The 144,179-nt window shown below is 39.1% G+C and overlaps 2 protein-coding genes and 2 pseudogenes across 2 annotated transcripts; 1 reads left to right on the top strand and 3 right to left on the bottom strand.

Annotated features, from left to right (window-relative positions):
* Nucleotides 1-24,426: 24,426 nt before the first annotated feature.
* Nucleotides 24,427-25,883, bottom strand: LOC118833262 (antizyme inhibitor 1-like). The gene has a single exon (XM_036740619.1). The coding sequence runs from the start codon at nt 25,881-25,883 to the stop codon at nt 24,537-24,539; it is 1,347 nt and encodes a 448-aa protein (XP_036596514.1). The 3' UTR covers nt 24,427-24,536.
* A 10,601-nt stretch (nt 25,884-36,484) lies between these two features.
* LOC118833270 lies at nt 36,485-38,478 on the bottom strand (annotated as a pseudogene).
* Nucleotides 38,479-40,626: 2,148 nt separating this feature from the next.
* On the bottom strand, nt 40,627-93,126 carry LOC118833268 (annotated as a pseudogene).
* A 1,497-nt stretch (nt 93,127-94,623) lies between these two features.
* LOC118833267 (band 7 protein AGAP004871-like) lies at nt 94,624-114,990 on the top strand. The gene is made up of 6 exons (XM_036740622.1): nt 94,624-94,905; nt 103,238-103,307; nt 104,925-105,007; nt 111,674-111,729; nt 114,374-114,452; nt 114,697-114,990. Exons 1-6 carry the CDS (start codon nt 94,624-94,626, stop codon nt 114,988-114,990), a joined length of 864 nt encoding a protein of 287 aa, XP_036596517.1.
* The last annotated feature ends 29,189 nt before the right edge of the window (nt 114,991-144,179 follow it).

The raw sequence follows: 144,179 nt of genomic DNA, 5'->3' as shown, positions 1-144,179 counted from the left end.
GCAAAGGACGCTGCCAGGACTGACTTTCTCTATTCCCGGATCTCTCCCAGACCTGATATTCCATATTCTTAGATCACTGCAAGCACTAACATTCTGTGTGCTAAGGAAACTGCCAGCCCTGACATTCTATATTCTAAGAACTTTCGTAGCACTTACATTCTAAGTTCTAAGAAGTCTGCCAGCACTGACATTCTATATTCTAAGAACGTTCACAGCACTGACATTTTAAGTTCTAAGATCTGCGACGTCACTAACATTATATATTCTAAGACCTTTAACGTCACTAACACTCTAAGTTCTAAGAACTGAGACGTCACTGACATTCTATATTCTAAGAACTTTACCGTCACTGACATTCTAAGTTCTAATAACTGTGACTTTGCACACAATCTATATTCTAAGAACTCAACCGGCATTGAATTTCTAAGTTCTATGAATTCTGGCATCCTTGACATTCTATATTCTAAGAACTTTTGCATCACCGATATTCTAAGTTCTAAGATCGCTGCCAGCACTGACATTCTATATTCTAACAAATTTTTCAGCCCTGACATTCTAAGTTCTAAGAATTCTGCCATCCCTGACCTTCTATATTCTAAGAACTTTCGCAGCACTGACATTCCAAATTTTAAGAACTCTGCCGGCACTGACATTCTATATTCTTAGAACTTTCGCAGCATCATAATTGTACGTTTTAAGAACTCTGTCACCACAGACATTCTATATTCTAAGAAATTTCTCAGCACTGACATTCTAAGTTCTAAGAACTCTGGAAACAGTGACATTCGATATTAAAAGAACTTTCGCAGCACTGACATTCTAAGTTCTAAGAACTCTGCCAGCACTGACATTCTATATTCTTAGAACTTTCCCAGCATTGACATTCTGTGTTCTAAGAATTCTGCCATCCCTGATATTCTATATTCTAAGAACTTTACCGTCACTGAGATTCTAAGTTCTAAGAACTGTGACGTCAGTGACATTCTATATTCTAAGAACTTTAACGTCACTGAGATTCTAAGTTTTAAGAACTATGACGTCACTGTCATTCTATATTCTAAGAACTTTACCGTCACTGACATTCGAATTTCTAAGTACTGTGATGTCACTGACATTCTATATTCTAAGAACTTTACCGTCATTGACATTCTAAGTTCTAATTACTACAGCCGTAGTGACATTCTAAGTCTAAGAACTGTGACTGCACTCACAATCCGTGTTCTAAGAACTCTCACAGCACTGACATTCTATATTCTAAGAACACACCCACTAAGAAAATTTTCTCTACTAAGGACGCTGCCAGCACTGACTTTCTCTATTCCCGGATCTCTCCAAGACCTGATATTCTATATTCTTAGATCACTGCAAGCACTAACATTCTGTGTGCTAACGACACTGCCAGCACTGACATTCTATATTCTAAGAACTTTCGCAGCGCTTACATTCTAAGTTCTAAGAAGTCTGCCGGCACTGACCTTCTATATTCTTAAAACTTTCACATCATTGACTTTCTAAGTACTCAGCATTCTGCCATCCCTTACATTCGATATTCTAAGAAATTTTTCGCCCCTGACATTCTAAGTTCTAAGAATTCTGCCATCGCTGACCTTCTATATTCTAAGAATATTCACATCATTTACTTTCTAAGTTCTAAAAATTCTGCCATCCTTGGCATTCTATATTCTAAGAACTTTGGCATCACCGACATTCTAAGTTATGAGAACTCTGCCAGCACTGACATTCTATATTCTAAAACGTTCGCAGGACTGACATTCTAAGTTCTAAGACCTGTGACGTCACTGACATTCTAAGTTCTAAGAACTTTACCGTCACTGACATTCTAAGTTCTAAGAACTGTGACGTCACTGACATTCTATAATCTAAGAACTTTACCGTCATTGGCATTCTAAGTTCTAAGTACTCCGGTAGTAGTGCCATTCTAAGTCTAAGAACTGTGACTGCACTCACAATCCGTGTTCTAAGAACTCTCACAGCACTGACATTCTATATTCTTTTTTTTTTTTTTAAATTTATTTTTTATTTATTTTTAGTTTACCACACACGGTTCTACATAGTTTTGAGTTCCAGTTTTTCTCCCCTCCCTCCCCCCTCCCTCCCCAAGACGGCATGAAGTCTCCTATAACTGTCATGTATAACTTCGCATTGAATTAATTTATGCTCTAGTCAAGTCGTGGAGAAGAATTTTGACCAACGGAATGAATCATGAGAAAGAAGAAACAGAACCAAAAAAAAACCAAAAAAAACCCCAAAAACAAAAACAAAAGAGAAGCAGAAAAGGCGAGCATGTAGTGTGCCTCAGTCTGTATTCAAACTTCGCAGTTCTTTCTCTCAATGAAGATAGCATTCTCCATCGTGAGTCCCCTGGAGTTGTCCTTGCCCCTTTAGGTTGCTGAGAGAAGCGCAGTATGTCAGGGTTGGTCCTCACGGAATCCACATATCTGTGGCTGTGCACAACGTTCTCCTGGCTCTGCTCCGCTCACTCAGCATTATGTCGTGTAGGTTTTTCCAGGTTGTTATGAAGTCTGCATCATCCCCATTTCTTATGCCACAATAGTATTTCATCACCTTCATATACCACAGCTTGTTCAGCCATTCCCCAATTGATGGGCATCCCTTTGCTTTCCAATTCTTGGCTACCACAAAGAGAGCTGCTATAAATATTCTTGTACATATGGGTCCTTTTCCCGCTTGCGTGATTTCTTTGGGATACAACCCTAGAAGTGGTATTACTGGGTCAAAGGGTATGAACATTTCTATAGCCCTTTGGGCATAGTTCCACACCGCCCTCCAAAATGGCTGGATCAGCTCGCAACTCCACCAGCAATGCAACAATTTTCCAATTTCCCTACATCCTTTCCAGCATTTATCATTCTCCTGATTTGTTATTTTAGCCAATCTGACAGGAGAGATGTGGTATCTAAGAGTTGTTTTGATTTGCATTTCTCTAATCAGCAGCGATCCAGAGCATTTTTCCATATGCCTGTAGATAGCTTTAATTTCTTCCTCTGAAAACTGCCTGTTCATATCCTTTGACCATTTCTCAATTCGGGAAAGGCTTGTATTCCTATATATTTGGCTTAGCTCCCTGTATATTTTAGAAATGAGGCCTTTATCAGAGATACTAGTTGCAAAGATTTTCTCCCAATTTTCTGCTTCCCTCCTAATCCTTGTTGCATTGGCTTTTTTTGTACAAAAACATTTCAATTTGACATAATCAAAATTATCCATTTTGCATTTTGTAATGCTCTCTATCTCTTGTTGGGTCATGAATTCTTTACTTTTCCACAAATCTGATAAGTAAACTATTCCTTGCTTTCCCAAATTATTTAGAGTATCAACTTTTACTCCTAAATCATGAACCCATTTTGACTTTATTTTGGTATATGGTGTAAGATATTGGTCTATGCCTAGTTTTTGCCCTACCATTTTCCAATTTTCCCAACAGTTTTTGTGAAATAGTGAATTATTAGCCCAGAAACTGGCTTCTTTGGGTTTATCAAAGAGTAGATTGCTAAACTTGTTGATTTCACCTACTTGTGTACCTATCCTATTCCACTGATCCACACCCCTGTTTCTTAACCAGTACCAGGCAGTTTTGATGACTGCTGCTGTGTAGTACAGTTTAATATCTGGTGTGGCTAAACCACCATCCCTAGCATGTCTTTTCATTAATATCCTAGATACTCTAGACCTCTTGTTTTTCCAAATGAATTTTGTTATTACTTTGTCCAGCTCAGTAAAAAAATTTTTGGTAGTTCGATTGGTATGGCACTGAATAGATAGATTAATTTAGGTAGAATTGTCATTTTTATTATATTAGCTCGGCCTAACCATGAGCAACTGATATTTCTCCATTTATTTAGATCTGATTTTATTCGCGTGAAAAGTTTTTCATAGTTATGTTCATATAGGCCCTGGGTTTGTCTTGGCAAATAGACTCCCAAATATTTTATAGTGTCTTCAGTAACTTTGAATGGTATTTCTCTTTCTATTTCTTGCTGTTGGGCTTTGTCAGTAATGTATAGGAATGCTGAGGATTTATGTGGGTTTATTTTATATCCTGCAACTTTGCTAAAGTTGTTTATTATTTCAAGTAGTTTTTTACTTGATTCTCTAGGATTCTCTACATAAATCATCATATCATCTGCAAAAAGTGATAATTTAGTTTCTTCTTTTCCTATTCTAATTCCTTCAATTTCTTTTTCTTCTCTTATTGCTACAGCTAATGTTTTTAGAACCAAATTGAATAATAGGGGTGATAATGGACATCCTTGTTTCACCCCTGATCTTATTGGGAATGCATCTAGTTTATCCCCATTACAAATAATGCTTGTTGATGGTTTTAGGTAGATGCTATTTATAATTTTGAGGAAGGTTCCCCTTATTCCTATGCTTTCTAGTGTTTTTAATAGGAATGGGTGTTGTACTTTGTCAAAGGCTTTTTCTGCGTCTATTGAGATGATCATATGGTTTTTGCTAGTTTTGTTGTTGATATGGTCAATTATGCTAATAGTTTTCCTAATATTGAACCAGCCTTGCATTCCTGGAATAAATCCTACCTGGTCATGGTGTATTATTCTCGTAATGAGTTGCTGCAACCTTTTTGCTAATATTTTATTTATAATTTTTGCATCAATATTCATTAGAGAAATTGGTCTATAATTTTCTTTCTCTGTTTTAACTCTACCTGGTTTAGGTATTAGTACCATATTTGTGTCATAAAAAGAATTTCGTAGGACTCCTTCTTCCCCTATTTTCCCAAATAGTCTGCAAAGTATTGGAATTAGTTGTTCTTTAAATGTTTGATAGAATTCACATGTAAAACCATCTGGCCCTGGAGATTTTTTCCTAGGGAGTTCATTGATGGCCTGCTCAATTTCTTTTTCTGATATGGGGTCATTAAGAAATTTCACTTCCTTCTCTGTTAGTCTGGGCAGTTTATGTTTTTGTAGATATTCATCCATATCTCTAAGGTTCTCAAATTTATGGGCATACAGTTGGGCAAAATAATTCCTAATTATTGTTTTGATTTCCTCTTCATTAGAGGTGACCTCATCCTTTTCATTTTTTATACTGGTAGTTTGATTTTCTTCTTTCCTTTTTTTAATCAAATTGGCCAAAGGTTTGTCAATTTTATTGGTTTTTTCATAAAAACAGCTCTTTGTTTTATTTATTAATTCAATAGTTTTCTTGGTTTCAATTTTATTAATCTCTCCTTTGATTTTCAGTATTTCTAATTTGGTATTTAATTGGGGGTATTCAATTTGCTCTTTTTCTAGCTTTTTCAGCTGTATGCCCAGATAATTGATCTCCTCTTTCCCTATTTTATTCATGTAGGCATTTAGAGATATAAAACTTCCCCTAAGAACTGCTTTTGCTGCATCCCATAAGTTTTGGTATGTTGTTTCATTATTGTCATTCTCTTGAATGAAATTATTAATTGTTTCTCTGATTTGTTCTTTGGCCCACTCACTCTTTAGAATTAAATTATTTAGTTTCCAATTAGTTTTTAGCTTATTTTTCCATGGTACTTTATTAAAAATGATTCTGATTGCATCATGATCTGAAAAGGATGCATTGACTACTTCTGCTTTTCTGCACTGGATTGTGAGGTTTTTATGCCCTAGTACATGGTCAATTTTTGAGTATGTGCCATGTACTTTTGAGAAGAAAGTATATTCCTTTTTATCCCCATTCAGTTGTCTCCAGAGGTCTATCATATGTGCCTTTTCTAAAATTCTGTTTACCTCCTTAACTTTTTTCTTATTTATTTTGAGGTTAGATTTATCAAGTTCAGAAAGGGGGAGGTTGAGGTCTCCCAATATTATAGTTTTGCTGTCTATTTCTTCCTGTAACTCCCTTAACCTCTCCTCTAAGAATTTGTATGCCTTACCATTTGGTGCATATATGTTAAGCAATGATATTGCTTCATTGTTTATGGTGCCTTTTAGCAGGATATAATGTCCTTCCTTATCTCTTTTAATTAGATCTATCTTTACTTTTGCTTTGTCTGAAATTAGGATTGCTACACCTGCTTTTTTTACTTTAGCTGAGGCACAATATATTTTACTCCAGCCTTTTACCTTAAACCTATGTGTATCCCCCTGTTTCAGATGCGTTTCTTGTAAACAGCATATTGTAGGATTATGGTTTTTAATCCATTCTGCTATCTGCTTCTGTTTTGTGAGAATGTTCATCCCCTGCACGTTCAGGGTTATGATTTCTATCTGTGTCTTTTTCTCCATCCTATTTCCCCCTGTTTATGCTTTTATTTCTCCCTTTCCCCTTCTCCTCCTCAACAAAGTTTTGCTTTTGACCGCCGCTTTCCTCAGTTAACCCTCCCTCTTTATTCCCCTCTCTTATCTTACCGTTACCCACTTGCTACTTCTCCTCTTCCTTCTGCCCTCCCCCCTCCCTTTTTCCCCCCTTTCCCTCCCACTTCCCATAGGACAAGTTAGATTTCTAAACTTATCAGAGTATGTTATTCCCTTCTTGAACTAGATCAGATGACAGTAAAGCTCAAATACTGCTCTTCTCCCTCCCGTCTTTCCCTCTACTATAATATGTTTTTTTTTCCACTTCCTTTGGTGTAATTTACCCTTTTCTACAACCTCCTTACCACTTCCCTCATAGCCCTCCCTTTATATCTCTTATTTATATTTTATATCTTTACATCAGTTAATTTATACAGGCATTCACAACCTATGTATATCCCTTTCATTTGTCACAATAGTTGTACCATTCACAAGAATGACTTATATATGTATATGTATATATATATATATATATATATACATAAAAAACATACATAAGATGATATAATCCCACATAAAGATGTAAACAACCTAAGCTTATTGGTTAATGAAGTTTGTGGGGTTTTTCCCCCGGTTACCTTTTTATGTCTCTCTTGAGGTTTGTATTTGGAGATCAAATTTTCCATTGAGTTCTGGCCTTTTCATCAGGAAGGTCTGGAATTCCCTTATTTCATTGAATGTCCATCACCTTGCCTGGAAAATTATGCTTAGTTTTGCTGGGTAGTTGATCCTTGGTTGTAGTCCCAGCTCCTTTGCCCTTCGGAATATCATATTCCAATTTCTCCTGTCTTTTAATGTGGAAGCTGAGAGATCCTGCGTGATCCTGACTGTAGTTCCACGATATTTGAATTGCTTCTTTTTGGCTGCTTGCAGTATTTTCTCCTTGATTTTATAGCTCTGAAATTAGGCTATAATATTTCTTGGTGTTTTCAGTTTGGGATCTCTTTCAGGGGGTGATCGGTGAATTCTTTCAATGACTATTTTGCCCTCTGGTTCTAGGACCTCTGGGCAGTTGTCTTTGATAATTTCTTCGAAGATACTGTCAAGGCTCCTTTTTTCATCGTGGATTTCCGGTAGACCAATAACTCTCAAATTGTCTCTCCTGGATCTATTTTCCAGGTCAGTTGTTTTGCCAATCAGATATTTCACATTTTTTCCTATTTTTTCATTCTTTACATTTTGTTTTATTACTTCTTGATGCCTCATAGATTCATTAGCTTCCACTTGCTCAAGTCTAATTTTAAATGAGTTAGTGTTTACATTTTGCTTTTGAGCCTCCATTTTCAATTGGTTGATTTCACCTCTCAGGGTGTCCTTTTCTCTCTCTAGATTCTGAATCTGCATAGCCATTTCGCCAATCTTATTCTTTAGGGACTTGATTTCGTCAGTGGATTTTTTCTCCCTTTTTCCCATTTTTTCCATATTTTCTTTTAGCTCCCTAATTTGGTTTTTAAAATCCTCTTTTAGCTCTTCCAGCAGTGCTTTTTGGGCTGGAGACCAGATCATATTAGCTTTTGAGGTATCTGATGTATCTGCCGTGTCATTACTATCTTCTTCTATGTCGATATTTTGATCCTGCCTGTCTCCATAAAAAGAATCTATTGTCCTCGGTTTTTTTGTGTTCTTCTTCATGTTGGTTTGCCTTTTGCTGGCTTTACAACGAATTTCTATCTGTGAGTCTCAGGGCTTTCTGTCCCAGCTTTCTTATTCTGGGGGTTGTGAGTCTAGAATTATAACCTTCAGTTTCCTGAGGTGTGGGGGAGGGGTGTGGCTCCCTGGCGTCTCACTCCCTGTGGGTGCTCTCCAGCACTTGCTTTTCAGCAATGGTCTCAGCTGTTTGTTGTTTGAGCTGATGACTGGCGCTTCCCCTGGGGGAGCAAGGTTACGTCTGGGCTCCTGGCTTGGCCCCCTGCCGACTCTTCCCCTCTGGGACTAATGAGCTTCTAGTATTTGTCCTGTGAAGCCCCGCTACTCTCTCCTCTGTTTCAGTTCTCTTTTTTTTTTTTTTCGAGGAATTCTCTGGGTGAGGGGGGGAGGGGTTAGAGCTGTTTACCTAGCCATTGAGTCTTCCGGAAGTTCAAGAAGCCGAGTGCCTGGGTTTTGCAAGCATCAGGACTGGGTGTTTTTGCGGCTGGTGGCGTTGCGCTGCCTCTCGTCGCTCCCACAGACTGCCGTCCTGTGTTGGGAGGCCTGGGGATCTCTGCCGGTTTCGGGCGCCCAGCTTTCTCCCAGCCCGTCTCCCACGTGGATTTCCCGGCCAGCCGCTTCCGCCTTGGTCTGGAGCAGCTCCGCACCGAGCACCCTCCGAGCCTGCAGGTTCGTTCCTCTGGCCTTTCAGACTCTCCCGGCTCGGAAATTTGCCCCACGCAGACTGCTCGCGGTTTCTGTCTCTCTCAAATCTGCTCAAATTCACTTTTTTATAGGAATCTGACAGACCTTGTGAGAGAGCTCCGGTAAGACACTGCCTTCATGCGGCCATCTTGGCTCCGCCCCCCCCCCCCCCCGACATTCTATATTCTAAGAACACACCAACTAAGAAAATTTTGTCTGCTAAGGACGCTGCGAGCACTGACTTTCTCTATTCCCGGATATCTCCAGACCTGATATTCTATATTCTTACATCACTGCATGCACTAACATTGTGTGTGCTAAGGACACTGCCAGCACTGACATTCTATATTCTAAGAACTTTTGCAGTACTTACATTCTAAGTTCTAAGGACTCTGCCAGCACTGACATTCTATATTCTAAGAAGGTTCACAGCACTGACATTTTAAGTTCTAAGATCTGTGAAGTCACTGACATTCTATAGTCTAAGAACTTTACTGTCACTGACATTCTACGTTCTAAGAACTTTAGCGTCACTGACATTCTAAGTTCTAAGAACTGTGACATCACTGACATTCTAGATTCTAAGAACTTTACCGTCACTGACATTCTAAGTTCTAAGAACTGTGCCGGCAGTGACATTCTGTATTCTAAGAACTTTCGCATCACTGACATTCCAAGTTTTAAATCTCTGCCGGCACTGACATTCTATGTTCTAAGAACTTTCGCAGCACTGATATTCTAAGATCTAAGATCTGTGACGTCGCTGACATTCTCTATTCTAAGAACTTTACCGTCACTTACATTTTAAGTTCTAAGATCTCTGCCAGCACTGACATTCTATATTTTAACAAATTTTTCAGCCCTGACATTCTAAGTTCTAAGAATTCTGCCATCCCTGACCTTCTATATTGGAAGAACTTTCGCAGCACTGACATTCTAAGTTCTAAGTACTCTGCCGGCACTGACATTCTATATTCTTAGAACTTTCCCAGCATTGACATTCTGTGTTCTAAGAATTCTGAGATCCCTGACATTCCATATTCTAAGAAATTTTTCAGACCTGACATTCTAAGTTCTAACAATTCCGCCACCCATGACCTTTTATATTCTTAGAACTTTCACATCATTGACTTTCTAAGTTCTAAAAATTCTGCCATCCCTGGCATTCTATATTCTAAGAACTTTTGCATCACCGACATTCTAAGTTCTGAGAACTCTGCCAGCACTGACATTCTATATTCTAAAACGTTCGCAGCACTGACATTCTAAGTTCTAAGACCTGTGACGTCACTGACATTCTAAGATCTAAGAACTTTACCGTCACTGACATTCTAAGTTCTAAGAACTGTGACGTCACTGACATTCTATATTCTAAGAACTTTATCGTCAATGGCATTCTAAGTTCTAAGTACTCCGGTAGTTGTGCCATTCTAAGTCTAAGAACTGTGACTGCACTCACAATCCGTGTTCTAAGAACTCTCACAGCACTGACATTCTATATTCTAAGAACACACCAACTAAGAAAATTTTGTCTGCTAAGGACGCTGCGAGCACTGATTTTCTCTATTCTCGGATGTCTCCCAGAGCAGATATTCTATATTCTTAGATCACTGAAAGCACTAACATTCTGTGTGCTAAGGACACTGCCAGCACTGAGATTCTATATTCTAAGAACACACCCACTAAAAAAATTCTCTCTGCTAAGGACGCTGCCAGCACTGACTTTCTCTATTCCCGGATCTCTCCCAGACCTGATATTCTATATTCTTAGATCACTGCAAGCACTAACCTTCTGTGTGCTAAGGACACTGCCAGCACTGACATTCTATATTCTAAGAACTTTCGCAGCACTGACATTCTAAGTTCTAAGAAGTCAGCCAGCACTGACCTTCTATATTCTTAGAACTTTCACATCATTGACTTTCTAAGTTCTCAGAATTCTGCCATCCCTGACATTCTATATTCTAAGAAATTTTTCAGCCCTGACATTCTAAGGTCTAAGAATTCTGCCATCCCTGACCTTCTATATTCTAAGAAATTTCACATCATTGACTTTCAAGTTCTAAAAATTCTGCCATCCCTGGCATTCTATATTCTAAGGACTTTCGCATCGCCGACATTCTAAGTTCTGAGAACTCTGCCAGCACTGACATTCTATATTCTAAAACGTTCGCAGCACTGACATCCTAAGTTGTAAGATCAGTGACGTCACTGACATTCTATATTCTAAGAACTTTACTGTCACTGACATTCTAAGTTCTAAGAACTGTGCCGGCACTGACTCTCTATATTCTTAGAACTTTCCCAGCATTAACATTCTAAGTTCTAAGAATTCTGCCATCCCTGACATTCTATATTCTAAGAACTTTACCGTCATGGACATTCTAAGTTCTAAGTACTCCGGCTGTAGTGACATTCTAAGTCTAAGATCTCTGACTGCACTCACAATCCGTGTTCTAAGAACTCTCACAGCACTGACAATCTATATTCTAAGACCACACCCACTAAGAATATTCTCTCTGCTAAGGACGCTGCCAGAATTGACTCTCTCTATTCCCGTATCTCTCCCAGAGCTGATATTCCATATTCTTAGATCACTGCAAGCACTAACATTTTGTGTGCCAAGGACACTGCCAGCACTGACATTCTATATTCTAAGAAATTTTTCAGCCCTGACATTCTAAGTTCTAAGAATTCTGCCATTCCTGACCTTCTATATTCTTAGAACTTTCACATACTTGACTTTCTAAGTTCTAAAAATTCTGCCATCCCTGGCGTTCTATATTCTAATAAATTTCGCATCACAGACATTCTAAGTTCTGAGAACTCTGCCAGCACTGACATTATATATTCTAAGAACACACCCACTAATAAAATTCTGTCTGCAAAGGACGCTGCCAGGAGTGACTTTCTCTATTCCCGGATCTCTCCCAGACCTGATATTCCATATTCTTAGATCAATGCAAGCACTCACATTCTGTGTGCTAAGGACACTGCCAGCACTGACATTCTATATTCTAAGAACTTTCGTAGCACTTACATTCTAAGTTCTAAGAAGTCTGCCAGCACTGACATTCTATATTCTAAGAACGTTCACAGCACTGACATTTTAAGTTCTAAGATCTGCGACGTCACTAACATTATATATTCTAAGACCTTTACCGTCACTGACACTCTAAGTTCTAAGAACTTTACCGTCACTGACATTCTAAGTTCTAAGAACTGAGACGTCACTGACATTCTATATTCTAAGAACTTTACCGTCACTGACATTCTAAGTTCTAATAATTGTGACTTTGCACACAATCTATATTCTAAGAACTCAACCGGCATTGAATTTCTAAGTTCTATGAATTCTGGCATCCTTGACATTCTATATTCTAAGAACTTTCGCATCACCGACATTCTAAGTTCCAAGATCGCTGCCAGCACTGACATTCTATATTCTAACAAATTTTTCAGCCCTGACATTTTAAGTTCTAAGAATTCTGCCATCCCTGACCTTCTATATTCTAAGAACTTTCTCAGCACTGACATTCCAAATTTTAAGAACACTGCCGGCAATGACATTCTGTATTCCTAGAACTTTCGCAGCATCATCATTGTACGTTTTAAGAACTCTGTCACCACAGACATTCTATATACAAGAAATTTCTCAGCACTGACATTCTAAGTTCTAAGAACTCTGGAAACAGTGACATTGGATATTAAAAGAACTTTCGCAGCACTGACATTCTAAGTTCTAAGAACTCTGCCAGCACTGACATTCTATATTCTTAGAACTTTCCCAGCATTGACATTCTGTGTTCTAAAAATTCTGCCATTCCTGACATTCTATATTCTAAGAACTTTACCTTCACTGAGATTCTAAGTTCTAAGAACTGTGACGTCAGTGACATTCTATATTCTAAGAACTTTACCGTCACTGAGATATTAAGTTTTAAGAACTATGACGTCACTGTCATTCTATATTCTAAGAACTTTACCGCCATTGACATTCTAAGTTCTAATTACTACAGCCGTAGTGACATTCTAAGTCTAAGAACTGTGACTGCACTCACAATCCGTCTTCTGAGAACTCTCACAGCACCGACATTCCATATTCTAGGGAACACACCCATTAAGAAAATTCTCTCTGCTACGGACGCTGCCAGCACTGACTTTCTCTATTCCCTGATCTCTCCAAGACCTGATATTCTATATTCTTAGATCACTGCAAGCACTAACATTCTGTGTGCTAACGACACTGCCAGCACTGACATTCTATATTCTAAGAACTTTCGCAGCACTTACATTCTAAGTTCTAAGAAGTCTGCCAGCACTGACCTTCTATATTCTTAAAACTTTCACATCATTGACTTTCTAAGTACTCAGCATTCTGCCATCCCTGACATTCGATATTCTAAGAAATTTTTCGCCCCTGACATTCTAAGTTCTAAGAATTCTGCCATCGCTGACCTTCTATATTCTAAGAACATTCACATCATTTACTTTCTAAGTTCTAAAAATTCTGCCATCCCTGGCATTCTATATTCTAAGAACTTTGGCATCACCGACATTCTAAGTTCTGAGAACTCTGTCAGCACTGACATTCTATATTCTAAAACGTTCGCAAGACTGACATTCTAAGTTCTAAGACCTGTGACGTCACTGACATTCTAAGTTCTAAGAACTTTACCGTCATTGGCATTCTAAGTTCTAAGTACTCCGGTAGTAGTGCCATTCTAAGTCTAAGAACTGTGACTGCACTCACAATCCGTGTTCTAAGAACTCTCACAGCACTGACATTCTATATTCTAAGAACACACCAACTAAGAAAATTTTGTCTGCTAAGGACGCTGCGAGCACTGACTTTCTCTATTCCCGGATATCTCCAGACATGATATTCTATATTCTTAGATCACTGCATGCACTAACATTGTGTGTGCTAAGGACACTGCCAGTACTGACATTCTATATTCTAAGAACTTTTGCAGTACTTACATTCTAAGTTCTAAGGACTGTGCCAGCACTGACATTCTATATTCTAAGAAGGTTCACAGCACTGACATTTTAAGTTCTAATATCTGTGAAGTCACTGACATTCTATATTCTAAGACCTTTACCGTCACTGACACACTAAGTTCTAAGAACTTTACCGTCACTGACATTCTAAGTTCTAAGAACTTTACTGTCACTGACATTCTAAGTTCTAAGAACTGTGACATCACTGACATTCTAGATTCTAAGAATTTTACCGTCACTGACATTCTAAGTTCTAAGAACTGTGCCGGCAGTGACATTCTGTATTCTAAGAACTTTCGCATCACTGACATTCCAAGTTTTAAATCTCTGCCGGCACTGACATTCTATGTTCTAAGAACTTTCGCAGCACTGATATTCTAAGATCTAAGATCTGTGACGTCGCTGACATTCTCTATTCTAAGAACTTTACCGTCACTTACATTTTAAGTTCTAAGATCTCTGCCAGCACTGACATTCTATATTTTAACAAATTTTTCAGCCCTGACATTCTAAGTTCTAAGAATTCTGCCATCCCTGACCTTCTATATTGGAAGAACTTTCGCAGCACTGACATTCTAAGTTCTAAGTACTCTGCCGGCACTGACATTCTATATTCTTAGAACTTTCCCAGCATTGTCATTCTGTGTTCTAAGAATTCTGAGATCCCTGACATTCCATATTCTAAGAAATTTTTCAGACCTGACATTCTAAGTTCTAACAATTCCGCCACCCCTGACCTTTTATATTCTTAGAACTTTCACATCATTGACTTTCTAAGTTCTAAAAATTCTGCCATCCCTGGCATTCTGTATTCTAAGAACTTTTGCATCACCGACATTCTAAGTTCTGAGAACTCTGCCAGCACTGACATTCTATATTCCAAAACGTTCGCAGGACTGACATTCTAAGTTCTAAGATCAGTGACGTCACTGACATTCCATATTCTAAGAACTTTACCGTCACTGACATTCTAAGTTCTAAGAACTGTGCCGGCACTGACACTCTATATTCTTAGAACTTTCCTAGCATTAACATTCTAAGTTCTAAGAATTCTGCCATCCCTAACATTCTATATTCTAAGAACTTTATCTTCACTGACATTCTAAGTTCGAATTACTCCGTCACTAGTGACATTCTAAGTCTAAGAACTGTGACTGCACTCACAATCCGTGTTCTAAGAACTCTCACAGCACTGACGTTCTATATTCTAAGAACACACCCACTAAGAAAATTCTCTCCGCTAAGGACGCTGCCAGCACTGACTTTTTCTATTCCCGGATCTCTCCCAGACCTGATATTTTATATTCTTAGATCACTGCAAGCACTAACACTCTGTGTGCTAAGGACACTGCCAGTACTGACATTCTATATTCTAAGGACTTTCGCAGCACTGACATTCTAAGATCTAAGAAGTCTTCCAGCACTGACCTTCTATATTCTTAGAACTTTCACATCATTGACTTTCTAAGTTCTCAGAATTCTGCCATCCCTGACATTCTATATTCTAAGAAAGTTTTCAGCCCTGACATTCTAACTTCTAAGAATTCTGCCATCCCTGACCTTCTATATTATAAAAACTTTCACATAATTGACTTTCTAAGTTCTAAAAATTCTGCCATCCCTGGCATTCTATATTCTAAGAACTTTCGCATCACCGACACTCTAAGTTCTGAGAACTCTGACAGCACTGACATTTTATATTCAAAAACTTTGGCAGCACTGAAATTCTTAGTTCTAAGATCAGTGACGTCACTGACATTCAATATTCTAAGACCTTTACCGTCACTGACATTCTAAGTTCTAAGAACTGTGCCAGCACTGACACTCTATATTCTTAGAACTTTCCCAGCATTAACATTCTAAGTTCTAAGAATTCTGCCATCCCTGACATTTTATATATTAAGAACTTTACCGTCAGTGACCTTCTAAGTTTTAAGAATTGTGACGTCACTGACATTGTGTATTCTAAGAACTTTACCGTCACTGATATTCTAAGTTCTAAGAACTGTGACATCACTGACATTCTATATTCTAAGAATTTTACCGTCACGGACATTCTAAGTTCTAAGTACTCCGGCTGTAGTGACATTCTAAGTCTAAGAACTGTGACGGCACTCACAATCCCTTTTATAAGAACTCTCACAGCACTGACATTCTATATTCTAAAAACACACTCACTAAGAAAATTCTCTCTGCTAACGACGCTGCCAGCACTGACTTTCTCTATTCCCGGGTCTCTCCCAGAGCTGATATTCCATATTCTTAGATCACTGCAAGCACTAACATTCTGTGTGCTAATGACACTGCCAGCACTGACATTCTATATTCTAAGAACTTTCGTAGTACTTACATTCTAAGTTCTAAGAACTCTGCCAGCACTGACATTCTATAATCTAAGAACTTTACTGTCACTGACATTCTACGTTCTAAGAACTGTGACGTCACTGACATTCTATATTCTAAGAACTTTACCGTCACTGACATTCTAAGTTCTAATAACTGTGACTTTGCACACAATCTATATTCTAAGAACTCAACCGGCATTGAATTTCTAAGTTCTATGAATTCTGGCATCCTTGACATTCTATATTCTAAGAACTTTCGCATCACCGACATTCTAAGTTCCAAAATCGCTGCCAGCACTGACATTCTATATTCTAACAAATTTTTCAGCCCTGACATTCTAAGTTCTAAGAATTCTGCCAACCCTGACCTTCTATATTCTAAGAACTTTTGCAGCACTGGCATTCCAAATTTTAAGAACTCTGCCGGCACTGACATTCTATATTCTAAGAAATTTCTCAGCACTGACATTCTAAGTTGTAAGAACTCTGGAAACAGTGACATTCGATATTAAAAGTACGTTCACAGCACTGACATTCTAAGTTGTAAGAACTCTGCCAGCACTGACATTCTATATTCTTAGAACTATTCCAGCATTGACATTCTGTGTTCTAAGAATTCTGCCATTCCTGACATTCTATATTCTAAGAACTTTACCTTCACTGAGATTCTAAGTTCTAAGAACTGTGACGTCAGTGACATTCTACATTCTAAGAACTTTACCGTCGCTGAGATTCTAAGTTCTAAGAACTATGACGTCACTGACATTCTATATTCTAAGAACTTTACAGTCACTGACATTCGAAGTTCTAAGTACTGTGATGTCACTGACATTCTATCTTCTAAGAACTTTACTGTCACTGACATACTAAGTTCTAACATCTCTGCCAGCACTGACATTCTATATTCTAACAAATTTTTCAGCCCTGACATTCTAAGTTCTAAGAATTCTGCCATCCCTCACCTTCTATATTCTAAGAACTTTACCATCACTGACATTCTAAGTTCTAATAACTGTAACGTCGCAGACAATCTATATTCTAAGAACTCCACCGGCATTGAACTTCTAAGTTCTATGAATTCTGACATCCTTGACATTCTATATAAAAGAACTTTCGCATCACCGACATTCAAAGTTCTAAGATCTCTGCCAGCACTGACATTCTATATTCTAACAAATTTTTCAGCCCTGACATTCTAAGTTCTAAGAATTCTGCCATCCCTGACCTTCTGTATTCTAAGAAATTTCTCAGCACTGACATTCTAAGTTCTAAGAACTCTGGAAACAGTGACATTCGATATTAAAAGAACTTTCACAGCACTGACATTCTAAGTTCTAAGAACTCTGCCAGCACTGACATTCTACATTTTAGAACTTTCCCAGCAGTGACATTCTAAGTTCTAAGAATTCTGCCATCCCTGACATTCTATATTCTAAGAACTTTACCGTCACTGACATTCTAAGTTCTAAGAATTCTGCCATCCCTGACATTCTATATTCTAAGAACTTTACCGTCACTGACATTCTAAGTTCTAAGTACTCCGGCTGTAGTGACATTCTAAGTCTAAGAATTCTGACTGCACTCACAATCCGTGTTCTAAGAACTCTCACAGCACTGACATTCTATATTTTAAGAACACACCCAGTAAGAAAATTCTCTCTGCTAAGGACGCTGCCAGCACTGACTTTCTGTATTCCCGGATATCTCCCAGATCTGATATTCTATATTCTTAGATCACTGCAAGTACTAACATTCTGTGTGCTAAGGACACTGCCAGCACTGACATTCTATATTCTAACAAATTTTTCAGCCCTGACATTCTAAATTCTAAGAATTCTGCCATCCCTGACATTCTATATTCTAAGAATTTTACCATCAGTGAAATTCTAAGTTCTAAGTACTAAGGCTGTAGTGACATTCCAAGTCTAAGAACTCTGATTGCACTCACAATCCGTGTTCTAAGAACTCTCACAGCACTGACATTCTATATTCTAAGAACACACCCACTAAGAAAATTCTCTCTGCTAAGGACGCTGCCAGCACTGACTTTCTCTATTCCCGGATCTCTCCCAGACCTGATATTCTGTATTCTTAGATCACTGCAAGTACTAACATTCTGTGTGCTAAGGACACTGTCAGCACTGACATTCTATATTCCAAGAACTTTTGCAGCACTTACATTCTAAGTTCTAAGAACTCTGCCAGCACTAACATTCTATATTCTAACAAATTTTTCAGCCCTGAAATTCTAAGTTCTAAGAATTCTGCCATCCTTGACCTTCTATATTCCAAGAAATTTCTCAGCACTGACATTCTAAGTTCTAAGATCTCTGGAAACAGTGACATTCGACATTAAAAGAACTTTCGCAGCACTGACATTCTAAGTTCTAAGAACTCTGCCAGCACTGACATTTTATATTCTTAGAACTTTCCCAGCATTGACATTCTTTGTTATAAGAATTCTGCCATCCCTGACATTCTATATTCTAAGAACTTTACCATCACTGAGATTCTAAGTTCTAAGAAATGTGACGTCACTGACATTCTATATTCTAAGAACTTTACCGTCACTGACATTCTAAGTTCTAAGAACTGTGACGTCACTGACATTCTAGATTCTTAGAACTTTACCGTCACTGACATTCTAAGTTCTAAGTACTCCGACTGTAGTGACATTCTAAGTCTAAGAACTCTGACTGCATTCACAATCCGTGTTCTAAGAACTCTCACAGCACTGACATTCTATATTTTAAGAACACACCCACTAAGAAAATTCTCTCTTCTAAGGACGCTGCCAGCACTGACTTTCTCTATTCCCGGATCTCTCCCAGATCTGATATTTTATATTCTTAGATCACTGCAAGTACTAACATTCTGTGTGCTAAGGACACTGCCAGCACTGACATTCTATATTCTAACATATTTTTCAGCCCTGACATTCTAAGTTCTAAGAATTCTGCCATCCCTGACATTTTATATTCTAAGAACTTTCGCAGCACTAACATTCCAAATTTTAAGAACTCTGCCGGCACTGACATTCTATATTCTTAGAACTTTCGCAGCATCGTCATTTTACGCTTTAAGAACTCTGTCACCACTGACATTCTACATTCTTTTTTTTTTTTTGGACATGAACATGGGAGTTTATTTTGTTTGGTTATGTATGCAAATTTGTTACATTGTTTTTAAATTCCTTTTCATTTGGGGAATGGGATGAAGGAGAAAAAATGGTTAAAACAAAGCAAAAATGCAGTGTTCTTTCCACCATACATTGTAATTTCCCAAAATAGCCTGAGGAACAACTGAAATAAAAGGAAAAAAAAAACAACAAAAAAACCCAACAACAAAGGGCATTTAGCCTACAGAAGACTTGGGTGGAACATCAATAGCACTCAAGTATTTTAAAGTTTCTCATACAGAATTATTACTTATTTTTACCTTTCACTTTTAATACAACACTAGGACCAAATAAACTGCAGAGGCAAACTGCAGCTTAATATTCAGGAAAATGATCCTAAAAATACAGGTGTTTTTAGTGGAATGGGTTGCCTCAATAGATGGCTTCCTCACCACTGGAGGTCTTTGAATCTAAATGACTTGTCGAGGATATTATCATAGAGGACTCTCATACTTCAGATATAAATTTGGACTAAACTCTCTCTGTGGAGACCTCTCTTTTCAAATCTTAAGGGTACAAAATGAATTTTTTTCTCCAGTCAGGAAAACCATTCTTACTCTTGAAAATGCCTTCTTCAGCATCAATATTATAAAAGGCTTTGTTAAGACTAATTTTAAAGGGATACTGCATTTTCACATAGCTTTTTTGGTAGTTAGGTACTTTGTGAAACTTACATGACACTCCTCATTTTAGGTGACTACTTAAGTCTTTTTTTCTAAGATAAATCAAAAACATCTTTTGCAAACTCATAGCATCTTAAAGCTACAACTAAAACGGATCACTTACACTGCAAATAAAGAAACAGAGGCCCACATAAGTGACTTGACCAAGTTCAAAATCAGGATTCAAACTCAGTTCCTATGATAACTTCAAGTTCAGTGAACTTTCTATTGCACCAATGATCTTGGTTCAACTCCCCCCTGACACCAAACCAAAAAAAAAAATCACTTTTCCCCTAAATTTTCACTTGTGCCATTGCCTTCAATGTTGGAATAGCATAAATTGTCTCCCCCTTATTTGGGGTACTGGCTGCCCTTGCTTGCCAGCTGGCACACCATAAGTGGGACTTAAATCTAGACCTATCCACTACGGCAAATTACCTCCCCTTTAATCTCTCTACAGCAAATTCTAAAATCACATCTTTTCACACCTCTTTCAAACCAAAAATAGTACCAAGTATCGTAGATTCCCATATTTTTTAGAGCTTGAGATTAAAATGGGAAAGTTAAATGGTCTAAAATATAAAAACTTCTTATACCCTGCTGCCAAGTGCTATAAAGAACCCCAAAGGGTGGAGACCTTTTCAAACCACTGTTAGAAACCCCTTAAACTCAGAGCTGAGTCTTCAAAAGACCATGACAAATGCTTCATGTGTCCAGTAGTGAATTATAGGACACTATATTGTGGAAGTAGCAATCCACGACTATGCAGAGCAAAGCTACCATTAGTAATACCCCTAAATGAAGCTTGCATAGGTATCTATCAAGACTCCACACTCCCATAGTTACCTAAGACTTCTCCCAAAATACTTATCAGGCAGACAAAAAGGACCTATTTTTCTACATTTCAAGGAACATACAACTAAGTTGGGATGGGGAAAACAGATACACAGATGTGGTAAGGAGCAACAGGACAAATGAAAACTCCAAGAGCTCAAGGAATAGTTGAAGAATTAACTTGCGACGGTAGGGGCACAGATTAATTAGAAATGTGTGAATGAAAGGCATCTGAAAGGAAAATAGTGATTTGGAAAGGCCAGGATGAAAAGGATACATATATTTCAGAGATGAGAGAAATTTCCCTGGAAGTAATATTCGTTACATACGGCTGGAGCCATATTGTGGCAGCCCTTAAATTCCGGTAAAAGTAGTTTGTATTTTACCCCAGAAGCAATGAACAATGGTTTTGCATAGTGCTTTGCCATGGAGAGTTAAAAAAAAAATCACTGGAAAGCTGTGGCACCATAAACAAAATGGTTTTGAGAGCTAGAGGAGAAAAGGATTTTGGATATACTGTTTGAGGTTCTAGCAGAATATTCCATATGGAAATGGTCAGGAGGCAGTTGGAAATCCAGGACTGAAAATCAAATTAACGGGGCTGAATATGCAAATTTGGAACCAGGGACAATTGAATCCATAACTGGAAAAGAATAAAGTAAGAGGGCTTAGGAACAGAACCTTGAAAAATATGCCATGTTTAAGGACCAATGGTGAGTGAATAGTCAGAAGTAAGATAATGAAGCAAGAACATTGCTATAAAGGAGTCAAGGAAAGAATGACAGAATAAGTAGTATTAAATGTAAAGGAATTTAGACTGAAAAAAGCTCAGAAGCTGGGCAACTCCCTATCAGCATGTTGTAGAGGGGATTCTTAGGTTGGACTAGAAAGGGCCTATGAGATTCTTCGCAGTGTCCTTACTGACCAAACTATTAAGCATGCTTTAAATGAGTATCCCAAATGCTCATCTGAAGAAATTTAAAAGGCCTTAGTTTGGAGGTACAGAGAAAAAAATACCTTACCCAAATTATGGAAATGAAACTTTTCCAATCAATTTGTAGCAACAATTAAAAAAACTATAGTACGATTCACTTTCGAAGTCTTGAAATATTGTCTTTTGGCTACAGACTTCTATATGCTTGTAATAACTTCAGGGGGAAATCATATTAAATTTTACCCAAAAAGGAATATGATTTAATGCTTTTAATACTTAACTTGTACACAAGTGTCAGTTTTTACTCTTGGATTTTCAGTTTTATAGGTATTAAAACACTATATAAATCTACTATTAATCCTGTATTGCAACACCAAGTTATAGCAAGTGTTGGGAATCAATAAAATGCTAATGTTTCTCTCTTAATATGCATGTGGTGACAACTTATGTGGCCTTAGGAAATCTTTACATTATTGCAAGCAGGATTTTATTTGATATTTTCAAAACATTCATTTTTTTCTGATCTTAAGTACTTCATCAGCTTAAACTTGTCATAGCTCTTTAAATAACAATCTAATGCAAACGTTAATTGTACCATAAGAAAACATTCTGGAAGAATGCTTAGAAGTTAACATACCAAGGCTGATATTTAAAACTTCAACTTCACATTAAAAGCCATTAGGATTAAAAGGTGACTTAAAAAAAACTTTAGGGTGTGTATTTAGAATCACACACAGGTTACCTTTACAGTTCAATTTACTATATAGAAATCATGTTTTTATATTCAGTTAAATTCTGAATTGAGATTACAATATTGTAAACAGAAAGGATAGTAACATTAATCCAGTATTTTTTTTTTAGCATATCAAATTGGAACACACAGGTTCAAAACTTCGATTTTTATGGCAAACAGTCTTCAAATACAATACAGACATCTCCTGAAGTTACTACCATATCATTCACAAGGTAATACAGCTCTGAGCTGTTTTCATTTTCACATAAAACAAATCTTCTACAGACTTCACAGCAAAACTGATATGCTGTGAAACTTAGAAGCTATCGTAAGTGATCAATGAGCTCGAAGCTGCAGAAGTTTGGCATTTCTGGGCCACAAACAAGCATGACATGTAAAGGAGGTAGGGAAGCAATTCCTCCATCTCTCTGAGTTCCAAGGATATTGCATGGTAAGTTTAGAATTTTGAATTTTGCATAAAACCCTACATTTAGCCTTGGTCACCCCCACAAATACAATTAAGATGACACACCAGCATGCTAGGATCCTAAATTTTAGTAGCCCCAATATTAAGTTCAAATAGGCATTCATTAAATCACAAAGTATCAAGCAGTGAATGCACCCTATTGGTTTCAAAGGTTGAATTTTTAGAGAATCATGATCAATTTCTTTCTGCTTTGAAGCACAAGTGTAAAAACCAGCTTAATATTTATATTCCTAACTCATTAAGTACAGGTCAGGATTTTCTGTCAGTTGGCACCAATGTGAAGTTATATTTCCACTTGGGAGGCAGAAATTCCACACCTGAGCAAAAGCTAAGTTAGGAACAATGATCCTTGTTTCATTACTATTTCAATCCTGAAAACTAAAATTAATAATAACATTAGCAGTGAACATTGCAAATCCTGACTAAACACTGTCAGGCCAAGGATAAACAAAGAAAAACCCCAATCAAATTAGTACAAGAATTAAAAGAATAATGTTAACTCCACTGAAAGTAACAAAGAATTAAGGGAACAGCTTAAATTTTTTTTCCTAATTATTACTGCAGTTGAAAAACTTAATAGTGTGCTTTCCTGCAATTAAAAATTTAAATATCCAGTGCAAAAGAGCATCAAGGTTTTTGAAGATGGATATAGCCCTTCTTTTTACTGATATGCATAACTATTTGCAATTTATTCCCCCCCCATCTACTCTGCTATTTAGCATATATTACCATTTCAGCCAATAAACTTGTACTTGTATGTCTAAGGTACTACATGCATTGTATCTATATACAGCTGTCTATTTATTACTGTTGGGCTTGCAGGTTTAACATTTTTGGTGTTAGAATTGTTAAAGAAACATACTATGTTTAATAAACATTGCAAACTACATGTCAACTTTCCAGTAAAGAATCAGAAATTCACAATGATTTATCAAACTTATTTTACTTAAATTACTGAAAACTTACATAATTGAAAAATAATTACAGTACTGCCAAACTAAACTTGAAATAATGGGCTAAAGAAAAATAACTTTCAAAACAGTCATATACACATCTATTTCAAAACTACCTTTGCTAACTAGCCCCTTTCCCAAAGTTTTAGCCTGAAAAAACAGTAAAATCTACACAAAATTTTATTGCAATCATACAAGGGTTACGTCAGGTCAAATACAACAAATACTATGATGCAATTTTACATTTATTAAACTACAGTTCAAAGCACAAATTTACACATTCTAAATACACTAAACATATCTAAATGAAGTCACACTGGTCTTCCACTTGACATCTGATATATCTGAGCGAAAGACAATAACTTTACAAGACTTTCTAACAGGAATCCTTAGTATAAAAACTGTGTACTTGTATGTAAACGGTTTATAATGGGGAACCCAAGTGATGGACTTCCATCTCCACTAAGTCATCCATTTTGTTGCATATTTTATTTTAAACGCTTAGGGGTTGGACAACTGGTAAGTTTAAATCTGGACACATTATCTAATTCCCACTTCACCCCAAAGAATTGTAGTTGTAAGCTGGTTTTGCCTGGTCCCAATTAGCTATTATTACTAATTTCTTTCAAGTTTTGGAGAGTGAATAGTTAAGATTGTTCAATTTTTCTTCCACACTGGAATGTTGACCAGACAAGCTTAACTTGCAACTTCAGGTCTAAAAGGAAGCGTTAATGCCTGTTTTAAGCTTCAGTGGAAAAGCTGCTGTCATCTTGGCTCAGCTGAATGCAAGAAGGCACAAAGAAGAAGTTCTTCATCATTGTGTCTGAAGTAATTCCAGCATCTTGCATTTCATACCAATCACTGAATGACATCATGTAATAAATAGTTGGCCTCTGAAAATCATTAAAAGCAGATGGCTCATGGAGAGTGTCTGCTCCCATATTATCAAAGATCAGCCAATCTCCCACATTCAGCTCAGGAAGAAGACAGTTTTCCACAATTTGATCAAACTCATCACAGGATGGACCCCAAAGGCTGCTTGTAAACAGAGCCGCATCTTTCTTGTATTTCTTGTGAACCTCTGGGATGGTATTCAAGTTCTCAGACAATTTACTTGCAAAAGAACCATAAACACCATCATTCATGTAATACACAAAGGCTGGTTCATTACTCCCGGTTTTTCCTACTTCAGAGGAAACATCATTTTCAACAACTTTCTTTGCAATGATATTAACTGCTAAAGTGAATGCAGAAGATACATAGTAGCTTCCAGGTTCTGAAATGACCTTAATGCCAGATCCTTCAGGAAAGTAGACATCCAACAATGGGCTGATGATGTGATTAACCTCTTGCAACTGAAATTCACTACCGGTGAAGCCTCCGCCAATGTCCAATATGGTCATCTTAAAGCCAAATTCTCCAGCCATGTCAAACACACATCGAGCATCAGATAAAGCATGAATATACACTTGAGGTTCTTTGCAAGAGCTTGAAACATGAAACTTAACACCAACAATTTGGACGTCATGTTCCTTAGCACATTCCAAGAGGTGCCTACAATTCTTCAGTGTGGTACCAAACTTCATGTTATTCTCTTCATCTCCACTAATATCTTCTGTTGCGATGTGTAATAAGAGCTTAGCATTTGGATGATTACGCGCAATTTTCTTCAATTCAATTTCATTGTCACACGACATGATGTTAACCCCAGTTTTCGCTGCATACTTTATCTGAGAAGATTGCTTACATGGACTTATATCAATGATGTTTTCAGGAGAAACACCCAACTCTTGCACCAATGCCATTTCATTTTTGTTGGAACATGCAAATCCAGTTCCAAGAGCTGCTAAAATGTCTAGAACAGCTGGAGCTGAATTGCATTTTACTGTGTAGAATGGCTTTATTTGAGCCACAACATTCTGCCACTGATTGTGTTTCTTCACAATTTCCCCAAGATCTCCAACAAAAAAGGCATTTTTTCCTGTTAGGGTATGTTCATAGACATAGTTATCAATAACATTTCCAAGATGTGTTCCTTCATCCAACAAGGCAACAGAGTATTTTGCATCTTCAATAAGTCCTTTCATCTCAGCCGTATTCCACAAAGCCGAACGTCATAAACCAGGAAAAACAAGGAGATGGGCCACCAAGCCTTACGTTTGGGTCCTTAGAATATGCAACAAAATGGACAAGTTAGGAGATGGAACCCTCCTATCATCAGCTAGGTTCCCAAGGTGGCTCAGCGATGAAGTCGAACTGCTCTCTATAAAGCACTTCTCCTAGGCCCTCTGGATAGTTGTATACCTGGTCAGAAAGTTCGCCGTGAGATAACGGCCCAAAGAGTCGGGTAAAGCGTCTTCTCTTTTTAGGCGGAATTTTTAAAGAGGGATGTGGTTGCCTAAAGCAGAAATACCCGAGGCGGCCTGGGCCATAGGCTGCGGGGAGGACGTGGCGGGGAAAAGCGCGGCACCGACACCTGCTATGCAGCAGTGGCGACGGCAGCCGAGGAGAAAAAAATAAATAAACGCTAATTTAAAAAATTCCCAAAACGAGGTGGGGGCGGGTGGGGATCGAGGATGATAGGCAGGTTCCTTAAAGAGAAGAGCAATAGAGCCAGGGAAGGAAGAAGTAAAAGGCGACGACGCAGAAAGAGGGGAGAAACCTGGCCGGGAGGAAGAGCAAGCCAGTGTGTGACATTCTACATTCTAAGAACTTTACCGTCAAGGACATTGTAGGTTCAAAGAACTGTGACGTCACAGACAATCTATATTCTATGAACTCAACCGGCATTGAATTTCTAAGTTCTATTAATTCTGCCATCCTTGACATTCTATATTCTAAGAACTTTCGCTTCACCCACATTCTAAGTTGTAAGATCTCTGCCAGCACTGACATTCTATATTCTGAGAAATTTTGCAGCCCTTACATTCTAAGTTCTAAGAACACTGCCAGCACTGATATTCTGTATCCTAAGAAATTTCGCAGAACTGACATTCAAGGTTCTAAGAACTCTGCCAGCACTGACATTCTATATTCTAAGAACTTTTGCAGCACTGACATTCTAAGTTCTAATATCTATGACATCACTGACATTCTAAATTCTAAGAAAATTACCGGCACTGACATTCTAAGTTCTAGGAACTGTGACGTCACTGACATTCTATATTCTAAGGACTCTACTTGCATTGAATTTCTAACTTCTATGTATTCTGCCAGCACTGAAATTCTATATTCTGAGAACTTTCGCAGCACTTACATTCTAAGTTCTAAGAACTCTGTCGGCACTGACATTCTATATTCTTAGAACTTTCACATCATTGACTTTCTAAGTTCTGAGAACTCTGCCATCCCTGACATTCCATATACTAAGAACTTTCGCAGAACTCACATTCTAAGTTCTAACATCGGGAGCCAAGATGGCGGCTGGAAAGCAGGGACCAGCCTGAGCTCTCTGCCGAGCCCCTCCAAAAACCTATAAAAATGGCTCTGAACCAATTCTAGAACGGCAGAACCCACAGAACAGCAGAGGGAAGCAGGGCTCCAGCCCAGGACAGCCTGGATGGTCTCTGGGTGAAGTTTATTCCACATGGAGCTGGGAGCTGGGAACGGAGTGGAGCAGAGCCCAGCCTGAGCGGCGTGGACCAACAAGACCAACAACTGGGCGGAGGGTGCCCTAGCGCCCTGATTCAGTGAGCTGCAGCAGTTACGAGACTTCTCAACCCACAAACACCAAAGACTGCTGAGAAGGTTAGTGGGAAAAGCTGCTGGAGTGGAAGGAGTTCTTGGTTCGGCTTCCAGCCCCGGGGGCAGCGGAGGTGGGCAGCTACGGCTGCTGCTGCTGCCGGCTCCAGGCCCACCTGGTGGGAGGAATTAAGTGGTGGATCAGAGCAGGAGTGCACAGCCTGCCAAAGATCTGAGCCCAGTTCGGTTTGGGGGTCCTTGGGGAAGGCGCAGTGCTGGTGCGGCAGAGCTGGCACCTCCCCCCCAAACGTGGAACATAGAGCTCTGTAGTGTACAAGCAGTCATACCCCACTGAAGAACTCAAAGGTCAAGTTAGTTGGCTGGGACTATGGCCAGGCAGCGAAAACGCGCCCAGATTCAGTCTCAGACTCTGCATTCTTTCTTTGCTGACAAAGAAGACCAAAACATACAGCCTAAAGAAGACAACAAAGTCATAGAGCCTACAACAGAAACCTCCAAGAAAAACATGAACTGGTCCCAGGCCATGGAAGAGCTCAAAAAGGATTTGGAAAAGCAAGTTAGAGAAGTAGAGGAAAAATTGGGAAGAGAAATGAGAAGGATGCGAGAAAACCATGAAAAACAAGTCAATGACTTGCTAAAGGAGACCCCCAAAAATACTGAAAAATACACTGAAGAAAGCAACACCTTAAAAAATAGATTAACTCAAATGGCAAAAGAGCTCCAAAAAGCCAATGAGGAGAAGAATGCCTTGAAAGGCAGAATTAGCCAAATAGAAAAGGAGGTCCAAAAGACCACTAAAGAAAACACTACTTTAAAAATTAGATTGGAGCAAGTGGAAGCTAGTGACTTTATGAGAAATCAGGATATTATAAAACAGAACCAAAGGAATGAAAAAATGGAAGACAATGTGAAATATCTCATTGGAAAAACCACTGACCTGGAAAATAGATCCAGGAGAGATAATTTAAAAATTATTGGACTACCTGAAAGCCATGATCAAAAAAAGAGCCTAGATACCATCTTTCAAGAAATTATGAAGGAGAACTGCCCTGATATTCTAGAGCCACGGGGCAAAATAGAAATTGAAAGAATCCATCGATCGCCTCCTCAAATAGATCCAAAAAAGAAATCTCCTAGGAATATTGTCGCCAAATTCCAGAGCTCCCAGATCAAGGAGAAAATACTGCAAGCAGCCAGAAAGAAACAATTTGAGTATTGTGGAAACCCAATCAGAATAACCCAAGATCTGGCAGCTTCTACATTAAGAGATCGAAGGGCTTGGAATGCGATATTCCGGAGGTCAATGGAGCTAGGATTAAAACCTCGATTCACCTACCCAGCAAAACTGAGTATCATGCTCCAAGGCAAAATATGGATTTTCAATAAAATAGAGGACTTTCAAGCTTTCTCAGTGGAAAGACCAGAACTGAATAGAAAATTTGACTTTCAAACATAAGAATCAAGAGAAGCATGAAAAGGTAATCAAGAAACAGAAATTGCAAGGGACTTACTAAAGTTGAACTGTTTTGTTTACATTCCTACATGGAAAGATGATGTGTATGATTCATGAGACCTCAGTATTAGGGTAGCTGAAGGGAATATGCATATATATATATATATATATATATATATATATATATATATATATATGTTTATGTATATATATAAGTGAATGTGTATGGATGTATATATCTATGTGTATATATATGTGTGACACAGGGTGAGTTGAAGATGAAGGGAAGATATCTAAAAGAAATAAAATGAAATTAAGGGATGAGAGAGCATCATACTGAGAGAGGGAGATAGGGAGAGATAGAATGGGGTGGATTATCTCACATAAAGGTGGCAAGAGGAAGCAGTTCTGTGGGAGGAGGGGAGAGGGCAGGTGAGGGGGGAATGAGTGAACCTTGCGCTCATCAGATTTGGCCTGAGGGGGAATACCATACATACTCACTTGGGTATCTTACCCCACAGGAAAGAAGAGGGAGGAAGATAAAAAAAAATAAAAGGGGGGGGTGATGGAGGGGAGGGCAGATGGGGGTGGAGGTAATCAAAAACAAACACTTTGGAAAGGGGACAGGGTCAAGGGAGAAAATTCAATAAAGGGGGATGGGTTGGGAAGGAGCAAAATGTAGTTAGCCTTTCACAACATGAGTATTGTGGAAGGGTTTTACATAATGATACATGTGGCCTAGGTTGAATTGCTCGACTTCTTAGGGAGGGTGGGTGGGAAGGGAAGAGGGGAGAGAATTTGGAACTCAAAGGTTTAAAATCAGATGTTCAAAAACAAAAAAAAAAGTTTTTGCATGCAATTAAAAAATAAGATACACAGGCAATGGGGCGTAGAAATTTATCTTGCCCTACAAGAAAGGAAGGGAAAAGGGGATGAGAGGGGAGTGGGGTGACAGAAGGGAGGGCTGACTGGGGAACAGGGCAACCAGAATATATGTCATCTTGGAGTGGGGGGGGGTAGAAATGGGGAGAAAATTTGTAATTCAAACTATTGTGAAAATCAATGCTGAAAACTAAATATGTCAAATAAATAAATAAATAAATTTAAACTAAGTTCTAACATCTGTGACGTCACTGACATTCTATATTCTAAGAACTTTACCGTCACTGACATTCTAAGTTCCAAGATCTGTGACGTCATAAACAATCTATATTCTAAGAACTCAACCGGCATTGAATTTCTAAGTTCCATGAATTCTGCCATCATTGACCTTCTATATTCTAAGAACTTTCGATTCACCCACATTCTAAGTTCTAAGATCTCTGCCAGCATTGACATTCTATATTCTAACAAATTTTTCAGCACTGACATTCTAAGTTCTAAGAATTCTACCATCCCTGACATTCTATATTCTAAGAACTTTACCGTCACTGACATTCTAAGTTCTAAGAACTCTGCCAGCACTGACATTCCAAGTTCTAAATACTCCGGGCAGAAGTGACACTCTATATTCTAAGAACTCTGACTGCACTCACATTCCGTGTTCTAAGACTTCTCACAGCATTGAAATTCTATATTCTAAGAAAACGCCCAGCCCTAACGTTCTGTGTGCTAAGGACACTGCCAGCATTGACCTTCTAAATTCTCAGATCTCTCCCAGACCTGATATTCTACATTCTAAGGACACTGCAAGCACTAATATTCTATTATAAAAACTGTCCCAGAACTGATGGTCAATATTTGGAGAACACTCCCAGCCCTCACATTCTAAGTTCTGAGAACTCTGCCAGCACTGACATTCTATATTCTAAGAACTTACGCAGAACTGACATTCTAAGTTCTAAGAAATCTGTCGTCACTGAAATTCTATATTCTTAGAACTTTCACATCATTGACTTTCTAAGTTCTAAGAACTCTGCCAGCACTGACATTCTATATTCTAAGAACTCTACCGTCACAGAGATTCTAAGTTCTTAGAACTGTGACGTCACTGACATTCTATTTTCTAAGAACTTTACCGTCACTGACATTCTAAGTTCTAAGAACTGTGACATCACTGACATTCTACATTCTAAGAACATTACCGTCACTGACATTCTGAGTTCTAATTACTCCGGCAGTAGTGACATTCTAAGTGTAAGAACTCTGAGTGCACTCACATTCCGTGTTCTAAGAACCCTCACAGCACTGACATTCTATATTCTAGGAACACACCCACTAAGAAAATTCTGTCTGCTAAGGACGCTGCCAGCAAGGACTTTCTATATTACCGGCTCTCTCCCAGACCTTATATTCTACGTTCTTAGAACACTGCATGCACTAACATTCTGTCTGCTAAGGACACTGCCAGCATTGACATTCTATATTCTAAGAAATTTCGCAGGACTTACATTCTAAGTTCTAAGAACACGGCTGGCACTGACATTCTATTTTTCTTAGAACTTTCACATCATTGACTTTCTAAGTTCTGAGAATTGTGCCATCCGTGACATTCTATATTCTAAGAAATTTTTCAGCCCTGACATTCTAAGTTCTAAGATCTCTGCCAGCACTGACATTCTATATACTAAGAACTTTCGCAGCAGTGACATTCCAAATTTTAAGAACTCTGCCAGCACTGACATTCTATATTCTAAGAACATTCGCATCACCCGCATTCTAAGTTCTAAGAACTCTGCCAGCACTGACATTCTATATTCTAAGAACATTCGCAGCACTCACATTCTATATTCTAAGAAATTTCGCAGCACTTACATTCTAAGTTCTAAGAACACGGCTGCCACTGACATTCTATTTACTTAGAACTTTCACATCATTGACTTTCTAAGTTCTCAGAATTGTGCCATCCGTGACATTCTATATTCTAAGAAATTTTTCAGCCCTGACATTCTAAGTTCTAAGATCTCTGACAGCACTGACATTCTATATACTAAGAACTTTCACAGCACTGACATTCCAAATTTTAAGAACTCTGCCGGCACTGACATTCTATATTCTTAGAACTTTCACATCATTGACTTTCTAAGTTCTACGAACTCTGCCATCCCTGACATTCTATATTCTAAGAACTTTCGCATCACCGACATTCTAAGTTCTAAGAACTCTGCCAGCACTGACATTCTATATTGTAAGAACATTCGCAGCACTGACATTCTAAGTTCTAAGATATGTGACGTCACTGACATTCTATATTCGAAGAACTTTACCGACACTGACATTCTAAGTTATAAGAACTTTACCGTCACTGACACTCTAAGTTCTAAGAACTGTGATGTCACAGACAATGTATATTCTAAGAACTCAACCGGCATTGACTTTCTAAGTTCTATGAATTCTGCCATCCTTGACATTCTATATTCTAAGAACTTTCGATTCACCCACATTCTAAGTTCTAAGATCTGTGCCACCATTGACATTCTATATTCTAAGAAATTTTTCAGCACTGACATTCTAAGTTCTAAGAATTCTACCATCCCTGACATTCTATATTCTAAGAACTTTACCGTCACTGACATTCTAAGTTCTAAGAACTCTGCCAACACTGACATTCCAAGTTCTAAATACTCCGGGCAGAAGTGACACTCTATATTCTAAGAACTCTGACTGCACTCACATTCCGTGTTCTAAGACTTCTCACAGCACTGACATTCTATATTCTCAGAAAAAACCCAGCCCTAACGTTCTGTGTGCTAAGGACACTGCCAGCATTGACCTTCTAAATTCTCAGATCTCTCCCAGACCTGATGTTCTACATTCTAAGGACACTGCAAGCACTAATATTCTGTTATAAAAACTGTCCCAGAACTGATGGTCAATATTTGGAGAACACTCCCAGCCCTCACATTCTAAGTTCTGAGAACTCTGCCAGCACTGATATTCTATATTCTAAGAACTTTCGCAGAACTGACATTATACGTTCTAAGAACTCTGTCGGCACTGCAATTCTATATTCTTAGAACTTTCACATCATTGACTTTCTATGTTCTAAGTACTCTGCCATCTCTGACATTCTTTATTCTAAGAACTTTCGCATCACCCACATTCTAAGTTCTAAGAACTCTGCCAGCACTGACATTCTGTATTCTTAGAACTTTCTCAGCATTGACATTCTAAGTTCTACAAATTCTGCCATCCCTGACATTCTATATTCTAAGAACTCTACCGTCACAGAGATTCTAAGTTCTTACAACTGTGACGTCACTGACATTCTATATTCTAAGAACTTTACCGTCACTGACATTCTAAGTTCTAAGAACTCTGCCAGCACTGACATTCTATATTCTAAGAACTTTACCGTCACTGACATTCTGAGTTCTAAGTACAACAGCAGTAGTGACATTCTAAGTCTAAGAACTCTGAGTGCACTCACATTCCGTGTTCTAAGAACCCTCACAGCACTGACATTCTATATTCTAGGAACACACCCACTAAGAAAATTCTGTCTGCTAAGGACGCTGCCAGCAAGGACTTTCTATATTACAGGCTCTCTCCCGGACCATATATTCTATATTCTTAGAACACTGCATGCACTAACATTCTGTGTGCTAAGGACACTGCCAGCACTGACATTCTATATTCTAAGAACTTTCGCAGCACTTACATACTAAGTTCTAAGAACTCTGCCAGCACTGACATTCTATATTCTAAGAACTTTCGCAGAACTGACATTCTAAGTTCTAAGAACTCGGCCGGCACTGACATTCTATATTCTTAGAACTTTCACATCATTGACTTTCTAAGTTCTCAGAATTCTGCCATCCGTGACATTCTACATTCTACGAAATTTTTCAGCCCTGACATTCTAAGTTCTAAGAATTCTGCCATCCCTGACCTTGTATATACTAAGAACTTTCGCAGCACTGACATTCCAAATTTTAAGAAGTCTACCGGCACTGACATTCTATATTCTTAGAACTTTCACATCATTGACTTTCTAAGTTCTACGAACTCTGCCATCCCTGACATTCTATATTCTAAGAACTTTCGCATCACCGACATTCTAAGTTCTAAGAACTCTGCCAGCACTGACATTCTATATTGTAAGAACATTCGCAGCACTGACATTCTAAGTTCTAAGATATGTGACGTCACTGACATTCTATATTCGAAGAACTTTACCGACACTGACATTCTAAGTTATAAGAACTTTACTGTCACTGACACTCTAAGTTCTAAGAACTGTGGTGTCACAGACAATGTATATTCTAAGAACTCAACCGGCATTGACTTTCTAAGTTCTATGAATTCTGCCATCCTTGACATTCTATATTCTAAGAACTTTCGATTCACCCACATTCTAAGTTCTAAGATCTGTGCCACCATTGACATTCTATATTCTAAGAAATTTTTCAGCACTGACATTCTAAGTTCTAAGAATTCTACCATCCCTGACATTCTATATTCTAAGAACTTTACCGTCACTGACATTCTAAGTTCTAAGAACTCTGCCAACACTGACATTCCAGGTTCTAAATACTCCGGGCAGAAGTGACACTCTATATTCTAAGAACTCTGACTGCACTCACATTCCGTGTTCTAAGACTTCTCACAGCACTGACATTCTATATTCTCAGAAAAAACCCAGCCCTAACGTTCTGTGTGCTAAGGACACTGCCAGCATTGACCTTCTAAATTCTCAGATCTCTCCCAGACCTGATGTTCTACATTCTAAGGACACTGCAAGCACTAATATTCTGTTATAAAAACTGTCCCAGAACTGATGGTCAATATTTGGAGAACACTCCCAGCCCTCACATTCTAAGTTCTGAGAACTCTGCCAGCACTGATATTCGATATTCTAAGAACTTTCACAGAACTGACATTATACGTTCTAAGAACTCTGTCGGCACTGCAATTCTATATTCTTAGAACTTTCACATCATTGACTTTCTATGTTCTAAGTACTCTGCCATCTCTGACATTCTTTATTCTAAGAACTTTCGCATCACCCACATTCTAAGTTCTAAGAACTCTGCCAGCACTGACATTCTATATTCTTAGAACTTTCTCAGCATTGACATTCTAAGTTCTACGAATTCTGCCATCCCTGACATTCTATATTCTAAGAACTCTACCGTCACAGAGATTCTAAGTTCTTACAACTGTGACGTCACTGACATTCTATATTCTAAGAACTTTACCGTCACTGACATTCTAAGTTCTAAGAACTCTGCCAGCACTGACATTCTATATTCTAAGAACTTTACCGTCACTGACATTCTGAGTTCTAAGTACAACGGCAGTAGTGACATTCTAAGTCTAAGAACTCTGAGTGCACTCACATTCCGTGTTCTAAGAACCCTCACAGCACTGACATTCTATATTCTAGGAACACACCCACTAAGAAAATTCTGTCTGCTAAGGACGCTGCCAGCAAGGACTTTCTATATTACAGGCTCTCTCCCGGACCATATATTCTATATTCTTAGAACACTGCATGCACTAACATTCTGTGTGCTAAGGACACTGCCAGCACTGACATTCTATATTCTAAGAACTTTCGCAGCACTTACATACTAAGTTCTAAGAACTCTGCCAGCACTGACATTCTATAGTCTAAGAACTTTCGCAGAACTGACATTCTAAGTTCTAAGAACTCGGCCGGCACTGACATTCTATATTCTTAGAACTTTCACATCATTGACTTTCTAAGTTCTCAGAATTCTGCCATCCGTGACATTCTACATTCTACGAAATTTTTCAGCCCTGACATTCTAAGTTCTAAGAATTCTGCCATCCCTGACCTTGTATATACTAAGAACTTTCGCAGCACTGACATTCCAAATTTTAAGAAGTCTGCCGGCACTGACATTCTATATTCTTAGAAATTTCACATCATTGACTTTCTAAGTTCTAAGAACTCTGCCAGCAATGACATTCTATATGCTAAGAACTTTCACATCAACGATATTCTAAGTTCTAAGAACTCTGCCAGCACTGACATTCTATATTCTGAGAACTTTCCCAGCATTGACATTCTAATTTCTACGAATTCTGCCATCCCTGCCATTCTATATTCTAAGAAATGTTTCAGCACTGACATTCTAAGTTCTAACAATTCTGCCATCCCTGACCTTCTATATTCTAAGAACTTTTGCAGCACTGACATTCCAAGTTTTAGGAACACTGCCAGCACTGACATTCTATATTCTGAGAAGTTTTGAAGCACTTACATTCCAAGTTCTAAGAAATCTGACGGCACTGACATTCTATATTCTTAGAACTTTCACATCATTGACTTTCTAAGTTCTCAGAATTCTGCCATCCGTGACATTCGATATTCTGAGAAATTTTTGGGCCCTGACATTCTAAGTTCTGAGAATTCTGCCATCTCTGACCTTCTATATTCGAAGAACTTTCGCAGCACTCACATTTTATGTTCTAAGAACTCTGCCATCACTGACATTCTATATTCTAAGAACTTTACCATCACCCACATTCTAAGTTCTAAGAACTCTTCCAGCACTGACATTCTATATTCTAAGAACTTTAGCAGCACTTACATTCTACGTTCTAAGAAGTCTGCCAGTAATGCTAAAGTTGAACATGACGTTCCACACTGACTGCATTATTCTGACCAACTTGGCAGGAAATGGAATGCTCAGAAACATACATATGCGTTATAGATTCATGTTCATGAACTTTGTCTATTTTGCCATCCCAGAGTTTGAAGGTCCTCTCATAGGAACAGGTAATTATGAACTGACCATTAGAGAAAATGGCTAGGCTCATCACTTTTCTCTCATGGCCAGCCAGGGTCTTCAATGGAGACCACCTAAGGGTTCTTCCAGATGTTGGCTGTGTTGCCAAGCCATGAGAGCAAGCTCTCATGGATAGTGCCAAACTTGACTTTTGTCACAAAGTTCTTGTGGATGAAGATGGTGTAGATGTGTCAACTGTGAAAACCCATCCCTCAAATATAGAAGAACTCTGAGTTGAAGGAAATACAACAAAATTATTTATTAAACGGGATCGAGGTTAAACATGTATGCTGGGGCAACCAAGTACAAAAATACAATAGAGCCCATACATAGGAGAGGCAGGGGCAATTTATGCTTGAACACCACAAAGGAAAGGTTGAGAAGGGTTAGTATGAAGAGTGGATAGCATTTTTCAGGAACAGGTGGGACCCAGAAGCAGGATAATTTGCAGCAACAGTCAATCACAAGGCTGGTGTAAGCTGGTTTGAGGTGCACAGTTCAGCAAAGTCGCCCAGCAAACACCAGCAAAGGCATCTGGGAGTGAGCAAGACTTTGGGCTCACTGCAGGCTCCCCGTTGGCTCCTTCCTGCAAACTGGCCAATTATTTACTCTGTGTCCACTACATCAGTATAAGAAGGTAAATCATGGAAAACAGACATGTTAGTTTTAGGATTATTTTCAGATGCAAAGCCAGTGCTTCAGGTCCGACACTTTGCATGTATTGTCACCACTACCAGTTACATTATGGTACCCATTTGGGGAGAAGTTAACTCCATAAATCTCTTTCATGTGCCCTCTAGGATGCATTATCCTGTGCACAAGACCTATACACAACTGAATGGATCCAGTCCCCTAGTGCCAGCCAAAGGATCATCCTGGTGGAAAGCAATGTTACACATGCCCATATTTTAGCTTTCCAGGTGTAGAATCACTTCCTAGGCCTCCAAATCCCATAGGTGCCATGAATGGTCATAGCAGGTGGTGCTGAGACATTGTCCTGAGGGATGCCATATCAGCCAGGACTATGTACTAAATTGCCTTCAATATCTGCCTCAGGCTCATCACTCTCTAGACTCCACAGTTTCACACATCCATCAGCAGTACAAGAGGCCGGGTTGCCATCTTTCTTGTCCAAGGAAACAGTGGAATTGGGGTGGAAATCAATTGCTACTCTGTTAGTATTGTAGGGGGTGCAGAAGGCTACCATCGGGGCAGAACAGAGTTTGCACAGGCCACTCTCAGGAGCTGTGGCCAGTAAATTTGGAACTGAGGCTGAAATCACAACATGAGACAGAGCCAATCATCTCCAATCTGGCTGCAGATTCAAAGACCAGAGGGATTTGTGCACTTCCCATTTCTGGGATGTCCTATCTATGGCACTGGGCTGGTGCTTCACTGCCCTGGGTAGTGAATAATTAGCGATCCACAGCCTAGGAGTCTTCAGGTTGTTGGATCCTTTGGGACCAGACTTGTTGGTTCACTTCCATTTCATCCACTTTGGTCTTGTTAATGGCACCTGTGCCAACCCCACGGAGAAGCACTGCCTGATCTCTGTCTCCTTGGGGCGGAGCTCCCCGAACAGCAAGACTGATCCTTTTCCCAGGGCTGCAAGGCCAGCCTGACTTCGGCGCCATGGGCGGAAACGTCGGTTCCTGGGCTGGCTCCTTCCCTCCCACGCGGCCCACATTTCTGCTTGTGGCTCACGGGTAGTTCTTGGATTTCAATGCCCAGCCCCACAGGGGGGTTACCATCTCTGGCCCCCGTTCCAGCTTGGGCTCCTTCGTGCCCCAGCACCCCCACCTCCCCTCTGTAAGTAATGTAAGTCATCAGGAATGGTACTGAGGTTATATTACAGACTGAAGAACTATGCACACTAGGTGACTAAGGGGAATAAGTGAATGAGGCATGATGGTATGCAATTGCCTTACTACTTGCTGGATAAAAAGAATTTAACCTCTAGAGAAAGTTCTCAAAATCTTCGAAAAATTTTGCTATGTAAAATTTTTTGTCGTGATTCCTTGGTTGAACATTGGTTTCTGACTCATGATAATCTTGTTCACATTTCAGCTGAAAACACCCCCACATACAGTTGTCCTGTTATTTACTTGTCTGTACTGAAGAACACAAAGTTTTCCTAAGCATATTCCCTTCTTTTTCTTTCACCAGGGTTGGCCCTCTAAAGATTCATGTTGAGGTTGCAACTTCTGAATTTGAAATTTGAAATACAGGCTTGAAGAAACCACGACTCAAGGAAAAGAGGTGAGATGAGTGATTTCAGATGCTTCCAGGCTCTTCCTGGTTTACATGGGAATGAGTATTTCAAGGACAAAGTAGCTAGAACCTGATGAGTTTAAAACTGATGCCACACTTGGCACTGCTCCCCCTGCCTTGTTTCCTGTGGCTTGCCTGGCAGTACACTCACCACCAGTCCAGAATCATACTTCATAAGCACTATGCCTTATGCTCCCTAAAGAACATAAGGCTTCAGAACAGTAGTTGCTTACCAGAAAAAAATGTTAGGGGTTCCTGCTTTTGGTATAGGTGATGCTATTATGTTAACTCCTGACATAAGAGATTTGATCACATTAGCTCCTAAAACAGAGTAGCCGTATAGCCTAAGAACCCAAACCCAAACTTGAACCAAAAACCATGCCTCTTTGCTCATATGCAAAACCCAGAGCATTACCTACTTTTAAATGGTTCCAAGTGTTATGTCAATATTCTGCTTATTAGGTCAAGTCACAATTATACTTCCTGCTGTAAAGGGTAATCATTCGGCTCCCCAAAGTTAAACGAAAAGACTCAGAAGTTCATGTCTCACAGGTACCTTCTCATGATTGACTTTCTTGTTTATTCTGCTTAAATCGAAGTTAACAGTCTTCTTTCAAAGTATGTTGACACTCATTAATTTTGAATGGTCCTAAATGATTCTCCACATATGGCTAATGGCAAGTTGGCCAATTATAAGAAGGCCCATAAACATATGTCTTTGCTTTATCATCTAATCTGCCTACTTGTGAAGTTTGTTTTGTGTGGGTTAGAGGTAATTCTATTACTAAGAAAAACCACTCCACATTTTGGCAGAGCTTTTCCTGTTAATTTGGTTGTATTATTTAAGGGACAGTAATTTTAGCAGATGAACCTTTGCTTTATGAACTCTATCTGTGGAGGAAATTTTGCCATCAGTATCTCAAAGTATAAAGCACTAAAAACACAGATGAGGAAATTAGATTCCATAGTTGCTTAGAGGAAATTAATGAGTACTTTTCCTTACTTGGTTCTTTTTTTCACATGAAAAATTCTAAGGATCATCATTCTTTAAGCTGTTCAACCTTTGGAAACCCATTATCACATTCAGAAAACTACTGAAACCTACAGTACACACCAGAAATTCACCCACCCACATCAAATCATGTCCAAATAGTCACACAACACCACAGATGCTATTAATTGACCACTGACTCATATTGTTTACGACTCATAAAAGTTTCCTAGTGTACAGTTGCTAAAATTACAATGCTAGTCCATTTTAGTCAGCTAGGCTAACCATCAGTAAAATTGAAAAAATACATAAAAATGGGCATATCATCATCGAGATAATAACCCTGTATTTAATAGTACAATGTTTTTTTTTCGAGACTTTACAACATTTTTAAGCATTTCAAACTTCTGTCTTATCAGCATCCAAAGCAACTGGGTTGCCTTTTTTCATTACTATGTAACTCTTAAGAAAGAAAGTTGGCTAAACAATAATCTTGTTTAAACAGAATATCATATTTATGTAAATAATTCCTTCCACTGATAGATATTTAGTGATAAAACGGATGGAAAGGGGTTTAAATTACTCCAAGCTATGTTCAGAGTTGAACCTAATTGACCTATAGCTTAAAAATCTCCTTTGAAGTCATAGAAAGAGTCATCCACAGGTGTAAATAGTGCTTTTTCCTTGCAACTAACATAGTAATTCAAGTTGCTTCAAATTCTCTTCCATCTCTTGAATAGTTTCTGCTGCCTACTGTGGCCTGTGAGAGGGGAAGGACATGTGGAGAAAAAAGAATCCTCTCAAAAACGGCAAAGTATCAAAGGATAGGAACAGGCAGTTTTCAGAGGAAGAAATTAAAGATATCTATAGGCATATGAAAAAATGCTCTGGATCACTGCTGATTAGAGAGATGCAAGTCAAAACAACTCTTAGATGCCACATCTCTCCTGTCAGATTGGCTAAAATAACAAAACAGTAAAGTGATAGATGCTGGAGAGGATGTGGGAAAATTGGAGCATCGTTGCATTGCTGGTGGAGTCGTGAGCTGATCCAGCCATTTTGGAGAGCAGTTTGGGGCTATGCCCAAAGGGCTGTAGGGGTGTTCATATCCTTTGACCCAGCAATACCACTTCTAGGGTTGTATCCCAAAGAAATCACACAAGCGGGAAAAGGACCCATAGGAGAGAGAGTGTTTATAGCAGCTCTTTTTGTGGTAGCTAAGAATTGGAGGTCAAGGGGATGCCCATCAATTGGGGAATGGCTGAACAAGCTGTGGTGTGTGAAGGTAGTGGAATACTATTGTGCTATAGGAGATGGGGATGATATGGACTTCATAACAACCTGGAAAAACCTACACGACATAATGCTGAGTGAGTGGAGCAGAGCCAGGAGAACGTTGTGCACAACCACAGATATATGGATTCTGTGAGGACCAACCCTGATGGACTTCGCTCTTCTCAGCAACACAGGGTGCAGAGACAACTCCAAGGGACTCACAATGGAGAGTGCTATCTACATGCAGAGAAAGAACTGTGGGGTATGAATGCAGATTGAGGCACACTTCATGCTAGCCTTTCTCTCCCCCTTTTTTTTCTTTTTCTCTCTTTTGTTTTTGGGTTGCTTTTTTTTTTGGTCCTGTTTCTTCTTTTGCATGATTCATCTCATTGATCACGGTTCTTCTCCATAACTTGACTAGTGTGTAGATTAATTCAATGCAAAGTCATACGTGGAAGCTATATGGGATTCCATGCCGTCTTGGGGAGGGAGGAGAGTCTGGAACTCAAGGTTGTGTGGAGCCGGGTGTTGTAAACTAAAAATTAAAGAAAAAACTGCAAAGTAGATGTCAATTTGGGAGAAACTATGATGTGTTACCATGAATAGTCAACTAGCATTGCTTACTTAGTTCAGAAGCCTGGTTCAATAAATATTATTTTTTTCTAAGAACTAAATGGAATGTCAAAAAGCAAGTCACAGAATCTGGCTGGCTTACTAGGGGATATGTTTGTTTTATAAATGCTAAAGCTGTACCACTTAGAAACTCTTACTAGGTTTCTCTTTACATATTTCTGGCTATAGCTATAGAAGACAGCTAAAGTTTTAGGGTCTTACACCGTTTTTCAGGAGATTTCCCTATACTACAAAATATATGGCTTCAATTTAAAAATCAAAGTGAGGCAAACTAAACCAAAAATAAAGCCTCCATAGAATACAGATTTTATTACTGAGAACAGAAAATATTGTAATATAGTGGCAGAGACAACGAAGATAAGGGAAGGAGCCTTGAATTATCGCTTCAAAATCAAGACAGAGTATAAAAGAGATCTGTTCCATGGATCCTTGTTGGGCACAGGTGGTATCTTTGAACACTGTAAGGCCATGGTTGCTGGAAGAAACTTCATTCTTCTTATTTCCTGCAGCAGCTTCTCTGAGAAGAAAATAAAGCATAAGAACATATTTCAGAAGGAAAATAAGCATGCAGCTATCTCCACCTACTACCTCCCTTTTCTATCCACACTAGATCACCTTCTGTTAGGTTTTACTGCATAGATTCCTCCTTTTTTCGTTGATAATTCCCAATGATAAGGCACATAATGTGTGAGGTAGAAGGAAGAAGATGGTTCAGGAAAGGCTGCATTAAGACAAAGGCAATTTATGTCAGAATGGTGAGCAGAATAAAGGGAAGAGGAAAAAAGACAATCTTCATAAATGAAACTGTCAAAGAAACAGGAAAAATAAATCTGAAAAGAGCATAAAAATAAAATGGATTTATGTCAAACACTGGGTAGGCCACCCAGGAGGATTTACGGAATGCATGAAAAGAGGGAGAGGGGTTTTTACCCACATCGATGAAATTACAGACCAGTTGGATTGTTGAAGTAGGATTTCACAGAAGTCCTTCAACTTTTCTTTTTCCTACTATAAACAAAAGAAACATTCAAATGGGATCCCTTCAAAAATATCTTCTTATTCTAATTCCAGGCTGCCCAAAGGTAAAATTAAAACATCCAAATATTTGGTTCAACTCAACATCTACCAAGTGTCTATTATGTACAAGTCACTGTGCTAGATTCTGGTTGCCAAGGGATCAATAAATTAGTTTTCAGCAAAGGTAAGCAATACCCTGCATAAAATTCCAGCCAGATGGGAAGACTTGCTTAGTGATATGGGAGTGATAGAAATCTTTGAGAAAAAAGTGACCCTGCCCTTCTGTAGTTAGTAATGGTGAAGGAAGGAAATGTTCAATTACTCCAGACTTAGAGAAAGATTTTTTTAAAAATTCAGATGAAAGATAAGGATGATCTTTTGACTAGAGTCTCTAAGGGAAAATAGGGTACCCCACTGCCATCATCATTCAGCAACCTCTCTACTACCTTTGAAGTTCAGAATATCTGGTGATAAAACCTCATCTAAATCCTGGCTGTCATCATTTACCAACCTCCAGGCCACTTTCCCTTTCTTCCTCAGTGAGTTCTGCACCTGGTTGGGTTGGTCTTTGCTCTCAAACCCAACCCTTCTCCTTCTGTTTCAGTAAACTTCCCATATTCACACTGTACAACAAATTAGCCTCCTAGATCATCCACCTCAACTTCCATGACCTCAGTCACCCCAGACTCTGAAATTCCCATCTCTGGTTACAATGCCTTGTCCTTATTTCTCTTTCCTTCTCTGCTTCTGTCCTCTTAAACTTGCTCTTTATTCACACTAGACAAGCCCTGGTCCCTCAACCCCTACCTATTCTCCTTGTCTACTGCCTTTACAGTATCAGAAGGGGAAGACACCCCTTCCAAGGCCATGTAGTCCAACCAGCGTGTGAACAGGAATCCTGTCTACAATATTTCTAACAAGTAATAATATAACCTTTGCTTGAAGACCTGTAGTGAAAGGGAATCTACCACCTCCCAAGGCATCCCATTTCATTTTTTTGCATAGTTATGTTAGGAAATTTTTCCGTTTATCAAACCTAAATTTGCTGTTCCTCTACTCGTTGCTCTTAGTTCTATCCTCTGGGAACAAGGAGAACAAATCTAATCCCTTTTCCATGTAACAATCCTTTAAATACTTGAAGACAGCTACTACTTCTCTCCAAAATCTCTTCCAGAAGCTAAACACCACATTATTTTATGTGATCCTTGCATGACCTCTCACCATCCTAGCTGCCCTTCTCTTTATGTTCCCTACTTTATCAATACTTTTTCTAAAATGTGGTAGCTAGAAATGATCATAAGTATTCCAGACTTGTTATGACCAGGGTAGAATACAGCTAAAATATCATACCTCTTATTCTAGATTTATCTACGTTCTCAGTTTTTCTATCTTAGATTTATCTTTATCTATCTTAGACTCACTTGCTTCTTTCTCCCTTTCTTAGTTCTGATCGTATAGAGTCAATCAGTTCAAGCAAAGCACTATCCTCCATTCTTGAATCCTTTCTCTTTCTGGATCATGTCTATCATCTTCCTTCTTTGTTGTTTTTTGTTGTTTGCTAAGCTACTGAACACTGCTGAATTATGAAACTGTATATGGACTGTATACTATACAAACTTATGTTCTCTAACCCCCAAAAGTACCCTCACTGCTTCATGGCAATCTTTCATCTATCTCTGATTGAATCCTTATTTCACTCTCCAGTGACCTTTCCAAATTTTCTTTGTCAACTCCCATCTTCTTCCCTGCCACCCCATCAGTTCACATGAAAAGTGTGAAGTAACTATTGAGATCCCTCATTTCTTTTCCTCTGCTCCTCAAAAACTCACATCTTTCTATTCTTTTTTTCTGTTCTCAGAGGTAGTCCTCCTTGCCAAAACTAACCCTTCCACTTGTGTCTTTGATCCATTTCAGATATTAACCCATTATAATTATCATCCCCCTTGCCTTTACCTTCAGTATCTCCCTGTACAGGTTCTTTCCCCATTGCCTAAAAACATCACCGGATCTCACCATCCTTAAGCCCCCTTAGTTTGGCCCTGCTCTCCCCTTAAGATACTATGTCTTTCCTCTCTTTTGTTGTTAAAATTTCAGAAGAGGCAACATGGTGTAATGAATACAGTGGCCTTGTGGTAAGGACAGAACTGGGCACAAATTTTGTCTCTGACTCTCAAGAGCTATTAAACCATGTGTTAAGTCACTCAACCTCTCTAAAGCTCAATTTCCCCAACTATAAAATGGAGATAATGCCTTTAAGTGCCTGCCTCACACGGTTCCTGGGAAGATCAAATGAGAAAATGCATATAAAGTGTTTTGAAAATTTTAAAGTACAAAGTGAATAGTAACCAATATTATTAAATTAGAAAAAAACAGTTTTTGTTCACTTTCTCCATTTTCTCACGATGCGTTCATTCTTCAATTGCATGAAATCTGTCTTCTGACTTTCTAATCTTAATGAAATTCTTCTCTCAAAGGTCATGAATGACTTCTTAATGAGTACATGTTATCCTTTCCAGTCTTCATCTACCTATATACCTGTCTAAAGCATTCAGGGCTACTGACAACTCCCCCTTCTGGAAACTGACATTCTTACCTGATTATCCTGACTATACCTTCACTGCTTGATTGTCTTCCTTTATCTCCTAAATGTGGCTATCTCCCAAGGCACTGCCTTCACCCCTCTTCTCTAATTCTCTCTCCTAGTAATCTTACTTGTTCCGGTGTGTTCAATTTTTGCTTTCATGAAGATGATTCCCAAATTTTCAATCCATTCAATCACTCCCATAATTCTAGGCCTACATCCCCAAATGCCTACTATACATTTCTACATGGATCTTTTGTCAGAAACACAGCACATATAAAACTGAACCCATCATCATCTACCTCCTCAAACCTGCTCTCTCCTTGCAGTTTTCCCCAATTTCTCTTAATGGCATCACTAACCTCCCAGTCACCTAGGCTTAATTAAAACCTCAGAGTCATTCATGACTCTTGTTTTTTCCTCAACCTCCATGTCCAATATATTGGCCCATTCATCAATTCTACCTCTATGATATATCTTACATTAATCTTCCTTCTCTCCAATCACAATGCTTCAGGAACTCATGAAACTGTGAGGATTGTGTTTTCTAGAAATTCTACTAACAGTTCAGGACCTCTTGCATGAATCTTTAAAATACTCTAACTTGTCTCCAGGATTCCATTATCTTCTGCTCCCAGTTCATAGTTCATGAAGCCACCAAAATTTTTTTCATGTACAGGTATGACTAAGTTATTTTCCTGCTTGAAAACTTATAGTGGTTCTCTAATGCCTTTAAGACAAAATACAAATTCCTCAACATGGAAATTACATCCACCTACAATAGTTCCAACCTACTTTCCAGCACAATTTTGCATTGCTTCCTTTCATGAACTCTATTTTTGGGCCAAATTAGACCACTGGTCATTCCCCAAACTCAACATGCCACTCCTTACCTCTAAGCATTTCTGCAACTTTCTGGGCTTGGAATGGATGCTCTCATCTGCTTTCCAGAATCCTTCCCTTCCTTCAAGGTACCAATAACATCTTCCTACAGCTAAAAGTGAACTCTTGCTGAAGTATTCCTAGATAAAGATATCTGGCCATCTCTTTTGCTCTTGTGTATATGTGGTACATTTCCTCCCCTCAACAGAATCTAAGTTCCTATAAGGCAGGAACTCTCATTTTTTATTTTTGTATCGTGCCTAGCATAAAGTCTTACACGTAGTAGATGGTTAATAAATGGTGCCTATTGTTGAAAAGAAATTCTTACAACATAACTTGGAATATTCTCAACAATGAAAAGAACAGTAACTAGTATATAAGAAGCCAGTGTGATTGCACAGGAACTCTCTCATGCATTCATATTTAAAAGTAAAATTTTCACAAGATGGAAAGAGAGCAATACAGACCAAGATGAATACAAGAGAGTGGCACAAGGGTGTCTAAAATGTACGATCAAATAATTCTGAGGGAAACAAAACATGTTAACAAACGACACCAAGAAAGCAGAGGAATTACTCAACTACTCTGTGTTTCATGATGGAAGAGTAAGCAAAAATCTTAAATTCAGATAAAAATTCAGATACAGCCCAAAATAGGAAAAAAAGAGTATGAGAGTACTTTAGAACTACTGGCCAGGACAAATTACTTTCCAGAATACTGAAACAGCTTAGAAAAGTCATTAAAGAACCACTGTTAATGACTGCTGAGAAATGATGGAGAACAGGGAGAGGACCAGACTAAGAATGGGGCAAATGCCCTGATATTCCAAGAGAAGAAAATAATGAATTCGCAAAACTACAGGTTAGTAAACTTGATGCTGATAATCTGGCAAAAATGCCATAGTGGATTATGATTTGTGAACACTTAGGAAAAGAAGGCAATGATTAATAGGAAGTAAGGTTAGCAAATCATACAAAGTAGAGTGGATAGAGAACTGCCCTTAGAGTCCAATAAGGCCCGAGTTCAAGTACTACTTCTAATATGTACTGACTGAGTGATTTTGGGCCAGTCACTTAACTTCTCAGTGCCTTAGGTAAGCCATGAGAGAAGATGTGGATCTTCATTGGTATAAGGATTTCCCTCATAGGAGCTGATATACCAATGAATCACAGTTCTTGTCAAAAATAAAAAAAAAAAAAAACAAGTCACGCCAAGTTAAAAACATTTTTGTTTCCTTTAGGCTTACTAGGCAGGTCCTCCACTAAAGTCCTATTCTGATGTGTTACTGTAACAGAGAGGAGATCCTCCATTCTCAAACGCCACATTATAAAAATGCAAGATCTGTGGCCAGTGCTAAGAATCTATAAAGAATTTTAGTATGAGCCTGAAGACAGACTATGTACCTATTTTCTGAGAATCAGTCTAGCTAAATTCAGAAAAAAAATAATCACTATGAGTTTCTTTTGAACACAACAATTCATGAAGAATATGTACTGAGTACTGTAAGTACTTTCTGAGTTAGTGACCATACCAACAAAAATGCCATAGGTACAGGGTTATCTTGATCTTCTCAGTGAGTTTTACAAAAGTATCTCAAGACATTAGATGAAAACGACAGAATTAGGTCGTCCAGTAGCTGGTTAAACTTTACCTAGAGAGAGCTGATACATGGACTGATGTTAAACTGGAGGGAGATATGTCATGATTTGCTCCAGGGCCCTATTTAAGCCTTCCTCTTGGATATTTTTAACAACTTGGATAAAGACATAAAAAAGATATGATACTCATATATGCAAATTACACAAAGTGACAGAAATGTTAGATGACAGGATCAAAATTAAGAAATAATGACAGGCTGGAATTTGCTGAAACAAAAATGATGAAATATGATAAGGATATAGATAAGGTTATAGATTAGGTTACAAAAAATCAATTGTGTAATTATAGTTAAGGAAGACCTGAAAATTTCAGTTTATATGAAAACTACACAATATTAAGGTGCGGCCAAAAGGTGACTTTCCTACTGAAAAATTCCACACAATTTTAGTCTACATTAATAGAAATATATAGATTTATTTGGACCCTACAAAGTTCTACCATGTATTTTTACTAATTATAATCAGACTATATGTGACTATATGTGTCCAGTTTTAGGTACATTTTAAGAGATCCACTGACAAATTAAAGACTCTTTGAGAGGACAACAACGAGAATGATGCTTATTTAGAAAGCATTTTATATAAGGAATGGTGGAAGAAACCAAGTATACTTAGCCTGAAGATTTTTTTCTGGAAGAGTGGAGGTAAGAAAGAAGGGACACTAAATGGGGTCCTTCAGAAATTTTAAGACAATTATGTGGAGGAAGCTGCAGTCTCCAAAGATACCAAAACCAATAAGTAAAAATAGGACAGAAAGTTCTTTTATTATGAAAAACCTAACTACTGGAGCAGATTAAAATATGACTCATTGACTTTGCAAAGCAATGAATCCCCTATCAATGGAATAGTACAAACAGAAATCAGAAGATAATCTCTAAGGGATTTCTGCATTGGGTGAGTGGCTGGGCTAGATTATTATTAATATTTCTTCTAACACTAAGATTCCATGAATGTATGAAAAGAGAAGTAGGATTCCTAACAAGTATAGGATCAAGAATACAACATTACATTTGTCACTCATTTGCAGACAAGGAAGTACTTAAACATACTTAAACCAGTGTGTTTCTCCTGGAAATCAACCACTGTGGGAAGTAAATTACAGGTAAGTGCTGCTGTACTAAGCCGGATTTGCTTTGGCAGCATTTGAACATGACCAGGCTCAAAATGGTTTAATTCTGCTGACCGCTGAAAATGGATCAGAGAGATATACAACTCTTCCAATGATTTGGAAGGCGTGGAAGAATCTGACGGATCTTCTAAGGTTAGTTGCTGTAGTTATATTAGAAAGAATGGGGGGAGAGGGAAAAAATTAAAATTAGCAACATATAAGCAGAACTACATCCCCTCCACTTTTCCATTCCTTTCAACGATTATAGACAAAACTGGGCATTTCTAAGAACACTTTGTAGCACAGGAATTATGTTGAAGGAGAAAAACACAGGGATTCAGGAATCCTAAAACTAAAGTTCCCAGGACTGGAGTTCCCAGATGGAGTCATTGAGGGGGAGTACCCCTCAAGGACCCGAGTACTGGAGAGGGTCGGGGCCAACCAGAATGAATTCACCATCTCAAGCATTCTTTAAGTCAAGTTGGCGAAAGTTTATGGTTATGCTTTACAGCGGGAAAGAGTTCTTAGGGAAACTACATGGGGTGCAGGAAAAGTTTTTATAAGACATTTGGGGTGAAACATGTCAATTAGGTGTTTTGGGGTGGGATGAGGGAGTGGTTAAGGGGTGGTCAGTTCTTAAAGGAACATGCACTTTTTGTACCTACTGCGCAGGCTTATTACCCAGAGTTCACTGGGAAATAGCCCAAGGTGGGGGCTACTAGGAGGAGTGGTTTTGACAGTGAAACATCACTAACTTAACTAATAGTCAGAGCTGACTGATAACATCTAGGTGGCTCTCATCAAATGTCTTGTTAGACAAAATAAATGTGAGACAGTACACATTTGGCTATATCTAGGATACATATCAGTAAGGTCAGTAAGTAGTAAATATGGTCATGACCCAGTGCACAGCTAATTATCAGTACACAGGGCTGCCTAATGTGAAAGGTGTATAGATAAATGTGTTGCTGGGGCATGCTGCCCTTGAGCTAGAGAGACAGTATTTTGAGGCTAGGGAGAGATGTGATTTTAGAACTGGATGTAGTTTTGGAATTAGGGTCCAAGCACAAGCACCCAAGCACCCCATCAATTAGATCCCTCCATTTTTGCCCTGCCATCAAGTCAAGGGTATGATTAAAACTGTAAATAAATACTGCCTATATATGCAAAAGTGGGTTTTTTCTTTACAAAAATAACTAGCTTAACTGCTATAATCTTATCAATCAACAAAATACTCTGAATCATCCAGCAACTGTCACTGACTACCACTATCCTTCCAAACCCTAAAAAATGCATAGACAACTTTTAAGTTTTCATTTGTTTCAGGTCCAACATATTTAATTTAGATTCACATGACTATCTTGCAACAGGAAAGCTTTATCTGTCACTCCTCAATCTATGCCTGACATTTCAATTCAACACATTCAATTAATATTCTACTGAGTACCTATTGTGTATTAGGCACTGAGGATGCAAAGACAACAAAAAATCACAAATTTTTAGAGTTCAAAGGAACCACAGCAGACATCTAGTGCAATGCAAAATCTAAAAAGAATACCTACAACACAACTGGCAAGTGGTCATTTGGCCTCCGAAGACTGCCAATGAAGAGGAACCCCACCACTCGAAGGTACCACATTCCACATATGGATGGCTCTAATTGTTAACAAGATTTTCCTAACATCAAGCCTAAATTTGTCTCTTGGCACTTGCAATTATTGTTCTTAGTTGTATCCCATAGGGTTAGTCTCTTTTCCCACGTGGTGGCTCTTCCAATACTTGAAGAGAGCTACGATCTCCCCCAAGTCTTCTCTTCTCCAAGCTAAACAGAGGATCATACATTTAGAGCTGGACAGAACTACAGAAATGATCTAGTCCAATCCTCTCACTTCAGACAAGGTCACATAGATAATCAACTAATCCTCACATGGCATGGACTCAAGGTTCTTCATCATCTTTGCTGCCCTTCTCTTGATATTCTAAAGCTTATCAACTTCCTTCCCAAACTCTGGCACTGAGAAATGAACACGAACCTTGAAATGTGGTTTAACAAGGATAGCTACAAGGGGAGCCTCACTTGCCTATTCTAGAAAGCCATGCCTCTCTTGATGCAGCCCAGAATAGCATCTGCTAATTTGCCTTCTACATTACACTCATACTGAGCTTTTAGCTGTTAAAACACCCACTACTGTTTCAGACAAACTGCCTAACCATGCTCCCCTTTTTTAATCTTGACAAACTGATTTTCTGAACCTATGTAACACTTTTTACATTTAACCCTATTAAATGCTTTCTTGTTAAATTTAGCTCAATATTGTAGCCTGTCAAGATCTTTTTGGATCTTGATGTTGTCAACCACTTTTAGCTGTGTTCTCAGCTCCAATAGTTTCATCTACAAATGTGCTAAGCATGCCATTGGACGCCTTTATCCAAGACACTGACAAAAACGTTAAACAGTACAGGACCATTTCATTGGATACAACCTTCCAAGAAAACTTTTTTTGGCAGACCAATCCCCCAGTTCCAAATTCATCTAACCTCCATCTCACCATTTTTCACAGCAATAATATCAGATAGTGCATCAAACACTTTGCTAAAACCTAGGTAAACTATAGCTACAGCATTTCTCTCATCTATCAGTTTTTCAACATAGTAAATAAAGGTAGTATGGCATGACCTATTCTTGATAAAGCCATGCTGATGGCTCTTAGTGCTCACTGGTTCCTTTCCTAGATGTATGCTATCCTTTAACAAGTGTTTCTAGAACTTTGTTCAGAAGGCAAGTTCACTGGCCTATCATATAAAAACTAGTCCTATGCCCTTTTTAGAAAATCAGAATACCATTTTGCCCCCCTTCAGTCCTATAGTAACTTTCTCATTTCTATGGTCTTTCCAATATTAGCAGTTCAAATATTGCATCTGCCTTTCAGTACCTGAGCATGTAGTTTATTTCAGCTAGGTGTCTTGAATTCATCAAGGGCAGCAAGGTGCTGTTTTATAATCTCCTTACTTATCTTGGGTATCAATTCTCTATTAGCCATTTTTGTTCTGTCCTTTCCCATCCAAAGGTCATTGTCTTTGGCAGAGAAGAGAGAAGTAAAATAGTAACTGAGCAACTCTGGCTTTTCCCTCTTAATAGTTACCAATGTCCCATTCACCACAAACAGCAGTTCTGTTCTTTCTTTGATATTTCTTTTTTCCCCCAACAATCAACCCCACCCCAAAACCTTTTTCTTAAACATTTTTTCACCAGCCTGAGATCATCCTGAGCTTAAGACCTACACTGTTCTTCTCATCGTACTGTGATACACTTGTGAATTCAACCTGTTACCTGCCCTTGGCCCTATCTTTTGCATATCTTTTAAAAATAAGTTGGACAGTGAGTCCCTATGCATCCACAGCCATCTCTTCAGACAACCTGCTTTTCTCATCAAAAGGAGTTCCCTTTGCCTCTCCAGAATTTCATCCTTGAGCTTCTTTGCCATCTATAACTCCATTCTATGGGATCTTCCTCCAGTCTCTCCTCTCTGAACCCTTGGAAACGATCCCTCACAATCTTGAGTTCAGGTCACACTATGCCATGTGATCCTTTCCTTTATCAAGTTCTTGGAGGGGTTGGCCACTTTTCCTCTAGGTTTCTAACATGTACAACCAAGCAACTTGTTCCTCCCGGATAGTGAGAATTGGATCCAGAACATAGTTTCCCATTGTTAGTTCCTCCACCTTTATGAAGAATTCAATTATCATTAAGGCAAGTAAAAAAAAATGGCAAGTCACTCTACTTGGGGAGACTGAGAGAGCTCTTATACATGTCTGGAGGATAGACACCTCTTATCACTACTCTATCTTGCCAATTGCCATACTTGTGATCTATTATTTCCTCTTTCTGCCAAGGTGTTCTGTAGTACATTCTAATGATAAAAAAGTATGATTTTCTTTGCATTGATCTTCACTCAACTGTTTTCCAGCACGCTTCCCACTTCTAATTTCCAATTTCATTACATGAGTATACCTTCCTAATACATAATACTACCTACCTTCCCTGGCCCATTTTTCCTATTCTGTTTCTTTTGAATAAAATACATGCCATCAAGGAGCTAATGTTCCACTGGATATGTAAATGTAAATGTAAGTCACAAATGAACATGTGTAGAAAGCTTACCAACTATACTTCATCTAGTCTTATTTTATTAGCTAAAACCTACTTTGTCATAATTATTGAGAATAAGCAAAGAGCTGAACCATGCTAAATTATTTAAAACAAGGCTGGGAAACAAGTTATTTTTGGATTCAAGCTTGTTAGAACAGAATTATTTTTCATCGATTAACAAGCTGATAATTCTTGTATTTGCATGTTTCATATGATATATCTTTCACAAGATTATAGTTAATGCTTGTGGTAAAGTTAACAATTCAAGTTCTTTGGACATATCTTCAGATTAAAACTGGTTTCAAGTAGGGAACACAAGCTTAGCTTTTCTGTGTATGAACTCTTAGGTACCAATTTTTCACACCTGGCCATTCTAATCATTTTTTTTTTAGCATTTTTAGTTTCTTTTCATAAAGAATCTATTTTTTCATATTTCCCTGGAAATTTTGAGGTTATATAATAGGTGCTGCACATTTCGTACCAATTTTGTTGAAACAGCATTTCTCAATAAAATATTTCACAGTTAAGGTATCAACTTCATTTAGAAGGTGATGTCAAAGGAGTCTTGAATTGTTTTAAAATAAATACCTGGTTTCTCAGGTTTTTGATGCTGAATAAACTGTCATTCCAGACCACAGTGCAGTCATGGATCCTATCCTACCAAGTGTCAATTAAGATCCCTAACACATTGCTTGCTACTCATGCTTTGTATACCTTTGTCTAGGAACCTTCGGCCACGCTAGCTTTCTTGTCCTTCTCTCCTGGGAATTTCTTGGCATCTACACTGCCATTCTTTTTTCGGAAATGCTATGCTATGATCTCTATAAAACTTTGGTCTACTGAAGGGAATTTTCTTCTGGTTCCTTTTTAAGTTTAAGGAATTTTTTATTAGATTTGCAAGATTTGAAAGTAAACATAGCTTTAGTAGGCCTATTATGTGAACTCCATGTCTGCTCCAGAGCCTCTCATTTCTAAATTTTAAACTACATACAGTCTAAAAATGGACCAGAACAAAAATATTGTTTATTTAATATTTTAAGTTTTCAGCATTGATTTCCACAAGATTTTGAATTACAAATTTTCTCCCCATTTCTACCCTCCCCCCCCCAACTCCAAGATGGCATATATTCTGATTGCCCCATTACCCAGTCAACTCTTCCTTCTGTCACCCCACTCCTTCCCATCTCCTTTTCCTTTACTTTCTTGTAGGGCAAGATAGATTTCTATGTCCCATTGCCTGTATATCTTGTTTCCCAGTTGCACGCAAAAACAATTTTTTTGGAACATCTGCTTTTGAAACTTTGAGTTCCAAATTCTCTCCCCTCTTCCCTCCCCACCCACCCTCCCTAAGAAGGCAAGCAATTCAACTTAGGCCACACATGTATAATTATGCAAATCCCCTCCAAATGCTCATGTTGTGAAAGACTAACTATATTTTGCTCCCTCCTATCCTGTCCCCCTTTATTCAGTTTTCTCTCTTGACCCTGTCCCTTTTTGCAAGTGTTTGCTTTTGATTACCTCCTCCCCCTATCTGTCCTACCTTCTATGGTATCCCCATTTTATCTCCTTCCTCCTTCTTTCCTGTGGGGTAAGATACCCATCTGAATGTGTGTGTTATTCCCTTCTCAAGTCAAATCCAATGACAGAAAGATTCACTCACTCCCCTTCACCTGCCCCCTCTTCCCTTCTTGCAGAACTGCTTTTTCTTGCCACTATTATGTGAGATAATTTACCCCATTCTATCTCTCCCTTTCTCCCTCTCTCAATATATTCCTCTCTCATCCCTTAATTTGATTTTGTTTTTTTAGATATAATCCCTTCATATTCATCTCACCCTGTGCCCTCTGTCTACATATATATATGTATATGTATATGCATATGTGTGTGTATATTCCCTTCAAACTTCCCTAATACTGAGAAAGGTGTCATGAATTATACACATCATCTTTCCACGTAGGAATGTAAACAAAATAGCTCAACTTTAGTAAGTCCCTTATGCTTCCTCTTTCTTGTTGACCTTTTCATGCTTCTCTTGATTCTTGTGTTTGAAAGTCAAATATTCTATTTGGTTCTGGTCTTTTCACTGAGAAAGCCTGAAAGTCCTCTATTTTATTGAAAATCCATATTTTGCCTTGGAACATTATACTCACTTTAGCTGGGTAGGTGATTCTTGGTTTTAATCCTAGCTCCATTGTCTTCTGGAATATCGTATTCCAAGCCCTTCGAAGCCCTAATGTAGAAGCTGCTAGATCTTCTCTTATCCTGATTCTGTTTCCACAATACTCAAACTGTTTCTTTCTGGCTACTTGCAGTATTTTCTCCTTGATCTGGGAGCTCGGGAATTTGGCGACAATATTTCTAGGAGTTTTCTGTTTGGGATCTTTTTCAGGAGGTGATCGATGGATTCTTTCATTTTCTATTTCACCCTCTGGCTCTAGAATATCAAGGCACTTCTTCTTGATAATTTCTTGAAATAGGACATCTAGGCCGTTTTTTTATCATGGCTTTCAGGTAGTCCAATAATTTTTAAATTACCTCTCCTGGATCTATTTTCCAGGTCAGCGGTTTTTCCAATGAGATGTTTCACAATGTCTTCTATTTTTTTCATTCCTTTGGTTCTGATTTATAATGTCTTGATTTCTCATAAAGTCACTAGCTTCCACTTCCTCCAATCTAATTTTTAAGGTAGAATGTTCTTCAGTGGTCTTTTGGACCTCCTTTACCATTTGGCTAATTCTGCCTTTCAAGGCATTCTTCTCCTCATTGGCTTTTTGGAGCTCTTTGTACATTTCAGTTAGCCTGTTTTTTAAGGTGTTATTTTCGTCAGTATTTTTTGGGTCTCCTTTAGCAATTCATTGACTTGTTTTTCATAGTTTTCTTTCATCACTCTCATTTCTCTTCCCAATTTTTCTTCTACTTCTCTTACTTGCTTTTCTAAATCCTTTCTGAGCTCTTCCATTGCCTGAGACCAATTTGTATTTTTCTTGGAGGCTTTTGATGTAGCCTCTTTGACTTTGTTGATATCTTCTGGCTGCGTGTTTTATTCTTCTTTGTCACCAAAGAAAGATTCCAAAGTCTGATTCTGAATCTGAGACCGTTTTTGCTGCCTGTTCATGTTCCCAGCCAACTACTTGACCTTCAGCTTTTTGTAAAAGTATGCTTGTAGAGTAGAGAGTACTTTGTTCCAAGCTTGAGGGGCTCCAGCTGCTGTTTTCAGAGGTATTTCTAACACAGCAAGCTCTGCCACACCAATGCTTCTCCTCCCCCAAAACCGCCAACCCGGTATGTGACTCAGAGCCAAGCAGGCTCTTCACTCCCACTCAGATCCTTGACTTAATTCCTCCCACCAGGGGGTCCTGCGGCCAGAAGCAATTGCAGCTGTAGCTCTTGAAGAAGACTCAGAGCTGCAACAGTTCCACCGCCCTGGGGGTGGTAGCCAACTGTGAACTCCTTTCACTCTGTCCAAGAAGTTTTTTCCCACTAACCTTCTCTGTTGTCTTTGACATTTGTGGGTTAGAAGTCTGGTAACTGCCACAGCTCACTGATTCAGGGCATTGTCGCCTGTTCCCCCTGCCTCCCGGTCTGGTTGGTCCTGGCACAGACCATTCTGGGCTCTGCTCTGCTCCAAGCTCCGTACGATAGACCTTACCCAGCGATCACCCAGGCTGTCCTGGGCTGAAGCCCTGCTTCCCTCTGATATTTTGTGGGTTCTGCAGTTCTAGAATTTGTTCAGAGTCATTTTCATAGGTGTTTGGAGGAACCCGGGGGAGAGCTTTAGGCAAGTCCCTGCTTTCCTGCAGCCATCTGGGATCTGCCCCCTGGAAAGTGTTTTTTTTTTTTTTTTTGCTGTTGTCGTGTTTGTCCTTCCTTCTCAAAGAGACATCAGGAAAATGATGATATCATTTGCTGTTGACTTAGATTTGAGTGATGGAGGGCTGTGCAAGGTCACCAGCCTCACTTTCTCCTCCAGAGCCATCAATCAACCATATTCTTAATTTGCTAAATTGTCTCCTATTCCAGATGTATCATAATCAAAAGGAGATAACATTCTTTTGGGATTTCTCCTTGTTTTTAAGAGAACAGGTAGAACAAAGGAGATTTAGAAAGAGGAAGGAACTGTGTATCCCAGTCCCCTCATTTTGCAGACGAGGAAAATGAAACCCAAAGAAATTAGGTAAATTGTCTATGGTCATACAGCTAGTGGGTGCCTGAGGCAAAATAAGAACCCAGGTCTTCCTGACTCCAAGTTCTGCATTCTTTCCTCTATACCTTTTCTCCTTTCCATCAACTCTACTCTAACACATCAGACTTTGCTTTTCTAAGATACCAAGTAAAAGGTACCACAATCTATGGCTAAAGATAACAAAGTTGGAAGGAACAGAATTAAAAATTCTATTAACTTCCAAGAAACTCTGCTTTCAGAGATGAAACATAATTGATTAAAGCACAAACTGTACAAAATATAAGCTATACAACTAAACAGATTTTTTTTTCTGCTCCTACTATAGCAGTAAAGAACAGTAGACAATAACACATTTTTTAAAAAATTCATGGCAAGAAATATAAAATTTATCTTAAAAAATAAAATTAGAATTCTTTCTCTCTACCACATAGACTGTAAGTACTTAAAGAGCAAAAAGTCCAGATTTTCTCCTTTTGTGTCTTCCTATAGTAAATATAATGCTCCACATCATTTGTGCTAAGGTCACCTACCATACTGGATTTTTTGCTCTTTAATCTTTGTCACAATGGAAAGTTTCATAGAGATGGGGGAAATTTTCACTTTCTTAAATCTTCTCCCTCCTGAGTATTACATAAAGATAAAATGCATCAATAAAATTATTTTAAATAAGTCACCAGTGCTAAAATGGCAGAGTATACAGTTAACTTCATGTTACAACCAGTATTCTAGAATATAGGATTTCCTTTATTCGAGGGGCATGGGGCACTTTTATTATATTGAGCCAAAGACTTAATTCACAAGTTTTTGTAGGAGAGTGAGGTAAGGAATGATAGGAGTTAAAAATACCAAAAGTAAAAGAAAAGTGATTTAAGAACATTCACTTGTCTCTAAAAAAGATTTTTTCTTCCATAGTACCCCACAGCTACAAAGTGTTTCACCAAGTAAAAGAAAAAGTTTCCAACATATTTGATGTCTAAAAAAACAAAATTTAGTGCCTCATATGCATTCATGAATAAGTTGCTGTGTATTCCACCAACATTTACAGAGTATCCCTGTTTAAGGCACTACCCCAGCTATTGTGGGCAAATATTTAAGTTGGATAAGACATGGTCTCTATCCTCAAGAATCTTACATCTGATAAGAGAAGTTCCTACTGTGTTTAATGCACAGGGATAAGCACTGGGGAACAGGCAGCTCAGATAAGCTTTGACCTACATTCTCATGGAGCTCACAACTTCCCGGCACATAAACACTCATAGCACAAAGCAGAATGTGACAAGTGCCAAGAGACAGTAACTCCAAGATTTGTTGTTCAAAAATAGGTTATGTCAAATAATTCTGCAACAAGCTACTTGGTGCCAAAGGAATAGTTTTGTAAGTGGATGTAAACTTCACAAGCAAGAAATGGCTGTGAGGGAGACAGACTGGTTTTGAGCGGCTCATGTAGCAGGTAGAGTTGTTCCAATCTCAGCTGACTGGCCAAAGAATACAGTTGGGCTTTGTAGCATTAAGATGGGATTTGGTGATCTTCTTAATAACGGTACATTGTGTAGGGCAACATTACATAGTGTGTAGCTATTTAAAATTATACAGGCACATAGCTGCTACCTTTGAGAAAGCAAACTATAGAGTTACTAATGCAACAGACACTATCTATAAATACATGAGCTTAAACACATACAAATACCAAGACTTGTCTATACATAATCTTTGACCTTTTTTAATAATCCATAATCCTACCTTCCTTGTTACTGTAAAGGGGAACACCTCTCTCAGGCTCACAACCTTGGAGTCATTCCAAATTCCTCTTTCTTTCTCATCCCCCATGTCCAAGCTGTTGCCAAGGCCTATCGATTTCACCTTTGCAGCATCTCTACAATTTGCCTCCTTCTCTCACACTGCCACCACTCTTGTGCAGGCTCTCATCAGCTCACACTTGGACTGCTGCAACAGCCTGCTGATGGGTCTCCCCACTCCAGTCCATTCTCCATTCAGCCACCAAAGTGATTTTCCTAAAGCACAGGTCTGACCATGTCACCGCTCTACTCAATAATCTCCAGTGATTCCCAATCAACTCCATGAGAAAACACAACATGCTCTGCTTAGCATTCAGAGCCTTTCATAAGCAAACCCCTTCCTACCTTTCCAGTCCTCTTACACCTTATTCCCCAACATATCCTCTTGGATCCAGTGACACAGGCCTCCTGGCTGTTTCGTCAACAAGACACTCCATCTCTTGGCTCTGAACATTTTCTCTGGCTATCTCACATGCCTGGAACACTCACCCTCTTCATCTCTACCTACTACCTTCTTTAAGTCCCATCTTTAATAGGAAGCCTTTATCAATCTCTCTTAATTCCAGTGCTTTCCTTCTCTTGTTTCCGATTTATTCTGTATACATATATACAGTTTGTACATATCTGTTTGCTTGTTGTGTCCCCCATTAGACTGTAAGCTCTTTGAAGGCAGGGACTGTCTTACCTCTTTTTTGTATCTCAGCATTTAGCACAGTGCTCAGGATAGAGTAGGTATTTAATGTCTGTTGATTGTTTATCTTTTTAAAAATTGGGACCTAATTGTTTCACTATAGATTTCTGCTTCTGATGAAACCTTTGGTAGTCCATACATAATATGCCATTATAAAACCACACAATCGAAGCTGGCGGCTGGATAGCAGGGACTTGCATGAGATCCCCACCACGTCCCTCCAAAAACCTATAAAAATGCCTCTGAACAAATTCTAGAACTGCAGAACCCACAAAATAGCAGAGGGAAGCAGGGATCCAGCCTAGGACAGCCTGGATGGTCGCTGGATGAGGTCTATTGTGCTCGGAGTGGAGGGGAGCAGAGCTCAGCGTGGGAGGCAGCAGGACCAGCCAGACCAGGAGCCGGGTGGAACAGGCCCTAGCACCCTGAATCAGTGAGCTGTGGCAGTTACCAGACTTCTCAACCCACAAACACCAAAGACAACAGAGAAGGTTAGTGGGAAAAGCTTCAGGGGACAGAGTTCGAGGTTCGACCACAGTCCCAGGGGCAGTGGGGGAGGTGCAGCTACAGAACTACAGCTGCAGTTACTTCCGGCCCCAGGCCCACGTGGTGGGAGGAATTAAGTGGCGGATCAGAGCAGGAGTGAAGAGCCTAATGAAGATTTGCATCAGGTCCAGGTTGGTGGTTCTTGAGGAAGGAGGAGCGCTGGGGTGGCAGAGCTGGCTATATAGAAATAACTCTGAAATCAACGGTGCACTCCCTCAAGCCTGGAACAAAGTATTCTTTGCTCTACAAGCAGCCATACCCTGACGAAAAACTCAAGGGTCAAGTAAGTTGGCTGGGAACATGGCCAGGCAGCGAAAACGCACCCAGATTCAATCTCAGACTTTGGAATTTTTCTTTGGCGACAAAGAAGACCAAAACATAAAGCCTGAAGAAGTCAACAAAGTGCAAGAGCCTACACCAAAAGCCTCCAAGTAAAACATGAACAGGTCTCAGGCCATGGAAGAGCTCAAAAAGGATTAGGAAAAGCAAGTTAGAGAAGTAGAGGAAAAATTGGGAAGAGAAATGAGAATGATGCAAGAAAACCATGAAAAACAAGTCAATGACTTGCTAAAGGAGACCCAAAAAAATAATGAAAAAAATATTGAAGAAAACAACACTTTAAAAAATAGACTAACTCAAATGGCAAAAGAGCTCCAAAAAGCCAAAGAGGAGAAGAGTGTCTTGAAAGGCAGAATTGGCGAAATCGAAAAGGAGGCCCAAAAGACCACGGAAAAAAACACTACCTTAAAAATTGGAGTGGAGCAAATGGAAGCTAGCGACTTGATGAGAAATCAAGATATTATAAAACAGAACCAAAGGAATGATAAAATGGAAGACAATGTGAAATATCTCATTGGAAAAACCACTGACCTGGAAAATAGATCCAGGAGAGATAATTTAAAAATTATTGGACTACCTGAAAGCCATGATCAAAAAAAGAGCCTAGATATCATCTTTCAAGAAATTATCAAGGAGAACTGCCCTGATATTCTAGAGCCACAGGGCAAAATAGAAATTGAAAGAATCCATCAATCGCCTCCTCAACTAGATCCCAAAAAGAAATCTCCTAGGAATATTGTCGCCAAATTCCAGAGCTCCCAGATCAAGGAGAAAATACTGCAAACAGCCAGAAAGAAACAATTTGAGTATTGTGGAAACTCAATCAGAATAACCCAAGATCTGGCAGCTTCTACATTAAGAGATCGAAGGGCTTGGAAAACGATATTCCAGAGGTCAATGGAGCTAGGATTAAAACCTAGAATCACCTACCCAGCAAACTGCAAAACTGAGTATCATGCTCCAAGGCAAAATATGGATTTTCAATAAAATAGAGGACTTTCAAGCTTTCTCAGTGAAAAGACCACAACTGAATAGAGAATTTGACTTTCAAACACAAGAATCAAGAGAAGCATGAAAAGGTAATCAAGAAAAAGAACAAGAAAAAAAATTCCAAAGGACTTACTAAAGTGGAACTGTTTTGTTTACATTCCTACATGGAAAGATGATGTGCATGATTCTTGAGACCTCAGTATTAGGGTAGCTGAAGGGAATATGCATATATATATATATATATATATATATATATATATATATATATATATATATATGTTTATGTATATATATAAGTGAATGTGTATGTATGTATATGCCTATGTATGTGTGTATATATATATAGCATGAGAGAGAGAGAGAGAGCAGACACACGGTGAGTTGAAGATGAAGGGAAGATATCTAAAAGAAATTAATTCAATTTAAGGTATGAGAGAGGAACATACTGAGAGAGGGAGATAGGGAGAAACACAATGGGGTGGATTTTCTCGCATAAAGGGGGCAAGAGGAAGCAGTTCTGTGGGACGAGGGGAGAGGGCAGGTGAGGGGGGAATGAGTGAATCTTGCTCTCACCAGATTTGGCCTGAGGAGGGAATACCATACATACCCAATTGGGTATCTTACCCCACAAGAAAGAAGAGGGAAGAAGATAAAAAAAGGGGGTGGTTGATGGAGGGGAGGGCAGATGGGGGTGGAGGTAATCAAAAACAAACACTTTTGTAAGGGGACAGGGTCAAGGGAGAAAATTCAATAAAGGGGGATGGGTTGAGAAGGAGCAAAATATAGTTAGTCTTTCACAACATGAGTATTGTGGAAGGGTTATACATAATGATACACATGTGGCCTATGTTGAATTGCTTGACTTCTTAGGGAAGGTGGGTGGGGAGGGAAGAGGGGAGAGAATTTGGAACTCAAAGTTTTAAAAACAGATGTTCAAAAACAAAAAAAACGTTTTTGCATGCAACTAGAAAATAAGATGCACAGGCAATGGGGCATAGAAATTTATCTTGCCCTATAAGAAAGGAAGGGATAAGGGGATGGGAGGGGAGTGGGGTGACAGAGGGGAGGGCTGACTGGGGAACAGGGCAACCAGAACATATGCCATCTTGGATTGGGGGGGAGGGTAGAAATGGGGAGAAAATTTGTAATTCAAACTCTTGTGAAAATCAATGCTGGAAACTAAATATGTTAAATAAATAAACTTAAATTAAAAAGTTGAAAAAAAAGAAAATATGGAGGCAAATATTCATATAAATGTTACGATCATAGTTTAAAGTTTTTCAAAGCATGTTATAGTACCACTGTGGTCAAAAATAGCCCTCTTCTTTTTTCTTTCTACCAGTCTATAAAGTTATCCTAAATAATTACACAGGTACTCTACATTAGTCTCTTAAACACCAAAAGCTACAAGTATTCTGTCAATATATGGAAACATTTTTATGATATATTCAAAGAGAAAAAATAAAGCCTTGCAAAGACCGAAAAAGTATATTTTGGACTACAAAGCTAGATAGACAACCATAGGACCAGAACTGACCCAACTAAGACTCAGAGCTGTTAAGTGATTTCCTTGGGTCACAAAGCTATTTAAGTCATAAAATTGGGACTAGGACCTAGGTCTCCTAATTCCCAGTAGAGTATGTTTTCTGTGGTATCATTATACTTTGGTAGCAGTTAAGACCTTCTTGCATGAAATGAGAATGAAACCAGGAAGTACGCTGTAACTTATATAATAGACCCTAGGATGGCTATAGTAACTATGAAAGAAAAGACCACTAAGTGGAAGCCACTAGAGCCTAAGGTTTCCTGAAGAAGTGATATGAGCTGGATCTCAGAGGAAGCATTATACTGGATTACTGGATGAGAAGAAATAAGAATTTTGCAAAGGTAGGGTGGGAGAGCAGCAATGAGAATGAAGAAAGTAGCTAGATTGGAACAAAAGATTCATGTAGATGAGTTGTATGGAATTAGGTACTTTTTTAAAAAAAGTTTCCTACCGGGAGTACCACTTCATTTGCTGGGCTTGTTATTTCTCGGTCTTCCTTAAAATAACGCTGATGGGAAGGAAGACCCAGTTCTGTTAAACCAGGTTCTTCAGGCCTTGGACTGCATTTTGTATACAGCGCTAAGGGGTTGAGCTCTCTGAAACCCTAGGATTTAAACACAAGACACACACAATTTAGTCAAGTAAAAAAATTACAACTCAGGCAGAAAAATACATTTAATAGACCTCATACTTTTCAAGCTACAGAATGTTAGGATACTAGAATCTCTTTGCCGATTTAAGGGATTTCTCAACAATGGCATAATTCCCTAACTATTAAATGCCTATTTAAAATCAACACTTAACAAAAGGGAAGTTATAGCTTAGAAAGTAAAATCAATGTGGAAAACAACACATAAGTCACGTTTTTTCACTTCAGGTCACAATATCTGAGGTCTGTGGGAAGAGAATAAACATTTACATAGTTCCTACTATGTGCCAGGCATTGTGCTAAGAGCTTTTCAAATATTTCATTGATCCCTCCAACAACCCTAGGAGATAAATGCTGTTAAGAGCCACATTTTACAATTGAAGAAACTGAGACAAACAGAGATGAAGTGACCTGCCCAGAGTCATGAAGCTAGTGTCTAGGGATGGATTTGAACTCAAGTCTTCCTGACTCTGGGACCAGTGCTGTATCCATTCCAACCACTATGCCATCTAGATTGTCATCAGTTGAAAACCTTCACTTAAGCAAAGTAGAAACTCCACTGCTGCATCAACGTTAAGGTTGACAAAGTAACCTTCTGGATTGAGTCTTTAATTATTCTGCAATATAAAATACAGCCAGAACTATCTACCTTAGATGGGACATTTTCTCGGCAGACAATGGCATGGCCTTCTGCTCTCAGGATGTGATGGAAATAGATGTTTTCATCTGAGGATGTGTCACACAGGAAGAGGTTGAGGACTCCATCAACATACTTATCCACTACCCCCATCAATGGCTTGAAGCCACACAGCTTCCGGAACTGCAAAACTGCTTGGGGTGTCCAATGCTCCTGAAACAGAGGTGACCAGTGAGATTTAGCACAAAGGATTTATGGGTGAGTCACTGTGCATTTCCTTCTATTTGTCTAGAGTTGGGTAAGAAAAAATACACAAAAATCCACTTTAAAGTGAAACTGTATCTGTAGCCACTGTCTTGTGACTTTAGAGCCATGTTAATCATGCTCTTCCTTTCCATAAACAAAAGATAGCACTACTCCCAGCAGGTCATCAACATAAAGAGATGAATTCATCAGGTACAATCTGTTTGTAACTTTAGGAAATTCATACCAAACTAAGGATAATTCAGAAGGAAAAATAGTTCCTTAAAAGGACAACAAACATTTATTAGGAAAAAGTCCTTTACTAAGTGTTTATTATGTTCCAGGCACTGAAAATACCTGCTGCAATACAATGGAAAGAACTGAACTGGGAGTCAGAAGACTTGTGTTGACTCTGCTCCTGTCACTAAGAATCTGCTCACACTGGACAAGTCATTTAACCTCCATGGTCTTTAGTTTATCTATAAAATCAAGAATTTGATCCGACTCCTTTTGCAGCTCTAGATTCTTATGCATTAAAACAGATCTCAAGGCCTAACTTTTCTGATCTAGTTTTAATTTCTTCTATTTGTGCTTTAAATTCAGACTTTTTTAAAAAAAATAATTTTAGACATCTTCTGTGAGAAAGGGAGCCCCAATTAGTCTAAGTAAGTTTTACTGTTCTTCAAATGAAGAATTGGACAATGTTAGAATAAGCTATGTACATACACATACCTCTATGGGCCTCACCCAAGCCAGGGAACAAGGGATGGCCTGAGCAGGAAGCTTGGTGTAGCAGCACCTATAAAAGAGATTCAAATCCATGAACACTTAACATACTTCTAAAAAAATTCATAGTCTTAGCCCTGCATATTTAATAAGGTTGACCACAGCATCCCCCAAAAAGCAAATCCAGTGGTAGCTAACCTCATAATCCATTCAATAAAGGAGAAGGAGAGACACAAAGGCAAGTGGGCAAATAGATCCTGTTGGCAACACATCTATGAAACATAGTAACGGTGCTTTACCTAAAGTCTGGTCCAGGTAAAGAAATGTACAGAGCATACGATTTCAGCCCTATGTGCTCTGGACATTCTAATACCCAAACTCATCCTGTCAGATCTGTTGACTTACTTGAGAAACCTCAGAGAGGACTTCTGAACAGTTCCCAAATTTCCAAAATCTGGGTAGAACACCTCAACTTCTTGCTTCCCAAGAACTCGATGAATAATGACTCGGTACCACCACTTACGCTCAGAACTCCTTATACAACAGAGATGGCCAGGTTGGATAAAAGATTCTGGCATGATATAGTGATCAGATACTAGCTGATTGGAATAGCAACACCTGAAAAATTCCAAAAGAAAGCAATAGCGATTGTGAAAGAAAGCAGAAACAATTTTTGTTACAAGTTTCATGAAGTAAGGTATCCTGTAGTTTCCCAAGTTGTTTTCTTTAGGCATAGGGATGAGACCTCTAATTTCATTGGCAGAGCAATAAACTCCTGCCAATGCTGGTGGGAGTCATAACTTAAGAGACCTGGAGCTGACTAGAGCACTGAAAGTTTAAGTGACTTAGTATTAGAGGCAGGACTCAAACCTAGCTCTTTCTAGTTTCAAGGCTAACTCTATCCACTACACTGTAGTGCCTCTCTTATTTTCTTTATTAATCCCAATTGATTTTCTTTCTTCTACTCTTACACAAATCTCATTCTTCCCTCTAATTAAAAAAATCTACCAGAAACATTTTTTTAATCCAAACCTGTGATTTCAGAGAGGCAATATAGTATAGTAAATGGAGACCTGGCCTTGAAGCCAGAAGGATCTAGGTTCAAATCCTACATTTGCCCAGTATCGACTCCGGGCAAATCACTTAACGTCTCTGAGCCCAAGGCAACTCTTCAGGACTATAAGGTAAAAAGCAAGCACTGATATGCTTTGGTAAAGAGAATTTCCTTACTGGAGGCTCCTTACACTGACTAACAAGAAATAAGGCAATAATAATAAATAATATAATGCAACTTATGACCAGTATCACGGGCAGAGGATTCATTGAACATGAATTTATTGAATGACTACTTTACTGACAAGCACTGTGGGAATATAAAAAAGTATGTTATTAATCAATATATGAAGAACATATAGTTCTATAGATATTTTCATGCAGAAGATGAAATTTTTAAGATTAAATTTAACAGGGAATAGTATTTAAAAGAAGCATCCAGAGAAAAAGATTATCATCACGCCATACTTTGCCTTGGATCAGATTTTAGGTAATAGGCATAGTTCTGGCTTGCAAATTTTAGGACACTGACAAATCAGAACATCTACAGAAGAGGGTGACAAAAGTGTCAAGGGGATTCAACACATTGCACAAAATGATCAGATGAATTGAACAGATATATTTACCCTGGAGAAGAAGAGTAACATGATCGAGACAATCTCCAAAGATATAATGCGTTCTCATGTGGAGGAGAAACGAGACACAGAACAGAAGTAGGACCAACAAGTAGAAGTGACAGGGAGGTATTTTGGATGAAAATAAAGAACTGCCTAATATTAGAGCTGACCCAAAATGGAACAGAATACCAAGAAGGTAATGATATTCTATTCCTGGATGTGGTATTCAGTTAGATGGATAACACTAATATTTTATGATTCTATGAACTGGGAAAAACAAGGGTTTATTAAACACCTATAATGTGCCAGGCACTGTGCTAAACACTTTACAAATATTATCTCACTTAGTCCTCACAAAAATCCCTTGAGGTAGAGCTATTATCGTTTCTTTCTTACAGATAAGGAAACTGAGGCAAACAGAGGTAATGTAACTTGCCCAGGGTCACACAGCCAATAAGTATCTGAAGCTGAATTTGAATTCAGGTCTTCCTGACTCCAGGCCCTGTGTGCCACTCACAGTATGGCACCCCCAGACCTCATTATTACTGTATATGGACTATTATTATCATATCTAAAGATAATCTCAGAAATGTATAAATCAGAGCAACATGAAACGAAGAAAACTTTGCCTTAAGAGTTAGTAACAAAGGACTGGGATATAAAACAGAAATAATTTCAAGTGGAAAAAATCCAGGCAAGCCCCTTGTTCCTTACCTCATTTCAATCATCATATCGTCAAGTAGCTCTGATGAATCTCTGCTATCGATTCGGATATAAAACTGACTAGGAGATATTATATGCTCTACACAGACTGCTACTAGGGTACTTCTATCTAATGCCGGAAAGCTGCAGAGCTTCCTGTTCTGCACAGCATCTGGTGGGATCTTGAATCCTGACATCTCCAAGTTGAGCTGTGATTGTTTCATTCCCACATGCTGCAAGCAATATAAACATAAAAAGTATAACTCTAAATGCTGTGGTGCAATCACGAGCTAAGCAAAGCAATGGCTACATGAGAGAAACGATATTCTATTTCTCATAATAACTTCTCAGAAAAATCTTCCTCCAACCCCACAATGGGTGAGTCCCTTAGCAACGGACACTATCAGACCGTGCCACGCCACAACCAATGTAAGAAAGAAGTTTTCAAACTCATTTCCTTCATGCCCACCCTATCCCACCATCACTGCCTCACCACCAAGGACTACCTACTGAAAAGCCGTAGCACAAGTTCCAGAATGTTCCCATGTTTTAGATCCTCTCCAAGAAATGAAAAGGGAAAAGGTCACTGGGAGAATGAAGGATAGAAATTGTGCAGCAGTAACCTAGAGTTTAGAGGTGTTCTGGCCTTTGCTGTTGAGGCTTGAGGCCAGTAAAGGCAAAAATAGTTATTTGGGGTACCCTTTTTCCAAAAGATCCCAAAGATACTGATATAAATTTTGGCAAACAGTGGTGGTTAAATCAAACACAAAATGGTAAGAAAGTTGTCAAGTCTTCCTCAGCCATAACTGAAAACTAACATGCCAACAGGAAAAGCCAGCAACAATAGAGGGCGCTCAATTTAGTGACCTCAGACCAACAAAATACAATGTTCAGAAAGAAAAGTTGCCTTTGGAAACAGATCTTTGTCAAAAGACATTTTAGTTCACTTTAAATCCTTTAAGTCACCATCCATATTACTTCTAAATCTAAAAATCAAAGTTATTAAATTCCACTCACCAGGGGCACAGGCTTCGTGACCAGGTTGAATTTCTTGCAGACCATCTCTTCTACATCTCTATGCTTTTCCACAGAATAATTCCAGGCAGTGTCCTTAATATCTGGAGATGACAGGGAATTTCTGGGGGGACTGGATATATTGGCTTTGCTTTCTATTTTCTTATCTAGTTGAACCAAACATTCTTCATTGAAAGGTAAAACAGCCACATCTTAAATAGCCAAAGTTAAAATGTCCTATGCACATGAGACTATATACTACAAAGCTCTGATTTCCAATTTATTCATTTCAAGTCAAGTGATTGCTTTTATGGGAAGGGCTAACTTCCAACAGGTGGAATAGCCTCATAATATCTCAATAATAATGCCTGAATTCTTCTTAGGATATTCCCAAACCAACTTCACATAACAAGATGCTCATATGACACAATACTATTCCCTACAAGAAAATGTAATACCAAGGGATTAATCAGAACATTCTCAAGATGCACTTGGAAACCATGTACATTTACACTATTCCCTAACAATCACTACAAAATCATCTAAAAAACCCAGACCAAAAGATAGTAAAATCTCAAAAAGAACAATTTTAGACTGTTAGTGGGTATGGAACAAAACATGAAATCCATTGCAACATAAAAATATTTACAAATATTGTTGATATTTCCATGTCTTGGCAAGTGCTCCATAGTAACAGTATTTGCCTAACATGACAAAAACTACTTAAAAAAAATAATTCAGGGGGGTGGAGCCAAGATGGTGGCTGGAAACCAGGCACTTGCATAAGCTTCCCCCCCAGGTCCTTCCAAACACCAATAAAAATTGACTCTGAACGAATTCTAGAGCTGCAGAACTCATGAAGTAGCAAAGGGAAGCATGGCTCGAGCCCAGGACAGCCTAGATGGTTGCTGGGTAAGGTCTATCTCAGGGAGCTGGGAGTGGAGCATAGCAGACCGGGAGGCTGGAGGAACAGCCACAGTGCCCTGAATCAGTAAGCTGTGGCACTTACCAGACTTTTCAACCCACAAACACCAAAGACAACAAAGAAGGTTAGTGGGAAAAGCTGCTAGGACAAAGTGAAAGGAGTCTCAGTGGGCCAAGACCCTGGGGGCAGCAGAGGTGGTGCAACTCTGAGGCTGCTTCCAGACCTACAGCTGCAGCTACTTCAGGCCCCAGGACCACCTGGTGGGAGGAATTAAGTGGCGGATTAGAGCAGGAGTGCAAAGCCTGCTTTATCCTGCCTGGATCTGGGCCACAATCCTGGTTGGCAGCTCTTGGGGGAGAAGGAGTGCTGGTGTGGTAGAGCTTGCTGAGTAGAAGTAGCTCTGAATATAGCAGCACAGCCCCTCAAGCTTAGGACAAAGTACTCTCTACTCTACAAGCAGTCATACTTTTACAAAAAGCTCAAGGGTCCAGTAGTTGGCTGGGAACATGAACAGGCAGCGAAAATGGTCTCTGATTGAGAATCAGATTTTGGAATCTTCCTTTGATTGCAAAGAAGAACAAAACATACAGCCAGAAGAAGTCAACAAAGCAAAAGAGCCTACATCAAAAGCCTTCAAGAAAAATATGAATTGGTCTCAGGCAATGGAAGAGCTCAAAAAGGATTTGGAAAAGCAAGTAAGAGAAGTAGAGGAAAAATTGGGAAGAGAAATGAGAGTGATTGCAAGAAAACTATGAAAAACAAGTCAAGGGCTTGCTAAAGGAGACCCAAAAAATACTGAAGAAAATAACACCTTAAAAAATAGACTAAATCAAATGGCAAAAGAGCTACAAAAAGCCAATGAGGAGATGAATGCCCTGAAAGGCAGAAATAGCCAAATGGAAAAGGAGGTCCAAAAGACCACTGAAGAACATACTACCTTAAAAATTAGACTGGAGCAAGTGGAAGCTAGTGACTTTATGAGAAATCAAGACATTATAAAACAGAACCAAAGGAATGCAAAAATAGAAGACAATGTGAAATATCTCACTGGAAAAATCACTGACCTGAAAAATAGATCCAGGAGAGATCATTTAAAAATTATTGGACTACCTGAAAGCCATGATCAAAAAAAGAGCCTAGATAATCATCTTTCAAGAAATTATCAAGGAGAACTGCCCTGATATTCTAGAGCCACAGGGCAAAATAGAAATTGAAAGAATCCACCCATCGCCTCCTGAAAAAGATCCCAAAATGAAAACTCCTAGCAATATTGTCGCCAAATTCCAGAGCTCCCAGACCACGGAGAAAATACTGCAAGTAGCCAGAAACAAACAATTTGAGTGTTGCGGAAACACAATCAGGATAACACAAGATCTAGCAGCTTCCACATTAAGGGATTGAAAGGCTTGGAAAACGATATTCCGAAGGTCAGTGGAGCTAGGATTAAAACCAAGAATCACCTACCCAGGAAAAGTGAGTATCATGCTCCAAGGCAAAATATAGATTTTCTTTTTTTTATTTATTTTTTAAATTTAATTTATTTAATATATTTATTTTTCAGCATTGATTTTCACAAGACTTTGAATTACAAATTTTCTCCCCATTTCTACCCTCCCCTCCATTTCAAGATGGCGTGTATTCTGGTTGCCCTGTTCCCCAGTCAGCCCTCCCTTCTGTCACCCCACTCCCCCTCCCTCACCTTTTCCCTTCTTTTCTTGTAGGGCAAGATAAATTTCTATGCCCCATTGCCTGGGTATCTTATTTTCTAGTTGCATACAAAAGCTTTTTTTTTGTTTTGTTTTTGAACATCTGTTTTTAAAACTTTGAGTTCCAAATTCTCTACCCTCTTCCTTTCCCACACACCTTCCCTAAGAAGTCAAGCAATTCAACATAGGCCACATGTGTATCATTATGTAAAATCCTTCCACAATACTCATGATGTGAAAGACTAACTATATTTTGCTCCTTCCTAACCTATCCCCCTTTGTTGAATTTTCTCCCTTGACCCTGTCCCCTTTCGAAAGTGTTTGTTTTCGATTACCTCCTCCACCACCTGCCCTGCCTTCTATCATTCCCCCCTTTTATATCTTCATCCTCCTTCGTTCCTGTGGGGTAAGATACCCAATTGAGTGTGTATGGTATTCCCTCCTCAGGTCAAATCTGATGAGAGCAAGATTCACTCATTCCCCTTCACCTGCCTCCTCTTCTCTTCCTACAGAACTGCTTTTTCTTACCACTTTTATGCAAGATAATCTCTCCCTTTCTCCCTCTCTCAATATATTCCTCTCTCATCCCTTAATTTGATTTTATTTCTTTTAGATATCATCCCTTAGTATTCAACTCCCCATGTGCTCTCTCTCTCTCTCTCTCTCTCTCTCTCTCTCTAAATATATATATATATATATATATATATGTATACGCACAGACATATACACATACATACACACATATATATATACACATACACACACAGACATATATATGCATATTCCCTCAGCTACCCTAATACTGAGGTCTCAAGAATCATACACATCATCTTTCCATGTAGGAATGTAAACAAAACAGTTCAACTTTAATAAGTTCCTTGCGATATCTTTTTCTTGATTACCTTTTCATGCTTCTCTTGATTCTTGTGTTTGAAAGTCAAATTTTCTATTCACTTCTGGTCTTTTCACTGAGAAAGCTTGAAAGTCCTCTATTTTATAGAAAATCCATATTTTGCCTTGGAGCGTGATACTCACTTTTCCTGGGTAGGTGATTCGAGGTTTTAATCCTAGCTCCACTGACCTCCGGAATATCGTTTTCCAAGCCTTTCAATCTCTTAATGTAGAAGCTGCTAGATCTTAGGTTATTCTGATTGTGTTTCCACAATGCTCAAATTGTTTCTTTCTAGCTGCTTGCAGTGTTTTCTCCTTGATCTGGAAGCTCTGGAATTTGGCAACAATAATCCTAGATTTCTTTTTGGGATCAATTTGAGGAGGCGATAGGTGGATTCTTTCAATTTCTATTTTGCCCTGTGGCTCCAGAATATCAGGGCAGTTCTCCTTGATAATTTCTTGAAAGATGATATCTAGGCTTTTTTTTGATCATGGCTTTCAGGTAGTCCAATAATTTTTAAATGACCTCTCCTGGATCTATTTTTCAGGTCAGTGGTTTTTCTAATGAGATATTTGACATTGTCTTCCACTTCTTCATTCCTTTGGTTCTGTTTTATAATATCTTGATTTCTCACCAAGTCACTAGCTTCCACTTGCTCCAATCTAATTTTTAAGGCAGTATTTTGTTCAGTGGTCTTTTGGACCTCCTTTTCCATTTGGCTAATTCTGCCTTTCAAGGCATTCTTCTCCTCATTGGCTTTTTGGAGCTCTTTTGCCATTTGAGTTAGTGTATTTTTTAAGGTGTTGTTTTCTTCAGTATATTTTTCAGCATTTTTTGGGGGTCTCCTTTAGCAAGTCATTGACTTGTTTTTCATGGTTTTCTCGCATCCTTCTCATTTCTCTTCCCAATTTTTCTTCTACTTCTCTAACTTGCTTTTCAAAATCCTTTTTGAGCTCTTCCATGGCTTGAGACCAGTTCATGTTTTTCTTGGAGGCTTTTGTTGTAGGCTCTTTGACTTTGTTGACTTCTTCTGGCTGTATGTTTTGGTCTTCTTTGTCACCAAAGAAAGCTTCCAAAGTCTGAATCTGAATCTGAGTCTCTTTTCACTGTCTGGCCATGTTCCCAACCAACTTGACCCCTGAGTTTTTAGTGGGGGTATGAGTGCTTGTAGAGTAAAGAGCACTTTGTTCCAAGCTTGAGGTGATGCGCTGTTGTTTTCAGAGCTATTACAACCAGCTCTGCCACACCAGCACTCCTTCCCCAAGAACCCCCAACCTGGACTGGACTCAGATCTTCAGCAGGCTCTGCACTCCTGCTCTGATTTGCAACTTAATTCCTCCCACCAGGTGGGCCTGGGGCCTAAAGCAACTGCAGCTGTAGTTCTGTAGCTGCACCACTTGTGTTTCCCTGGGGAAGGTGGCTGAACAGCAAACTCTATCACCCTGTCCCCAGCAGCTTTTCCCACTAACCTTATCTGTTGTCTTTGGTGTTTTTACTTTGAGAGGTCTGGTAACTGCTGCAGCTCACTGATTTAGGGCACTAGGGCCTGCTCTACCCGGCTCCTGGTCTGGTTGCTCCTCATGGCCCATGCTGGGCTCTGCTCCGCTCCGCTTCCAGCTCCGTGAGGGATAGACCTCACCCAGCAACCATCCAGGCTGTCCTGGGCTGGAGCCCTGCGTCTCTCTGCTGTTTTGTGGGTTCTGCAGTTCTAGAATTGGTTCAGAGCCATTTTTATAGGTTTTTGGAGGGACTTGGCGGGGAGCTCACGCTAGTCCCTGCTTTCCAGCCGCCATCTTGGCTCCGCCCCGAGAAAATCCAAAATATGGATTTTCAATAAAATAGAGGACTTTCAAGTTTTCTCAATGAAAAGACCACAGCTCAACAGAAAATCTGACTTTCAAACACAAGAAGCAAGAGAAGCATGAAAAGGTAAACAAGAAAGAGAAATCATAAGGGACTTACTATTGCTGGACTGTTTTGTTTACATTCCTACATGGAAAGATGATGTGTGTAATTCCTGAGACCTCAGAATTAGGGTAGCTGAAGGGAATGAATACACCCACACACACACACACACACACATATTTTTACACACACAGACACACACACAGGTTACTGGGTGAGTTGAATATGAAGGGATGATATCTAAAAAAAATAAAGGACTAGAGAGGAATATATTGAGAGAGGGAGAACGGGAGAGATAGAGTGGGGTAAATTATCTCACATAAAAATCTTAAGGAAAAGCAGTTTGTTGGAAGGGAAGAGGGGGCAGGTGAGGGGGAATGAGTGAATCTTGCTCTCAACGGATTTGCCTTGAGGAGGGAATAACATACACACTCAACTGGGTATCTTACCCCACAGGAAAGGAGAAAGGGTATGAAAAATGGGGCACAATAGAAGGGAGGGCAGATAGGGGGAGGAGGTAATCAAAAGCAAACACTTTCAAAAAGGGACAGGGTCAAGGGAGAAAACTGAATAAAGGCAGACAGAATAGGAGGGAGCAAAATATAGTCAGTCTTTCAGACGAGTATCGTGGAAGTATTTTGCATAATGATACATGTGTGGCCTATGTTGATGTGTTTGCCTTCTCAGGGAGGGTAGGTGGGGAGGGAAAAGGAATTTGGAACTCAAAGTTTTAAAAGCAGATGTTCAAAAAACAGTTGCTTTTCTATGCAATTGGGAAATAGGATATATAGGCAATGGGGCGTAGAAATCTATCTTGCCCTACAAGAAAGGGAAAAGTGGATTGGGGGGAGTGGGGTGACAGAAGGGAATGCTGACTGGGGAATGGGGCAATCAGAATATATGCCATCTTGGAGTGGGGGGAGGGTAGAAATGTGGAGAAAATTTGTAATTCAAAATCTTGTGGAAATCAATGCTGAAAACTAAAAATATTAAATAATAATAATAATAGTCAAAAATAGAAACAAAATAGAATAATAAATAAAAGATTGAGTCAACTCAAAAAAATAAATAAATAAAATGATTCAATACTACAAATAGCCTCTCTCCTTCATGCCCACAAAAATGCCTGGTCTTGGATTGTTAGCATCTCAGGCAAGAAAAAGGTAGAAGAGCTGAGTTCTTTACCATTCTTTGGCCCTTAGATTAAGAACCAATTACCTATCAGTCCACTTCATCTCCTTACACCCTATTATCATCAGAAACACTTCTTGCTCCCCAAATCATTTCTAAATAAACCATCACCACACAAAAGGATACAAAAGTTTAAGAGTAATAAAGGAGTTTTAATCTTTAAAAAATACATAACAACAATTAGCTCTAAGTAGGATTTCATCAGTAAGGTATATTCTTTAGGCTAATTTTGGGGGCTTAGTTCTCTTGAAGCCAAGGTTAAGTCCTGGCTCTACTCTTGGAGCAAGTTATTTCAACTAAGTGTCAGGTTACTCATCTGTAAAAAAAAAAGGGTGGAGGATGGGGAGCCTTTATCTAAACATCTCTCCCTCTGGCTCTAAAGTTCCTTCTAGTTCAGTTACATACAGTTTTTATCACCTTGAATCAAAGAGCTCTGGATCTATCAAAGCTGCTCTTTTACATAAACACTGCAATTCAATAAAATAACCCTTTAAAATAGCTGGGTTTGTTACTGTGTTGGAAGAAGTATGTAGATATTTACTTAGGAAGTGTTATAGCATGTTGAATTCCAAACTGATATTAAATGGCACAAGTTACAAATATATGTGTACAGCACTAGCCTATTCCAAAGTATCATATACTTTTAAAGGGAGAAAGAAAAAGATTATTTGATACATACATACACACACACACACACATACATATATATATATATATATATATGTGTGTGTGTGTGTGTGTGTGTGTGTATGAGTGTACACACACACACACACACACACACACACACACACACACACACACGGTAAAGTACACCTGACTACAAGAGCAGGATGTTGATTTATTTTTGTTTAACTCTATTTCTTTATTACCAGAGAAGGTTCTTTTTTAGGGAAGGGAAAGGGGGGTAGTGTCATTAGGAAGTGACTGATTTTGTAAACAAGCAAGTGAAAGAGTTTTCTGAAAATACATACCAGATAGCTTAGCTAGGTGGGGGGGAGGGAAGGAATATATGCAATAATATAATAGGAAATGAAAACGACGCAAAAGCAAAAATAGCAATAAAAATTATCAGAAGCAAAAATCAATGCTGAAGAAAAAAAAAAGCAAATTTAACTACGCTACAGTATCAAGATTAGGGCTTCCTTTCTCACTATAAATGAATTCACCAATTACTGTTAGTGAATTACCATTAGAGGTCATTCTTCGTAAAGCATAAGCCATCAACTCAGCCTTCCATTTGAAAAATGAGTCAAACATTGAATTGGCATGTACACATATGAACATTTTCAGAGTTAATTTTACACAAGGATAGGCCCCACTTTCAACAAAAGTAGTATCTAAAAGTTCAAGTGCTAGAATTAACGTGCAGCTAAAACAATAATAGAATAGTTAACCTCACATAACACACCAATATAAAATTCTATTCTCTACTATCTTTCTAGCCATATTCATTGCTTGGCTGCATAGCCTAAGCATAAAAAATCATCATATATTTTGGTATTAAACAATTCTAAGCTGAACTAGTAACTCTCTATTTCATTCTTATTTTGTGTTCCAATAAGTAAACTCACCCATGTATGTATATAATATTGTACATTAAGCTGCAAATGTGTTTATGCCAATTTAACATATACTTGAAAAGAGATTAATAAAACCAATCTCTTTGGCTGAAAAAGTTCATCATATTTTTCAGGTTACCCCTTAGCTCCTCTCCTTTGCTTAACATTAAAAGGTACCTATAAAGCTCAGAATGTACTGCCTTGACCTGAAAGGAGTCATGAAGAAGGACTAAAATAATATAGTAGAATTTTAAAAGAAACCAGCATGCAAAATACACTCTGCGCCCCATCCCCCATTCAATTCAAGATTCTCTCAAATGTGCATGAATGTCCAGATGTTATCTGTGTTACATATTCTTGTATTTCATCCTGGTTTATCCTCTCATAGGTCACGGTGGTGGGTCATTTGGGCCAGTTTTATATAATGAATTTCAACTCACCTGTTGTCAAATGCTTCATTTCTGCATCAAACACCAACAACTCTTGTTCACCTTCCCTGAACTCAACATGGAGAATGTCACTAAGAGATCCAACAAGCTCTGCAATGTTTAAAAATCCCAATCTCTTTGGTGAAAGTGGCTCTTTAAAAAATGCCTGTCATCAAAAAAATCGAAATTGAAATGAAGAGCAGAAGGAAACTGACAATCAATCAATAAGCACTAATTAAGCCAGGCACTATGTTAGGTGCTAGGAAACAAAAACAATGAATGAAACAATCCCTAATCTCAAAAGAGCTTACATTCTAATAGAGAAGTGTACACACACACACACACACACACACACACACACACACACACACACACACAAACACACACACAAATACAAGGTAGTTTGAGGGGGAGGGCACCAGCAATTGAGATCAGGAAAGGCTAAGCTGTTGTTTGAATTGGGTCTTGAAAGAAGAGAGGGATTCCATGAGGCAGAAGTGAAGAGGAAGTACATGCCAGGTATGGGGAACAGCCAGAGAAAAGTCATGGAGGCACTAGAGGGAGGGTCATGTCTAAGCAAAGAAAGAAGACCAGTTTGGCTAGATCAGAGTGAGAGAGGGGAAAAGGTGCAATATGATTGGAAAGAAATGGGATTTAAAAGTTAATCATAGAAGTTTCTATTTGATTCTAGAAGCAAAAAGAAGCCACTAGAGTTAGCTGAGTAAAGGAATCCTAGTCAGATCTGTACTGAAGGAACAACACTTTAGCAGCAATGTGAAAGATGACATCAGAAGGAGACTTGGGGCAAGGAGACAATGTAGTACACTTTGCAATAAGCCATGCAAAAAGTGATGAGTAGTGTTGTAAAGGTAGAAACAACACGATCTGGCAAGTGACTGGATGTGTAGCGTGACAAGTGAGGGGTCAAGGTTATGAGCCTGGCAGGTTAGAAGTGGTGCCTTTGAGAGAAATAAGGAAGTACATTTGGAGGAAAAGATGAGTTCAATTTTGAACATGTAAAGTTTGAAATGTCTCCAGCAATCTGGTTTTAAATAATAATAGTAATAGCTAGCACTTCCATAGCAGTTGAAAGTTTACAAAGTATATATATTTTACAAATATTATCTCATTTTATCCTCACAACAATTCTGAGAGGTGCTATTTTAGCTCCATTTTATAGATGAAGAAACTGAGGCACACAGAGTAAATGATCTGTCTAGGGTCACACCGTTTCTGATGCTGGATTTGAACTCAAGTCTTCCTAACTCTAGGTCTAGTGTTCTTTTTTTTTTTTTTTTTTTTTTTTTTTTTTTGCTTTTTGGCAGGGCAATTGGGGTTAAGTGACTTGCCCAAGGTCACACAGCTAGTACATGTGTCAAGTGTCTGAGGCCGGATTTGAACCCAGGTCCTCCTGACTCCAGGGCCGGTGCTCTACTGACTGCGCCACCTAGCTGCCCCCTAGGTCTAGTGTTCTATGGGAATGCTGGGGAGAGACTTGAAATGGATACGTAGATGGGAAACGTCTATATAGAAACTATAACATACCCACTCTCTCACTTATCGTCAGTCTTTCCCTGTCTAATAGTTTCCTTAATGCCTACAAACATACCCATGTCTCTCCACCCTCAAAAAATTCTCTCTTGCTCCACCCATCCTCCCTGCTGACCCATATCTCTCATCCTTTTTGTAGCTAAACAACTTGAGCAGGCCACGTACAATCAATATCTCCACTACCTTTCCTCTTACTCTCTACACCATGTGGCTTCTGACCTCATCGTTCAACCAAAACTCTTCTCTCCAAAGTTACCAATGAATTCTTAACTGCCAGACCTAATGGTGTTTTCTCAGTCCTCATCCTTTCTGACCTCTCTGTAGCCTTTGATACTGTTTTGATACTGTCTTCTCTCTAGATTCTCCTATCTGATTCCTTCTCAGTCACTTTTTCTAGATCTTTGTCCAGGGCATACTCTCTAACAGTGAATCACAGTGTCCCCAGGGCTCTGTTCTGGACCCTTTTTCTCTTCCCTCTTTGAACTATTTCACTTGGCAAGCCCATGAGCTCTCATAGATCCAATTATTATCTCAATCATGAGGATTCTCAAATCTACCAATCCAGCCCTCACCTCTTCCTGACCTTGTCTTGCATCTCCAACTGCCTACTGAGACCTCAAACTCAACAGACCCCAAACAAAATTCATTATCTTTCCCCCCAAATCCTCTCCTGTTCTTCTCTTTAGTTATGACAGTACTCAGGCTCACAACATGAGGGTCACCCTTGACTCCTTATTCTTTCCCCTCCGCATCCCATTTCGCTTCCAAGTCCTACTGATTTTGCCTTTGTAACATCTTTCACATATCTTCCCTCTGTGGATGTTCTCAATTTATCCTGTATGTATCCTGTTTATACACAGTTGTTTGCAAGGACTGTCTTTGGCCTTTCTTTCTATCTCCGGTGCTTAACATCATGCCTGATATAAAAGGTGCTTGTTAAATGACTGACGGGACACACCTGGTATGTTTGAACTCAGGAAGGAGCCAGTAGACAGGGACAGGCTAAAGATCAAAAGAGGTAGAATCAGAAAGAATGAAGTTGCAATCTACTGGAAAAGATGGGAGGGGATAGGATCAAAAGCATACATAAAGAGAGGTTGGCCTTGGCAAGGAGAAGGGCCACCTTACTGTCAATTTAGTAAAAAGAGCAGGGACACGGAAATTGAATAACTTGAATTTCTAGTGTCCCATCAGCAGGGTTGTTTGATTTCTTCCAGATCCATTATCAAGAGAGGTAGATAATGGGAGTAATCCAAGGCTGGAGCTTGGCAAGGGATGAGCTGGGACAGAGAACAAGGGATTTGAGAGTAGAGGACTGTGTAATGTTGAATTGGTTAACTACTGGGGAAAGCCTGGACAGAAAGAGAGAAGTCAGAACAGAAGGAATGGCCTAAAACTCCTGAGGGGTGGAGGGACTAGAGATCTGGATAAGGACAAAGAGTGAGATTAGGACAGGTGAGACATGGGGAGATATGAAATATTAGGTTGCAATCAAATATAGAATGTCAGAGTTTTTGATTAAAGAAGATAAACATAAGGAAATACGACTCTAGGCATTTCTCGGCTATCACCAGAGAGTCACTGGACTAAACTATAAATTGCTCACTAACATAAGGTGTTTTGGTTAATGGTTTAGTGCATTAAAACCTACCTGAAAATCTTTTTGTCACAATGAGTGGGTCAAAGTATTGTAGTGTTATTATTAACTAGCATTATATAAAAGAAGTTTGAGGTTTAAAAAAAATGCCAACAAAAGAGGGGAAAAAAGCAAACAGAAAAAAAGTTCAACAAGGTTATCATAAAACCATGTGTATATATGCATAAATATATACATATTTTACCGGACAGTGCTGGACAGTATTTTCCACTGTATCGATTATAAAGCAGAGAACTACGATTTATCCTTTGTCACAACCATGGCATAGCTCAAAGAGTTTATGTTTAAACTCGACAACCCCAAAACTGATATTTAAACTGTTCAAGTTGGGTCTCTTTTTCACTCTACTTTGAAAATATATACTCTCTCGTGTGATCTTAACAATTAGTAGCATTTTTTAAAATTATCTTCCATTAATACATTTACATATTAGCATTCTCAAATGGAGAAACAAATCAGAATGTATTAGGAAACGGGTCACATGAAATGAATTATGTGAAAATGTTCATACACATGTAAATTGTCACCGAGTGTTTTAAGTGAATTAACTCATTAACCTTCACAACAATCCTAGAAGGTAGATATTACAAATATTATCCCCATTTTATGAAGAGGGAAACTGAGGTTTGGGGGCATTAGGCGACTTCTCTAAAGTCACATTGCCAGTAAGGCATATAGATGAAACTTGAACTCAGGTCATCTGAGTCAAGGTTCTTAGTCCTTTCCACTATATTACGCTGCATTAATGATGTAATAATTAAACCACCAAAAGAAAAAATTAAGGCACACTGGATGACCAATGAAGAAGCAGAATAATTTCTAACTCTCCCTAGGAAGAGAAACTTTACAAGGCTCTAACTGGTAAAAGACAAAACAAAATTCTTACCTCAAACTCTCCAAGCAGTTTAGAAATAAGCAATCCTTGTGGAAATTGGGATGCAACCTAGAGAAAAGAAAATTTCAGACTAGATGACTTTGGCTGACAAGAATTAAAAATACCTAACAATTCCTATACAGGATTAGCACCCACCCCCCACCCAGGGGCTTCAGAAACTTGAATATTTTCAGCTTTTGTTAAATCTTAACTTTTGGCATGTATATACAGAATATTATAAGGCAAAAGGACAGGCAGTATAAATATTTGTGAAAATTTCTTTAAAATTATCTACAACTAGTTCCGTAAAATGCTGGACATGTTGGATATCTTGGACCCGAAGTGACGCAATTTGGTGATAGAAACAATGTCAAGGAAGCAAAAGAACAGCAAAAATGGAAAATAAGTGGATTTCATCTATCTTCCAGAACTTCTCTGCCTCCAAGCAATTTGTGCGGTGCCCACCAGAAATTTTACATATTTTTTTCCAGTCGAATAGCATTTTTCCACTATATGTGAAAATACTGGACATTCCTAAAGAATACTCACTCAACAAGTGCCTCATATGCACCAGATACTGTGCTAGCACCAGGTTTTATAAAGAGAACGGTTGAAACAGTCTTTGCCTGCAGAGTTGCTAGAGGAATTTGTATTTTATTGGCAGAAAAAAAACACATCTATATATTCAAACAAAATAGATGCAGGGTAATATTAACTGAGGAGGTCACTGGTTATCAGGAAAACCTTCATATAAAAGGTGCTGCTCAAGCTGCATTTTATACAAAGCAGGGATTCTAGGAGGCAGAAGCAAAGAAGTACATTACATGCATGGGGCACAGCCAGTACAAAGGCCTAGAAACAGGAAATGGAATGGCATACACAAGTAAAGTAAGTAGGCCAGTGCACCAAGTGAGAGAGGCTACAGAGAACAGAAAAGGGGGCCCAGGACACAGGTTGGAATGCACATGAAAGGATGATCCAGCAAAGGAAAATGAAATGAAGTGGTAAGACAGACAGGAGAACCAAGAGAGATTAATGTCACAAAAACCTACAGGAGGAAGGGGATCCAGGAGAAGGTGGTCAGATCAAATAATGAAGAGGGACCAAAGAAGAAGGGGCTTGAGAACACGTCATAAGGATCTGGCAATCAGTAGATCACTGATAACTCTGGAGAGAGCAGTTTCAATTGAGTGGTGAGGTCAGAAGCCAGACTGCAGAAGTTCTTAAGATAATGAAGAAACATATCCAGTAAATACAGACAGCCTTTCCTTAAAGTTTCACTGAGAAGGGAAGGAAAGATATAAGATGATAGCTTGAGGGGATGGCAGTGTCTAGTGAAGGTTTTTGTTTTGTTTTTTAAGGACAAAGGAGGCTTAGGTTTGATTGAAGGCAGTTGGTGTTCAGTCATTTCAATCACGTCCAACTCTTTGTGATCCCATTTGGGGTTTTCTTGGCAAAGACACTGGAGTGGTTTGACATTTCCTTCTCCGGCTCATTTTACAGATGATGAAACTGAGGCAGAGAGGGTTTAGTGACTTGCCCAGGGTCACACAGCTACTAAGTGTCTGAGGCTAGATTGGAACTCAGGAAAATCAGTCTTCCTCACCTCAGGCCTGACACTCTATCCAATGTACTACCTACCTGCTCTCTTTGCAGGCAGTAGGTAAGTAAATTCATTGGGAGGGCACTTTATCTTCTGCAAAGTGACAGCCTTATTATTTCCTTTAAAATTGGCAACAGAAATACCAAAAAAAGGGAAAATTTTCCATTCTTACATGAAAATTGAAACTCATTTAACATGAGCAAGCCAAAGAACACTCTAAGTAAAATACATCTATTATACACACACAATCTCTCACACATACAAATATATATAATAGAATAGAAGGCAAAAGGCACTGAAAGTGATGAAAATGTATACTAAAAAAATTCTTAATATAAACAAAGTAAGAAATCCTGAAAGGCTCAAATGGTTAATAAGAGTTCACATTTATATTGAACTTTTAAGCTTTGCAAAGCACTTATTTTCACCCTTACAACAACCCCACATGAGGCAGGTGACTAATATTTTCCTCATTTTACTAAGATGTGGAAACTGAGAATTAAAATTGCAAAAAGTTAGAATATCGGTTCCTTAAGAGTAGAGATTGTTTTATTCTTTGGATTTGTACTGCCCAGCCCTAGCATAGGGCCTGATATGTAAGAGGTACTTAATAAATGCTAGTTGTGTGAATGAGGTTCAGAAATTCAAATGTCTTGATGTCCATTCCCATGCTCTAGCTATGACACCACATAGTTTCATCTGGGTAACAAACATATATATGAAATTAAATAACTAGAAATTTTAAAAATGACAAGAGAACATAGAAAACATGAACACAGCTAAGAAATAATGAGAAGAATTAAATGAAAGTAAGAAATCTGAGGAGAAAATGGCAAAAGCCATCAAAATAACATGAATAATTTTAAAACAAGAACAAAACTGAAAGTAGAACAAATATAGTAGAAATAATGGCAAATGCTTTGGGACCAGAAAAACTAGCTCAGAAAAAACCCACCACGGAAAAGATTTGGAAGCACTGTATATAAAGCAACAGATCCAGAAGACTGATAACTCTCCCCCATTACATATAGTTCAGGAAATAATTCAAGAAAATTTTGAGAATAAAAAAATGGCTGCACATGGCAAACTGAAGGAAGTCCTCTACAAAGGAAAAACAATAAAACACAACTCTCCCAGAAGATCACTGCTATACTTCGAAATCAAAACACCAAGAGAAAATACTCTTATACAGGAAAAAGATTACATACAAAACAAAAGTTAGTCAAACTCACATTAGATTTTCCTATAAAAATTATAAATGGTTGAAGAAAACTTGAAATTCAATACATTTAAAATTAAAAAACCAAAGCTTAGATCCCAGGATATCTCCCAACAAATCTAAGCATTCTTTTGGAAAGCAAAGGATTAACACTGAAAATGCAAAGAACCTCATAGAACTAATACAGAAAAACCCTCTACAGCAAAAGAATTTTTGGGACAAGGCTGGAGAGATAACCAGGACAGTTATAACTGCTTTGAACAAGACGAGTAAAACTGCAGTGAAGACTGCTGGAAGTTGGAATCAGAGTTGAATCATAGCTCTGCAACTTATGACCTCTGCATGACTGGCTACAACACTCTGGCCTTCAGTAAAATGACAAGCCAGAATTTTATTGTGCAATAAGAAATTACAAATATAAGGAATTTAAAAAATGAAAAGACTTTTATAAACTGATGCAGAATACAGCAGAACCACAACATACATAATAACAAAAATATAAAGAACACTAAAGTATCATGTCCAATCTTGCAAATAATGAAAGAAGTGGTAGACTGCAGAGATGATCTTCCATTACGGAATAAAAAAGGACTGTGGAATAACTCTGAAGACCCAGTAAAGGTTGAGTAATATAAATTTGTAGTGAAGTCAATTTGCTTGGTTGTGTCATAACCAGTCATATTCTACAGCACGTGCAGAGAAGAAGAGAAGTTGAATAGTAGAGGTAACCCAACATTCAAGAATGAGCAGTGACAGGACAAGGGGGAAAGGAATTTGAGAGCAGAAGTGGGTGAGAGTAGTTGAACTCGTTAGCTATAGGGTCAAGATTTTCAAGGAAGGAAAGTAAGACCAGCATTGAGGTGATGACGGGAGGAAACTGAGCAACTTGAGGTCTTGGAGAGGTCCCAGAATAGGTATAGGAAACGTAAGGCACAGGGAGACATGTGGACAGAAAAAGTAAATTCAGAGTCCTAGATCAAGCAGAAGAACAGTTATGAGATGAAATCACGGATGTGACCATATCTACATGTGGCAGAGACGGTGGGAAGGTCATGGGTGTTGAAAAGACTGATCAATTAGAAAGCTACAGTTTCTAACAGAGCATTGATTGGTCAGCTGAAGTTCTTGAGAACAAGGGACATAGAGGATGACTGTAAATCACATTCTGAATTCCTTGAGAAAGGAACAAGAATAATGTGTCCAATGTCACAAAGGCAATCATTAACAGTACTGTATTATTCCCAGCTTCTCAGATTATAAATCCAGGGCTCTTTCACCACACCAGTCTGTTCCCCCTCCCCCAAATCCCATTGCTCTTACATATTTCCCAGAAGTATAGAACACTTACAAATTTTATTTTCTTCTTTAGTTCTGAATCAATGGTCCCTCTTGGTCCAATTTCTGCAATCACTGATTTAAAAGTATTTTCCAGCTTCAAAAAATAAAAAATAAAACTATGGTGTCAAGAAGATGGTAAAAGGTAAAATATAAAAAAGATACAAAATGACATTTCTTTTACTTAAGCAAATGTACTTTTCAACATAAATCAACAAGCAAGTTAAGATACACTCAAGTAGTATTTATTCATTCAAGGTGCATGATCAAAAATATTGTTTTACCTTAGAATTTCCCATCATAATCAATGTTATCTTCTAAGATGGTACTAATGTTAGTCAAGTGGAAGAGTCTTCACTTATTCATTATCTTTACCTAGAACTTTTCCTTCTTATACTAATTCTTAGTGAACGTTGTCAGTTAGCTTACCAACACGTTTTTCAAGCTAGGAGGAATTCTCCTAACCATAGTCTCTCTAGCATCCCAATGTTGCAATGAACAGTTCTGACAGCAGAATGGATTTCCATTTGTTTCCATTTTTCAAGGTATTTTTGGCACTAAGTAAAAGGTCTTTAAAAATCTATCACTATACATTACACCCTGAAAGAACCTTTGTTTCTTTGAGTTTCATATTAAAATGACTTTAATGGCACTTAGTTTCAAATATGTATTCATTGTTAGATCAAAATTAGTAAAGGTTTAAGGATGCCAAGTCACTTCCATGTGAAAAATTAGACTACTTATCCCTGAAATAACTAAACAATTTGGGTTTTAAAAATCTAAAGCTGTTTTTTATTGTATAGTTAGCATATATTCTATTTGGGAGACAAACTGAATTTTTTTAAAAGCATTATCACCTCCAAAGTTTCCCACCTGGTATAATTTCTCAGACTGGTACAAAGAAGAGGCCTCCACACCATTCAATTCTGTGGTTTTCACTGGATGTGGCTGTTTCAGTAGCTCAGTAGCTGAGGCAGGTTCTGGCAAATGTGTCTTTACTATAGGTGTTGGCATGCAGGACTTGCCTTGTTTTGTTCCAACTTGTGCTGTTTTACCTTACATGTATAAAAGAGAAGTGAAAAAAATCTTCTCAAAAGCCAAGCTTATTGACTTAACATACTTTCAAGAAATTGACTATTAATCTATCACCACTATCTCCTTATAATCTTATCAACAAAATATGATAAAGAGAAAGGCTATCAATTACTCAAAATAGGGAAGAAGTTACTCAACTAGATTCCCACTTGTTAGTGAGACTTACTTCAACTATAATAGTGACAGGCAACCATCATCTAATGAGATTGCAGTTTAAAGTGGAAAAAACACATTGGACTGAACACTGGATTCAGCAGTCCGAACACCCGAGATCCAACTTGACTACTGGTAAGTGACTTTGGGCAAATAATTTACTTCTTTGAACATCAGCTTCCTCATTTATAAAAGACAGGAAGAATACCTACGCTGTACATATGAAGACAAAGTGGCTTAGATCTCTCTCACCTGACTACCAAGAGTTAAGTTAACTGGGCATTTTTTCCCATGGCTCCATTCATACCCCAAAGCTGTGCCCCTGGTGGAAGACAAGAATCTTCCCAAAGGGAAAAGTATTACACTTTCATCAAGTGTGTTCTCCTGCTAGCTCTTACAAATCTACATAGCCTACCTTTCAAGGATCTTGTGAAGAGCAAGTAAAAATCTAAATAAAAATCACTTTGTAAACCATTAAGAATCATTAAGTATAAGAAAAAAATGTTAAGTATTATTATACTGCAAACAATACTGGAGTTCTTCAGGTACTTTTAAGCAGTGACACTATAAAAACCAGATGGCCACAACACTGGTGCCAGTAGATAAAATTGCATTTTAGATGATAAATTTCATCACTCAATGTGTGTTATATCTGCTAAGTCATAATAAATCTGTGTAGAGTTAACACCTTCAACTACCCTCATTTAATTTTTAAGAGGAAGAGGAGGGAAAAAATATCTGAATTTGCTACCCATGCTCACACTCTCACCTGCTGGTAACCCCCTCTTCTGTTCACTTGGTAGATTTTGCTTTAAGGTCAACAAAGAACCTGCCCGGGTCTGCTCAACAGCAATGATATCTGAAGCTGCACTCAGCACTTCAAACATAGAAAGAAATCCGTATTGCATATATTGGAATGATCGTCCAAATCGCTTTGCAAAGGCCTTTTCGAAATCAGAAAGGAGGATTGGAGAAAAAGCCAAGAGGTCTCTTAGCTCACTCTTTACCACAGCTGGAAGAATGGGAAGTATCCTCCCCCAGAAAGGTAGTCTTTGACAAGAACCAGAACTAGAACCAACACTTGCCCTTCCTTTCTGGGCAGAATTTCGAAGCTTCTTACTACTCCTTTGTTTTGCAACCAAACTTGCTATTCCTTTGGTTGTTTCATCTGGAATGGCTAAGAAAAGGGAAGAAAAGAGAACATTATGACTGCAGTTCCTCCTTGAGCTCCCTATAAACATATCTTTAATTTTATTTGACACTACTTAAACTATTTGTGTATATGTATATGTGTATGTATTATATAATGTTCATATTATATACTATGTTATACATACACATATGCATGGTATACACATATTATATATCATATATACATATATACACACATGCAGTTTTTTATATTGCCTGGTGTTTTAATTTGAACTTGGGATGGTGCAAATGATTAAAAAAAAAAAAAGAAAAAAAGAAGAGCCAGAAAAATCTTTAGGGATTACATCTAGTCTTTTCCCTTCTTCCTATACTTCCTGCTTTTTGTTTATTTCAAAGTTAAGCTTTCCAGAGGATAGAAAAGACAAGCAAAAATATTGCTTATTAACTCCTAGAAGATTTAAAACCCACATAAAATGATTAAATTTATCAATATTATTTCTCCAGAGATCTAACTATTAGAGACAATACAGTATAAGTGATGGACTTGGCAGTCAGCAAGACCTAAGCTTGAATCGCGCTTCACACAGTTAGTAGCTCCATGATGCTGGACAAGTCACTTAACTTCTCTGGGTCCCAGTTTCCTCATCTGTGAAATCAGAGGGTTGGATCTGATAACCTCAAAGGTACCTTCCAATTCTAAATCTGGGATCCTATGAAGCAGAAGAGAATTGAATTTGAACCCTGCTGGTGAACATTTACTAGATGTGTGACCCTGGGCAAGCCATTTAATATCTCCAAACCTCATTCTTCTTACTCTGATGCCTGTATGAAGTGCCCCATGGTTTGGCAAGTCCCTGCCAAAAGAGGGAAAAGTCTGGCTTCTAATAGAGTCTCAGTAACAGAGGGCACCTGCTTTTTGAGGACCAAATTAGATAAATGGAGAAATGCTCATCATCACTAAGTCACATACTCGGTGATAAATTTTTTGGACGTGACAACCAAGTGAAGAAAAACGCAAAATAAAAATATCTCTTAGTTATGCATGCCTTTCCCAACTTCTGCTTCTTCAATGAAAATGATAAAGTGGAAGCAATGAGGGCAGAGGGTGTTAAGAAGTATAGTTTTTAGACCCTCCATAAGAATTAACTTAAGGTAAGAACTTTCTCCAATGACATATTAGAAGAACTGAATTTCATCAGTTTTGGCTTTCTTGATATAAACGAAATCAGAAGAGAGGTGAAATAAATAAGCTGTCAGAGGTGATTTTATCATTCTTCCAAAGGCATCTGAGACACTTTATGGGATATCTAGTCATATTCCATCAGGGCGCTCATATTAACTATTTTTCTGGAAGATTATATGCAAAAATAGCTGTAGCATGTGCATCAACATCCATAGAAGACAAAGGGATACACCCTTTACAAAGCACTCAATGAGAACTTAAAAATGCAAGGTACAATTGGATACACAGTGATCTCAATGCAAAAGGAGGAACAGGTGATGCCCAAAGGGCTATAAAAATGTGCATGCCGTTTGACCATGCAATACCACTTCTAGGGCTGTATCCCAAAGGGATCACACAAATGGGAAGAGAGCCCATATGTACAAAACTATTTATAGCAGCTCTTGTTGTAGTGGCCAAGAATTGGAAATGGAGGGGATGCCCATCAATTGGGGAATGGCTGAACAAGTCATGGTATATGAATGCAATGGAATACTATTGTGCTATAAGAAATGATGAGCAGGTAGACTTCAGAAAAACCTGGAAAGACACATATGAACTGATGCTGAGTGAGGGGAGCAGAACCATGAGAACATTGTACTCAGCTACAGCCACATTGTGCGATGACTAACTTTGACACACTTGGCCCTTCTCAGCAATGCAAGGTTCTAAAACAACTCCAAAAGGCTCATGATGGAAAATGCTCTCCACATCCAAAAAAAAAAAGAATTACAGAGTCTGAATACAGATTGAAGCATACTATCTCCTCTCCTTCTTTTTTGTTTTGTTTTGTTTCTTCTTTCTTGTGGTTCATTCCATTGGTTATAATTCTTCTTTGCAACATGACTAATGTGAAAACATGTTTAATGTGAATGTCTATGTAGAATCTATATCAGATTGCATGCCATCCTGGGGAGGAGGGAAGGGAAGGGGGGGAGATAATTTGGAACTCAAAAGCTTGTGAAACTGAATGTTGTAAACTAAAAATATTTAAAAAAAATATGTAAAGCACAATCCAAGTACAGTACTACTGGCAGTACGAATAGAGAACAAACTTGCATTTCTAAACAAAAAAAGTAGGAATACGTGGACAGAAAAAAATACACTGGAAAATATGGCTCAGGGGTAAGGAGAGAAGCCAAGGGCTGTACACACACAAGCCTCACCTCTATATACCAAGAATACTTTCTTTGAGAAAAGAATCATAAGATGTTGGATGGGGTAAGCACCAAGTAACATAAGAAAAATTATATTACTGATAGGAAATGATTTGTTACTGATATAAGAGTTATTCTCGAATCAAGTGTCTGTGTACAATCACACCAAGGGCTTGTTAAAGCAATGATTAAAATACAAAACTAGAAAGAATAAACATGAGAAAAAGCTAGGAAGTATAATTATAATAATTTCAGCTTGACCTATTTACACAGGTTCTTGTTGTAGTTACCTGGGGAATTCATGGACGAAAGAACATCAATACAAAAATCATAATCATAATCATTTCATATCAAAGTTCAACAGATGTAAATAAATTGCTGTAGTGAACAAGAATCTAAAAACCATCTTAATCAGAAAATACTTAACTTGTCAAGCAGAAAAGATATGATAATCAAGAGCCAGCACCAATTAAGAATATAAACCTGAAATCACATGGAAAAGGATAGTGGAAAATCATGAGCACGGTGTTGCCTCACAAAAAAAGCAGTGGAGGAAGAACCAGTGAGAGGGCCTGTTTTGAGAGAATTTAAGGATGAAAATGTACAGAGGTCAATAAACAGAAGACAACAAAGATTTTTCTCATCCACTTTTCACCATCAAGGACAGGGGAGCTAAAGGACATTTGGACTTCAAAAACAGTCCTGGTGCGATAGTATGGGAGGGTGTTATGGGGTTGAAGGGGCCACAAAGACAGAAAAAGCAGCTGGCCCCAATCACCTGTACAGAGAGGAGGTCAGTACTAGAGCTGACAATTTTAAACACATTGCAATTATCTATTTTCAAGGAATCTAAAGGAAGGCATGGTAACAAAAGCATGGAAAAAATCTTGGAACCACCAAAAAATAAACCAGAGAACATCGATAACTACCAAACCACATATCTACTTCATCTATAAAATTCTGACAGTCTACACACGCATCAAGGTCAACCTTGGCAGGATATATCAGAAAAGGAGGCAAGTTTTCAAAAGCAATATTATCAGCTGACCGCATCATTATCATCACACAACTAAGTGAGATGTATAGATGGGTAGCAAGGTGGCACCAGGCCTGCAGTCAGGAAGACCTGAGTTCAAATCCGGCCTCAGACACTTTCTAGCTGTGTGACCTGGGCAAATCACTTAACCCTATTTACCTCTGTTTCTTCCTCTGTAAAATGAGCTGGAGAAGGAAATGGCAAACCACTCTAGTATTTTTTCCAAGAAAACCCCAAACGTGGGGTCATGAAGAGTCAGATGGGACTAAAAAAGAACTGAATTACAACAAATAGAAAATCTATGGCTCCCCCTAGACCTAACAGTTTGTTGACTAAAACAAGCTAGTCTTCTAGATGGGCTCCCAACTCAAGAGTTTAACTTAATCATCCACACAGGAAAATGTAAGTGACTAAAGAATGTCTATGACATCATAATATCAGGTGGATGGGCAACCTATATAGATCATGTCTATAGTATATTTTATCTTGACAAATACTGCAAATGTACAATGAGTGGCATCCAGAATTCAACAGAAAAAGGGAAAAGAACTGCACTGCTTTTGGGTAATGATGTAGTATATTTCAAGACACCAAGCTCTCTCTGAAACAAAGGCCCATCTTTTTAATATCTATATTCTTCTGGTGAAGTGTTATTGCTACAAATTACAGGATACTGGAGTGTCCGAAGAATTGAAATTGAGGGCAGTGGACAGGCACATGGTGGATGCAGGTAGGTTGTGTCACATTACAAATACATAATTACAAAGGAGAAGAAGTAGAATGTCAACAAAAACCCCCTGGGTTTGTAAAAGACTGGTTGCTTGTATAAAGGACAACCAATGGACAGCCCATGTACTCACCGTATCCTCACAGTATCAAGAATAAAAAAGAAAAGCCCCCAGAATGTTGGGTGAACCTTTCACTGAATTTTTGGAAGGACGCAGGATAAGCACGCGAGCAGCTCGGTTGTTCCTCGGGTCACAGGAAGGAATCATCACACAGGTGAGCTCGCAGATGCACACATGCGTGACTATCAAAGCCCTAACATTCCTACTATGGACCTCACGGGATTCCTACAAGTACTTTGCAACCTTTAAAGTTGCATCAGTGACCTTACGGGGCCTCAGCTTCCTCAGGCACAGAATAAGAGTTCCTCCGGACTGGCTCACAGGCCCCCAGATGTGAGGACCCCTTCTCCCGGTTTCCTCCAGCCCTAACACCTGTGCCGGCTACAAGGGTCGACTTCAAGATGGGGGCCGCCCCTGGGGCTCTGCGGCCTGCCTACCTTTGAGAATGACGGTGCCATCTCCGCAGGGGTAGACGCTCACCACATCGGGCATGGCCAAGACCAGCTCCATGGTGCACCGGCAGCCCAGGACACGGAGCGGCAGGTGGCTGCCCGCCATGGACAGGTACTCCCTCTCCAGCTGCTGTGGGGTCAGGCCTTCCTTGCTGGCGATGAGCAGGGAGAGGATCTCCTTCCGCAGACGCGCCTGGATCCTCTCCTGGTCCGCCATGCTGCCTTCGCTAAAAGAGGGCAACACACCGGAAGGAAATGAGAAATTTCAAGATTTTAATATTAGCGGTTAAAAATAGACTGGGCGGGCGAGTTAAGGGAGAGGCAGGGCAGCAACGTGCTCCCTTGCGCGGCTCCGGCCGAGTCGGCGTTTATTAAGTGCCTGCTGTGTGCCCGGCACCGGGAACAGGAGGGAAGGCCCGAGCGGCCCCTGCCCCACCCCCCACCCGGGTCGAGGACCACCAGACCCCGGGTGAGAACTTGCGGAAGCGTTCTCCCACCAAGAGGGCCCTCTGCCTGCTCTCCCTCTCCCACCCCAGGGGCCGTCCTGCCGTTTTCCTCCACCAGCCACACCTGCTCCTCTTCCCCTTTTCCCCCCTTCCCCCCAAACCCCCCCCAGTCCACCCAGACACCCCCTGCACTAGCCCAGCACTTTCCCCGTCACGCGGGCCCGACCCCAGCCCCAACGTTCGCCTCCAGCCCGCCTCCCCTCAATGTCCTCCCATTTGCCCAATGTCTCCTCAGGCCGAGGTTGCAGGGCCGGGCCGGGCCTGGGTGTGGCAGGGGCCCTGGCGCGGCCCAGGGCTGAGTTTCGGCACCTCTCACCAGCTAGAGCTCTGCTGGCCTCCTTCTTTGGCCGCTGCCGCTGCTGCCTCCTCCCGCTGCCCGCGGTCAGGTGCGTGTGGCAAGGCGTGCAGAAGAGGGAGCCGTGAAGGAGGGGCCTCGCGGCTGCGCAGCACCTCCCTCCCGTCCTGACGCCCCTGACGCTGGACGCCGGGCCTCTGGCGGGAGACTGCGCGAGGCGGCTGGGGCCTTCGGGACAGTTGGGGCGCCACGAGGCCGAAAGACAGGGCCAGGACTTGGGGCGTTGCCTTCCTTCCCCGCTTCTTGCGGCCGGGCCCCTGCCTGGCCTGGCCACGCGCACTCGCATCTTCTGAAGTGAGGGCCACTCCCTCGGGGTCCGCAGACCGGGAGCTGGCCGCCAGGTCGGGGGCTGCGAGCTTGGCGCCAGGTCCCCGGCCCCCGCGTTGACGCCGGGGTCGGGGCTCGCCATAGGGGCCCCGGAGACCGGCCCTGGGCTGGCGGCCGTTGGTCACGGCGGTCGCGGGCAGGGGCATCTCAGGCCGGCCGGGAGCGGAGCGAGTCCGGAGCGCAGGCACCGGGGGCACACCCCGGGAGGGGCGGGGGGGCAGGAACGGATCCGCTCCGAAGACTGGGGCGGCCACCCAGAGGAGGAAGGACGGGGCCGGGGGCCACATTAGCCCTAGTGGCCGGCCGGGTTCCCGCCGGGGTCCAGCTCAGCTCCGGGCAGGTCAGTGAGAGGCGCTGCTCTCTCCCCGGGGCGGTGCCAACCCTCTCCTCCTGGCCCCTTGCCCACCCACGTGATATCCGCTTTGGAGGGCCTGGGGCTCCGGAGAGTGAAGTAGGGGGTCTGGACTTCCGATCCCACCCCTGCCCAGCAGGGGGTGATGGAAAGGGGAGCCTGGGCAGGGAAACAATGAGGAAACAACTCAGGGTGCAGCCTCACTGGAGAGCCCTGGGCGCTGATGCAGATTCTGGAATTGGGAATCCTGTGAGTGCCTGCCTTACTCTCATCTGGAGCTTCCTCCTGCCCTTCTTCCACCCTCAGCGCCAGTCCCAGCAGGCTCTGCTCAGACTAGTGCCACTTGTGTGCCCCGCAGTGGTGGCGTCTGACCAGAAGCCTCTTGGACAGACTCTGAGGGAGAGTGAACTCTCCTTCCCCAGACAGCCCCTTACACTTCAGAATAGCCTGCTGATTGTTAGTGATAGTCATTTATGATCATTTGAACCCTAATAAGGACCCAAGCCTGAACTAAACAAGCAGACATGCTTTGCTTTGCTCCAAAAATGCCCATTCTTGTGTTAACAACTTTAAGACCAGATGAGACTGACCAGGACCATTCTCCCCCATTTTAACCACTAGAGGAAAGGATGCCTGGGACCATCCAGACCTTGTCTTGAGTAGTGGGACTACTCCTAGCTTAGTAGCCTATGGACATAGGCTATACTGGGGAAACACAGAAATCCTGGGATCGCAAATTCAGTTGACACTTTGTCAATTGTCTTCTTGTATTTACAACTTATTTAGCTAAGAAACTTCCTTTCTCATGCCATGGTTAAATATATATGGAGACCATAAATCTGAAGGACACAGACATCCTGAGTTGGGATTGTTCTAAAACATAAAAAGGCTTGCCTTTTTTAAATAAGGCAGTCAGAATATATGTTCTGGCTTCATGCATGCATGTATTCTCCTAGCTTTAAGGGAGTAAACACTATGAATTTATTACCTAGCTTGTTTGCCTCTTTTAACCAAACTTTGAGGTTGACATTAGCAATTATTTTTTCTTTCCCCCTCCCCCAGAAGAAGCCTTCCTTTTTACAGTTTCAAGTCATTCTTACTTCTGCTTTGTTCTTTCTGGGAAGGAGGAGGACAAGTCTAATCCCTCTTGCAGGTGAAAAGACCTTTGGGCATTTGAAGACAGATGTAAACAGTCTCATTTCCTTCTGCCAATGCTAAGCATGGTCTCCAGTCCCTTCCCAGGGTAGCTGGCTGCCCTCTGGACGTTTTTTTCCTGCACATCCTTAAAATGTGACACCTAAGGGGCAGCTTGGTGGTTCAGTGAGTAGAGCGCCATCCCTGGAGTCAGGAGGACCTGAGTTCAAATTGAACTTCAGACACTTGGCACACTTACTAGCTGTGTGACCTTGGGCAAGTCACAACCCCAATTGCCCAGCCTTTCCCCCTCCAAAAATAATAATAAAAAAAAAACTAACGTGACTCCTGACTTTGCAGACCATTTCCTAATGTTTGGCTCTATTATACCTTTTTCAATTTATTATGAAATTCTTTTACTTTTAAATTTTGAGTTCTCTCCCTCCTCCCCCATCCCCACTTGGTAAGAAGGTAAACAATACACTAATTATACTTGTGAAATCATGTAAAATATAGTACCATATTAGCTTTTTAAAAAAAATATATAGAAAGGAAAGTATAATTCGGTTTGCATCCAAAGTTCCTCAGTATTCTCTTCGGAATTGGATAGCATTTTTTCTTCGGCCACAAGTTGTTTGGAATTGTGTTTTCGATCTTTGTATTGATGAGATTAACCAAACTTTTCACAATTCATCTTCAGTATAACATTGCTGTTAATGTGCACAATGATTTTGAGGTTCTTCTCACTTCACTTTCTGTCATTTCAAATAGGTCTTGACATATTTTTTTTCTGAAACCATCCCCCTCTTAATTTCTTACAGCACGATAGTATTCCATTACATTCATATACCACAACTTCTTCAGCCATTCCCCAGTTGACGAGCATCCCTCAATTTCCAATTCTTTGGCCACAAAAATCACTGCTATAAATATTTTTGTACATGTGGGTCCTTTTCCATTTTTATGATCTCTTTGGGATACAGCTGTAGAAGTGGTATTGCTGGGTGAAAGGGTATGCAGTTTTTTAGCCCTTTGGGCATAGTTCCAAACTGTTCTCCAGAACGGTTGGATCACTTTATAACTCCACCAACAATGCATTAGTGTTCCAATTTTCCCACATCTTCTCCAACATTTATCATTTTCCTGTTCTGGCATGTTAGCCAATCTGGTAGGTGTACCTGAGAGTGTTTTTATTTGCATTATCCTATTGATTTAGAGAAATTTTTCATATGACTCTAGATAGCTTAATTTCTTCCTCTGAAAATTGCCTGTTCATATCATTTGACCATTTATCAATTGGGGAATGACTCATATTCTTATAAATTCAACTCAGTTCTCTATATATTTTTGAAATGATGCCTTTATCAGAGACACTGGCTATCAAAATTGTTTCCCAGCTTTCTATTTCCCTTCGAATCTTGATTGCGTTGGCTTTGTTTGTGCAGAAACTTTTCAATTTAATGTCATCAAAATCATCCATTTTGCATTTCATAATGTTCTCCATCTCTTGTTTGGTCATAAATTCTTCCATTCTCCATAGATCTGACAGGTAAACTATTCCTTGCTCTCCTAGTTTACATTTAGTATCAATCTTTATATCTAAATCATGTACCCATTTTGACTCTATAGGGTGTAAGATGTTGTTCTGTGCCTAGGTTCTGCCATGCTATTTTCCAGTTTTCCCAGCAGTTTTTGTTAAATAGTGAGTTCTTATCCCAGAAGCTGGAGTCTTTGCATTTATCAAATACTAGATTGCTATAGTCATTGCCTGTTGTGTCTCATGTGCCTAATCTATTCAACTGATCCGCCACTCTGTTTCTTAGCCAGTACCAACTAGTTTTGATGATTGCTGCATTATAATACATTTTAAGATCTGGTATGGCTAGGCCACCTTCCTTTACATTTCTTTTCATTAATTCCCTTGATATTCTGGATCTTTTGTTCTTCCAGATGAATTTTGCTATTTTTTTGTAGCACTATAAAATAATTTTTGGTAGTTTGATTGGTATGGCATTGAATAAGTAATTTAATTTAGGTAGAATTGTCTTTTTATTATATTAGCTCGGCTTACTAATAAGCAACTGATATTTTTCCATATGTTTAGATTTGACTTTATTTGTGTGAAAAGTGTTTTGTAATTGTGGTCATATAGTTCCTGGGTTTGTTTTGGCAGGTAGATTCCCAGATATTTTATAATGTCTACAGTAACTTTAAATGGAATTTCTCTTTTTATCTCTTGCTGTTAGGCTTTGTTAGTTATATAAAGAAATGCTGATGATTTATGTGGGTATGTGGGTTTATTTTATATCCTGCAACTTTGCTAAAGTTGTTTATTATTTCAAGTAATGTTTTACTTGATTGTCTAGAATTCTCTAAGTATACCATCATATCATCTGCTAAGAGTGGTAGCTTTGTTTCTTCTTTGTCTATTCTAATTCCTTCAATTTCTTTTTTTCTTCTCTTGTTGCTAAAGGTAACCTTTCTAGTACAATATTGAGTAACAGTGGTGATAATGGGTGTCCTTCTTCACCCCCAATATTACTGGAAATGCTTTTAGCTTATCATAGGTCTTTTTTTCTTTTTTATCTTTTTGGGATACAGACCTAGTAGTGGTATTGCTGGTCAAAGGGTATGCACAGTTCTGTAGCCTGCTCTGATCTACTTTTTTTTTTAATTTTATTTTTTTTTCTTTATTTATTTTTAGTTTACCACACACGGTTCTACATAGTTTTGAGTTCCAGTTTTTCTCCCCTCCCTCCCCCCTCCCTCCCCAAGACTGCATGAAGTCTCATATAACTGTCATGTATAACTTCGCATTGAATTAATTTATGCTCTAGTCAAGTCGTGGAGAAGAATTTTGACCAATGGAATGAATCATGAGAAAGAAGAAACAGAACCAAAAAAAAAAAAAACCCCAAAAACAAAAACAAAAGAGAAGCAGAAAAGGCGAGCATGTAGTGTGCCTCAGTCTGTATTCAAACTTCGCAGTTCTTTCTCTGAATGAAGATAGCATTCTCCATCGTGAGTCCCCTGGAGTTGTCCTTGCCCCTTTAGGTTGCTGAGAGAAGCGCAGTATGTCAGGGTTGGTCCTCAAGGAATCCACATATCTGTGGCTGTGCACAACGTTCTCCTGGCTCTGCTCCGCTCACTCAGCATTATGTCGTGTAGGTTTTTCCAGGTTGTTACGAAGTCTGCATCATCCCCATTTCTTATGGCACAATAGTATTCCATCACCTTCATATACCACAGCTTGTTCAGCCATTCCCCAATTGATGGGCATCCCTTTGCTTTCCAATTCTTGGCTACCACAAAGAGAGCTGCTATAAATATTCTTGTACATATGGGTCCTTTTCCCACTTGTGTGATTTCTTTGGGATACAACCCTAGAAGTGGTATTACTGGGTCAAAGGGTATGAACATTTCTATAGCCCTTTGGGCATAGTTCCACACCGCCCTCCAAAATGGCTGGATCAGCTCACAACTCCACCAGCAATGCAACAATGTTCCAATTTCCCCACATCCTTTCCAGCATTTATCATTCTCCTGATTTGTTATTTTAGCCAATCTGACAGGAGAGATGTGGTATCTAAGAGTTGTTTTGATTCGCATTTCTCTAATCAGCAGCGATCCAGAGCATTTTTCCATATGCCTGTAGATAGCTTTAATTTCTTCCTCTGAAAACTGCCTGTTCGTAACCTTTGACCATTTCTCAATTGGGGAATGGCTTGTATTCCTATATATTTGGCTTAGCTCCCTGTATATTTTAGAAATGAGGCCTTTATCAGAGATACTAGTTGCAAAGATTTTCTCCCAATTTTCTGCTTCCCTCCTAATTCTTGTTGCATTGGCTTTTTTTGTACAAAAACATTTCAATTTGACATAATCAAAATTATCCATTTTGCATTTTGTAATGCTCTCTATCTCTTGTTGGGTCATGAATTCTTTACTTTTCCACAAATCTGATAAGTAAACTATTCTTTGCTTTCCCAAATTACTTAGAGTATCAACTTTTACTCCTAAATCATGAACCCATTTTGACTTTATTTTGGTATATGGTGTAAGATATTGGTCTATGCCCAGTTTTTGCCCTACCATTTTCCAATTTTCCCAACAGTTTTTGTGAAATAGTGAATTATTAGCCCAGAAACTGGCTTCTTTGGGTTTATCAAAGAGTAGATTGCTAAACTTGTTGATTTCACCTACTTGTGTACCTATCCTATTCCACTGATCCACACCCCTGTTTCTTAACCAGTACCAGGCAGTTTTGATGACTGCTGCTGTGTAGTACAGTTTAATATCTGGTGTGGCTAAACCACCATCTCTAGCATGTCTTTTCATTAACATCCTAGATACTCTAGACCTCTTGTTTTTCCAAATGAATTTTGTTATTATTTTGTCCAGCTCAGTAAAAAAATTTTTTGGTAGTTCGATTGGTATGGCACTGAATAGATAGATTAATTTAGGTAGAATTGTCATTTTTATTATATTAGCTCGGCCTAACCATGAGCAACTGATATTTTTCCATTTATTTAGATCTGATTTTATTCGTGTGAAAAGTGTTTCATAGTTATGTTCATATAGGCCCTGGGTTTCTCTTGGCAAATAGATTCCCAAATATTTTATAGTGCCTTCAGTAACTTTGAATGGAATTTCTCTTTCTATCTCTTGCTGTTGGGATTTGTCAGTAATGTATAGGAATGCTGAGGATTTATGTGGGTTTATTTTATATCCTGCAACTTTGCTAAAGTTGTTTATTATTTCAAGTAGTTTTTTACTTGATTCTCCAGGATTCTCTAGATAAATCATCATATCATCTGCAAAAAGTGATAATTTAGTTTCTTCTTTTCGTATTCTAATTCCTTCAATTTCTTTTTCTTCTCTTATTGCTACAGCTAATGTTTCTAGTACCAAATTGAATAATAGGGGTGATAATGGACATCCTTGTTTCACCCCTGATCTTATTGGGAATGCATCTAGTTTATCCCCATTACATATAATGCTTGTTGATGGTTTTAGGTAGATGCTATTTATAATTTTGAGGAAGGTTCCCCTTATTCCTATGCTTTCTAGTGTTTTTAATAGGAATGGGTGTTGTACTTTGTCAAAGGCTTTTTCTGCGTCTATTGAGATGATCATATGGTTTCTGCTAGTTTTGTTGTTGATATGGTCAATTATGCTAATAGTTTTCCTAATATTGAACCAGCCTTGCATTCCTGGAATAAATCCTACATGGTCATAGTGTATTATTCTCGTAATGAGTTGCTGCAATCTTTTTGCTAATATTTTATTTAAAATTTTTGCATCAATATTCATTAGAGAAATTGGTCTATAATTTTCTTAACTCTACCTGGTTTGGGTATTAGTACCATATTTGTGTCATAAAAAGAATTTGGTAGGATTCCTTCTTCACCTATTTTCCCAAATAGTCTACAAAGTATTGGAATTAGTTGTTCTTTAAATGTTTGATAGAATTCACATGTAAAACCATCTGGCCCTGGAGATTTTTTCCTAGGGAGTTCGTTGATGGCCTGCTCAATTTCTTTTTCTGATATGGGGTCATTAAGAAATTTCACTTCCTTCTCTGTTAGTCTGGGCAGTTTATGTTTTTATAGATATTCATCCATATCTCTAAGGTTGTCAAATTTATGGGCATACAGTTGGGCAAAATAATTCCTAATTATTGTTTTGATTTCCTCTTCATTAGAGGTGACCTCACCCTTTTCATTTTTTATACTGGTAATTTGATTTTCTTCTTTATTTTTTTTAATCAAATTGGCCAAAGGTTTGTCAATTTTATTGGTTTTTTCATAAAACCAGCTCTTTGTTTTATTTATTAATTCAATAGTTTTCTTGGTTTCAATTTTATTAATCTCTCCTTTGATTTTCAGTATTTCTAATTTGGTATTTAATTGGGGGTTTTCAATTTGCTCTTTTTCTAGCTTTTTCAGCTGTATGCCCAGATCATTGATCTCCTCTTTCCCTATTTTATTCATGTAGGCATTTAGAGATATAAAACTCCCCCTAAGAACTGCTTTTGCTGCATCCCATAAGTTTTGGTATGTTGTTTCATTATTGTCATTCTCTTGAATGAAATTATTAATTGTTTCTCTGATTCAACTCTCTCATTTTAGAAGACATGGCTCAGGCTTGAAGGAGTGAAAAAGGTTTGCCCAAGGCCATAGAGATAATAGTAGGAAAGACAACATTTGAACCCAGACCCTATGTCTTTTGTCTAGTGCTCTTTCTGGTGTACCTTGTTGAAATCTGCCAATTTATGGACCCTGTACCACCTTTTTCCAACTTATAACTGGTAGAGGTAGATTTGTATTGCTCTCAGCTGTAACTATGGAGTTGGGGCATTAGGTATTGAGAGCAGTTGTACTTCATCAAATAGAAACAATTGAGCTTAGTACCCAGTTAAGCTCCTACTATGGTGGGGATACAATGAAATAACCTCTACTCCCAAGGAATTTATTAGTTGAAAGAAGGAAAGATTCCTTCTTCCTGTGGTTCCAGCATAAGGGTGCCCTTCCCTGGCCAAATCCCACCATGGCTTCTTCCTCCATTCATCTCTTCTAAGGTCGATATAGAGCTACAAAGTAGATCTAATTACCCCCTTCCCCCAATGCTACTGACATCAGTTACTCCATCTGCCTCTATAAGTGTGTGGATTCCTAGGACAATCCTGTGCAGTTTACTCCCTCAAATTTTGTGTTCCTCCCATTCAAATGAAAACTCATCCGATTAGAAAAAAAATTCAGAAATTCCAGGTTTTTTGCACTCTGCTTGCAGTTCTCTGCAAGAAGTATGAAATGAAATTCATATGATTAAATTTCTTTTTGAGGCAACCTAGAAAGCTAATTGCTTTTTAGAAAAAAAAAATCACATACTGTGTTTAAGTAGGTGGGGATATTGTGGTCCAATAGAAACAATACCAGCTCTGAAGTCAAAGTCCTGAGTTAAAATCCCACCTCTGATATTTACTACCTGGGTAGCTTCGGGCAAATCATTTAATATCCCCCGGCCTCAGTTTTCTTATCTGTAAATTGGGATCTAGAACCAGATGATTTTTGAGGTCTCCTCTAGCTTTAGGTCTATGATCCTTTGATCTTGTTTGTTCTCTGTCCATTTAATAGGTCAGGAGGAACATATAAATCAACAGAAGTGATGGTCAACCTATTATATACCAAAATATCGAATAGTTTTTTTATGATTTGCAAAAGGCTGACCAAACCTGTCAACCATGTTCTTGAATGATTACAGCTTCTTATTTGAAATTTTATCCATGAATATACTTATATTAGGACTAAATCAGTCTTCTGTCGGTTTCTGAAGTTTCTGAAGTTTCTGAATTATGGTATGAATTCTGATACTGCTGCTAGAGACCCAGATTCCATTCCTATAAGTCACTTAACTTGTCTGAGCCCTCACAGGGTTGTTGTAAGAAAAGAATTTTGCAAACCTCAAAACACTATACAAATGTGAAAAAGATTTTTCCTCTACAGAAGATTGTTTCTATAACTATTTTGACCATCAGTGGTTTGAAACAAGAAATTTTAAGTCACCAAGGCTCATGTGGTATTACAAAACCTTTTCAAAAAGGTTTCAATCCTCTTTCTAAGGTGTTTTGAACATCTTAATTTTTCACCTTCAGGTAGTGCGGGAATATGAGAGTCGTTGTCTTCCATCTGGGCATCTTCTTCCAGGAAGAGTCAGACATCCCGGTAAAGAATGTTCTTTTAGTTCCGTAGCTTCTTCCATTTTCTCATCTGTAAAGTGGACATAATAATAACACCTCCCTCCCAGAGTTGCGTCAAGGATCAAAGGAGATATCACACAGAAAGCACTTCTGTATTCCCCACCCCATTTCATGCTGTTTGTCTCTGTACTTTCTGTGCTGTTCACCCCTACACTGCTTTTTAAAAGTGTGATTACAGCCCTGCTTCCCGCTGCCATCATGGTTTTTCCCGGTGAGTACTCAAAGAACCAGAGATGCCTGCCCAATTTCATTATTCCATAAATTAATTAACAATTCATCTGCAGTTAGGGTTTTAAGCTGAGAAGAAATGGACAGGGATGGTCAAATGTGGTGGAAAGAGCGCTGGTTTTGTACACAAAAAACATGGGTTCAGATCCCAGCTCTGCCACTTATTCTCTATGTATCTTGGATGAATCACCCTCTCTGGGCTTCGTTTCCTCATCTGTAAGTTGATGGGGTTTGATCAGATGATCTTTAAGGTTCTTTCCAGCTCTAGATCTATATGATCTTGAGAATGGTTTTTAGGCCAGGAACCTAGGAATAGCATTTCAAGATTAAGAAGTATCTGACCTGGACTATAGCACAATAAAGGCACAGCATATTTGGATTCTATGATAAGGATTATCTGCTTTTAAAGAGCTTTCCTGGTATGACTCAAGGAAGGTTAGAAGACTCCTCTGAATAAGAAAGCTCTGATAGTCTGGGATACCATCAAAGCCCTAGCAAACACCCTGTAAGTCTCAATTAGTTAATCTACCACTCAATTAAGAAGCATTAATTGAGCAGTCAGTCTATAAGCATCTATTAAGTATTTACTATCTGCCACTGTGTTGGGTTTGCAAAGAAAGGCAAAAATAGTCCGTGGCTCCAAGGAGCATCTCTCAAAAGGGGAAACACTGAGTAAATAGTTGTATATGACATACATACAGAGTAGAGAGAGCACTCATATGTCTTATCATGAGCTTTGCATCATGCTTGTTGCCATGGCCACTAATAACCACATAGATGAGAAGGAGGTCCATTAAAGTACCACCCTTTCACCCCTGGGGAGTGCCAAATCCCTTCTACATTTTAAGAAGTGCCAGAGGAGACAGGTGCTGCACCCAAAGTTTGCTGTCAACAACTTCAGGCCCAGGCATCCAGTAGTCTTCATAGAACAACAGCTAGACAAAAAGTCCTGCCTTTAGCCAACTTTCATCTTGTATAGAAAAGTGAGAGACAAAAGAGGGCTTCCAGGATGGAACCTTGTGATAGGTGTTCCCCCATCACCATCCCTTCTCTTCCTGCTTCCCTCTCTCTCCAACAGAGAGTCTGGAATGATTCACTTTTGTCTTTATATTTCCAGCAGCTAGCACAGAGCCTAACACATAGGATCATAGAGCTGGACAGGACCTCAGAAACCAATCACCTCATCTTATAGTTGAAGAAATTGAGGGTCAGGGGGGTAACGTTGCCGTCCAAGGTCCCACAGAAAATGCTGGAGGTGGGATTTGTACCAAGGTCTCTACTACTGCATAGCATGGAGTAGGTGCTTAGTAAATTCAGGTTGACTGATTGACTGAAGGTTTGAGTCTTGTCTTAGGCCTTTTCTTCTTCCTGCCCTGCCTGGATACCTACCACAAGGTGCATCTTCACCTCCAAACCCTAGAGATTCCTTTCCATGAGGTAAGGAAAGTAGCCAATTTTGCATTCTCTGACTGTTTTCATCATCATTTCACATTTAAATCTGGCTGGAAACTTTGACTCTGAGAAAAAGCAGTCAAAAAACTGCTCCAATTGGAATTCTTTTGGTTGTTCATCTAGCATAAGGGTGGTGAAGTGGACAGCATGCTGGATTGTGAGTCAGATAATCTGGCTGCAGCTCCTGCCTCTGGCCCTTCCTGCTTCTGTGATTATGATTCATGACAGTAACTGGTGTTTATATGATACTTTAAGGAAGGCAAAGTGCTTTCCACAAAATTTACTTCATCTCTCTGGTCCTCAGATTCCTCATCTGAAAAATAAGGCAATAGGAATGGACCTTTGAGGTCCATTCCAGTCTGATATAGGATTCTCTGATAATAATTATAACTAGTATTTATACAGCACTTTAAGGTTTGCAAAGCACTTTACAAATATTATCTCATTTTGTCCTCAAAGCGACCCTAGATGGTAACTACTAATATTAACTTCATTTTATAGCTGAGGAAACTAAGTCAGGCACAGGTTAAGTGACTGGTCCAGGATCACACAGTGTCTGAGGTAAAATTTGAACTCAGGTCTTCCTGACTTTAGGTCCAGAATTCTATCTACTGTACCACCCAATTGCCTATGATCATAAAAGGTGTCTGGAAATAGCAACCTGAAGTTTCCAAAAGGAAGTTTGGTTCATAAACACATCCTCATTTACCTTCCATTCCCGAATTTATGGTTCTCTTTTGGTTTCCTCCTCACACTGCTATGATTCAGGGAGTTTCACTTTAAGAAAACTTGGTATATGAAAATTGGGATTTATAAAACAAACTTTATGGGGTAGTTACATTATTCATGCATTCATTCAATAAACAGAGAACTCTGCTTGGCACTGGGGAAGACACAAAACTTAGCTAAGATGACAGTTCTTGACTTGAGGAGGTTTGTTGTTCAGTCATGCCCAACTCTTTGTGACCCCATTTGGGATTTTCTTGGCAGAGATACTGGAGTGGTTTGCCATTTCCTTATCCAGATCATTTTACCAACGAGGAGTGCTTTGCCCTTTTGTTTATAACAGAGCAGAGTTTTCCAAAGGACAAGGTTGCATGGGCCAGGAAATAAAGAGAGGTCTTGTGTGCTGAGGGAGGAATAGAGCCAATCTGAATAATGGTGAGGGGTGTGGGGATGGGAGCAGGGAGTGGAAAGTTGGATTCTTTCCATTTGCTTTCAAAAGCTGTGTGATGCAAAGAAGCACCACTGGTTTTGAGGTCAGAAGATCTGAGTTCATGTTCGAGCTATGACACTAGCTAGCTACATAAATGTGGGCAGGTGGCTTGATGTCTCTGAGCCTCTGCATCCTCATCTGTCAAATGAAAATGATGATATTTACACTGCCTTCCCCACAGAGTTGTTATGAGAAAAGTGCTCTCTAAACGATAGATAGATAGATAGATAGATATAGCCAGCTAGGTGGCATAGTGGATAGAGTGCTGGGCATGGAGTCAGGATGACGAGTTCAAATCCAACCTTAGACACTTACTAGGTATATGACCATGAGCATGTCATTTAACCTTGTTTGCCTCAGTTTCCTCATCTGTAAAATGAGCTGGAGAAGGAAATGGCAAACCGCTCCGGTATTTTTGCCAAGAAAACCCCAAATGGGGTCATGAAGAGTGAGATATGCCTGAGAAAACCACTCAACAACAACTGTATCTGTCTATCTATCAATCCACACAAACGTACATACATAGAGATATACACAGAGAATACTTTATGTATATGCATAGACATATATACGTACCTACATGTGTGTGTTATACACACACACACACATACACACACACACACATATCTGTGAGTAGTTATTTAAGGCCAGGGAAGGATTGGGGCAGCAAAATGGATAGGTAGTAGCCTCCTGGTAAGGGCAAAGTATTGCTCACCAGGTAGACATAGACAGTGGGGGAACCTGAAGTATTAGCTGGCCTCCAAATTTTATTTGAATGCTTAATGATAGCATTCCAGAGTGCTCTCACAGACCTCTCTCACAAAATGTTCTGCTGCTTGAGAGACAGAGAAGGTGTTTATTAAGCATTTACATTATATGTAGGTGGCAGGCCCTATGCTAAATGCAGAGGATAGGAACTTAAGCAGACGAGACTGTCAGACCTTAAGGAGCTTACACTTTGGTGATGGGTGTAGGGCTTCCAGATAGGCTGTCGGCATGCCCCTCTCAATTATAATATGATTCCATTTACTAGAACAAAACAAAACCCCAATATGCTCACATTTTTAGGAGCATATTCTGTGTATAGCATTATTTATAATATTTATAAATTATAAAAACAATATATAAATATTACATAGCATATATGTATAAAGTAAATTATAAATTTATAAATATTTAACATATTTCTAAACATACCCTCCATTTTGTCCCCCATCTGTACTCTGACTCTGCTTGAGAAATTTCCTTTCCCTCCTCAATGATCTTTCTCTTCTCTTGGTGATCGATAAACAAAGTTGGTCATTGAAATTGATTTCTGCTTGGATGGTGACAAAAGAGATGCTCATAATGGAGATAGATGCCATCTGCTACTTCAGGATGGAAAATGCTTCTCTGCTCCTAAGCAACATTGGCCAAGTGTACCAGTTGCTGGTACGAATCATCATGAAGGGCCTCTTGGCCCATTGTTCCTTCCCTGAGATACTCCTAGAGAGGAAAAGCATTGCCTAGGACATCAAGTTATTTATGTAAACTGTTAGGGAGGAAAACTGATTTGTTTAATTTTCCCTTTTGATGAAATCATTGAGAGGCAGTGTGGAGTAGCGGATAGAAAGTAGGCTTGGAATCAGGAAGACCTGAATTCAATTCTTGCTTCTGTCACATGCTGTGTGACCATGGGCAGATGACTCGACCTTTCAGTCCCCCACAAGCTACTGACTAAAGCTATATGTTACAGACTAGTTACATCAGTGAAGAGAATTTCCATGTGGAGAGTTCCCCTACATCAGTAAAATTGCCCGTCCAGACCAAAAAAAAAATTAAAAGGGCTGAAATATAAAATACTAATGTGTAAAATAGAATAGTGTTTCATCTGTTATTAGCATTCGGGGTTATCTGTATGAATAATCTATATTATCTGATGAAATTTCTCACCAAATTGAATTTGACTCATTGAATCCATCATAGTCCTTACCTCTGGTTCAGAGGCCTGGGGCCTTTGCAGCCAACAGCTCTTTACACAGATGTGGATGAGTGTAAACAACCCCCTAAACTAGTTCAGTTGTAGCAAAGACTATAGATCAGCTCCTCACCCCTTCCTGAAAGCAGTCAGATATCTACTATGTAAACTAGTACCAGGAATTTTCTGGTGCTGATGATCTGATTGACCCTCTGCCCAGCCTGGCTGTGAAGTTACTGGAGAATGACTACTGAGTATGTTTATAATGCAAGGAAGCTGGTGTAGGACTTGGTACTAGAGATGGGACAAGGCAAGGTTTGAAAATTGTGACCCACTGCATTGAAAAATTGTGTCTGCCATGTGTTATTGTCCATGGAGGTTTGGAACCTTTGCTATAACTTATTCAGTTAATTGCAAAAACCTAATTGTTATGGAAAGTATAATTTTTTAGAACTAAAAATATGGGCATTTTTTAAAGTATAATGTAAAAATGTAATGATCCTTGTTGTATCTTTTGTGCTTCTTGTGCCCTGCGGAGCTGCCTATTACAGTCCAAACTATGCTTGTTGCCCTGAAAAGCTTTACTCATATGGTGTAGCCATACCTACACTGTGTGAGTGGGTTTCCCTTTGGGTCAGCACCATAGCCACTAATCCAAGGGAACTTGATTTTGTCTTTTGTATTCCTGAGAGAATAGGAATCTTTGGCAAGAACCCTGCTGGTCTCTTGTCTGTCTGTGGGTGGAAAGAAGAAGGTGAGGGCCTTGGTCCATAATGGAGAGGCTGCTGGGAGCAGCAGCCGAGGAGGAGAGCTAGCTACAGACTGATCTGAAAAGGCTCTCGTGTAAGAGCCTGATTCTAATCCCACATCACCCCTCACCTATCTGTCCTTCTAGTCTCTAACAGTGATTAAGAGGGGGAGGAGGATGGTCACAGAACACAGAGGTTTCCCAGGCCCTGTTTTCCTGCCCTTAGGCCTGCTTATCATGGACTGACCATCTGAAAGCTAACATGTTCATGTGTTCCAGAGGGAAATCAACAAACATTTACTTACAACAATTACATGGAAGCTGTTACTAACAAAGAAGACTTTTTTCAAGGTCTACATTTTTTTTGGTCAAGACATTTAGATCTGAAGAGACTTAAAAATATTTAGTGAGGGGTGAGCTGCTAAATGTTTAACTAGGTCTCCTTAAAAAACTATAGACCAGATACACTTTTAAGTTTAATCCCATTTTTTCATAGGTAACTAAAGAATTGTGGACAAAGGCTATACCTCCTCTGGAAGGTTCTACCATGGTGGAACGACTTTGAGTACAGTGTGGTGGAAAACTGAATCTGCAGCCCAAAGACCAACTGAGCTGAGTATGGAAAGACATTGGCCACAACAACCTAAGAAACAAAGAAAAGTGCAAGATGGTCTGTAATTCCATGTGACTGTTTCTCTTTCCCCAGTGATAATGGTGGCATGGTATAAAATGGTGCCAAGTATTAAATATCCCATAGCTTTTAGGCCATCTAGATGACATTGAGTGAATTGTAGGTATGCTAAATGTCAGATCTTTGCTTAATGAACTATGACTTGACCTGCCGCTGGAAAATTAAGTCTCATCAATTTTGATATTCTCATGATAAACAAAATCAAAAGATCAAAGGAAGCTACAGCTGAAAGGAAGGACGGCTTGCAAGTTTCTCTTTGAAGAGGTAAACAAATAGAGTTGGGGCGGACTTCCCTGCATACTCTAGTTTAACACCCTGAAGGACTCTATCCCTGCAGTGCTGGTGATTTTTCATAGCTACTATTGTGTGTGCTTCCATTTGGAATTACAACTCATTTGTAAAACATTTATACAGGAGGATGGAAGAAGTTTATTAGCAGTAGTGCCTCACAAAATAGAAAAAAAAGTAGAAGCAAAAAAAGTTTACAGAAATCTTAGCATTCAAATGAGATAGTATTTGCAAAAGTGCTTAGCACAGTGCCTAGCACTTAGTAGGTACTGTTTATTCCCTTATTCGCAAATGAAAATGGCAAGACACCAAATAGATAGAAAATGGAACAAATATGCCTTTCTACAATGCTTTGTTTTCAAAAGTACTAGACCTACAGTCAGAGGACCTGAGATTAAATCCTTAGTCTGTTATTCACTGTCCATGTTACCTTAGGCAAGTTATTTAATCTTTCCGGGTTTCACTTTCCTTATTTCTAAAAGGAAGGGATTAGACTAGGTAGCACCCCGTCCAACTCTAAATTTCTGAGACCATGATGATCCTAAGTCACATAACCCCTCTATGCCTCAGTTTCTTCATCTATAAAACAAGGAGATTGGATTAAGAGACCTCAAAGGTCCCTTCCAGCACCAAATCCACGATTCAACTTCTCTAAAGACATCAGAATTTTTAAAGCTGGAAGAGACCTTAGATACCATGCAGTTCAACCCCATTACATATAGATAAGAAAACAGATCTAGGGAGGGAACATGAATTTCCCAAGGGGACATGACTAGTTAGGAAAGACTAGAACCTAAATGGAAAATGAAAGATGAAAATGAATAAGGAGAAAGGGTTTTTAGAAGGTGGAGAAAAAGAAAAAGAGGAAAGAGAAGGAATAGAGGAATGAAGAGATTCAAGGAATAAAAAAGAAGCCAAGTTTGCAAAGTATTAATAAGTGTTTATCAATTGATTAATTGTTGAGTATAAAGAAAGCAGGGAGAGCATAGGTTGGGAAGAGAACATAAAAAAAGATATATTAGGAAATGGGACTCTGAGGAATCAATCTAGCTACCATGGTTCCTGGCATATAGTTAGTGCTGGACATACACTTAATAAATAAAAGGAATACAAAATCGAGAGATGCTATGACATTATCAAATTCCAAAGGTGGAGCTTACTTGGAGCTAGTAACAGGGGTCCTTTTTGAAAATTTAGCCAATAAAATCTGGAATATAGATACAGAAAGGTGGTCAGAGAAAACAGTGATGGCCCAGGTCCACATGCATGAAAATCTTTTGTTCTTCACAAAACAGGCACACAGGACCAGCATCCAATTAATCAGGCAGAAGAAACTCACTCATTTCTACATCCATAACAAGAGCTATAAGACCAACCAACCAACAACCCCATTCATAGTGCCAATTATAGGAATAACTAAGTGGGAAAGAGTTAGAAATTACTGGTAAAAACTGAAGCCTTCTTTCTAGTGCCTCTTTGAGGGGAAAAAGATGCTGATTTCTCTGGCAACACAATCAAGTACATGATAGCATTGAATGAACAAATAAGCATTCTATTTTCCTATCTTTCTTCATGACTGACTTCCAGTTTCTTTTTAAGGAAAGGATACTTTTTTCTGAAATATCCAAAAGGGCGTTTAGTACAAAAATGGATTAGGTGAGCTCAGGGTCCCTTTTATGTTTGAAATTCTGCTCCTCTATGGTACCTGCAGGAAAGAAGTTTTTGTTGCCCTTAAACTCTACTCTGCACAGGTGGCTTTGGATGCAGTCACATGTCACTGGGGAATCAAAGTGGAGAGAACAGAAATGTAGGTAGGAAATGAATTGAAAAGAAAAAAAATAAAGAAAATCAACATCAGTAGTGTTAACCCTCTATTGTCAAATCCCATGACCTCTCCTCAGCCCTCATTCTCTTTAACCTTTGTATGATACTTGACACTATTCACCACTTTCCTCCTCTACACTTCATTTTTAGTCCCAGGGGAGACCTATTAATGTGTTGGTATAGAGATCTCTAGGTGAGAAACCGTCCTCCAACAATCCAGATCAGCAGCTATTCTATAACTCGTGGTCTCAGAGTGTTGCCTCCAGCAATGAGAGGTTAAGTGACTTTCTTAGGGTCATACAGCAAGTACATGGCAGAGGTGGACCTTGAATCCAGGTCTTTCTGGCTGTATAGCACATTGCCTCTCTTCCTCCTCCTTCTTAATTGTGTCTTCTACCTTGGCTTCCATTTTCTCTGTTCCCTGTCCTCCTCTGGGTAGTCTACCGTTTGAACTGCTCCTTCTCATTCTCCCTGACTGGTTCCTATTTGTGCTCCCACTTCCTAAGGATGGTTGTTCACCAAGACTGTCCTGGTACCTTATCTCTTCTTTCTCCCCACTCCTTCCTTTGGCGATCTCATCCATTCCTGTGGCTTCAATTATCTGTTTGCAGATGACATTACAACCACTCCAGGACTTAAGAGATAGGTTTCTGAATTGTTTTAAGCAAACACACACACATACACATATATGTCTCTGTGTACTTAGACATATATATATATATATATATATATATATATATATATATATATATACATACACAGATATAGATATAGAAGATATAGATGTGCCTTACCCGGTGATCAGGCTTCTGGTGATGAGCCTCTCTGTGCTTAACTCAGTTGATTTGGGATGAGAATCCATTACTGTGCCCTTCCAGGTTGGTAAGGATCTAGTTGGTAGGTAAAGTTCTTTGTAGAAAAATCTTGGAAAAGTCTAGAGCAGGCTACTCCATGCCACAGGGAAGCATCAGGGTTGTGCTTTAGTTGGTGAAGGAATCATTTTCTAACATTTATTACAGGAATTTGTGTACATGTCTCACCACCAAAGATATTGTGACTTAGTGGAAAGAGTGATAGAGTTAAAGTCAGGAGACTCATTTTTTAAAATAAATTTTTATTTATATGTTTAGTTTTCACATTACCTAGTCTTCTCCCTGTATCTCTTCACCATCCCCTCCTAGGGAGCTATCCCTTAAAGCAAAGAATTTTTTTAAAAAGCAAAAGAGAAAAAAATAAGAAAAATCGATCAATACACTCCTCCAAAAATTAACATTACATGTAATGTTCCTTCCCTTGCCAGAGGAGGGAAGTATCTTCTCATATCTCTTTGGGCCATGCTTATTCTCTGTAACTTTGCAATATTTGTTTTCAACTGTTGTATAGTTTTTGTTCTCTACATTTATATTGTTTTAGTCATTCTGTATATAAATAGTGGGGGAAGGGGTGTGCTTATTTCACTTTGCACGACTTCATTTCAATATTCACTGAAACTTAGGTTTTCTTCCTATGTTTTTAACCATTTAACTTATTCACTTAACTTATTATATAATATATATATTATATATATTATATATATAATATATATTAAGTTAGTTAACTTATCAACAGCTACTTATTAACTCTGTAATAATGGGCAATTTGCTTGACCTCTCCTAGCCCCAGTTTCTTCAAACGGGGATCCCAACATTTGCTCTGTGGTCTTCACGAGTTTGTTGTGAAGGAAACAGTCTATAAGGTGTCAAGCCTTGTTATCATCCTAATAAATGGTTCAGATTGCAGATTTAGAGTTTAGATTACAACTCAAAATTTCTCTTAATTCCTCATTCAGGAAGATTAAATTCAGTATAATTTATCTACCTCCCAGAAGTGGTGTGAGGAAAGCACATTGTCAGGTATCAGACATTCTGGTGTGAACCATTATTATAACCCCCTCATAACAGTGTAACAATACAACAAGGATTATATCAGCAACAATGTACAAAACAATTAAAACAGCATTATAAATAAGCAGCAATAACTAAATGCCAATCCTGAGGTTATTTCACCAGCCCATTCTATTAAAATAGCATTAAAAAGAAGGGCGAGACACTGGCTCTGCAATCACAAGACTTGGATTCAGATCCTGCCTCTGACACTACATGTGTGACCTTGGACTAGTGACTTCATTTCCCTGGGCCTCAGTTTCCTTGTCTGATAAATGAGGGGGTGGGAACCAGATGGCCTGGGAGGTCCACTCCAGCCCTAGATCTGGGATTCTACGATTCCCTTTGTTTCAGGGTGAAGTTCAGGATAAATCAGAGTTTTGTGATAAAATACAAAGCATTCAGGCAAAAGTCTCCTGGCATAAAGCTGCCATTTTAAAATTAACGTTAATAAAGTAAAGCCATTGGCAATGAACCAAACTGAAGATAATAATATGCTGTCGCAGTTTTCCAAAATTGAAAAAAGCCAGCGGTAATGACCACTGATACCAGGTGGTAGCAGTGAGACCAGAGAGTTTTCCACTATTCTCCTGTCACAGATAATTCCTCGAGTTACTCTTAGTGGTTGTGCATAAAAAAAATCACTGTTACCCACGAGTCCCTGCTCTCCTGCTTCAAGGCCACTTATTTTTTTTTCTTTTGCAATAAAGATATTCAACTGCCCACAGGCCTCCAGCAGTCACTGGCTGTGGAAGCTGAGGCTCAAAGACAGGCCAAAGTGAGGGTAAGTCAATACTGAGCGCTCATGCCCTTTGCTTCTGTCTGCATGTCCACTCCCAGGTTCTTTAAGCCAGGGCATAATATAGACTAGGATACCTAGGACAGTTTCATCGCCAGTCTAAGAGTTCACCGCTTGATAGAGTCAGGACATGGGATATAAGCGAGGTGACAGTGGCTGACTCCCTTTCAAAGCTCGAAAATGAGAATGAAGATATGCCTGCTAACTTGGTGCCTGCTCTGTATCCTAGATGATTGCTGCTGAAGGGGAGAAGGCTGCCTCACAATCCCTGAGGATGGCAGCTGAGATACTGTCGGGCAGCCCAGCCACTGTCCAGCTCCATCATCTTCACACCCTTCAATCCTTGTCCACAGAGAAGCCATCCACTGTCATCTTACCTTTGCCTTTCGATGTCATGAGTCTCTTGTCTCCTGCTGGCAACCGAATGCAAGGAAACCTCCCCTTACCAAATCCTCCCAGGCAGGCAGAAACATGGGATCCCTCAAAAAAGATTCTCCCATGTTATGGGACTCCCAAAAGATAAAATTAAGAGGTCCTGCAGCACCAGAGGATGCAAAATCTAATCATTTGTTACTTAAGCACTCTTGCAGCTATTTTGGTCACCATATAGAATGTCAATGGAATGAAAGCAAAGGTACCCTCTAGGGTGAAAACCTATGTCATCCCTACATTAGTGAGAAAGCATCTTCGTATTGTCAAAAACAAAACAAATCTTACAGGAGCCACTTACTTAGAGCAAGCCTTGGGGAGAAAATTCTAATCCTTTCTTAGACAATATTTATCTTAAAATAACTTTAAGCCAATGGATTTTCCCAGTTGTGTCACTTAACTAAAAATTTCATGGCTAAACCATTATACTTTATAATATTCAAAAAGAGACATACATTTCTTCTAATTGACTATAAAATCAATGTCTTATTAAAGAGCATGAAGACTATGAAGACTATTGATTCTTTATTGAGACTAATGTATAACAACAAATATAGAGGAAGGGACACAGAGACATAGTGATGTTGTAGATAGAGAACCAGAATCACAAAGACCTTAGTTCCAATTTGACCTCTACCTTCTACTGACTGTGTGACCCTGTATAAGTAACTTAGCCTCTTAGAACGATAGGCAACTGTCTAGACTATCATATCGCTAGCTAGCATTTAAATATCACTTTAAGATTTCTAAAGTGATTTCTAAATGTCCTCTCATTTGATCTTTATAATAGCCCTGTGAGATAAGTGCTTTTATTATGTCCATTGTATAGATGAGGAAACTAAGGTTCAGAGAAGTTCAGCAGGATATTTCATCTTTACTTTTAAAAAAAAGCAGACTAATATGCCTATAGCTAGGAGCCAAGTGGATATAGAGCCCTGGCCCTGGAATCAGGATAGACCCGAGTTCCAGTGCAACCTCAGATATTTACCAGCTGAGTGACCCTGGGCAAGTCACTTAACTGTCTTAATGTTTTCTCATCTATAAAATGGGATAATAGCACCTATCTCACAGGGCTGTTGTGAGAGTAAAGTGAAATAATTTGTGTAAAGTGCTCTGTAGACTTGAAAACACAATATAAATTTTGTTATTACTGATCCTAATTATGACAAAAGACAGAAAAAATGGATATCAATATGGGGCACTGATCATACCTTTTTGGTACAGTACTTAGTACTATTTCTTCAAAAGAAGAAAAAAACCATATGATTTGCATATTAGCAAAAATGTTCAATTTTATACTGTTGGCCCCTGGTAAATGCATTCCTATAAACTGCCTCTAAAGCAAATGATGTAACTTCAGTTTTTTGTGTTCTTTTCTGTTACAAAATCAGAGGTGCCCAGCAAGGGGAAAAATCGTCCCAAGGCATAATAAAATCACACTCTGGAAGATAGCAAAGCTTTTTAAAGCTATTTCAAGAAAAATGAATAATGTGATGAAACCTTACTGGCAAAACTCAAATAAGTAACAAAGCAAACATCGGCAGCTTAAATATTAGCAGGTTGAAAGGACTGTGGTAGGGGCAGTACAGGGAGCAATAATGATTTGATTAAGATGTTCTCAAACTTGAAGCCCCCTCCCCATCCTGCACCCCCCCCCCCGCCCAACAGTTCTTCTCATTTTGCATTTAATGCAATTACCTGGTGTTGAGGTGTGTTTCTGAGTCCCTTGGCCTGAACTCATGGGTACAGTTCAGTTACATGGCTGTAGAAATCAGTTGTCGTGGGCTGGCTTGGGAACCTAACCAGGCTTTCATGATGTTGTTTCTGTAGGGAAATGTATTCTGACATATTTACAACCATCACGTGATGGGGAGTCTTTGTATGTCATTTACCAGGATAGTTTTTTTAGCCCAAACTTGCATCTGTCCAAGGACGTTAGCTAAGAAAACTCTAGGTTGTTAACAAATTCCATAAACCCAAGTTTTGAGGTGAAGTTTGCCATACTTACCGGTTTTAAGTGTGTAACAATGAAACAAATATATTGGATTGCCGGATAGGGATAGAGAGGAATACCTGTTATTTTATTTTGGTGGAACCTTTTTAAATATATTGGTGGCATACAACAAGACAAGGGAGAATAAAGCAAAGATTGGAGATGCTAGATTTCTCCTGGCTCACACACTGGTCCACACTGGTTACCTTGCCTCCGTGGGGGTATTCTCCCTTTTTCTACCTCCCCTATATATGTCGCCTTCCTCCACCAATATGTAATCTCTCTGTAAGTAAAGAGCATCTCATTTTTGTGTTTCTGTATCCTCAACATTTAGCCTGGCACATAGTATTTCATAAGTGCTTTATCTAATCTAATCTAGATTGAATCTTTCAGTCATGTAGGCCACCGAGAATGATGACTATCTTTCTCTATATACAATTCACATTAGTGACTGGGTGAACTTTTAGCACTATAATTTAGGATGGTACAGTGGAAAACAATTTAGAAACAGGAGTGCAGAGATCTGGTGGAGTCAAAGGACCTCAGAGATAATGGGGTAAAATCCATATCTAAATAGGAGACCTTTCTATGATATCCCCAGGAGATGATCATCCAACTTCTGCTTGAACATTTCTAGGGATGGCAGAGCTCATCAGTGATGAGAGATCTCATTTCTCTCTTGAACACCTCTAGATTTTCTTTATATTGAGCTTTTCTGGAATGCCCTATTTCTGACCTCTCTGTCAAGGTAATTCAGAATTAATCTCTCTTCAACATGGCAACCAATCAAATACTTGAAGACAGTTTCCATGTCTTTATCCCTTTACCCAGCCCCCAGGTCTTCTCCTCTTTAGGCTGACCATCTCTAGTTTCTCAAATTGATACCCAGGACTAAACAGGACAGAGTATAGGGAGACTACTGTCTCCCTTGTATGCAGCTAAAGATCTCGTTAGTCTTGGCTCCCATGTCACTTCTTGGAGGAGTTCAAAGTCACAGACCTCTACTAGGAGATAAAAGAAAAAATCAGCCAACTTTTGCGCAAGGCTTGTTTAATTCGGGCTCTCCCTGTACACCAATTCATTGTACACAAATTCATTGCAACAATCACCATGACTTAAAAAAAAAGAAAGTATTCAAGCTGGCTGGTTCATGCAATAAAATAGTATTTCCAAATGTTGATCCACCTCATGTCCCCTATGAAGGTCATGATCAAGTTTAGGGGGAAAAAAGGATGGAGAGAGGCACAGGTACTGATTCCCAATGGAAGAATTTTTCCATCCAGGGTTGACCTCCAGCTTTGTTTCAAATTTACTGCTTTATTGTCTGGAATGTACAGAACCCTGATCGTTCCTCCTGGTTTATTCATTGTTGCTGGAGTGGTGGATATATTAAAGGACAGGCCACTCCATTTATCCACTCCATTCACCACCTGGCCTTCTTTGTCCATTTGTGTCTCTGACCTGCCCTGTCTACAGATCCACCCTTAAGGTGAGTACCATGTCATCTCTACCCCAACTACCTCCTGTCTTTCCATCTCAGCTTTATGAGTGTGGTTCACAGATCATCAGGTGGGGATGGACGTATAATCCCTGTTATTTTTTTTCCATATGTCTTTTTTTATTTTTTTTATTTTTAGTTTACAGCACTCAGTTCTACATAATTTTGAGTTCCAGATTTCCTTTCTTCCCTCCCCCCTTCCCTCCCCAAGATGGCATGGAATCCCATATATCTTCCACATGTAAGTTTGCATTGAATCAATTTACGCATTAGTCAAGTTGCGGAGAAGAATTACGACCAATGGAATGAATCATCAGAAAGAAGAAACAGAACAAAAAAAAAACAACCCAAAAACAAAAAGAGAATATAAAAGGGGGTGGGGAAAAGGCGAGCATAAAGTGTGACTCAATCTGCAGTCATACTTCATAGTTCTTTCTCTGGATGTAGATAGTATTCCCCATCGTGAGTCCTTCGGAGTTGTCTTTGCACCTTGTGTTGCAGAGAAGAGCAAAGTCTGTCAGGGTTAGACATCACAGAATCCATATATATGTTGTTGTATATAATGTTCTCCTGGCTCTGCTCCGCTCACTCAGCATTGTGTCATGTAGGTTTTTCCAGGTTGTTATGAAGTCTGTATCATCTCCATTTCTTATAGCACAATAGTATTCCATTACCTTCATATACCACAACTTAACTTGTTCAGCCATTCCCCAATTGATGGGCATCCCTTTGATTTCCAATTCTTAGCTACCACAAAAAGAGCCGCTATAAATATTTTTTGTACATATGGGTCCTTTTCCCACTTTTGTGATCTTTTTGGGATACAACCCTAGAAGTGGTATTGTTGGGTCAAAGAGTATGAATATTTTTGTAGCCCTCTGGGCATAGTTCCAAATTGCTGTCCAGAATGGCTGGATCAGTTCATAACTCCACCAGCAATGTCACAATGTTCCAATTTTCCCACATCCTCTCCAGCATTTATCATTTTCCTGTTTTGTCATTTTAGCCAATCTGACAGGAGAGATGTGGTATGTAAGAGTTGTTTTGATTTGCATTTCTCTAATCAGTAGTGATTTTGAGCATTTTTTCATATGCCTATAGATATCTTTAATTTCTTCCTCTAAAAACTTCCTGTTCATATCCTTTGACCATTTCTCAATTGAGGAATGACTTGTATTCCTATATATTTGGCTTACTTCCCTGTATATTTTAGAAATGAGGCTTTTACCAGAGATACTAGTTGTAAAGATTTTCTCCCAACTTTCTGCTTCCCTCCTAATCTTTGTTGCATTGCCTTTTTTTGTACAAAAGCATTTCAATTTAATGTAATCAAAATTATTCATTTCGCATTTTGTAATGCTCTCTATCTCTTCTTGGGTCTAATCGCTGTTATGTAACTTGTTGGGGTTCTCTCACCCCTGGTAGTCCTTGACCAGTCCTTGACCTGTCTCGGGACATAAAGAATGAGGTGGGAGCCAAGATCCGATGGAAAGAACTCTGATTTATTCAGCTTAGAAGCAAGCTTTTATATCTTTGGGTAAGTAGGCATTAGGACCGCCCTGGTTTCGCCTACTCTCCTCCCCTTGCATTAGGGTGCCCTGGTTCCGCCTACTCTCCTCCCCTTCTCTTTCTTCACTAACCCAAAGTTCCCTGCAGTCAGGCAGTCCAGACAAGGAACTGGAAGCTCCATGTGGTCTTACCAAGTCCAGACAAAGAGCTGGAAGTGCCATGTGCTCAAGCAGGTCTGGGCAGAGACCTGGAATTGCTAAGGAGGCAACAAAGGTGAGACCCCTCCTCCTGGCTCCACCCATATCTCAGGCCCTGAGTTTACCTCAGCAGGCCCTGGGCCTGGAGGTCTGAGGAGGGCAGGGGTCGGCTCTAACTCGCCCTGTAAAATAAGTGACTGCTAATATTGGATAGAATCAACTAAACTCATCTCTTCTCCCTCTGTATCTGTAGATTGGAAGGCTACATTGATGCCTGTAGATCTGAGAAATCAGTGATGAAAAAAAAAGAGGGAGAGCCCAAGAACAAGACTTCACACAGCTTAGTAACTAAGGAGTGAAGCTCAGATTTATAGATGAGGGTGAATCCTAAGTTTGGAAAGGAAGGAAATGTTGCAGGGGCACTTGGAAGAGAAGAAAGATTAAATAAGATAACGTGTAAAGTGCTTTATAAATGCTGTCACGTAGTAGTAGTAGTAGTAGTAGTAGTAGTAGTAGTCGTAGTCGTAGCAGTAGTAGTAGTAGTGAAACACAATATTGTATATTTTGAAGGGGGCTCAAAATTTTAATAATAGCTGACATTTATATAGCACTTATTAAGTGCCAGACACTGTACTAAGCAATTTACAAATATTATCTCATTTGATCCTCACAACAACCCTGGAAGATAGGTGCTATTATTATTCCCATATGGCAGAGGAGGACACTGAAGCAGACAGAGGTTAAGTGACCTGTCCTGGGACATGCAGCTGATTAGTGTCTGAGGCTGGATTTGAACTCGAGTCTTTCTAACTCCAGGCACAGTTCTCCATTTAACTGTGTTACCTAACTCCCCTGAGAGGAGATGAGGGAGAAATGAGAGGGGAAAGAAACAAGGTGAGGAAAAGGGAGAGATGAAAGATAAGGTAAGATTCTCTGCCAGGTAGAGGGATAACAGAGCAAAAAAACCTTCCATTTCTTATCGGTCAGACCCACAACTTGTAGGAAGATGACTTCGCCCAGGATCAGGGAAGGAAATACACATACAAATATTAGGGTGGGAATTTCCTGAAATATCACAGCTGGGTTTGGTGTAAAGCATTTATGATGGGATTGCAAAATTACAATGAGGACAGCGCCTATGGTCAATCTAGTATTCAATAGGATTAAATGCGACCATATTTGTGAAGTGTTTGGCACAGTGTCTGACATATAGTAGGTGCTTAATAAATGCTTATTCTTGTCCCATCCCTATCCCAATATTATTGAGTTAAATGGATGTAATCTCGACATTTACCTCTGCAGGAAGCAGTTCTTCTACTTCTAGAGGTCTGGAATGGATGTTTTGGTCTTTTCCAAGATATCGGACAAGAATTACCCTCGGAGTTGGAGAAACCTCAGCCTCCTGCTGAAAGGACATGCATAGTTGATCAATCAATAAGAGCATTACTTCAAGGTTCCAGGCCCGCCTCATTTCCATTATCTGCCATCACAGCCTCCCTGAACATTCTGCCTGTCATCTTGGTCAGGGCACAGCACCTCAGAATCTCAGTTTCCCTCAACTGCCTTCCATCTGAGCCTTCTTTTGCAGACTCCTCTGTCTCAGGTATCTCTTCCAGCTTTTTGTATGCCATCTCCCCAAAGGTCTTCTACCATCCACTCACATTGTAGTTCTTGCTGTCCACGTCTAGCTGCAGAGTAAAGGAAAGCAATGAATACAATTGCGGATTTGGAATGTGCAGTGCACGTGGTCATATTCATAACGTATTACATTAATGTAAGCAGTGTGATGTAGTAGAAAGCAATTTGGGTCAGGAGCATTCACAGGAGATAGAGGGATTCAAATCCTCTGATACTAAGTTAGACACTGCATAGCTGGGCCAAGAAACTTAATCCCTCAGCCTATGTTGTCCCATCTGTAAAATGGGAATGATAATTGTGCCTACCTCATAAGGCTATTTTAGGATTAAATGAGAAAACATGCATAAAGCACTTTACAGGGACCTTAAAGTACTACATAAATGCTAGGCATTGTTATTCTTATTCTTAACCATACATGATAACTTGTGATGATAGGCAAATTATTTATCTTCTCTAAACCTCAGTTTATATATCTGTAAAATGGGGATAATAAACTATCCAGTAAAATAACTCACAGAACTGTTGTGAAGATCAAATGAAATAATGTATATAAAATTGTCTCACAAACATTAAAGTGCTCTATAAAGTGCTCTATAAATGTCATCTATGACAAATAAAAATAACAAGTGATGTTTGAAATCATTGTCATAATTATGTTTGCGTAGACCAACATTTCCACCCATGAGGCTATGTGCTGACAACTCAATCAGGGTTTGGGGCAAGGAGCCTTTTGGGGAGAAGATAGAATTTTTTTCTATATTTATTTTAATTTTTTTAAATTTATTTAACATATTTGGTTTTCAGAATTGATTTTCACAAGAGTTTGAATTACAAATTTTCTCCCCATTTCTACCTCCCCCCACTCCAAGATGGCGTATATTCTGGTTGCCCTGTTCCCCAGTCAGCGCTCCTCTCTGTCACCCCACTCCCCTCCCATCCCCTTTTCCTTCCTTTCTTGTAGGGCAAGATAAATTTTTACGCCCCATTGCCTGTGTACACATTCACCCATATATATATACATAAACATATGTGTATGCATATTCCCTTCAGCTACCCTAATACTGAGGTCTCATGAATCACACTTGTCATCTTTCCATGTAAGAATGTCAAGAAAAGAGTTCACCTTTAGTAAGTCCCTTGCAATTTCTTTTTCTTGTTCTTTTTCTTGATTACCTTCTCATGCTTCTCTTGATTCTTGTGTTTGAAAGTCAAATTTTCTATTCAGTTCTGGTCTTTTCACTGAGAAAGCATGAAAGTCCTCAATTATATTGAAAATCCATATTTTGCCTTGGAGCATGATACTCAGTTTTGCTGGGTAGGTGACTCTAGGTTTTAATCCTAGCTCCATTGAACTCCGGAATATCGTATTCCAAGACCTTCGATCTATTAACGTAGAGGCTGCCAGATCTTGGGTTATTCTGATTGGATTTCCACAATACTCAAATTGTTTCTTTCTGGCTGCTGGCAGCATTTTCTCCTTGATCTGGAAGCTCTGAAATTTGGTGATAATATTCCTGGGAGATTTCTTTTTGGGATCTATTTGAGGAGGTGATCGATGGATTCTTTCAATTTCTATTTTGCCCTGTGGCTCTAGAATATCAGGGCAGTTCTCCTTGATAATTTCTTGAAAGATGATATCTAGGCTCTTTTTTGGATCATGGCTTTCAGGTAGTCCAATAATTTTTAAATTATCTCTCCTGGATCTATTTTCCAGGTCAGTGGTTTTTCCAATGAGATATTTCACATTGTCTTCCATTTTTTCATTCCTTTGGTTCTGTTTTATAATATCTTGATTTCTCATAAAGTCACTAGCTTCCACTTGCTCCAATCTAATTTTTAAAGTAGCATTTTCTTCAGTGGTCTTTTGGACCTCCTTTTCCATTTGGCTAATTCTGCTTTTCAAGGCATTCTTCTCCTCATTGGCTTTTTGGAGCTCTTTTGCCATTTGAGTTAGTCTATTTTTTAAGGTGTTGTTTTCTTCATTGTATTTTTCAGTATTTTTTTGGGTCTCCTTTAGCAAGTCATTGACTTGTTTTTCATGGTTTTCTCGCATCCTTCTCATTTCTCTTCCCAATTTTTCCTCTACTTCTCTAACTTGCTTTTCCAAATCCTTTTTGAGCTCTTCCATGGCCTGGGACCAGTTCATGTTTTTGTTGGAGACTTTTGGTGTAGGCTCTTGCACTTTATTGACTTCTTTAGGCTGTATGTTTTTGTCTTCTTTGTCACCAAAGAAACAATGCAAAGTCTGAGACTGAATCTTGGTGTGTTTTCGCTGCCTGGCCATATTCCCAGCCAACTAACTTGACCTTTGAGTTTTTCAGTGGGGTATGATTGCTTGTAGACTAGAGAGTTCTATGTTCCATGTTTGGGGGTGGGGAGGTGCCGGCTCTGCCACACCAGTACTGCTCCTTCCCCAACCCCCAACCTGGACTGGGCTTAGGTCTTCAGCAGGCTGTACACTCCTGCTCTGATCCGCCACTTAATTCCTCCCACCAGGTGGGCCTGGAGCTGGAAGTAACAACAGCTGTAGCTGCCCCCCCTCCGCTGCCCCCGGGGCTGGAAGCCGAACCGCGAACTCCTTCTACTCCCGCAGCTTTTCCCACTAACCTTCTCCGCAGTCTTTGGTGTTTGTGGGTTGAGGGGTCTGGTAACTGCCGCAGCTCATGTATTCAGGGTGCTAAGGCCCCCTCTACCCGGCTTCTGGTCTGGATGGTCCACGCCATTCAGGCTGGGTTCTGCTCCATTCCGTTCCCAGCTCCCAGCTCCGTGTGGGATAGACCTCACCCAGAGACCATCCAGGCTGTCCTGGGCTGGAGCCCTGCTTCGCTCTGCTGTTTTGTGGGTTCTGCCATTCTAGAATTGGTTCAGAGCCATTTTTTATAGGTTTTTGGAGGGACTCTCTACAGAGCTCATGCTAGTCCCTGCTTACCATCTGCCATCTTGGCCCCACCCCCCCCAAGAAGATAGAATTTTAATAGAGGTTCCTGCTAGAGTTAGGACATACATGGTAAGATTCAAGGGTAGCTGATGCTACCGCGGCAGGATGCAAAGAACCAGGGGTGCCAAGATAGACTTGAGGCAATTTGAGGCAAGGACAGAAAATACCAGAGGTGCCAGGAAACTGGAGATCCATGAAGTGGAGGTGACTTTGACAGAAATAGGTTTAGAAAAATGGTGGATTTTAGAGGGAAATATATTAATTTCTTTTTTGGAAATATTGAGTTGAGGTATCTCTGGGACATCAAGTTTGAGATGGCAACTGGTGATGAGGGGTTAAAGTTTACGGGACACAATGGAGCTGAATATATAGATCTGTGAGTCTTCTGCCTAGAGATATTATTTAAACCACCAAGATCTGGTGAGGGCTTTGAGAGAACAAGTAGAAAGAGAAGAGGACCCGGGACAGAGCCCAGTTAGGGGTTGTGATAAAAATGACAAGTACAGGTAAAGAGTTGGAGGAGGTACATAGTAAACTTTTAAAAAAACTGTATAATAAATTCAATAAGTTACTTTCAGTACTGTCCTTCTTGTCTATATTTCTTTCTGGAATTTCTTCTGTTCCCTTCAGTGCACTTAAAAAAATAAAGCTTTAATGTCCCTCTTTTGTGTCTTTTACTTTTTTCCTCTTCTAAATTTTGGCAACCCTATTCTTTTCCTTTGTTATTGATTTTATTGTCTCCCTTTTTAGGGCTGAATTTTTGATCAACTTCTCACATTAGACAGTGACAGTGCATGTAACAAGGATTTTCAATATCTGAGTGGCTCTTCCACAAAGGAATCTACAGTAAGTTCATTGCCAAAAGAGAGTTCCAAATATATGCATGAGCCAGTCCACTGTGCTTCTGAAATATGGGGCATTTTTGCAAAGAATATACTGTGTCACTGAGATGCTTATCACTGTATGGTATGACTAGGTAAGCTTCAAAAAATCTTAGTGTTATGATTGAACACATTCAATTCATGCTCATCTAATGAAAAATTTCATTCACCTTTTTTTAAGAAAAAAAAAGTCACTACTCTGTCTAAAAGTATGAGAGGGGTCTATGATAGCAAATTGAAATTGAGGGTCAAAGTGATTATCCAGGTAATTCAATTTCAAAGTCTTGCTACACTAAAAACAAATCCCTCGTAATCTCCTTCTGCAAAACTATTGCCAGCTACCCCAGCAATCACTGCCCTGCCCCTAATAAAAAAGGAAAACACATTTCTTGTAACAAATAAGAATAGTCCAGCAAAACAAATCCACACATCTGCCATGCCCAAAAATGTAAATTTCATTCTGCCGCTTGACTCTGTAATTTCTTTGTCAAAGGGGGCACTATGATTCATGATTGGTCTTCTGGAGTCGTGATTGATCAACATTCTCAAGCCTTTCAAGGTTTTTTTGTCTTTATATATATATATATATATATATATATATATATATATATATATATATATGTATGTATATATCTATATCTATATATATATATCTTATATATGTTATTATATGTATCTTATTTGTACCTAGTTGTTTGCACATTGTCTTCCCCATTACACTGGGAGCTCCTTGAGAGCAGAGATTATTTTTTGTTTGGTTTTGTCTGCCTTTGTATCCCTGGTGCTTAGCATGGCACCTGGCACAGAGGAGGCACCTAATAAATCCTTGCTGACATGACTGTTTCTACTTCTTTTACAATTTTTTTAAAGCTACTACAAATATTGTGGTACCAGTGGATCTTTTTCCTCTCTCTAATGTCTTTGAGCGGTATGCCTGGTAGTGATTTAGTTTGATGAAAAGAATACATACAGTTTAGGGACTTTGGGGGTATGGTTACAAATGGCTTTATGGAATGGCAAATGTAGCTCTACCTACAATGTACCAGTGTGCCTGTTCTCCTGTCCCTCCAACAACTGCCATTTTTCTTTTTTGTTATCTTTGCCGATCTGATATATGAGAGGTAAAGAAAAAATCAGAGTTGTTTAAATTTACAATTCTTTAATCATTAGTTTCATATGGCCGTCAATTGGTGTATTTCTTCTTTTGAGGAGTGCCTCCTAAAGTCCTGTGACCATTTATTGATTTGTGAATAGCTGACATTCTTACACATTTAAATTACTTTCTTATAAATCTTGAATATCAAACCTTTATCAGAGAAACTTGCTGCAAAGATTTTTCCCACTTAACCCCTTCCCTTCAATTTTTTAAAAATAATACTTTATTCCCCACCAATTACATGTAAAGACAATTTTTAACATTCTTTTTTTAAAGTTTTGAGCTCCAAATTCTATCATTTCCTCCCTCCCTCTCTCTTCCTTGAGATAGTAAGCAATCTGACATAGGGTTATACATGTGCAATCATGTAAAACATATTTCCGTGTTAATCATTTTGTGGAATAAACTTACTCCCCCCCCCCTGCAAAAAAAGGAAAGAGAGTGAAGAATATATAGATAGTCTTTGGGATTATCTTGGATCATCGTATTGCTGAGAAGTTAAGTCATTCACAGTTGTTCATCATACAATATTACTGTGACTACGTACAATGTTCTCCTGGTTCTGCTCATTTCATTCTGCATCAGTTCATATAAGTCTTTCCAGATTTTTATGAGAACATCCTGCTTGTCATTTCTTATAACACAATATAATATTCCATTACAATCATATGCCACAGCTTGTTTAGCCATTCACCAATTGATGGATATCCCCTCAATTTCCAATTCTTTACCACCACAAAAAGAGCTACTATAAATATTTTGGTGTGAGGTGTTGGTCTATATCTAGTTTCTGCCATACTGTTGTTAAGTTTTCCCTCATGTTTTTGTCAAATAGTGAGTTTTTGTCCTAAAAGCTTGATCTTTGGGTTTATCAAACACTAAATTACTATGGTCATTTACTATATACTATATACATTTACTGTATAGTGTATTGTTGTTGTTGTTCAGTCATTTTAGTCATGTCTTACTCTTCCTGACCACCTTTGGGGTTTTCTTGGCAAAGATACTGGAGTGGTTTGCCATTTCCTTCCCTAATTCATTTCACAGATGTGAAACTGAGGCAAATGGAATTAAGTTTGCCCAGGATCACACAGCTAGTAAGTGCCTGAGGGTTGTTGTGAAGGTCAAATGAGATTTGTGAAGCACTTAGTACAGTACCTGGTATATAGTAGATATTCAATAAATGGTTGTGGTCCTTGCCCCTCCCCTTGCATCTTCCTGATTATCAATTCAGTCTCCTTGGGTGTGAGGGTTCAGGGGCTGAGGCACAAAATGCTACTAGGGTTCAGGAGGTCCTTCACATAGAGAATGAGAGATGGTCTAATACTCAGACAGAAGTTCGTCCCATACAAAGGAGGAGGACAGAAACACAAGGTGAACATTCAGTTATGAGGGAAATTCAGGAAGATTTTTCACAGCAAGAGATCACAGACATTTTGAGTAGATTCACCCAAAGAATGGGAGAACCATTAATATCTTGGATGGTAAGACTCAGTGATCAAGGGGCTGGTGGAATATCAGTAGATAGGGCCGGTTGTATGAGATTCATAGGTATCAGCCATGATCCTCTAGTTCAGCAAGCATTTAGGGAACATCATCAGCAAGGAGATGGTGATAGCAAGACTTATCTGTTGGTGTTAGCCATTGAGGGATGTAATAAGAGATATGCTACTGATTCTATGTGGCCCACTGAGAATACACCTTGGTATTCACTTAGAGATTGTATCATAAAACTAAAGAAGGAGGTAATGAAGACTGCTATCAAGAAAGGAAATGCAAGCAGATATTACGATGATCCCTTGGGAGTCCCTTATAGGAATTTAATAGTCAGGGACAGTTCCTCCTGCTTATAAACACCTAATTTTGATTCTGTTACTTGGGGAAATAGGGAGCTGTCTTTTGGTGGTGACAGATAAGATTTTACAGTTAAGTGACCTAGGAGACTGGGGAAGAGATAGATCTCCCGGAGAGAGGAGAGTGAATAGCGAGCAAATTTGGTGCCAAAATAGAGTGACCAGAAAAGAAGTGTTCACTGCTCTATTGAGAGCAGGGGTAGACGTTGAAATGATAGATGGCATTTCAACGAATAAACTGTACAGAATGTACCGAGATAAAGGACTCGATAACAGACAAAACAGGGAAATAAGAACTGTTCCTGTAGATGCTACAGACCCTGAACCCTCCCATCCAAGGGAGTCACATGATAGGGAATACTAGGAAACAGGCCAAGCCCCAGTCCAAATTAAGGAATACACAGGCTGGATTTCAGACCCCACATTAACTTGACCATATATTGGAAAAATGGGTCAAGTACGGTAACTAGGGCATTAATAGATACAGGGGCAGAGGCCACCCTTATATATGGAAATCCAGACAAGTTCAGCCATGGAACTCCTATTACCATCACAGGATTAGGAGGGGCTTAAATATCAGCCAGACAAGTTAAATTGATGATGAAAATTGGACAGTTGCCCAAGAAAGAATATACTGTGTTTATTGTGATGATTCCTGAATACATCATTGGGTAGATGTATTGAATGGTATGACCTTGAATTTACCTGAAGGGAAATAGCAATTTGCTGTGAGGAAAATAGGTGTTAATTCAGTCTTAGTGGGGAAAATAAGTATGGATCCAATCACTTTGCCCAAACCTTCTGAAGTAATTACTTTGAGGCAATATCGTGTGTCAGGTGGGCAATATGAAATTGCCAATACTATAAAAGAATGTGTTGAAGCAGGAGTGTTAGTCTCTACAACTACTCAATGGAACAATCCTGTCTGGCCAGTTTGAAAGTCAGATAGGAGCATGGAGGATGACAGTAGATTATAGACAGCTGAAAAAAGTGACTCCTCCCCTGTATACTGCTGTTTCAGACACTGTAACTTTAATAGAGAGAATACAGAAACATGAAGGGACTTGGTTTGCAGTTACTGATTTGGCCAATGCCTTCTTTATGATCCCAATAGACCCCAAGCAATGGGATCAGCTTGCTTTAACTTGGCAAGGCCGACAGTATACATTTACACACCTGCCACAAGGATACCTTCATAGCCCAGCTATTTGCTGCAGGATTGTAGCTGAGCATTTAGATGAATTAAAGTTATGTGGTGTATAGCTTAGCCACTACATAGATAACATCATGATACAGGGAGAAAATATAAAAGAAGTGGAGAAGAGTTTGACACTATTCATTGACCATATGAAAAGCAAAGGATGGGAAATTAACCCCGCAAAGGTTCAAGGGCCAGCTCAAACTGTAAAATTTTCGGGGATACAGTGGAATAAAGGACTGTGAGAAATTCTCCCACAAGCTCAGCAAAAAATCCAGGATTTTCCTACCCCTACTAATAAAAGAAAGGCCCAAAGGTTCATAGGGCTACATGGTTATTGTAGATACCACATCCCACACTTGGGACAGATTTTGAAGCCCTTGTATAAAGTCACCAGGAAGAAATGCATATTTGACTGGGGACTTGAACAAAGTAGAGCTTTTGAGGAAGCAAAGGCTGCTATGCAATTAGCCCTGGATTTATGGCCTATGCAAAATGGGCCAGTGGAATTACAAGTGACTGTGAAGAGGACTATGCGAATTGCAGTTTGTGGCGAAACAACAAAGCTGAAGTGTATCTTTAGGATTTTGGTCAAGGAAACTACCTTCATCCGGAATGCAATATACACCTTTTGAGAAGCAGCTGTTAGCTGCATATTGGGCTTTGGTAGAAACTGAGCAACTAACTCTGGGTCGTGAAGTGGTTTTAAGGCCTGGAATTCTGATTATGACTTGGGTAATGAGTACCCCAGCTTCCCACAGAATTGGACATGTGCAAGAGGCGAGCATAATCAAATGGAAGTGGTATATTCATAATAGGTTGAGAGCAGGCAAAAGCGGAGTTTCTGCTCTACATGAATCTGTAGCAAACACTGACACTAAGGGGAATGAAAAACCCCTTGAACCTAAGCAACAGTTGGTACAATCCTTGGTGAAATAGAATAATGGATACGATGAACTAACCGAGGAACAGAAGAAACATGTTTGGTTTACTGATGGGACAGCAAAATATTTGGGACACAAGAGCCATTGGAAAGCAGTAGCCTATAACCCCTGTACTAGGTGAACCCTGGAAAGTTCCAGGATAGGTGGAAGTAGCCAATATGCTGAACTGATGGCAGTGCATCAAGCCATCAAAACAGAGAATGAAGAACAGTGTCATATATTTACTGACTGATGGGCATTAGCTAATGGGTTAGCTACATGGTTGCCTATATGGAGGAATCAGAATTGGGAGATTCATGGCAAATAAGTTTGGGGTAAAGAGTTATGGGAAGATATATGGGATATGTCTCTGGTTATGAGTTTGTCAGTTTTTCACATTGATTCTTACATGACCCTGACCACACCAGAACGTGAGTACAATGCACACGTGGATCGGGTAGCAAAGATTGCTACTGAACATATTGTCCCTACTCCACCTTCAACTGATGACCCAGCCTTAGCAAAATGGGTCCACCAGACTGATGGCCATTTAAGGGTCTAGGCCACCCACTGATTGGCACAGGATCGAGATATTACTATCTCTCATGCATTGTTAAAACAAATAACAGAGGAGTGTTGTATATGCCAATTGGAAAAAGAATGAACTGTTCCTAGGACAGTAACTGGAGAAATACCAAGGGGAAAAGTTCCAGCCCAAATTTGGCAGATAGATTATAATGGACCACTACCCCAAGATAAAGGATGTAAATATATATGTACATATGTTGACACCTATTCAGGTGTACTTGTGGCTTGTCCTTATAAGGATGCAACTTAGAAAAAACACCTGTAAAACCCTAGATATGCTAAGTTTATACTATGGAACCCCGATGCAGATTCAACGTGACAATGGGTCACATTTCAAGGGTAATGAAATGAAAAGATATTGTGTATTGAATAATATAGAGTGGATATATCATATTCCATATTACCCACGAGCATCTGGGCTAATTGAAAGAATGAATGGATTGTTGAAAGAACAGCTAAGAAAATTAAGCTCTAATAATTCATATCAACATTGGAAGAATAATTTGTCTATTGCCTTATATAATTTGAATAATAGGCCCTTAGGAGGGAGTACACCTGTAGCCCGAATGATGACCCCAAATCTGCAGATTAGAAAACAGCAAACACGTGAGATCCAAAACAAAGAATTTTGGACTGTGAGGGAAGATGTCCCACGACTATCCCCAGAAACAACTGATTCAGCAGGATATGATTTACATTGTATAGAGAACTTTCAGTTGAATAGGAATCATTTTGGACGGATATTACCTAAACCAGGATTAGCAGCTCAAGGAGAACATGTATTGGCTGGAGTTATAAATTCTAATTATCAAAGAGAAATTGTTGTGACACTCCAGAATTTGGGTAAAAAACCCATACAAATTTGTAGAAATGATAGGATAGCCCAAGTGATTATTATCCCCTGTGAAAAAATACACTTTGTGAAAACAGACCCTCCTTCAAAATAACTCTCAGAGGAAAGGCAGGCTTTGGTTCTACTGATAGAATAAAATTGGGAGCTAAGGTATGGGTAAAACGGAAGCTGAATGATATTCCAAAGGCTGCAGAAGTCATAGCCCATGGGAAGGACAGCACTGTAACAGTTGTCTATTCAGGGGAAGATAATTACCGAATCATACCCCTGAACCATACAGTTTACCGTGAATGGCGCTATAATAATAGATTCATGGACTCCAGAAGTGCGGTTGATGCTGATAAATGCCACAAGCCACTCAGAGGGAAGGTGACCTTGTGTCACTAACAGATGTAAGTTTGTATCTGGTGAAATGGCCTGGAGGGCAAGCCTAGTGTCCATCCAGGATGGGACCCGTCTGAATTAGTTTCCTTATTGTGTTCCCTTTGAAAAGAAACATTTCCTACTTGCATTAGGGTATGAGATTGAATTTTTGTATAATTGGAGTCTCAACCAGAATGGGGATGATTTTATTTGAAGTATGATAGCCCATGCTTGCCTACTCTTTGTTCTTTGTTTTGGTTAACCTTTTTCATAGATCTGTTTTCTTTAGGTTTAAGTACCCTACAATTTCAGATGACTGCCTAAGCACCTAGCATTCCTGGAATTCCTGCCATCTTGCTAAAGAACTGACCTCTGGAATGGGACTGTTGGTGCAGGAACAGCTCTACTTTCAATTTCAGCAAGAAGAAGCTATGGAAAATGAGACCTTCACCCCTTACCTCAAGATTTTTATTGTTTTTTTATTTTTTTTAATTTATTTTTAGTTTACAACAGACAATTCTACATAATTTTGAGTTCCAGATTTTCTCCCCTCCCTCCCCCCTCCTTCCCCAAGATGGCATGGAATCTCATATAACTACCAAGAATGACTTCGCATTGAATTAATTTATACACTAGTCCAGTTGCAGAGAAGAATTACAACCAATGGAATGAATAATGAGAAAGAAGAAACAGAACCAAAAACAAAAACAAAAAAAAAAAAAACAAAAAAACAACCAAAAAACAAAAACCAAAATGAAGAGAAAAAGGCGAGCATGAAGTGTGCCTCAATCTGCATTCAAACTTCCTAGTTCTTTCTCTGGATGTAGATAGCATTCTCCATCGTGAGTCCCTTGGAGTTGTGCCTGCACCTTGTGTTGCTGAGAAGAGCGAAGTCTGTCGGGGTTGGTCCTCACGGAATCCATATATCTGTGGCTGTGTACAGTGTTCTCCCAGCTCTGCTCCGCTCACTCAGCATTATGTCGTGTAGGTTTTTCCAGGCCGTTATGAAATCCGTATCATCCCCATTTCCTATGGCACAATAGTATTCCATTACCTTCACATACCACAGCTTGTTCAGCCATTCCCCAATTGATGGGCATCCCTTTGATTTCCAATTCTTGGTACCACAAAAAGAGCCGCTATAAATATCCTTGTACATATGGGTCCTTTTCCCGCTTGTGTGATGTCTTTGGGATACAACACTAGAAGTGGTATTACTGGGTCAAAGGGTATGAACATTTTTATAGCCCTTTGGGCATAGTTCAAAATTGCTCTCCAAAATGGCTGGATCAGCTCACAACTCCACCAGCAATGTAACAGTGTTCCAATTTTCCCACATCCTTTCCAGCATTTATCATTTTCCTGTTTTGTTATTTTAGCCAATCTGTCAGGAGAGATGTGGTATCTAAGAGTTGCTTTGATTTGCATTTCTCTAATCAGTAGTGATTTAGAGCCTTTTTTTCATATGCCTATAAATAGCTTTAATTTCTTCCTCTGACAACTGCCTGTTCATATCGTTTGACCATTTCTCAATTGGGGAATGGCTTGTATTCCTATATATTTGGCTCAGTTCCCTGTATATTTTACAAATGAGACCTTTATCAGAGATACTAGTTGTAAAGATTTTCTCCCAATTTTCTGCTTCCCTCCTAATTCTTGTTGAATTGGCTTTTTTTGTACAAAAACATTTCAATTTAACATAATCGAAATTATCCACTTTGCATTCTGTAATGCTCTCTATCTCTTGTTGGGTCATGAATTCTTTCTTTTCCATAAATCTGATAAGTAAACTATTCCTTGCTCTCCCAAATTACTTATAGTATCAGCCTTTACTCCTAAATCATGAACACATTTTGACTTTATTTTGGTATATGGTGTAAGATATTGGTCTATGCCCAGTTTCTGTCCTACCATTTTCCAATTTTCCCCACAGTTTTTGTGAAATAGTGAATTATTAGCCCAGAAGCTGGACTCTTTGGATTTATCAAAGAGTAGGTTGCTATAGGTGTTGACTTCTCCATCTTGTATTCCTATCCTATTCCACTGATCCACACCTCTGTTTCTTAGCCAGTACCAGGTAGTTTCGATGGCTGCTGCTCTGTAGTATTCTTTAATATCCGGTATGGCTAGGCCACCTTCTCTAGCATGTCTTTTCATTAATACCCTAGATATTCTAGACCTCTTGTTTTTCCAGATGAACTTTTTAATAATTTTGTCCAGCTCAGTAAAATAATTTTTTGGTAGTTCGATTGGTATGGCACTGAATAGATAGATTAATTTAGGTAAAATTGACGTTTTTATTATATTAACTTGGCCCAACCATGAACAAGATATTTTTCCATTTATTCAGATCTGACTTTATTTGCGTGAAAAGTGATTCATAGTTATGTTCATGTAGGCCCTGAGTTTGTCTTGGCAAATAGACTCCCAAATATTTTATAGTTTCTACAGTAACTTTGAATGGAATTTCTCTTTCTATCTCTTGCTGTTGGGCTTTGTCAGTAATGTATAGGAATGCTGAGGATGTATGTGGGTTTGTTTTATATCCTGCAACTTTGCTATAGTTGTTTATTATTTCAAGTAGTTTTTTACTTGATTCTCTAGGATTCTCTAAAGAAATCATCATATCATCTGCAAAAAGTATTAATTTAGTTTCTTCTTTTCTTATCTAATTCCTTCAATTTCTTTTTCTTCTCTTATTGCTACAGCTAATGTTTCTAGTACCAAATTGAATAGTAGGGGTGATAATGGACATCCTTGTTTCACCCTTGATTTTATTGGGAATGCATTTAGCTTATCCCCATTCCAAATAATGCTTGTTGATGGTTTTAGGTAGATGCTATTTATAATTTTAAGGAAGGTTCCATTTATTCCTATGCTTTCTAGTGTTTTTAATAGGAATGCGTGTTGCATTTTGTCAAAGGCTTTTTCTGTGTCTATTGAGATGATCATATGGTTTTTGCTAGTTTTGTTCTTGATATGGTCAATTGTGCTAATAGTTTTCCTAATATTGAACCAGCCTTGCATTCCTGGAATAAAACCTACCTGGTCATAGTGTATTATTCTCATGATGAGTTGCTGCAATCTTTTTGCTAATATTTTACTTAAAATTTTTGCATCAATCTTCATTAGGGAAATTGGTCTATTATTTTCTTTCTCTGTTTTGACTCTACCTGCTTTGGGTATTAGTACCATATTTGTGTCATCAAAAGAATTTGGTAGGACTCCTTCTTCATCTATTTTCCCAAATAGTCTACAAAGTATTGGAATTAGTTGTTCTTTAAATGTTTGATAGAATTCACATGTAAAACCATCTGGCCCTGGAGACTTTTTCCTGGGGAGTTCACTGATGGCATGCTCAATTTCTTTTTCTGAGATGGGGTTATTTAGAAATTTTACTTCCTTTTCTGTTAACCTGGCCAGTTTATGTTTTTGTAGATACTCATCCATACCTCTAACGTTGTCAAATTTATGGGCATATAATTGGGCAAAATAATTCCTAATTATTGTTTTGATTTCCTCTTCATTATAGGTGAACTCACCCTTTTCATTTTTGATACAGGTAATTCGATTTTCTTCTTTCTTTTTTTAACTAAATTGACCAAAGGTTTATCAATTTTATTGTTTTTTTCATAAAACCAACTCTTTGTTTTATTTATTAATTCAATAGTTTTCTTGGTTTCAATTTTATTAATCTCTCCTTTGACTCTCAGAATTTCTAAGTTGGTATTTAATTGGAGATTTTCAATTTGCTCTTTTTCTAGCTTTTTCAGCTGTATGCCCAGATCATTTAACTCTTTTTTCCATATTTTATTCGTGTAAGCGTTTAGGGATATAAAACTTCCCCTAAGAACTGCTTTTGCTGCATCCCATCACTTTTGGTATGTTGTTTAATTATTGTCATTCTCTTGAATGAAGTTATCAATTGTTTCTCTGATTTGTTCTTTTGTCCACTCATTCTTTAGAATTAGATTATTTAGTTTCCAATTGGTTTTTAGCTTATTTTTCCATGGTTCTTTATTAAAAATGATTCTTATTGCATCATGATGTGAAAAGGATGCTTCGACTACTTCTGCCTTTCTGCACTGGATTGTGAGGTATTTATGCCCTAATACATGATCGGTTTTTGAGTATGTGCCATGTACTGCTGAGAAGTATTTTCCTTTTTATCCCCATTCAGTTTTCTCCAGAGGTCTATCATATGTGCCTTTTCTAAAATTCTATTCACTTCCTTAACTTTTTTCTTATTTATTTTGAGGCAAGATTTATCAAGTTCAGAAAGGGGGAGGTTGAGGTCTCCCAATATTATAGTTTTGCTGTCTATTTCTTCCAGAAACTCCCTTAACCTCTCCTTTAAGGATTTGTATGCCTTACCACTTGGTGCATACATGTTAAACAATGATATTGCTTCATTGTTTATGGTTCCTTTTAGCAGGATATAATGTTCTTCCTTATCTCTTTTAATTAAATCTATCTTTACTTTTGCTTTGTCTGAGATTAGGATTGCTACACCTGCTTTTTTTTACTTTAGCTGAGGCCCAATATATTTTACTCCAGGCTTTTACCTTTACCCTATGTGTATCCCCCTGTTTCAAATGTGTTTCTTGCAAACAGCATATTGTAAGATTATGGTTTTTAATCCATTCTGCTATCTGCTTCTGTTTTATGAGAGTGTTCATCCCATTCACGTTCAGAGTTATGATTTCTATCTGTGTCTTTTTCTCCATCCTATTTCCCCCTGTTTATACTTTTATTTCTCCCTTTCCCCTTGTCCTCCTCAACAAAGTTTTGCTTTTGACCGCCTCCTTCCTCAGTTTACCCTCTCTCTTTATTCCCCTCCCTTATCTTACTGTTTCCCACTTGCTACTTCTCCCCTCCCTTCTGACCACCCCCGTCCCTTTTTCCCCCCTTCTCCTCCTACTTCCCATAGGTCAAGTTAGATTTCTAAACTTATCAGGGTATGTTATTCCCTTCTTGAACCAGATCAGATGACTGTGATGCTCAAATACTGCTCTTCTCCCTCCCTTCTTTCCCTCTACTATAGTATGTTTTTGTGCCTCTTCATTTGGTGTAATTTACCCTTTTCTACTATCTCCTTACCTCTTTTCTCATAGCCCTCCCTTTACATCTCTTACTTATGATTTTTTTTTATCTTTGCGTCAGTTAATTTATACAGGCATTCACAATCTATGTATATCCCTTTCAATTGTCATAATAGCTGTACCATTCTCAAGACTGACATGCATATGTATATATATAAAACATACATATGATGATATAATCCCACATAAAGATACAAACAACCTGCCCTTATTGGTTAATAAGGTTTGTGGGGGTTTTCCCCCCTGGTTACCTTTTTATGTCCCTCTTGAGTTTTGTATTTGGAGATCAAATTTTCCATTGAGTTCTGGCCTTTTCATCAGGAAGGTCTGGAATTCCCTTATTTCATTGAATGTCCATCGCCTTGACTGAAAAATTATGCTTAGTTTTGCTGGGTAGTTGATCCTTGGTTGTAGTCCCGGCTCTTTTGCCCTTCAGAATATTATATTCCAATTTCTCCTGTCTTTTAATGTGGAAGCTGAGAGATCCTGCGTGATCCTGACTGTAGTTCCATGATATTTGAATTGCTTCTTTTTGTCTGCTTGCAGTATTTTCTCCTTTAGTTTATAGTTCTGAAATTTGGTTATAATATTTCTTGGTGTTTTCAGTTTGGGATCTCTTTCAGGGGGTGATTGGTGAATATTTTCAATGACTATTTTGCCCTCTGGTTCTAGGACCTCTGGGCAGTCGTCTTTGATAATTTCTTCAAAGATACTGTCAAGGCTGTTTTTTCATCGTGGATTTCCATAGACCAATAACTCTTAAATTGTCTCTCCTGGATCTAGTTTCCAGGTGAGTTGTTTTCCCAATTAGATATTTCACATTTTTTTTTCTATTTTTTCATTCTTAACATTTTGCTTTACTACTTCTTGGTGCCTCATAGATTCATTTGCTTCCACTTGCTTAAGTCTAATTTTTAATGAGTTAGTGTTTTCATTTTGCTTTTGAGTCTCCTTTTCCAGTTGGTTGATTTTACCTCTCAGGGTGTCATTTTCTCTATTTAGATTCTGAATCTCCGTGGCTATTTCGCCAATCTTATTCTTTAGGGACTTTTCCATTTTTTCCATGTTTTCTTTTACCTCCCTAATTAGGTTTTTTATAATCCTCCTTTAGCTCTTCCAGCAATGCTTTTTGGGCTGGAGACCAGTTCATATTATCTTTTGAGGTATCAGATGGATCTATAGTGTCACTGCTGACCTCTTCCAAATTGGTATTTTGATCATTCCTGTCTCCATAAAAGGAATCTATTGTCCTCGGTTTTTTTGTGTTCTTCTTCATGTTGGTTTGCCTTTTTCTGGCTTTACAACAAATATCTGCCTTTGGGGCTCAGGCTTCTCTGTCCCAGCTTTCTTATTCTGGGGGTTGTGAGTCTAGAATTATAGCCTTTAGTTTCCTGAGGTGTGGGGGACGGGTCTGGCTCCCTGACTTCTCACTCCCTATGGGTACTCTCCAGCAGTGTTGCTTTTCAGCAATGGTCTCAGCTGTTTGTTGTTTGAGCTGATGTCTGGCACTTCCCCTGGGAGAGCAAGATTATGTCTGGGCTCCTGGCGTTGACCCCTGCTGACTCTGCCCCTCTGGGACTGATGAGCTTCTACTATTTGGCCACTGAAGCCCCACTTCTTTCTGCTCTGTTCCAGTGTTCTTTGTTTTCCCCTGAGGAATTCTCTGGTTGGGGAGGGGAGGGATTAGAGCTATTTATCTGGCCATTATGTCTCCCGGAAGTTCAAGAAGCCGAGTTTATGGGCTGCAAGCGTCAGGAGTTGGAGTTTCCCAGCTGGTGGCGTTGCACTGCCTCTTGTCACTTCCACAAACTGCCGTCCTATGTTGGGAGTCCTGGGGATCTCGACGGGTTTCGGGAGCCCAGCTTTCTCCCAGCCTGTCTCCCACGTGGATTTCCTAGCCGGCCGCTTCCACTTTGGTCTCGAGCAGCTCCTCACCGAGCACTCTCTGAGTCTACAGATTCGTGACTTTGGCCTTTCAGACTCTCCCAGCTCGAAGATTTGCCCCACGCAGAGTGCTTGTGGTTTCTGACTCTCTCAAATCTGCTCAAATTCACTTTTTTATAGGAATCTGACAGACCTTGTGAGAGCGCTCCGGTAAGATGCTGCCTTCATGCTGCCATCTTGGCTCCGCCCCCCCCCCCCAAGATTTTTATTGTTATAGTATTATAGACACCAGTTTCCCACTGACCTGCGTAATGGACGTGAAAGGGGGCCAAATTTAAAGGCAATGAGTGAATGGGAGGACCTTCCCCACCCATATGAGTGGGCTTCGGAGGCAGGGCTCTCAGGGTTCTGGGGGGAGTGGCTATGACTGGAGCCAATGGTAGGAGCCTGAGTTCTGGTCAACGCAATGACATGAAGCCTGTGATGGGAGGAGCTTGCTGAATGGTTGGAGCAGAGCTAAGAGGCAGTTGGTGAGAGCAGTTAAGAGCTAAAGGAGAGAGGAAGCAGTCAGCTAGCTTGAACATAGCTTGGAGACTTCAGCTGAAGAGGCAGCGATGGATGGCAGGTGCTACAAAAAGCAGGACTGACCCTCGTGGAGACCGGAGAGTGCTGAGCAGGGGCTTCAGGCCAGTGGGTGCTCTTCTTGCTGGAGGGGCCTGGCATTGGGAGGGAAGCACCAGTATGGCTTGACTTGCTGCCATAATGTTTTTCTGTGGTCTCCTGGTCACTATTGTGAGATGGGCGTACTGGTTTTGCAAGGTTCTTGCCAGGATGTCGAATTGGAGGCATTGGTCCATAGGTCTGCTACTTTTGAGTTTCAAGAAATGTTTTAACTCTTCTTCCTTCTACTTAGAGAATTCCTCATATCCTGCGATTCTGGACCATTCAGGCATATTCATGGTTACCTTTGAAGTCATGAATTCTACCTTAATGATATATTGATTGAAACATATAATTCATTAAATAGGAAAAAATAAATCATTCACTTATTCATTCAGTTGTTCACTTATTCAACAAATATTTACATGCATTTCCTATTTTAAGGAATAATTGCATTTCAGCTGCACAGATAATTAGAAAAAAAAAACTTTGTCTTCAAAAATTTTGAAACTCCTTCTTAAATTGCTCATATCTGAGGAGACAGATGACGTAGGGCTATAGTCATCCATGAATGGCAGCAGCTTCAAGAAGCATGACCTGTGCTGGACCTCATAGTCCTGTTCCCCCATATTACACCATATGAATTTTACATACATGAACATCTCAAAATTCAAATGAAAAAGGGCTAAATGTCAAACCATCTATCCTTGTATAAAACGTTTTTTTTTTCTTTTAAAATTATATTAAATTTAACATGATAGTACTAAGACTGCCTAGCTTGTCTTAGGGACCACCCTTATGCCATCAGAGGAATGGCCTAGGCCAGTGCAGACCCTCCCAATTTTCCAAGCTAACTTAGCTTGGCCTGTTGCAAAATAAGTGACAGAATATTAAATCTTACTCCTAAATAATCGGGAAGCTCACCGTCTGTTCCCACTGCCTCTGGGATTTGAGTAGGAATGAATCCTGTAGCCTGAAATACCAGCAGAGCCATTTCTGCAGTATACATGGGGCATTTCCTGTTTGATCACAAACTAAGAAGTCACCCTATGCAGTTCTTGAAGCTGTTTTCCCAAGCCTTGTACCATCTAAAGCAAGCACTTTAGGGGTGTAAGGGAGGTAGCCTTCCTGCTAATATTGGTGTTATTGTCAGGGTCTCCCCAACATACAACACAAATATACTCTAACAGAAAGGACATGCCTGCAAAAATGTTATCCCTGGTACTTAGCCCTTGAGTAATTACTGCTCCTACTGATCTTACATGACAGGACCAATAGCAATCTAAACAGACAACAGCTGAAGACACACCAAATTACTGAAGGGAAGCCATATAGGAGATGCCCTAGTAAGCTTCCGTTTCTGGACGAGATAGCCCTAATCAAGGAACAAGAAATGCCATAGAGGTCAAAATGCTCCTAGGCCATGATGCTTCTCTGATGGTAAAGTCCCATCCAACTTCTACCCTTCATTGTGGCTAGTTCCCAACATCATTTATGTTTGGGCCCTTCCCACCTCCAATCAAGTTGGCTGGATTCACCTGGGAGACCAGAGCACTGAAGGTTCCATCATAACAGCAATCTTTATTTAGAACCTTGAGTCTGATTTATTCCATGAGCTTCTACTAGTCTTGGTACTCTCTTAATTGATGGCTAGGAACTGTCATCTTCTGGCTCCCTGATGCTAATACACCAAGTGATTATCTTTTTTCCCCGGCTCCCTTCTCCCTGAATTTTCAGGGAGTCCCTGATTTTCCACTAACACATTTCCCCTTGTGCTTTAACTTTGCTTTTCTATTCATATTTCCTGGCACCAAATGAAACCAATTTTCTCCTGATGACTACATCCCTTGTCAAGCAGTCCACAAGCATTAAGTATCCACCATGTCTCAGGCATTGTTAAGTATTTTTTGGCGGCTAGTTGGGGACAGTGTAGAGATTCTTTTTTTTTTTTAAGTTTAAATCATTATTTATTTATTTAATATTTTTAGTTTTCAGCATTAATTTTCACAAGAGTTTGAATTACAAATTTTCTCCCCATTTCTACCCTCCCCCCACTCCAAGATGGCATATATTCTGATTGACCTGTTTCCCAGTCAGCCCTCCCTTCTGTCACCCCGCTTCCCTCCGTTCCCTTTTCTCTTACTATCCTTTAGGGCAAGATAGATTTCCTAGTTCCATGCAAAAACTGTTTTTTGAACATCTTTTAAAACTTTGAGTTCCAAATTCTCTCCCCTTTTCCCTCCCCACCCACCCTCCCTAAGAAGGCAAGCAATTCAACATCTGCCACATGTGTATCATTATGCAAAAGCCTTCCACAATACTTATGTTGTGAAAGACTATATTTTGCTACCTCCTGCCCTATAGGAATATATGTGAAACAGCTATAAATATCATACCTTCATAAAAGAGAGTATTAAGAGTATCCACTTATTTTTTTTGGAGTTATGCTTGATATTTATACTTCCATAACATTCACTTTTAATTTTTGTGTGCAATTGCTTTTTCCTTTTATATCGTTGTAGTCATAGTTTATATTTTTTTCTTAGCTCTGCTTACTTCACTTTGCATCAATTCAAATAGAGTTTTTCCATGCTTCTTTCTAGTTATCACATACATAATTTCTTACAGCACAGTCACATTCCATTACACTCATGTACTGCAGTTTGTTTGAGCACTCCCCAATCAATGAGCAGCTACTTTGTTTCCAGTTCTTTATTGTCGCAAACAGCATAGTATTTTGGTGTATATTGGGATTTCTACTGATCAAAGGCTTTTTGAGGGCATATATCCTGTAATGGAGTCTCTGGTTCAAGTGACATGGAAATTTTAATGACTTAATTTGCATTATTCCAAATTACTTTAGAAAATACGTGTACCATCCCTTTTCTTCACCAGCAATGCATTAGTGTGTTTATCATTACACAACCCCTGCAACATTGACTGCTGTCATTCTCTGTCAACTTTGCTAATTTTCAAAGTATGAGATATATTCTCAGGGTTGTTTTAATCTGTCTTTCTCTTATTATTAGTGTTTTAGAGAATTCTTGCATGTGGTTGTGAGCATTCTGAAATTCTTTTCAGAACTATTTACTCATATCTTTTGACCAATTTATTCATTGTAGAATGGCTATTAATCATATATATTATGCATACATGTACGTTGTTTCTGTATCTTGGATACCGAATCTCTATTAGAGAAATTTAATAAAAAGGTTTTTTCCCATTCAATCACTTTTCCTATCTAAAGTATATTAATTTTATTTTCGAAGAAGGCTTTCTGTTTCATGTAATGAAAATATTAATTTTTATATAAATTGCTTCATTTCATCTTCTGTTAAGATATCATCTCTTATCCATAGCTGTGATAAGTATATGATCTTTTTCTCTTCCAATCATTTTATAATATGATCATTAATATGAATATCATGTTTCCATTTTGAAGGTCCTGGTATTCCCAGTAGTTTATTCGTAGGTAATTTATGTTTTCCCATTTATCAGACACTGGTTCATGGACTTACATTTTTTCTGATTCTTTCTTGTCTCGTCTGTTCCATCAATCAATCTTGCTATTTTTTTTAAATCAGTACTAGATGGTTTTGCTTATTGCTACCTTACAATATAGTTGGATGTATCAAAGTGCTACTCTCCTTTCATACCTATTTCTTTTCATCATTTCATTTGATACTTCAGATCTATTCGTTTTCTAAATGGTTTTTGTTGTTGTTTATAAAATTCCTTAAAGTTTCATCTTGGCAATTTGATTGGTATATCATAGAATGTTTAAATTACCTTTAGTAATATTGTCACTTTCATTTTATTGGAATAGACTAGCCATGATCTTTGAATATTCATCTTGCTATTTTAGTTTTTCTTTAATTCTTTAAGGAACCCCTTGTGACTGAATCTATACAAATATTTGTTTCCTCTGATAGAATGATCTCTAGATATTTTGTGCATTTTGAAGTTGTTTTCAATGTCATTTCCTTTTGTATTACAACCTGTTGGATATTTTTATTGTTATGTGCAAGTACAATTTATCTTTGAGAGGT

Source organism: Trichosurus vulpecula (assembly GCF_011100635.1).
Source record: "Trichosurus vulpecula isolate mTriVul1 chromosome X unlocalized genomic scaffold, mTriVul1.pri SUPER_X_unloc_8, whole genome shotgun sequence".
Classification (NCBI taxonomy): Eukaryota; Metazoa; Chordata; class Mammalia; order Diprotodontia; family Phalangeridae; genus Trichosurus; species Trichosurus vulpecula.
The sequence above is the reverse complement of the archived record's forward strand: the minus strand, read 5'-3'. Positions and strand labels throughout refer to the sequence as shown.

Coding starts and splice junctions, on each gene's coding strand:
- LOC118833262 (XM_036740619.1), bottom strand. CDS start 25,883: ATGAAAGGACTTATTGAAGATGCAAAATACTCTGTTGCCTTGTTGGAT.
- LOC118833267 (XM_036740622.1), top strand. CDS start 94,624: ATGAGGAAACAACTCAGGGTGCAGCCTCACTGGAGAGCCCTGGGCGCT. Junction 94,906..103,237: donor TTCAGAATAGCCTGCTGATT/GTTAGTGATAGT, acceptor TTTCACCTTCAG/GTAGTGCGGGAATATGAGAG. Junction 105,008..111,673: donor TAGAGATTCCTTTCCATGAG/GTAAGGAAAGTA, acceptor TACTCTGCACAG/GTGGCTTTGGATGCAGTCAC.